Source organism: Oncorhynchus nerka, linkage group LG27 (genome assembly GCF_034236695.1).
Source record: "Oncorhynchus nerka isolate Pitt River linkage group LG27, Oner_Uvic_2.0, whole genome shotgun sequence".
Lineage (NCBI taxonomy): Eukaryota > Metazoa > Chordata > Actinopteri > Salmoniformes > Salmonidae > Oncorhynchus > Oncorhynchus nerka.
Window position 1 is genome coordinate 1,260,553 of NC_088422.1, and position 144,179 is coordinate 1,404,731.

The following is a 144,179-nucleotide window of genomic DNA, read 5'->3' on the forward strand; positions in this document are numbered from 1 at the left end:
CCTGGAGCAGTACTACGGCCCTACAGATGAGGTAATGACCCCTGACCCTGACTCACTCTTACCTGGAGCAGTACTACGGCCCTACAGATGAGGTAATGACCCCTGACCCTGACTCACTCTTACCTGGAGCAGTACTACGGCCCTACAGATGAGGTAATGACCCCTGACCCTGACTCACTCTTACCTGGAGCACTACTACGTTCCTACAGAATAGGTAATGAACCCTGGCCCTGACTCACTCTTACCTGGAGCACTACTACGTTCCTACAGATGAGGTAATGAACCCTGGCCCTGACTCACTCTTACCTGGAGCACTACTACGTTCCTACAGAATAGGTAATGAACCCTGGCCCTGACTCACTCTTACCTGGAGCACTACTACGTTCCTACATAATAGGTAATGAACCCTGACCCTGACTCACTCTTACCTGGAGCAGTACTACGTTCCTACAGAATAGGTAATGAACCCTGGCCCTGACTCACTCTTACCTGGAGCACTACTACGTTCCTACAGAATAGGTAATGAACCCTGGCCCTGACTCACTCTTACCTGGAGCACTACTACGTTCCTACAGAATAGGTAATGAACCCTGGCCCTGACTCACTCTTACCTGGAGCACTACTACGTTCCTACAGAATAGGTAATGAACCCTGGCCCTGACTCACTCTTACCTGGAGCACTACTACGTTCCTACAGAATAGGTAATGAACCCTGGCCCTGACTCACTCTTACCTGGAGCACTACTACGTTCCTACAGAATAGGTAATGAACCCTGGCCCTGACTCACTCTTACCTGGAGCACTACTACGTTCCTACAGAATAGGTAATGAACCCTGACCCTGACTCACTCTTACCTGGAGCAGTACTACGTTCCTACAGAATAGGTAATGAACCCTGGCCCTGACTCACTCTTACCTGGAGCAGTACTACGTTCCTACAGAATAGGTAATGAACCCTGGCCCTGACTCACTCTTACCTGGAGCAGTATTACGTTCCTACAGAATAGGTAATGACCCCTGACCCTGACTCACTCTTACCTGGAGCAGTACTACGGTCCTACAGAATAGGTAATGAACCCTGACCCTGACTCACTCTTACCTGGAGCACTACTACGTTCCTACAGAATAGGTAATGACCCCTGACCCTGACTCACTCTTACCTGGAGCAGTACTACGTTCCTACAGAATAGGTAATGACCCCTGACCCTGACTCACTCTTACCTGGAGCACTACTACGTTCCTACAGAATAGGTAATGAACCCTGGGGTTAATGTTCTGTCACTTCGATGGATTTCCGTCATATGGATGAGTATAACTAATATATACAGTGCATTCGGAAAGTAGTTAGACCCCTTGACTTTTTCCACATTTTGTTACATTACAGCCTTATCCTTATTCTAACATTGACTAGGGGGGAACAATGTAATCAATCTACACACAATACCCCATAATGACAAAGCAAAAACAGGTTTTTAGAAATGTTTGCAAATAATAACAGAAATATGACATTTACATAAGTATTCAGACCCTTTACTCAGTACTTTGGTGAAACACCTTTGGCAGCGATTACAGCCTGGAGTCTTCTTGGGTCTGACGCTAGAAGCTTGGCACACCTGTATTTGGGGAGTTTCTCCCATTTCCTGCAGATCCTCTCAAGCTCTGTCAGGTTGGATGGGGAGCGTTGCTGCACAGCTTTTTTCAGGTCTCTCCAGAGATGGTCAATCGGGTTCAAGTCCGAGCTCTGGCTGGGCCACTAAAGGATATTCAGAGACTTGTCCCGAAGCCACTCCTGCGTTGTCTTGGCTGTGTGCTTAGGGTCGATGTCCTGTTGGAAGGTGAACCTTCGCCCCAGTCTGAGGTCCTGAATACTCTAGAGAAGGTTTTCTTCAAGGATCTCTCTGTACTTACATCTGTTCATCTTTCCCTCGATCCTGACTAGTCTCCCAGCCCCTGCCGCTGAAAAACATCCCCACAGCATGATGCTGCCACCACCATGCTTCACCGTAGGGATGGTGCCAGGTTTCCTCCAGAAGTGGCACTTGGCATTCAAGCCGACGAGTTCAATCTTGGTTTCATCAGACCAGAGAATCTTGTCGGTGCCTTTTGGCAAACTCCAAGTGGGGTGTCAGGTGCCTTTTATTGAGGAGTGGCTTCCTTCTGGCCACTTTACCATAAAGGCCTGATTGGAAGTGCTGTCGGAGATGGTTGTCCTTCTGGAAGGTTCTCCCATCTCCACAGAGGAACTGTAGAGCTCTTTCAGAGTGACTATTGGGTTCTTGGTCATCTCCCTGACCAAGACCCTTCTCCCCCGATTTCTCAGTTTGGCCGGGCGGCCAGCTCTAGGAAGAGTCTTGGTGGTTTCTAAACTTCTTCTATTTAAATATTGGTTCTTAGGGACCTTCAATGCTGCAGACATTTTTTGGTACCCTTCCCCAGATCTGTGCCTCGACACAATCCTGTCTCTGAGCTCTACGGACAATTCCTTCGACATCATGGCTTGGTTTTTGCTCTGACTTGCACGGTTAACTGGGGGACCTTATATAGACAGGTGTGTGCCTTTCCAAATCATGTCCAATCAATTGAATTTACCACAGGTGGACTCCAAGTTGTAGATACATCTCAGGGATTTTTAATGGAAACCGGATGAACCTGAGCTCAATTTTGAGTCTCATAGCAAAGGGTCTGAATACTTTTGTAAATAATGTATTTCTGTTGTTTTTTAATACATTTGCAAAAATGTCTAACAACCTGTTTTCACTTTGTCCTGGTGGGTAGATTGCTGATGTAAACCTTTTAGAATAAGGCTGTAACGTAACAAAATGTGGAAAAAGTCAAAGGGTCTGAATACTTTCTGAATGCAGGTGAAATTATTATTTTGGATTATAAAACATCTACAACTAGATAGAAAGTGTATAAATTATAATGGGCCAATGTTTATATAAATTATAATGGGACAATGTTTATATACATTATAATGGGCCAATGTTTATATACATTATAATGGGACAATGTTTATATACATTATAATGGGACAATGTTTATATACATTATAATGGGACAATGTTTATATACATTATAATGGGACAATGTTTATATACATATCACACACACACACACACAGTGGGGCAAAAAAGTATTTAGTCAGCCACCAATTGTGCAAGTTCTCCCACTTAAAAAGATGAGAGAGGCCTGTAATTTTCATCATAGGTACACTTCAACTAAGACAAACAAAAAAATCCAGAAAATCACATTGTAGGATTTTTAATGAATTTATTTGCAAATTATGGTGGAAAATAAGTATTAATAAGTACAACCGTGAAGCACGGGGGTGGTAGCATCATGTTGTGGGGGTGCTTTGCTGCAGGAAGGACTGGTGCACTTCACAAAATAGATCACATCATGGGGAAAGAAAAATTCTGTGGATGAATTGAAGCAACATCTCAAGACATCAGTCAGGAAGTTAAGGCTTAGTCGCAAATGGGTCTTCCAAATAGACAATATACCCCAAGCATACTTCCAAAGTTGTGTTAGAATGGCTTAAAACCTCTCTAGGATAGGGGGCGGTATTTTCACGTCCGGATGAAAAGCGTGCCCAAAGTAAACTGCCTGCTACTCAGGCCCAGAAGCTAGGATATATATATATATATATATATATAATATAATATAGAGTTTATAATAATATTAGTAGATTTGGATCGAAAACACTCTGACGTCTGAGTACAACAGAACTTATTTGGCGAAACCCCGAGGACAAACCATCCAGGAGAAAAAAAAATTGATGTCACTCTCTTTTCAATGGCTTTCTATGGGGATCTGGATTTCTAAGGCACTTGCTTACAGTTCTTATCGCTTCCACTGGATGTCAACAGTCCATAGAAATTGGTTGATGTTTTTCCTTTGTGTAATGAAGAAGTAGCCCTGTTCAGAACTAGGGTCGAGTGAAGTGTACTGTTTGTTAGAGGCGCGTGACCTGAAAGCACGCTCCACTTTGTTTTCATCCGGTATTGAACGCAGTTTATCCCGTCTTCAATTGTATCGATTATTTACGTAAAATAATACCTAAAGTTGTATTAGGAAAGTTGTTTGAAATGTTTGGACAGAAATTACAGGTAACTTATTAGATATTTTGAAGTCATGTTGCGCGAGTTGGAACCAATGTTTTTCTGGATCAAACGCGCCAAATAAATGGACATTTTGGATACATAACGACGGAATTAATCGAACAAAGGACCATTTGTGATGTTTATGGGACATATTGGAACAGAAGAAGCTCTTCAAAGGCATGAATTATATCTATTTCTGACGTTTGTGTCGCGCCTGGCGGGTTGAAATATGATTGTCTGTTTGCTGTCGTCAGATAATCTCAAGGTTTGCTTTCGCCGTAAAGCCTTTCTCAAATCTGATACGTTGGCTGGATTAACAAACAAGTGTAGCTTTTGCGATTTCATGAAAGCGTAATATTTATAGTAATTTCATTTGAATTTGGCGCTCTGACATTTCACCGGACAAAGTCAAGGTATTGGAGTAGCCATCACAAAGCCCTGAACTCAGTCCTTTAGAAAATGTGTGGGCAGAACTGAAAAAGCGTGTGCGAGCAAAGAGGCCTACAAACCTGACTCAGTTAAACCAGCTCTGTCAGGAGGAATGGGACAAAATTCACCCAATTTATTGTGGGAAGCTTGTGGAAGGCTACCCGAAACGTTTGACCCAAGTTCAACAATTTAAAGGCAATGCTACCAAGTACTAATTGAGTGTATGTAAACTTCTGACCCGCTGGGGATGTGATGAAAGAAATAAAAGCTGAAATAAATCATTCTCTCTACTATTATTCTGACATTTCACATTCTTAAAATAAAGTGGTGATCCTAACTGACCTAAGACATCTTTACTATGATTAAATGCCAGGAATTGTGATAAACTGAGTTTAAATGTATTTGGCGAAGGTGCCGTTAAAATAGGCAAGATGCAGTAGATGGTATAAAGTACAGTATCTACATATGAGATGAGTAATGTAGGGTATGTAAACATTATATAAAGTGGCAATTGTCAGAAATTGTGAAACTGAGTTTAAATGTATTTGGCTGAGGTGTATGTAAACTTCCTACTTCAACTGTGTATGTATATGTGTGTGTGTGTGTGTGTATATATATATATATATATACCACCCTACAGAGATAATAAACCCTGACCCTGGCTCACCTTTACCTGGCGCAGTACTACCACCCTACAGAGATAATAAACCCTGACCCTAGTTTAGACTCTAACCTCCTGTCTCTCTCTCTCTCTCTGTTAGCCTGTAACAGAGAATCTAACCTCCTATCTCTCTCTCTCTCTGTTAGCCTGTAACAGAGAATCTAACCTCCTATCTCTCTCTCTCTCTGTTAGCCTGTAACAGAGAATCTAACCTCCTATCTCTCTCTCTCTCTCTCTGTTAGCCTGTAGCCGAGGCTCCTTTCAAGTTTGACATGGAACTGGATGATCTCCCCAAAGAGACCCTGAAGGAGCTGATCTTTGAAGAGACGGCTCGCTTCAACACAGTCTGCAGGTCCTAACCTATAGAACCAGGTACAAACAGCTCTCTCTCTCTCTCTCTCGAACAGCTCTCTCTCGCTCTCGAACAGCTCTCTCTCGAACAGCTCTCTCTCTCTCTCTCGAACTGCTCTCTCTCTCGAACAGCTCTCTCTCTCGAACAGCTCTCTCTCTCGAACAGCTCTCTCTCTCTCTCGAACAGCTCTCTCTCTCGATCGAACAGCTCTCTCTCTCGGTCGAACAGCTCTCTCGAACAACTCTCTCTCGAACAGCTCTCTCTCGAACAGCTCTCTCTCGAACAGCTCTCTCTCGAACAGTTCTCTCTCGAACAGCTCTCGGTCGAACAGCTCTCGGTCGAACAGCTCTCGGTCGAACAGCTCTCGGTCGAACAGCTCTCGGTCGAACAGCTCTCTCTCGAACAGCTCTCTCTCGAACAGCTCTCTCTCGAACAGCTCTCTCTCGGTCGAACAGCTCTCTCTCTCGGTCGAACAGCTCTCTCTCTCGCTCTGACAGCTCTCTCTCTCGCTCTGACAGCTCTCTCTCGCTCTGACAGCTCTCTCTCGCTCTGACAGCTGACAGCTCTCTCGCTCTGACAGCTCTCTCTCTCTCGCTCTGACAGCTCTCGCTCTGACAGCTCTCTCGCTCTGACAGCTCTCGCTCTGACAGCTCTCGCTCTGACAGCTCTCTCTCTCGCTCTGACAGCTCTCTCTCTCGCTCTGACAGCTCTCTCTCTCGCTCTGACAGCTCTCTCTCTCTCTGACAGCTCTCTCTCGCTCTGACAGCTCTCTCTCTCGCTCTGACAGCTCTCTCTCGCTCTGACAGCTCTCTCTCGCTCTGACAGCTCTCTCTCTCGCTCTGACAGCTCTCTCTCTCGCTCTGACAGCTCTCTCTCTCGCTCTGACAGCTCTCTCGCTCGCTCTGACAGCTCTCTCGCTCGCTCTGACAGCTCTCTCGCTCTCTCTCGCTCGCTCTGACAGCTCTCTCGCTCTCGCTCGCTCTGACAGCTCTCTCGCTCTCTCTCGCTCGCTCTGACAGCTCTCTCGCTCTCTCTCGCTCGCTCTGACAGCTCGCTCGCTCTCTCTCGCTCGCTCTGACAGCTCGCTCGCTCTCTCTCTAGCAGCTCGCTCACTCTCTCTCTAGCAGCTCGCTCACTCTCTCTCTAGCAGCTCTCCCGCTCTCTCTCTCTAGCAGCTCGCTCGCTCTCTCTCTCTAGCAGCTCGCTCGCTCTCTCTCTCTAGCAGCTCGCTCTCTCTCGAACAGCTCTCTCTCTCTCGAACAGCTCTCTCTCTCGATCGAACAGCTCTCTCTCTCGATCGAACAGCTCTCTCTCTCGGTCGAACAGCTCTCTCGAACAGCTCTCTCTCGAACAGCTCTCTCTCGAACAGCTCTCTCTCGAACAGCTCTCTCTCGAACAGCTCTCTCTCGAACAGCTCTCGGTCGAACAGCTCTCGGTCGAACAGCTCTCGGTCGAACAGCTCTCGGTCGAACAGCTCTCTCGAACAGCTCTCTCTCGAACAGCTCTCTCTCGAACAGCTCTCTCTCGAACAGCTCTCGGTCAAACAGCTCTCGGTCAAACAGCTCTCTCTCGAACAGCTCTCTCTCGAACAGCTCTCTCTCGGTCGAACAGCTCTCTCTCTCGGTCGAACAGCTCTCTCTCTCGGTCGAACAGCTCTCTCTCTCGGTCGAACAGCTCTCTCTCTCGCTCTGACAGCTCTCTCTCTCTCGCTCTGACAGCTCTCTCTCGCTCTGACAGCTCTCTCTCGCTCTGACAGCTGACAGCTCTCTCGCTCTGACAGCTCTCTCTCTCTCGCTCTGACAGCTCTCGCTCTGACAGCTCTCTCTCGCTCTGACAGCTCTCGCTCTGACAGCTCTCGCTCTGACAGCTCTCTCTCTCGCTCTGACAGCTCTCTCTCTCTCTGACAGCTCTCTCTCGCTCTGACAGCTCTCTCTCTCGCTCTGACAGCTCTCTCTCGCTCTGACAGCTCTCTCTCTCGCTCTGACAGCTCTCTCTCTCGCTCTGACAGCTCTCTCGCTCGCTCTGACAGCTCTCTCGCTCGCTCTGACAGCTCTCTCGCTCTCTCTCGCTCGCTCTGACAGCTCTCTCTCTCGCTCGCTCTGACAGCTCGCTCGCTCTCTCTCGCTCGCTCTGACAGCTCGCTCGCTCTCTCTCTAGCAGCTCGCTCACTCTCTCTCTAGCAGCTCTCCCGCTCTCTCTCTCTAGCAGCTCGCTCGCTCTCTCTCTCTAGCAGCTCGCTCGCTCTCTCTCTCTAGCAGCTTGCTCTCTCTCTAGCAGCTCTCTCCTCTCTCTAGCAGCTCTCTCCTCTCTCTAGCAGCTCTCCCCTCTCTCTCTCTAGCAGCTCGCTCCTCTCTCTCTCTAGCAGCTCGCTCGCTCTCTCTCTCTAGCAGCTCTCCCCTTTCTCTCTCTAGCAGCTCGCTCACTCTCTCTCTAGCAGCTCGCTCACTCTCTCTCTCTAGCAGCTCGCTCGCTCTCTCTAACAGCTCTCTCTCTCGCAGGCTCGGGGGAGCTGTCAGAGACAGGGGGAGTTGTCAGAGAGAGGGGGAGCTGTCAGAGAAAGCGAGCGAGGGCGAGATGTCAAAGCTCTCTAGCAGCTCGCGCTCTCTGTGACTGCTCTCTCTCTCTCTCTCTTTAACAGCTCTCTCTCTCTCTCTCTCTCTCTCTCTCTCTTTAACAGCTCTCTCTCTAACAGCTCTCTCTCTCTTTAACAGCTCTCTCTCTAACAGCTCTCTCTCTCTCTCTCTCTCTCTCTCTCTCTCTCTTTAACAGCTCTCTCCCTCTCTCTCTCTCTCTCTCTCTCTCTCTCTCTCTCTCTCTCTTTAACAGCTCTCTCTCTCTCTCTCTCTCTCTCTCTCTCTAACAGCTCTCTCCCTCTCTCTTTCTCTCTCTCTCTCTCTCTTTAACAGCTCTCTCTCTCTCTCTCTCTCTCTCTCTTTAACATCTCTCTCTCTCTTTAACATCTCTCTCTCTCTCTTTAACAGCTCTCTCTCTCTCTTTAACAGCTCCCTCTCTCTCTCTCTAACAGCTCTCTCTCTCTCTCTCTCTTTAACAGCTCTCTCTCTCTCTCTCTCTCTCTCTCTCTCTCTCTCTCTCTCTCTCTCTTTAACAGCTCTCTCCTCTCTCTAGCAGCTCTCTCCTCTCTCTAGCAGCTCTCCCCTCTCTCTCTCTAGCAGCTCGCTCCTCTCTCTCTCTAGCAGCTCGCTCGCTCTCTCTCTCTAGCAGCTCTCCCCTCTCTCTCTCTAGCAGCTCGCTCACTCTCTCTCTCTAGCAGCTCGCTCGCTCTCTCTAACAGCTCTCTCTCTCGCAGGCTCGGGGGAGCTGTCAGAGACAGGGGGAGTTGTCAGAGAGAGGGGGAGCTGTCAGAGAAAGCGAGCGAGGGCGAGATGTCAAAGCTCTCTAGCAGCTCGCGCTCTCTGTGACTGCTCTCTCTCTCTCTCTCTCTCTCTCTCTCTCTCTCTCTCTCTCTCTCTCTCTCTTTAACAGCTCTCTCTCTCTCTCTCTCTCTTCTCTCTCTCTCTCTCTCTCTCTCTCTCTCTCTCTCTCTCTCAGCTCTCTCTCTCTCTCTCTCTCTCTCTCTCTCTTTAACAGCTCTCTCTCTCTCTCTCTCTCTCTCTTTAACAGCTCTCTCTCTCTCTCTCTCTCTCTCTCTCTTTAACAGCTCTCTCTCTCTCTCTTTCAGCTCTCTCTCTCTCTCTCTCTCTCTCTCTCTTTAACAGCTCTCTCTCTCTCTCTCTCTCTCTCTCTCTTTAACAGCTCTCTCTCTCTCTCTCTCTCTCTAACAGCTCTCTCTCTCTCTCTCTCTCTCTCTCTCTTCTCTTTTAACAGCTCCCTCTCTCTCTCTCTCTCTCTCTCTTTAACAGCTCTCTCTCTCTCTCTTTAACAGCTCCCTCTCTCTCTCTCTCTCTCTCTCTTTAACAGCTCCTCTCTCTCTCTCTCTTTAACAGCTCCCTCTCTCTCTCTCTGTCTTTAACAGCTCTCTCTCTCTCTCTCTCTCTCTCTCTCCCTCTCTCTCTCTCTCTTTAACAGCTCCCTCTCTCTCTCTGTCTTTAACAGCTCCCTCTCTCTCTCTCTCTCTCTCAGCTCTCTCTCTAACAGCTCCCTCTCTCTCTCTCTCTTTAACAGCTCCCTCTCTCTCTCTCTCTTTAACTCTCTCTTTAACAGCTCCTCTCTCTCTCTCTCTCTCTTTAACAGCTCCCTCTCTTTCTCAGGTCTCTCTCTCTCTCTCTCTCTCTAACAGCTCTCTCTCTCTCTTTAACAGCTCCCTCTCTCTCTCTCTCTTTAACAGCTCCCTCTCTCTCTCTCTGTCTTTAACAGGTCTCTCTCTCTCTAACAGCTCTCTCTCTCTCTCTCCACAGATCAGACTCTGGTCTCTCCTCGTTGTGTGCTCTGGTTCCTCCTGTCTTCAGCCTGTATACTCCCCCCCCCCCCCCCGCCTTCCTCAGTCAGACCACCATGCTCAGGAACGGGTTTCAGGAATCGATCTGTCCTTTCTCCCTCTATCCCTCCCCTCTCTCCCTACGGGGTGAGGAGGGTCACATGTTGGCTTATTGTCTATCCCCCCACCCACTCCTCACTGCCTGCGGGGGACTATTGGAAAGCACTATGTAGGGAATAGGGCTCTGGGCTATAGTAGTGCACTATATAGGGAATAGGGCCCTGGTCTATAGTAGTGCACTATATAGGGAATAGGGCTCTGGTCTATAGTAGTACACTATATAGGGAATAGTGCCCTGGTCTATAGTAGTGCACTATATAGGGAATAGGGCTCTGGGCTATAGTAGTGCACTATATAGGGAATAGGGCTCTGGGCTATAGTAGTGCACTATATAGGGAATAGCGATCTGGTCTAAAGTAGTGTACTATATAGGGAATAGGGCCCTGGTCTATAGTAGTACACTATATAGGGAATAGGGCTCTGGTCTATAGTAGTGCACTATATAGGGAATAGGGCCCTGGTCTATAGTAGTACACTATATAGGGAATAGGGCCCTGGTCTGTAGTAGTACACTATATAGGGAATAGGGCCCTGGTCTATAGTAGTACACTATATAGGGAATAGGGCCCTGGTCTATAGTAGTGCACTATATAGGGAATAGGGCCCTGGTCTATAGTAGTACACTATATAGGGAATAGGGCCCTGGTCTGTAGTAGTACACTATATAGGGAATAGGGCTCTGGTCTATAGTAGTGTACTATATAGGGAATAGGGCCCTGGTCTATAGTAGTACACTATATAGGGAATAGGGCCCTGGTCTATAGTAGTACACTATATAGGGAATAGGGCCCTGGTCTAAAGTAGTGCACTATATAGGGAATAGGGCCCTGGTCTGTAGTAGTACACTATATAGGGAATAGGGCTCTGGTCTATAGTAGTGTACTATATAGGGAATAGGGCCCTGGTCTATAGTAGTACACTATATAGGGAATAGGGCTCTGGTCTAAAGTAGTACACTATATAGGGAATAGGGCTCTGGTCTAAAGTAGTACACTATATAGGGAATAGGGCTCTGGTCTAAAGTAGTGCACTATATAGGGAATAGTGTGCCATATGGGACACCTCCGGCGACTCCTGTTCCTAGACGGACAGACACAGGACAGGTTGTTGACATAACGCTCTCTGTACCTGGACAGACAGACAGAGACACAGGACAGGTTGTTGACATAACGCTCTCTGTACCTGGACAGACAGACAGAGACACAGGACAGGTTGTTGACATAACACTCTCTGTACCTGGACAGACACAGGACAGGTTGTTGACATAACGCTCTCTGTACCTGGACAGACACAGGACAGGTTGTTGACATAACACTCTCTGTACCTGGACAGACACAGGACAGGTAGTTGACATAACACTCTCTGTACCTGGACAGACAGACACAGGACAGGTTGTTGACATAACGCTCTCTGTACCTGGACAGACAGACAGACACAGGACAGGTTGTTGACATAACACTCTCTGTACCTGGACAGACAGACACAGGACAGGTTGTTGACATAACACTCTTTGTACCTGGACAGACAGACACAGGACAGGTTGTTGACATAACGCTCTCTGTACCTGGACAGACAGACATACACAGGACAGGTTGTTGACATAACACTCTCTGTACCTGGACAGACAGACAGACACAGGACACGTTGTTGACATAACACTCTCTGTACCTGGACAGACAGACACAGGACAAGTTGTTGACATAACACTCTCTGTACCTGGACAGACAGACAGACACAGGACAGGTTGTTGACATAACACTCTCTGTACCTGGACAGACAGACAGACACAGGACACGTTGTTGACATAACGCTCTCTGTACCTGGACAGACAGACAGGTCAGGTTGTTGACATAACGCTCTCTGTACCTGGACAGACAGACAGGTCAGGTTGTTGACATAACGCTCTCTGTACCTGGACAGACAGACAGACAGACAGACAGACAGACAGACAGACAGACAGACAGACAGACAGACAGACAGACACAGGACAGGTTGTTGACATAACACTCTCTGTACCTGGACAGACACAGGACAGGTTGTTGACATAACGCTCTCTGTACCTGGACAGACACAGGACAGGTTGTTGACATAACACTCTCTGTACCTGGACAGACAGACAGACACAGGTCAGGTTGTTGACATAACGCTCTCTGTACCTGGACAGACAGACAGGTCAGGTTGTTGACATAACGCTCTCTGTACCTGGACAGACAGACAGACAGACAGACAGACAGACACAGGACAGGTTGTTGACATAACACTCTCTGTACCTGGACAGACACAGGACAGGTTGTTGACATAACACTCTCTGTACCTGGACAGACACAGGACAGGTTGTTGACATAACGCTCTCTGTACCTGGACAGACAGACAGACACAGGACAGGTTGTTGACATAACACTCTCTGTACCTGGACAGACAGACAGGTCAGGTTGTTGACATAACGCTCTCTGTACCTGGACAGACAGACAGGACAGGTTGTTGACATAACACTCTCTGTACCTGGACAGACACAGGACAGGTTGTTGACATAACGCTCTCTGTACCTGGACAGACAGACAGACACAGGACAGGTTGTTGACATAACGCTCTCTGTACCTGGACAGACAGACAGACACAGGACAGGTTGTTGACATAACACTCTCTGTACCTGGACAGACAGACAGACACAGGACAGGTTGTTGACATAACACTCTCTGTACCTGGACAGACACAGGACAGGTAGTTGGTAGAGAGATGATTCTGAAAGTAACATGTGTTGTCGAGGTAACTGTAATAATAGAACCCGGTTTGAAAAAGTAATGTGTTGCTTTACTCTGTTACTCATAAAAGTAATCTGATTACGTAACATGTTGCTTTACTCTGTTACTCATAAAAGTAATCTGATTACGTAACGTGTTACTTTACTCTGTTACTCATAAAAGTAATCTGATTACGTTACGTGTTACTTTTGTAACACTGGTTAGGCATCTCCCTCCCTCCCAGATAGAATACGTAGGTCCTCCACTTCCTCCTCTTGAGGAAGAGCAAACGGACCAGACCAACGGACAGTATCAACCTGGCCTGTGGAGCAGGGTCTTCACTGTTAAATGATGACCAGTGGTTAGGGAGAAATGCCTCCTCTCCTCCCTCTGGTGAATCTCTTTCTGGGTCTTTGGCCTTGTGACAGGAATACTGTATCCTTTTGACTGTTAAACACTCTGTCTACATATTGATCATGTCTGGTTGGCTGGGCCCTGTTTCAGCTCCTCCCCCTAACCCCCTGGGCCCTGTTTCAGCTCCTCCCCCTAACCCCCTGGGCCCTGTTTCAGCTCCTCCCCCTAACCCCCTGGGCCCTGTTTCAGCTCCTCCCCCTAACCCCCTGGGCCCTGTTTCAGCTCCTCCCCCTGGGCCCTGTTTCAGCTCCTCCCCCTAACCCCCTGGGCCCTGTTTCAGCTCCTCCCCTAACCCCCTGGGCCCTGTTTCAGCTCCTCCCCCTAACCCCCGGGCCCTGTTTCAGCTCCTCCCCCTAACCCCCGGGCCCTGTTTCAGCTCCTCCCCCTAACCCCCGGGCCCTGTTTCAGTTACGATATGTTGTTGAACGTTGCAGATAGACTACAGCTGATGTTATTCTGTGTACTAGATGCGTTCTACATCATACTGCTCCTTTATGTGCATGACCTCTGCCCCCGGGTACACTGAAATTCGTTTTCCTTTAACTATCTCTTTGGTATTTGTTTCATTAGTTCATTGTTGTTCATAGCTGACAAGCAAAACATTTTGGGACTACAATGAACTGAAACAAATACCAAAATATATTTTGGGGGTGGAGTTTAACTCATCGGATCAAGGCACTTAACATGGTGCTTGTGCAGTAATATGCTAATTATATGCAGATCAGTGGATCCCAATCAGGTGGCAGCACACCTTCACAAATTTAAATATCTCGGAGAGCACACCCCCTTTTTATTTTTACCAAGTTAATAAACTTGTAATTTCTTGATCTTAAATAAGATTCATTTAAAGCAACAACAAACAAAAAAACATAGGCTATGTATATTAAAAAATACTGTTTATAATTATATATATATATTACGTACCTTCATGTGTAAAACAAACCTACAGAGGCATGAGTCAGATGACATAATATGTACATTATCGTACCATATTTCTAAATTCAGTCCACTGGAGCCGTTTCAATAGTTTGGATGTTTATAGTGTGGTGGTTTATGTATGCAAGTTCCCCTTTAACACGATACCACCCGTTGGGGATCTGTGAGAGACTATATAAACGAGTCCCGTCTGTTGCTCCCTCCTTCCCCGAACTAGAAGAACGAATAACAAGGATTAATAACGGAGGCATTATATCAGTGACACGAGATGTCTGCGTCTCTCTAGATCTATACGCTAGCTTCTCTTTGACACCGTCGCAGCGGTCATTAGTCCACTTCTCGTCAACAGTTCATGTCTTAGTGTCTTCGTACCTATTTGCTTCAGCTTTCCCTGTTTCACATAACGTTTATCACCCTTATTTTAAGTTCCATACACAACCAATTCAATGGAAGCTGGCTAGTTGTTAGTAGCTTGAGCTCTCCTTCATCAGTATTTGAGATGCTCAGAGAGAACATTCTCCATGTCTGCTGCCATTTCACTGGCCGTAGTATCTAAGTGGCCAAACATCTATACAGGTCTCTGCTCCAGTAACTGGCTGTGGTTTCATACCTCTGCTCCAGTAACGCTGTGGTTTCACATCTCTGCTCCAGTAACTGGCTGTGGTTTCATACCTCTGCTCCAGTAACTGGCTGTGGTTTCATACCTCTGCTCCAGTAACGCTGTGGTTTCACACCTCTGCTCCAGTAACTGGCTGTGGTTTCATACCTCTGCTCCAGTAACTGGCTGTGGTTTCATACCTCTGCTCCAGTAACTGGCTGTGGTTTCATACCTCTGCTCCAGTAACGCTGTGGTTTCATACCTCTGCTCCAGTAACTGGCTGTGGTTTCATACCTCTGCTCCAGTAACGCTGTGGTTTCACATCTCTGCTCCAGTAACTGGCTGTGGTTTCACATCTCTGCTCCAGTAACGCTGTGGTTTCACACCTCTGCTCCAGTAACTGGCTGTGGTTTCATACCTCTGCTCCAGTAACTGGCTGTGGTTTCACATCTCTGCTCCAGTAACTGGCTGTGGTTTCACACCTCTGCTCCAGTAACTGGCTGTGGTTTCATACCTCTGCTCCAGTAACTGGCTGTGGTTTCATATCTCTGCTCCAGTAACTGGCTGTGGTTTCACACCTCTGCTCCAGTAACTGGCTGTGGTTTCACACCTCTGCTCCAGTAACTGGCTGTGGTTTCATATCTCTGCTCCAGTAACTGGCTGTGGTTTCATACCTCTGCTCCAGTAACTGGCTGTGGTTTCACATCTCTGCTCCAGTAACTGGCTGTGGTTTCATACCTCTGCTCCAGTAACTGGCTGTGGTTTCACATCTCTGCTCCAGTAACTGGCTGTGGTTTCATACCTCTGCTCCAGTAACTGGCTGTGGTTTCATATCTCTGCTCCAGTAACTGGCTGTGGTTTCACACCTCTGCTCCAGTAACTGGCTGTGGTTTCATACCTCTGCTCCAGTAACTGGCTGTGGTTTCATACCTCTGCTCCAGTAACTGGCTGTGGTTGCACATCTCTGCTCCAGTAACTGGCTGTGGTTTCATACCTCTGCTCCAGTAACTGGCTGTGGTTTCACATCTCTGCTCCAGTAACTGGCTGTGGTTTCATACCTCTGCTCCAGTAACTAGCTGTGGTTTCATACCTCTGCTCCAGTAACTGGCTGTGGTTTCACATCTCTGCTCCAGTAACTGGCTGTGGTTTCACATCTCTGCTCCAGTAACTGGCTGTGGTTTCACATCTCTGCTCCAGTAACTGGCTGTGGTTTCACATCTCTGCTCCAGTAACGCTGTGGTTTCATACCTCTGCTCCAGTAACTGGCTGTGGTTTCATACCTCTGCTCCAGTAACGCTGTGGTTTCATACCTCTGCTCCAGTAACGCTGTGGTTTCATACCTCTGCTCCAGTAACTGGCTGTGGTTTCATACCTCTGCTCCAGTAACTGGCTGTGGTTTCATACCTCTGCTCCAGTAACTGGCTGTGGTTTCACACCTCTGCTCCAGTAACTGGCTGTGGTTTCATACCTCTGCTCCAGTAACTGGCTGTGGTTTCATACCTCTGCTCCAGTAACTGGCTGTGGTTTCACACCTCTGCTCCAGTAACTGGCTGTGGTTTCATACCTCTGCTCCAGTAACGGGCTGTGGTTTCATACCTCTGCTCCAGTAACTGGCTGTGGTTTCACACCTCTGCTCCAGTAACTGGCTGTGGTTTCATACCTCTGCTCCAGTAACTGGCTGTGGTTTCATACCTCTGCTCCAGTAACTGGCTGTGGTTTCATACCTCTGCTCCAGTAACTGGCTGTGGTTTCATACCTCTGCTCCAGTAACTGGCTGTGGTTTCATACCTCTGCTCCAGTAACGGGCTGTGGTTTCATACCTCTGCTCCAGTAACGCTGTGGTTTCATACCTCTGCTCCAGTAACTGGCTGTGGTTTCATGCGACACCTATCAGACTTCATACCAAGTCTAATGCCAAGTCTAGAGCGCCCAGCTCATTGGTTGAGATGCTCAAAGAGAACATTCTCCATGTAGTGCAGGGCCACCCCTTTGATTGCACTTGCTTTTTCTATATAACGTTACAATGCCTTCTATATAATGTTACAATGCTTTCTATATAACGTTAAAATGCCATCAACGACGTTAAAATGCCTTCTATATAACGTTACAATGCCATAATGGGACACAGTGTCTACTGGCTCAATATCTCCACACAGAGAGCCAGCTAGGTGGATGACATTAAGGACTGAAAAACATTACAATGCCATAATGGGACACAGTGTCTACTGGCTCAATATCTCCACACAGAGAGCCAGCTAGGTGGATGACATTAAGGTCTGAAAAACATTACAATGCCATGGGACCTGCTGCACAGCATTACAGAGCCTTAACCCCACCTACAGAAGGCAGCAGCTGTTAGAGCCACTGGCCACAACCCCTCGCTGATCGATCTGTCCATCAATCTATCTATCCAAAAGTATGTGGACACCCTTTCAAATTAGTGGGTTCTATTTCAACCACACCCATTGCTGACAGGTGTAAAATCAAATTGAGCACACGGCCATGCAATCTCCATAGACAAACATTGACAGTAGAATGGAGAGCTCGGTGACCTTAAACCTGACACCGTCATAGGAAGCCACCTTTCCAACAAGTCAGTTTGTCAAATTTCTGCCCTGCTAGAGCTTCCCCCGGTCAACTGTAAGTGCTGTTGTTGTGAAATGGAAACATCTAGGAGCAGCAACGGCTTAGCCGCGAAGTGGTAGGCAACACCACCTCACAGAACGGGACCGCCGAGTGCTGAAGCGCAAAGCGCAAAAACATTGTCTGTCCTGGTTGCGACACTCACTACCGAGTTCAAAACTGCCTCTGGAAGCAACGTCAGCACAAGAACTGTTCATCGGGAGCTTCATGAAATGGGTTTCCGTGGCCGAGCAGCCGCACACAAGCCAAAGATCACCATGTGTAATAACGGCTGGAGGGATGTAAAGCTCGCCGCCATTGGAATCTGGAAATGCATTTTCTTGGGTATTTCGCTTCACCATCCGGCAGTCCGACGGATTAATCTGGGGATCCGACGGACGAAAACCTGACTGGCCGACACAGAGCCCTGACCTCAACCCCATCGAACACCTTTGGGATGAATTGGAAGGCCGACTGTTAGCCAGGACTAATCACCCAACATCAGTGCCCGACCTCACTAATACTGTTGTGGCTGAATGGAAGCAAGTCCCGCAGCAATGTTCCAACATCTAGTGGAAAGTCTTCCCAGAAGAGTGGAGGCTGTTATAGCAGCAATGTTCCAACATCTAGTAGAAAGCCTTCCCAGAAGAGTGGATGCTGTTATAGCAGCAATGTTCCAACATCTAGTAGAAAGCCTTCCCAGAAGAGTGGAGTGTTATAGATGCTCTAGTGGAAATCCTTCCCAGAAGAGTGGATGCTGTTATAGCAGCAATGTTCCAACATCTAGTGGAAAGCCTTCCCAGAAGAGTAGAGGCTGTTATAGCAGCAATGTTCCCACATCTAGTGGAAAGCCTTCCCAGAAGAGTAGAGGCTGTTATAGCAGCAATGTTCCAACATCTAGTGGAAAGCCTTCCCAGAAGAGTGGAGGCTGTTATAGCAGCAAAGCGGGGACCAACTCAATATTAATGCCTACGATTTTGGAATGAGATGTTTGACATTTACATTTAAATCATTTAGCAGACGCTCTTATCCAGAGCGACTTACAAATTGGTGCGTTCACCTTAAGACATCCAGTGGAACAGCCACTTTACAATAGTGCATCTAAATCTTTTAAGGGGGGGTGAGAAGGATTACTTTATCCTATCCTAGGTATTCCTGAAAGAGGTGGGGTTTCAGGTGTCTCCGGAAGGTGGTGATTGACTCCGCTGTCCTGGCATCGTGAGGGAGACAAGCAGGTGTCCACATGCTTTTGGCCAAGTAATGTATCTATCTCTATTGATCTACCCTATGCTTACCTACCTATCCTCTACCTACCTAGTAAGATGTACGCTTGTATCGATCTGCTTCAGAGTCTGAGTCGGTCCGTGTTGCAAACCTGTCTGGTTCTTTGTGCCTTTCTTCTTAACGGGCTTGAACTCCAAAAATGTTTTGTGCAGCTTTGTTTAGCTGGGGGTCCGTTGTGATTGCAGTATATTCTTTATGTTAAGGGAAGAGTTTTCAGAAGTCTCACTGATTATGTTGTACTTTTTAAGATTAGTTATGGTTCTGTTGCCGAAGCTTTGTGATTGTGATTCTGTACTGAAAAAGATGAAGGCTGAATTCTATTGTTTGCTTTACTTTAACCTCCACCCCGTTCTTTACCTTGGTCTGGGTGGGGTGTCTCCACCTTGGTCTGGGTGGGGTGTCTCCACCTTGGTCTGGGTGGGGTGTCTCCACCTTGGTCTGGGTGGGGTGTCTCCACCTTGGTCTGGGTGGGGTGTCTCCACCTTGGTCTGGGTGGGGTGTCTCTACCTTGGTCTGGGTGGGGTGTCTCCACCTTGGTCTGGGTGGGGTGTCTCCACCTTGGTCTGGGTGGGGTGTCTCCACCTTGGTCTGGGTGGGGTGTCTCCACCTTGGTCTGGGTGGGGTGTCTCCACCTTGGTCTGGGTGGGGTGTCTCCACCTTGGTCTGGGTGGGGTGTCTCCACCTTGGTCTGGGTGGGGTGTCTCCACCCCGTTCTTTACCTTGGTCTGGGTGGGGTGTCTCCGCCTTGGTCTGGGTGGGGTGTCTCCGCCTTGGTCTGGGTGGGGTGTCTCCACCTTGGTCTGGGTGGGGTGTCTCCACCTTGGTCTGGGTGGGGTGTCTCCACCTTGGTCTGGGTGGGGTGTCTCCACCTTGGTCTGGGTGGGGTGTCTCCACCTTGGTCTGGGTGGGGTGTCTCCACCTTGGTCTGGGTGGGGTGTCTCCACCTTGGTCTGGGTGGGGTGTCTCCACCTTGGTCTGGGTGGGGTGTCTCCACCTTGGTCTGGGTGGGGTGTCTCCACCTTGGTCTGGGTGGGGTGTCTCCACCTTGTTCTTTTTGCCTTTTATTTATTTTTATTTTTTTTAATGTTTTGTGCAAAAAATATGTTTTATTGTCAAATTAATGTTATGTTTCTATCTAATATTAATCTTGAATAAGACTTGTTGCCATGAATTGAAATACTCTTATGTTTTGAGCAGTAGAAAATCTTTCATTCACGCTAAAAAGAAAAAATATTACGTTTCATGTATTTTCGGTTGGCTGTGTTTTTGAGGTTAGCATCAGTAACTCAACCAGGCAGAAGTTTAAACCAACCCTTCAGGTCTGTTTTTGAGGGTAGTATTGGTAACTAAACCAGGCAGGAGTTTAAACCCTTCAGGTCTGTTTTTGAGGGTAGTATTGGTAACTAAACCAGGTTATAGTAGGGAGAGGTTTAAACCAACCCTTCAGGTCTGTTTTTGAGGTCTGTCATGCCGGAGAACAAACCATTTCTGCTAATGTTGAAGATGACTGCCATTTATTAAAAAACAATATCAATCTTGTTATTTTGCATCTTTGCCATGTAACCTATGAAATAAATACACTGTATCCTATGTGTCTTGGGGGTCTTCTTTGGAAACAAACACAATTCAGTCCCCGGCTTCTGGTCCCTGGTCAAAATGGCTGCCGTTTAGGAAGCAACCCCAGAATGAGAGGATTTGTCATTCTCTCCCGATGTGACATGATCTGAGCCTTTTCATTTGAATCAGAGGATAGTACGGCTACATGGGATGTTCCCAATGCAGTATGTTATTGAGTTGTATCCCCTTTCTCCCTCAGAACAGCCTCAATTCGTCGGGGTATGGGACTCTACAAGGTCTCTAAAGCGTTCCACAGGGATGCTGGCCCCATGTTGACTCCAATGCTTCCCACAGTTGTCAAGTTGGCTGGATGTCCTTTGGGTGGTGGACCATTCTTTATACACACAGGAAACTGTTAAGAATGAAAAACCTCTCAATGACACTTAAATATATTTTTGCCCATTCACCCTCTGAATGCCACACATACACAATCCATGTTAAGTCTTAAAAATCCTTCTTTAACCTGTGTCCTCCCCTTCATCACATTTATTTCATTCTAATGTATTCATATAGCCCTTCTTACATCAGCTGATATCTCAAAGTGCTGTACAGAAACCCAGCCTAAAACCCCAAACAGCAAGCAATGCAGGTGTAGAAGCACGGTGGCTAGGAAAAACTCCCTAGAAAGGAAGGAACCTAGGAAGAAACCTAGAGAGGAACCAGGCTATGTGGGGTGGCCAGTCCTCTTCTGGCTGTGCCGGGTGGTGATTATAACAGGACATGGTCAAGATGTTCAAATGTTAATAGATGACCAGCATGGTCAAATAATAATAATCACAGTAGTTGTTGAGGGTGCAACAAGTCAACACCTCAGGAGTAAATGTCAGTTGGCTTTTCATAGTCAATCATTCAGAGTATCTCTACCGCTCCCGCTGTCTCTAGAGAGTTGAAAACAGCAGGTCTGGGAACAGGTCAGGGTAACATAGCCGCAGGCAGAACAGTTGAAACTGGAGCAGCAGCACGACCAGGTGGACTGGGGACAGCAAGGAGCCATCAGGCCAGGTAGTCCTGAGGCATGGTCCTCCGAGAGAAAGAGGGAGAGAATTAGAGAGAGCATACTTAAATTCACACAGGACACCGGATAAGACCGGAGAAACTCATAGATATAACAAACTGACCCTAGCCCCCCGACACAAACTACTGCAGCATAAATACTGGAGGCTGAGACAGGAGGGGTCTGGAGGCACTGTGGCCCCGTCCGACGATACCCCCGGACAGGGCCAAACAGGCAGGATATAACCCCACCTACTTTGCCAAAGCACAGCCCCCCACACCACCAGAGGAATATCTAATTAATCTACACTGATTGAACTGACATCGATAAGGGATCGTAACTTTCACCTGGAATCACCTGGTCAGTGGAAGGAGTGTTCCTAATGTTTTGTTTACTACTACTACTGTACCACAATGTAATGACAATTACATTCACCAAACTGATCCCGTTATTGACATGTCTGCCTCTCAGCAGATTGGACATATGTAGGGCAGACGACCTGGCTGAAAGTCTCTGAGTTGTGAAATCTCATCCTTGAAGCTGTTCTATGATGCCCCCCCCCTGCTGTAGGCTGTTCTATGATGCCCCCTGCTGTAGGCTGTTCTATGATGCCCCCCCCTGCTGTAGGCTGTTCCATGATGTTGCTGTAGATGATCACTGTTTACACCTGGGCCTGTAGCTCTTTTCAAGGCTCTTGGTTGGCAAGGTAACAGGCAATGTGTACTCTACCAGCTTTCAGAAGAGTGAATGGGGGAAAAACAAGACAGGAAAGGGAGAGAAGGGAGGATAGTCACTCTGACCTGAGTGAATGGGAAGAATAAGACAGGAAAGGGAGAGAAGGGAGGATAGTCACTCTGACCTGAGTGAATGGGAAGAATAAGACAGGAAAGGGAGAGAAGGGAGAGAAGGGAGGATAGTCACTCTGACCTGAGTGAATGGGAAGAATACGACAGGAAAGGAAGAGGGGGGAGAGAAGGGAGGATAGTCACTCTGACCTGAGTGAATGGGAAGAATACGACAGGAAAGGAAGAGGGAGAGAAGGGAGGATAGTCACTCTGACCTGAGTGAATGGGAAGAATAAGACAGGACAGGAAGAGAAGGGAGGATAGTCACTCTGACCTGAGTGAATGGGAAGAATAAGACAGGAAAGGAAGAGAGGGGAGGATAGTCACTCTGACCTGAGTGAATGGGAAGAATACGACAGGAAAGGAAGAGGAGGGAGAAGGGAGGATAGTCACTCTGACCTGAGTGAATGGGAAGAATACGACAGGAAAGGAAGAGGAGGGAGTATAGTCACTCTGACCTGAGTGAATGGGAAGAATAAGACAGGACATGAAGAGAAGGGAGGATAGTCACTGACCTGAGTGAATGGGAAGAATAAGACAGGAAAGGAAGAGAAGGGAGGATAGTCACTCTGACCTGAGTGAATGGGAAGAATAAGACAGGAAAGGAAGAGGGAGAGAAGGGAGGATAGTCACTCTGACCTGAGTGAATGGGAAGAATAAGACAGGAAAGGGAGAGGAGGGAGAGAAGGGAGGATAGTCACACTGACCTGAGTGAATGGGAAGAATAAGACAGGACAGGAAGAGAAGGGAGGATAGTCACTCTGACCTGAGTGAATGGGAAGAATAAGACAGGAAAGGAAGAGAAGGGAGGATAGTCACTCTGACCTGAGTAAATGGGAAGAATAAGACAGGAAAGGGAGAGAAGGGAGGATAGTCACTCTGACCTGAGTGAATGGGAAGAATAAGACAGGACATGAAGAGAAGGGAGGATAGTCACTCTGACCTGAGTGAATGGGAAGAATAAGACAGGACAGGAAGAGAAGGGAGGATAGTCACTCTGACCTGAGTGAATGGGAAGAATAAGACAGGACAGGAAGAGAAGGGAGGATAGTCACTCTGACCTGAGTGAATGGGAAGAATAAGACAGGAAAGGAAGAGAAGGGAGGATAGTCACTCTGACCTGAGTGAATGGGAAGAATAAAACAGGACAGGAAGAGAAGGGAGGATAGTCACTCTGACCTGAGTGAATGGGAAGAATACGACAGGACAGGAAGAGAAGGGAGGATAGTCACTCTGACCTGAGTGAATGGGAAGAATAAGACAGGAAAGGAAGAGAGGGGAGGATAGTCACTCTGACCTGAGTGAATGGGAAGAATAAGACAGGAAAGGGAGAGGAGGGAGGATAGTCACTGACCTGAGTGAATGGGAAGAATAAGACAGGAAAGGAAGAGAAGGGAGGATAGTCACTCTGACCTGAGTGAATGGGAAGAATAAGACAGGAAAGGGAGAGGAGGGAGGATAGTCACTCTGACCTGAGTGAATGGGAAGAATAAGACAGGACAGGAAGAGGAGGGAGGATAGTCACTCTGACCTGAGTGAATGGGAAGAATAAGACAGGACAGGAAGAGAAGGGAGGATAGTCACTCTGACCTGAGTGAATGGGAAGAATAAGACAGGACAGGAAGAGGAGGGAGAGAAGGGAGGATAGTCACTCTGACCTGAGTGAATGGGAAGAATAAAACAGGACAGGAAGAGAAGGGAGGATAGTCACTCTGACCTGAGTGAATGGGAAGAATAAGACAGGACAGGAAGAGAAGGGAGGATAGTCACTCTGACCTGAGTGAATGGGAAGAATAAGACAGGACAGGAAGAGGAGGGAGAGAAGGGAGGATAGTCACTCTGACCTGAGTGAATGGGAAGAATAAGACAGGACAGGAAGAGAAGGGAGGATAGTCACTCTGACCTGAGTGAATGGGAAGAATAGGACAGGAAGAGAAGGGAGGATAGTCACTCTGACCTGAGTGAATGGGAAGAATAAGACAGGAAAGGAAGAGGAGGGAGGATAGTCACTCTGACCTGAGTGAATGGGAAGAATAAGACGGGAGATGGTCGGAACTGACTAAAGGAGAATAGTTTCAACTCAGTGGTCTGTTAGAGGGCTGATGGTTGCTGTGGCAGCAGGGTGATGTTCTTGACTACAAACTGACACAGAGTGCTTATCTGTCTATGTGAAGACACTAGAGAGAGATGTATTTAATTTCGTCCTGGAGACTACACTCCTCACCCAGATTTAATCCAGGAGGCTACACTCCTCACCCATATTTAATCCAGGAGACTACACTCCTCACCCATATTTAGTCCTGGAGACTACACTCCTCACCCATATTTAGTCCTGGAGGCTACACTCCTCACCCAGATTTAATCCAGGAGGCTACACTCCTCACCCATATTTAGTCCTGGAGGCTACACTCCTCACCCATATTTAGTCCTGGAGGCTACACTCCTCACCCATATTTAGTCCTGGAGGCTATACTCCTCACCCATATTTAATCCAGGAGGCTACACTCCTCACCCATATTTAATCCAGGAGGCTACACTCCTCACCCAGATTTAATCCAGGAGAATACACTCCTCACCCATATTTAATCCAGGAGGCTACACTCCTCACCCAGATTTAATCCAGGAGAATACACTCCTCACCCAGATTTAATCCAGGAGAATACACTCCTCACCCAGATTTAATCCAGGAGACTACACTCCTCACCCATATTTAATCCAGGAGGCTACACTCCTCACCCAGATTTAATCCAGGTAAATTATAACTTCAAAACAAAATGTAACTATAAAGTGTTCTAATAGAAACCCTGAGATAGTATTCAGTCATCAGATGTAGAAGGCCATGCACATTAAACACCAAATTCTCTTTACCATAAAACTGTTAAAAATGCTTTTCAAAAATACACTAGTCATGTTAGGCAATGCTTGAATTGGCCTTCCAATATTGTTATTCTCAGACCATGTTACAATTATATTTCAATACTGCAGCTTCCATGGACCCACAGCAAAGTTGATACTTCAGTGATCTTTTAATACCATGACCAGAGACAACATAGCAGCAACACAACATGGTAGCACCACAACATGACAACAACATAGCAGCAACACAACATGGTAGCACCACAACATGACAACAACATAACAGCAACACAACATGACAACAACATGGTAGCAACACAACATGGTAGCAACACAACATGACAACAACATGGTAGCAACACAACATGGTAGCAATACAAGAGATGGATGCCAATGGTATTGGTTGTAGTGAAAGGCCAGTTTTAGTCACAGGCTGCAGTGGAGACTAGGTGATGTTGTGGTCTCTGACTCCCCACGAGATGTTTTAATTGTAATATCTTTCCTGTTCAAATAAAATACAATTTTGAGCGATTAGAATATGTCTACTTGTTCATTGTATAAGGTTGTTACAGCTGTTTGTATTCTGATCATGTAATAGTGTAACTGAACTGAAAACTATCTGGGGTGGATGGGTAAAATGAATGTGAATTTGCATCGTGCCACTTCTGGTGAGTTACTGTCAAGACACCGGCAGTGTCTCCTCCTCAGTTATGGCAGAAGAAATCAGCCCGAGTCGATTCTGGACAGTCGTTCCATATTACGTGGGCCAAATCCTCATTGCTCGCTGGCATTTGGCCTAACCCACATTTAATGCAAATGTCACTTAAACATGAACAAAATAGGAATCAATATTTTTTAGGTTTTTGTTAATAGGGTTGGATCAGCTTAATATTACAGATAGATTGTTGCTTCCATCAATATAACTGTCTGCATCATTTCCAATCCCCCATATCTTTTTTGGTAACTATATATATATATATATGTACATACATAAACATTCATACATATACTGTATACATACACATACCCATATACATACACATACCTACATACCCATATATACATACACATACCCATATACACATATATACATACACATATCTATATACACATATATACACATATATACATACACATACCTATATACACATATATACATACACATACCTATATACACATATATACACATATATACATACACATACCTATATACACATATATACATACACATACCTATATACATACACATACCTATAGACACATATATACACATATATACATACACATACCTATATACACATATATACATACACATACCTATATACACATATATACATACACATACCTATAGACACATATATACATACACATACCTATATACACATATATACATACACATACCCATATACACATATATACATACACATATCTATATACACATATATACATACACATACCTATAGACACATATATACATACACATACCTATATACACATATATACATACACATACCTATATACACATATATACATACACATACCTATATACACATACCTACAGACACATATATACATACACATACCTTGTAGTGGCTTCCTTTCGTCTTTACCAAGGCCACTGCCCAAGCCTGAAGCGGGGTTGTTTGGTACGCATACAGTCCACAGTCAAGGTTTCCAAACGGCCAAACATTCAATGACATCCAGGGATATGGTGCAACAAAAATGTTTATTCTTCTTATATCTAACAAATAAATGATTCTCCAATCAACTTTAAAGCATAGAATACTTTATATGGAAAATACATATTATGACCTGTCTGTATGTCTGTATGGTCAAAAAACTATACCGCTCCCGCATCTAGCAAGGACTCCCCTCCCGAAGGCCCAACTTCCTGCCTTTATCCTAACACACTTACCACAATACAATGAATAGGCAAGAGGGGGCAAAAACTAAGTTACACTAACAACAAATGAATATATCTCAATCAGGTAAATATAAATCATAAAGGTACGTACCTAATATTTCATCATTTACATTCATATTTAATATATTTACACAAATATACATGGAGCTCCATATGTTCGGTCTTTTATACAAATATGTCCAAATCGGCTCTAACATACCTATAGACACATATATACATACACATACCTATATACACATATATACATACACATACCTATAGACACATATATACTTACACATACCTATATACCCATATACACATATATACATACACATAGCCATGTACACATATATACTTACAAATACCTATAGACACATATATACATACACATACCTATAGACACATATATACATACACATACCTATAGACACATATATACATACACATACCTATAGACACATATATACATACACATACCTATATACACATATATACATACACATACCTATATACCCATATACACATATATACATACACATACCTATATACACATATATACATACACATACCTATAGACACATATATACATACACATACCCATATACACATATATACAAACACATACCTATATACCCATATATACATACACATACCCATATACATACACATACCTATAGACACATATATACATACACATACCCATATACATACACATACCTATATACACATATATACATACACATACCCATATACACATATATACATATATACATACACATACCTATATACACATATATACAAACACATACCTATATACCCATATACACATATATACATACACATACCTATAGACACATATATACATACACATACCCATATACATACACATACCCATAGACACATATATACATACACATAGCCATATACACATATATACTTACACATACCTATATACCCATATACACATATATACATACACATACCCATATACACATATATACATACACATAGCCATGTACACATATATACTTACAAATACCTATATATACATACACATACCTATAGACACATATATACATACACATAGCCATATACACATATATACTTACAAATACCTATAGACACATATATACATACACATATATACAAACACATACCCATATACACATATATACATACACCTATATACATACACATACCTATATACCCATATATACATACACATACCTATATACCCATATATACATACACATAGCCATATACATACACATACCTATATACACATATATACTTACAAATACCTATAGACACATATATACATACACATATATACAAACACATACCTATATACACATATATACATACCCATATACATACACATACCTATATACCCATATATACATACACATACCCATATACATACACATACCTATAGACACATATATACATACACATAGCCATATACGCATATATACATACACATATATACATACACATACCCATATACATACACATACCTATATACATACACATACCTATAGACGCATATATACATACACATACCTATAGACACATATATACATACACATACCTATAGACACATATATACATACACATACCCATATACATACACATACCTATATACACATATATACATACACATACCCATATACATACACATACCTATATACACATATATACATACACATACCCATATACATACACATACCTATAGACACATATATACATACATATAGCCATATACACATATATACTTACACATACCTATATACCCATATACACATATATACATACACTTACCCATATACATACACATACCTATAGACACATATATACATACACATACCTATATACACATATATACATACACATACCTATAGACACATACATACTTACACATACCCATATACATACACATACCTATAGACACATATATACATACACATACCTATATACACATATATACATACACATACCTATAGACACATATATACTGTATACAAACACATACCTATATACACATATATACATACACATACCTATAGACACATATATACATACACATAACCATATACACATATATACATACACATAGCCATATACACATATATACTTACACATACCTATATACCCATATACACATATATACATACACATATATACATACACATACCTATATACACATACCTATATACACATAACTATATACACATATATACATACACATACCTATATACATACACATACCTATATACATACACATACCCATATACACATATATACATACACATACCCATATACATACACATACCTATAGACACATATATACATACACATACCTATAGACACATATATACATACACATAGCCATATACACATATATACATACACATACCTATATACACATATATACATACACATACCCATATACATACACATACCTATAGACACATATATACATACACATACCTATATACATACACATACCTATATACACATATATACATACACATACCTATATACATACACATACCTATAGACACATATATACATACACATACCTATATACACATGTATACATACACATACCTATAGACACATACACATATATACATAGACATACCCATATACACATATATACATACACATACCTATATAGACATATACACATATATACATACACATACCTATAGACACATATATACATACACATAGCCATATACACATATATACTTACACATACCTATATACCCATATACACATATATACATACACATATATACATACACATACCTATATACACATATATACATACACATACCTATATACACATATATACATACACATAACTATATACACATATATACATACACATACCCATATACACATATATACATACACATACCCATATACATACACACCCATATACACATATATACATACACATACCCATATACATACACATACCTATAGACACATATATACATACACATACCTATATACATACACATACCTATATACACATATATACATACACATACCTATATACATACACATACCTATATACACATATATACATACACATACCTATATACATACACATACCTATAGACACATATATACATACACATACCTATATACATACACATACCTATATACACATATATACATACACATACCTATATACATACACATACCTATAGATACATATATACATACACATACCTATAGACACATATATACATACACATACCTATAGACACATATATACATACACATACCTATATACACATGTATACATACACATACCTATAGACACATACACATACCTATAGACACATATATACATACACATACCTATATACACATATATACATACACATACCTATATACACATATATACATACACATACCTATAGACACATATATACATAGACATACCCATATACACATATATACATACACATACCTATATAGACATATACACATATATACATACACATACCTATAGACACATATATACATACACATAGCCATATACACATATATACTTACACATACCTATATACCCATATACACATATATACATACACATATATACATACACATACCTATATACACATATATACATACACATAACTATATACACATATATACATACACATACCTATATACACATATATACATACACATACCCATATACATACACATACCCATATACACATATATACATACACATACCCATATACATACACATACCCATATACATACACATACCCATATACATACACATACCTATAGATACATATATACATACACATACCTATAGACACATATATACATACACATACCTATATACATACACATACCTATATACACATATATACATACACATACCCATATACACATATATACATACACATACCCATATACACATATATACATACACATACCTATATACACATGTATACATACACATACCTATATACACATACACATATATACATAGACATACCCATATACACATATATACATACACATACCTATATAGACATATACACATATATACATACACATACCTATAGACACATATATACATACACATAGCCATATACACATATATACTTACACATACCTATATACCCATATACACATATATACATACACATACCCATATACATACACATACCTATATACACATATATACTGTATACATACACATAACTATATACACATATATAAATACACATACCTATAGACACATATATACATACACATACCTATAGACACATATATACATACACATACCCATATACACATATATACATACACATATATACATACACATACCTATATACACATATACATACACATACCTATAGACACATATATACATACACATATATACATACACATACCTATAGACACATATATACATACACATACCCATATACATACACATACCTATAGACACATATATACATACACATAGCCATATACACATATATACTTACACATACCTATATACCCATATACACATATATACATACACATATATACATACACATACCTATATACACATATATACATACACATACCTATATACACATATATACTGTATACATACACATAACTATATACACATATATACATACACATATCTATAGATACATGTATACATACACATATATACATACACATACCTATATACATACACATACCTATATACACATATATACATACACATACCCATATACACATATATACATACACATACCTATATACACATACACATATATACATACACATACCTATATACATACACATACCTATATACACATATATACATACACATACCCATATACACATATATACATACACATACCTATATACACATACACATATATACATACACATACCCATATACACATATATACATACACATACACATATATACATACACATACCCATATACATACACATAGCCATATACACATACCTATATACCCATATACACATATATACATACACATACCCATATACATACACATACCTATAGACACATATATACATACACATACCTATAGACACATATATACATACACATACCTATAGACACATATATACATACACATAGCCATATACACATATATACTTACACATACCTATATACCCATATACACATATATACATACACCTATATACATACACATACCTATATACACATATATACTGTATACATACACATAACTATATACACATATATACATACACATACCTATAGATACATGTATACATACACATATATACATACACATACCTATAGACACATATATACATACACATACCCATATACACATATATACATACACATATACACATACACATACACATATATACATACACATACCTATAGACACATATATACATACACATACCCATATACACATATATACATACACATACCTATATACACATATATACCTATATACACATATATATATACACATACCTATATACACATATATACATACACATACCTATATACACATATATACATACACATACCCATATACACATATATACATACACATATATACATACACATATATACATACACATACCTATATACACATATATACATACACATACCCATATACACATATATACATACACATACCTATATACACATATATACATACACATACCTATATACACATATATACATACACATACCCATATACACATATACTGTATACATACACATAACTATATACACATATATACATACACATACCTATATACATACACATACCTATATACACATATATACATACACATACCCATATACACATATATACATACACATACCTATATACACATACACATATATACATACACATACCTATATACATACACATACCTATATACACATATATACATACACATACCCATATACACATATATACATACACATACCCATATACACATATATACATACACATACACATATATACATACACATACCCATATACATACACATAGCCATATACACATACCTATATACCCATATACACATATATACATACACATACCCATATACATACACATACCTATATACACATATATACATACACATAGCCATATACACATACCTATATACCCATATACACATATATACATACACATACCCATATACACATATATACATACACATACCTATATACACATATATACATACACATACCTATATAGACATATATACATACACATACCCATATACACATATATACATACACATACCTATAGACACATATACACATATATACATACACATACCTATAGACATATATATACATACACATACCTATATACACATATATACATACACATACCCATATACACATATATACATACACATACCCATATACACATATATACATACACATACCTATATAGACATATATACATACACATACCCATATACACATATATACATACACATACCTATATACACATATATACATACACATACCCATATACACATATATACATACACATACCCATATACACATATATACATACACATACCTATATACACATATATCAAATCAAATCAAATCAAATTTATTTATATAGCCCTTCGTACATCAGCTGATATCTCAAAGTGCTGTACAGAAACCCAGCCTAAAACCCCAAACAGCAAACAATGCAGGTGTAAAAGCACGGTGGCTAGGAAAAACTCCCTAGAAAGGCCAAAACCTAGGAAGAAACCTAGAGAGGAACCAGGCTATGTGGGGTGGCCAGTCCTCTTCTGGCTGTGCCGGGTAGAGATTATAACAGAACATGACCAAGATGTTCAAATGTTCATAAATGACCAGCATGGTCGAATAATAATAAGGCAGAACAGTTGAAACTGGAGCAGCAGCATGGCCAGGTGGACTGGGGACAGCAAGGAGTCATCATGTCAGGTAGTCCTGGGGCACGGTCCTAGGGCTCAGGTCCTCCGAGAGAGAGAAAGAAAGAGAGAATTAGAGAGAGCATATGTGGGGTGGCCAGTCCTCTTCTGGCTGTGCCGGGTGGAGATTATAACAGAACGTGGCCAAGATGTTCAAATGTTCATAAATGACCAGCATGGTTGAATAATAGTAAGGCAGAACAGTTGAAACTGGAGCAGCAGCATGGCCAGGTGGACTGGGGACAGCAAGGAGTCATCATGTATACATATATACATACACATACCTATATACACATATATACATACACATACCTATATAGACATATATACATACACATACACATATGGGGCGGCAGGGTAGCCTAGTGGTTAGAGCGTTGGACTAGTAACCGAAAGGACTAGTAATCCCTTAAGGACAACTTTCTGGACAAAATGTTTGACTAATAGTGAAGGTGTAAACTTGGCAGTAGAAAACCTGAACAGTATATTTGATCTCTCAGACCCGTTAAATAATCTACAAATTTGAAGCAGAAAACCTAAGAAAATAAAAAATGACAAATGGTTTGATGAAGAATGCAAAAACCTAAGAAAGAAATTGAGAAACCTGTCCAACCAAAAGCATCGAGACCCAGAAAAACCGGAGCTTACGCCTAAAACAATACAGAAATAGACTACCACTAGGCAGGGTAGCCTAGTGGTTAGAGCGTTGGACTAGTAACCGAAAGGTTGCAAGTTCGAATCCCCGAGCTGACAAGGTACAAATCTGTCGTTCTGCCCCTGAACAGGCAGTTACTTGCCTAGTAAAATAAAGGTAAAATAAAGGTAAAATAAAATAAAAATAAATATACTGTATACATACACATACCTATAGACACATACACATACCTATAGACACATATATACATACACATACACATACCTATAGACACATATATACATACACATAGCCATATACACATATATACTTACACATACCTATATACCCATATACACATATATACATACACATATATACATACACATATATACTGTATACATACACATACCTATAGACACATATACACATACACATACCCATATACATACACATATACATACACATATATACATACACATACCTATAGACACATATATACATACACATAGCCATATACACATACACATATATACATACACATACCTATATACACATATATACCTATATACACATATATACCTATAGACACATATATACATACACATACCCATATACACATATATACATACACATACCCATATACACATATATACATACACATACCTATATACACATATATACACATACCTATATACACATATATACATACACATACACATATACACATATATACATACACATACCTATAGACACATATACACATATATACATACACATACCTATAGACACATATATACATACACATACCTATAGACACATATATACTGTATACATACACATACCTATATACACATATATACATACACATACCTATAGATACATATATACATACACATACCTATAGACATATATATACATACACATATATACATACACATATATACATATACATACACATACCTATATACACATATATACATACACATACCTATAGACATATATATACATACACATACCTATATACACATATATACATACACATACCTATAGACACATATATACATACACATACCTATAGATACATATATACATACACATACCCATATACACATATATACATACACATATATACATACACATACCCATATACATACACATATATACATACACATATATACATACACATATATACATACACATACCCATATACATACACATACCCATATACACATATATACATACACATACCCATATACTGTATACATACACATAACTATATACACATATATACATACACATACCTTTAGACACATAAGTACATACACATATATTCATACACATACCTATAGACATATATACATACACATACCTATAGACACATATACACATACCTATATACACATATATACATACACATATATACTGTAAACATACACATAACTATAGACACATATATACATACACATACCCATATACACATATATACATACACATACCTATATACACCTATATACACATATATATATACACATACCTATATACACATATATACATACACATACACATATATACATACACATACCCATATACACATATATACATACACATACCTATAGACACATATATACATATATACATACACATACCTATATACACATATATACATACACATACCTATATACACATATATACATACACATACCTATAGACACATATATACATACACATACCTATATACACATATATACATACACATACCTATAGATACATATATACATACACATACCTATAGACATATATATACATACACATACCTATATACACATATATACATACACATATATACATACACATATATACATACACATACCTATATACACATATATACATACACATACCTATAGACATATATATACATACACATACCTATATACACATATATACATACACATACCTATAGACACATATATACATACACATACCTATAGATACATATATACATACACATACCCATATACACATATATACATACACATATATACATACACATACCCATATACATACACATACCTATAGATACATATATACATACACATACCCATATACACATATATACATACACATATATACATACACATACCCATATACATACACATACCTATAGACACATATATACATACACATATATACATACACATATATACATACACATATATACATACACATACCCATATATACATACACATACCCATATACATACACATACCCATATACACATATATACATACACATACCCATATACACATATACTGTATACATACACATAACTATATACACATATATACATACACATACCTTTAGACACATAAGTACATACACATATATTCATACACATACCTATAGACACATATACATACACATATATACATACACATACCTATAGACACATATACACATACCTATATACACATATATACATACACATATATACTGTAAACATACACATAACTATATACACATATATACATACACATACCTATAGATACATATATACATACACATATATACATACACATACACATACCTATAGATACATATATACATACACATATATACATACACATACACATACCTATAGACACATATATACATACACATACCTATATAGACATATATACATACACATACCTATATACATATATATACATACACATACCTATATACATACACATAACTATATACACATATACATACACATAGCCATATACACATATATACATACACATACCCATATACACATATATACATACACATACCCATATACACATATATACATACACATAGCCATATACACATATACTGTATACATACACATAACTATATACACATATATACATACACATACCTATAGACACATATATACATACACATACCTATATACACATATATACCTATATACACATATATATATACACATACCTATATACACATATATACATACACATACCTATATACACATATATACATACACATACCCATATACACATATATACATACACATACCCATATACACATATATACATACACATAGCCATATACACATATATACATACACATACCCATATACACATATATACATACACATACCTATAGACACATATATACATACACATACCTATAGACACATATATACATACACATACCCATATACACATATATACATACACATACCTATATACACATATATACCTATATACACATATATACATACACATACCCATATACACATATATACATACACATACCCATATACACATATATACATACACATACCTATAGACACATATATACATACACATACCTATAGACACATATATACATACACATACCTATAGACACATATATACATACACATACCTATAGACACATATATACATACTCATACCTATAGACACATATATACATACACATACCTATAGACACATATATACATACACATACCTATAGACACATATATACATACACATACCTATAGACACATATATACATACACATACCTATATACACATATATACATACACATACCTATAGACACATATATACATACACATACCTATATACACATATATACATATATACATACACATATATACATACATTTTTGGTCCTTAAATGAAATTGGTATATGTTATTATTTATCACACTTTTCTTTAACCATTTATGTTCTTTAATGCAGGGCCGACATACAAGTTCCTTACTTGTCCCCCCTTCTACTTGCCTCTTCCATTTTTGTGGTAATGCTGCAATTGGTTGGTTGTAATTTTGGGCAGAGCAGACATTTCCCCATGTCTGTGTGTGACAACACTCCATCAGTCCTATTTATGATATCATTCACTCAAATTAGATATATTTTTTAAATTTCTTCGAAAAATAAGTTTAAATGAGTATATATATAATTAGTATATATTAGTATATTTGAGTTTAACCACAATATTTGTTATATGTTTGTTCTGACATTGCAACTTGCAGCCGTGGAGAGACTCTAGTTGTATCTAGATCCTCTATGAGGCCGTGGAGACTCTAGTTGTATCTAGATCCTCTATGAGGCCGTGGAGACTCTAGTTGTATCTAGATCCTCTATGAGGCCGTGGAGAGACTCTAGTTGTATCTAGATCCTCTATGAGGCCGTGGAGACTCTAGTTGTATCTAGATCCTCTATGAGGCCGTGGAGAGACTCTAGTTGTATCTAGATCCTCTATGAGGCCGTGGAGAGACTCTAGTTGTATCTAGATCCTCTATGAGGCCGTGGAGAGACTCTAGTTGTATCTAGATCCTCTATGAGGCCGTGGAGAGACTCTAGTTGTATCTAGATCCTCTATGAGGAGTGTGGAGAGACTCTAGTTGTGGTTTTAAAAGAAAACATGAATCATCAGCGTACAATGACACCTTAGTTTTTAAGCCACAGATTTCTAATCCCTTGATATTATTGTTTGATCTAATTTTAGCAGCTAACATTTCGATGGCAATAATAAATAGATACGCCGATAGTGGACAACCTTGTTTTACTCCTCTAGACAGTTTAAAACTTCCTGAGATGTAGCCATTATTTACTATTACACACCTAGTGTTACTATACATAACCTTAACCCATTTTATAAGAGATTCCCCAAAATGGAAATATTCTAGGCATTTATATATAAACTCCAGTCGTACTGTATCAAAAGCCTTTTCAAAGTCCGCTATGAAAACCCGTCCTGGTGTCCCCGATATTTCATAGTATTCTATTGTTTCCAAGGACATGTCTTATATTATCTCCAATGTATTGTCCATGTAACAAACCTGTCTGATTAGAATTAATAATATCTGACAATACTTTTTTAAATTCTATGCTCCAAGCATTTTGCTAGGATTTTTGCATCACAACACTGAAGTGTAAGAGGTCTCCAATTCTTTAAATGGACTGGATCTTTATATACAGTGGGGCAAAAAAGTATTTAGTCAGCCACCAATTGTGCAAGTTCTCCCGCTTAAAAATATGAGAGAGGCCTGTAATTTTCATCATAGGTACACTTCAACTATGACAGACAAGATGAGAAGAAAAAAAATCAGATTTTTTTTAATGAATTTATTTGCAAATTATGGTGGAAAATAAGTTTTGTTCATCTACAAACAAGCAAGATTTCTGGCTCTCACAGACTTGTAACTTCTTCTTTAAGAGGCTCCTCTGTCCTCCACTCATTACCTGTATTAATAGCACCTATTTGAATTTGTTATCAGTATAAAAGACACCTGTCCACAACCTCAAACAGTCACACTCCAAACTCCACTATGGCCAAGACCAAAGAGCTGTCAAAGGACACCAGAAAATAAATTGTAGACCTGCACCAGGCTGGGAAGACTGAATCTGTAATAGGTAAGCAGCTTGGTTTGAAGAAATCAACTGTGGGAGCAATTATTAGGAAATGGAAGACATACAAGACCACTGATAATCTCGATCGATCTGGGGCTCCACGCAAGATCTCACCCCGTGGGGTCAAAATGATCACAGGAACGGTGAGCAAAAATCCCAGAACCACACGGGGGGACCTAGTGAATGACCTGCAGAGAGCTGGGACCAAAGTAACAAAGCCTACCATCAGTAACACACTACACCGCCAGGGACTCAAATCCTGCAGTGCCAGACGTGTCCCCCTGCTTAAGCCAGTACATGTCCAGGCCCATCTGAAGTTTGCTAGAGAGATTGGGAGAATTGGGAGAATGTCATATGGTCAGATGAAACCAAAATATAACTTTTTGGTAAAAACTCAACTCGTCGTGTTTGGAGGACAAAGAATGCTGAGTTGCATCCAAAGAACACCATACCTACTGTGAAGCATGGGAGTGGAAACATCATGCTTTGGGGCTGTTTTTCTGCAAAGGGACTAGGACGACTGATCCATGTAAAGGAAAGAATGAATGGGGCCATATATCGTGAGATTTTGAGTGAAAATCTCCTTCCATCAGCAAGGGCATTGAAGATGAAACGTGGCTGGGTCTTTCAGCATGACAATGATCCCAAACACACCGCCCGGGCAACGAAGGAGTGGCTTCGTAAGATGCATTTCAAGGTCCTGGAGTGGCCTAGCCAGTCTCCAGATCTCAACCCCATAGAAAATCTTTGGAGGGAGTTGAAAGTCTGTGTTGCCCAGCAACAGCCCCAAAACATCACTGCTCTGGAGGAGATCTGCATGGAGGAATGGGCCAAAATACCAGCGACAGTGTGTGAAAATTCTGTAAGAGTAATATATATGTAAATTATGTGATGATCTGACCGCATTCTGTCCCCTATCAACACTTTTTAAAACTTTTGGTGCCAGAGAGAATGGCATAAGAAAGTAATCAAGATGACTAGCTTGATTAAGCCTCCGCCATGTATGTCTCACTAGATCAGGGTATTTAAGTCTCCATATATCCTCTAATTCCAATATATCCATGACATTCATGATTTCCTTAGGTGCCTGAGGGTGATAGTTTGTAGTGTGATTTCCTTTCCGGTCCATAGAGGTACTTAAGACCGTATTAAAATCTCCCACTATAATAATAGAGTCTAGTGTTGCTTGTAGAGTTGATAGATTCTTATATATATTTTAGAAGCTTGGATCATCATTATTTGGACCGAACAGGTTAATAAGCCATATCTGTTTATTGTCCAATAGCATATTTAAAATAATCCGTCTGCCTTAATGATCTGTTTGGGACAATTTGCACATTTCGATCAAAATTACTTTTAATTAATACCATCACATCAATGTTAATGCTTAGACAATCAATGTCATATATATCATCAATAAATACAGACAACAACACCTTTCTTCTGTTACGTAGAGCACTTTTATTTTGCCGAAATTCCATGACCCGGAAGTAAATTTTTTGTGTTGCTGACGAGACGCTGGTGGAGATGCGGAAGTAGACGGTTGTAACAATTAGCCACCTTGCTAGCTAATTATTTACTTAACTGAAGATTTACTTGATAAAGACAACGATAAATAGGTCCTGAATTGAATGATATATCCTTTGATACGTATTTGTTGGTGAAACCTACATATTTCCTCGCTCAACCAGGAGGGAATTTGAAAACAATCGAACGTAAGTTAGTTTTGCTAAGCTACTAGCTAGTGTTATAACTGCTGGCACATCAATCTTGACCCTGCAATTTATGTTTGTCATTATGGATGATGGTGAAACATGTCAATCTACTATACATCAAATGTCCGGGTAACTTCACATCGGTCGTGGCTAGCTAGCTAGTTGCCCATACAGGTTAACTTCACATCGGTCATGGCTAGCTAGCTAGCTAGTTGCCCATACAGGTTAACTTCACATCGGTCGTGGCTAGCTAGCTAGTTGCCCATACAGGTTAACTTCACATCGGTCGTGGCTAGCTAGCTAGTTGCCCATACAGGTTAACTTCACATCGGTCATGGCTAGCTAGCTAGCTAGTTGCCCATACAGGTTAACTTCACATCGGTCATGGCTAGCTAGCTAGCCTCCCAAACATATTATATGGATTGAGAAGTTGGCCAGCTACAGATTCATCATGCTCCGACGTTTTCTGTTGGCTAGATAGTCCAACATTCTGGGGTAAAAACACAAATGTTTATGCACAAAATACTTAATATACATAAGAACTTAATTGTGGAAACTTTATAACAATGTGTGTTATCAGGGAGAGGCTTTATGGCCACGCCTGTTGTCCGTGGGTCGCACAGGTAGAGTTTAGTCTCTACTTTAATCAAATGTAAGAAACAACATTTCGCTGCTTAAGACCGATTTGAGCCGGTCGGTCACATATTTTAATGATTGTCCATTATAAGGCTGCATAGAAATGTCTTGAGTGGCCGCCTAAGTGTTTTTTTTCGGGCCACCTACGTCCAAACATTATTTATATATATATATATATATATATATATATATATATATATATTATTACTTTTATGGATGGACCTAAAGTATGTAGACAAGATAGTGGACCTATGTACACTACCGTTCAAAAGTTTGGGGTCACTTAGAAATGTCCTTGTTTAAAAAAAAAAAAAATGATGTCCTTTAAAATAACATCAAATTGATCAGAAATACAGTGTAGACATTGTTTTCAATAAGATCATCTTTGATAACTAACAAACACCTAAATCAAAGCTAGACAGTCAGGTGAGAATATACAATAAAACAAATGATATATTCAGGAGTATTTTTGTCATGGCGTGGGACCCCTATTGATTTTGTTATGATGTTTGAGTCACTTGTATGGTATTAGCAGGCAAAATGTGTAGAATTGAGTTATAATACAGCTGATTGTCTCTTCTCTCTCATTATAATAGCTGATTGTTCTTCTCTCAGAGCTAATATAATATAGCGATTGTTCTCTCCTCAGAGCTAATATAATGCTGATTGTCCTCTTGCTGGCCGATAACGATAGCGATTGTCTCTCTCTCAGAGCTATTATAATACAGCGATTGTCCTTTCAGAGCCAATATAATACAAAGATTGTCTCTTCTTCCTTTTCAGATTGCATTATATAATAAAGGATTTTCCAGAGCTAATATAATACAGCTGATTGTTCTCTTCCTCAGAGCTAATATAATACAGCGATTGTCTCTCTTCTCTTCCTCGCCAATATAATACAGCTGATTGTCTCCTTCTCGCATTTGTTAATATAATAAAGGACAATTCTCTCCTCTAATATAACATTACCAGACAGAGCTAATATAATACTCAGACAGAGCTAATATAATACAAATTGCATACATAATACAAAGGATTGTCTCTCTTCTTCCCCAGAGCAGTTGAGTCTCTCTTTCTAATATGATTGTCTCTTCAGACAGAGCTAAGATAATACAAAGGATTGTCTTTCTCTCAGAGCTAATATAACATAAAGGATTGTCCTTCTTCTCAGAGCAATATAACACAGTTGATTGTCTTCTTCTCGTATAATACAGCTGATTGTCCTCTCTCCTCGAGCTACATGATTGTCTTCAGAGCTGGGTCTGTCCTCTCTCGACAGAGCTAATATAATACAGCTGATTGTCCTCTTCCTCAGTATAATATTGCTGATTGTCCTCTTCTCAGAGCTACATAATATAGCTGATTGCCCTCTCAGAGCCAATACAAAGCTGATTTGCTCCTTCTCAGAGCCATAATGCCAGCGATTGTCTCTCTCTCAGAATATAATACAGCTGATTGTTCTTCCTTTCGCAGCTGGATAATGATAAAGCTGATTGTTCTTCTTCTCTCAGACAGAGCTAATATAATACAGCTGATTGTCTCTTCTCTCAGAGCTGGTTGCAATATGTTGTGCTGATTACTTTCTCAGAGCCGTTCTTCTTCTCAGAGCTACTATAATATAGCTGATGTTCTTCTTCTCAGAGCTAATATAATACAGCGATTGTTCCTTTCTCAGAGCTAATATAATATAAAGATTGTCTCTCTTTCAATAGAGCACAGACATGCTGATTGTTTTCCCTCAGAGCGTCAGAGCTAATATAATACAAGCTGATTGTCTTCTCAGACAGGTTAATAACACAGCTGATTACTTCCTCGAGCTAATATAATACAGCTGATTGCTCCTCTTCTCAGACAGCTGGTTGCAATATAGCGATTGTCTCCCGTCCGTATCAGAAGCCACATAAATACAGCTGATTGCCCTTCCGTGAGCTAATATAATACAGCGATGTTCTTCTCAGAGTTGGTTGGGTAATGCCAGCTGATATCTCTCTTCAGAGCTGGAATATAAAGCCTTCTCAGGACAGAGCTAATATAAGGTTGTGCTGATTTTCTCTTCAGAGTTAATATAATACAAAGGATTGTCCTCTCGACAGAGCTGGGTAATACAGCGGATTGTATCCTTCTTCTCAGAGCTAATAGTAATACAAAGCGATTGTTCTTCTTCAGAGCTAATATAATACAGCTGATTGCCCTTCTCTCAGAGCTAATATAATCACAAAGCGATTGTTCTCTTCAGACAGAGCACATAATACAAAGGATTGTCTTCTCAGAGCTAATATAATATAAATACTTTGTTGGCCAGGTAATACAGTTGACATCCTTCTCAGAGCTGACAGGCACACAGCTTTCTCAGACAAGAGCTATTATAATATAGCCGATTGCCCTTCAGAGCACATACACAGCTGTTCTCCGCTGGATCACAGCTGATTGTCCCTCTCCGTAATATAATACAGTTTCGTATTAATAGTAACACACAAGGATTTCCTCAGAGCGAAGGAGCGCAATACACATTGCCTTCCTTCAGACAGAGCAATATTCTCTCCTGCATAATAATAGCTGATTGCTCTTCTCTCAGAGCCAATTATAATACAGCCTCCTCAGAGACATAAATGATTGTCTTTCTGGTGAGCTACATAATACAAAGGATTGCTCTTCTCTCAGAGTTATAATATGTTGACACTCTCAGAGCTACATAATGCTGCTGATTGTTCTTCAGGACAGAGCACATGAAGCACAGAAGTTAAGATAATACAGTTGATTGTTCTTTCACATATAATACAGCTGATTGTCTTCTCAGAGCTATTATAATACAGCTGATTGTCTCTCTCTTCAGAGCTAATATAATACAGCTGATTGTTCTTCTTCAGAGATAATACAGTTGATTGTTCTCTTCATCAGAAAATATTGCTGATTATTTTCAGCTGATTGCCCTTCAGAGCTCATAATATGATTTTCAGACAGCTAATATAATGATGCTGATTAGTCTTCAGAGCTATTATAATGTGACAGAGTTAAGAGGTCATACTGCTGATTGTCTCTGTCTCAGACAGACATGGTTACAGCTGATTCTCAGAGCTGGGTTGAGGTCATGCTGATTGCCCTTCTCAGCCACAGTGGGTTGCTGCTGATTGTTCTTTTCCCAGTTAAGAATAGCAGTTGACAGTGTCTCAGACAGAGGCCATAATACAGCTGATTGTCTCCTTTCTCAGAGCTACAGACGAGCTAATATAAATACAAAGCGATTGTCTTTCTCTTCTCAGAGCTAATATAATACAGTTGATTCTCTTCTCGTAGCTAATATAATACAGCTGATTGTCTCTCTCAGAGCTAATATAACACAGTTGACAGGTCTCTCTCTCCTCAGACAGAGCCACACAGCTGATTGTTCCTTCCTTCTGTAATACAGTTGATTGGGTATTGAATACAGCTGATTGCCCTTTCTCTCAGAGCTGGAGACAGCTGATTGCCCTTCACAGAGCTAATATAATACAAGGATTGCCCTCTTCCACAGAGCCATAATACAAAGGATGTCTCAGAGCTAATATAATACAGTTGACACCTCTTTCATATTATAATAATAAAGCCGATTCGTCCATTACAAAGGACATTGTTTAGTACCAGTTTATTAGAAATTCAGTAGCCGGTGAAAGTACTCGGTGAGTAATTAGCATTAAATTCGTTTCTTCCGTGAGGAGTCATAATGAGCGTATTGTTTCTCCCCAGCAGAAACTGACCGTGTGCATCTTTCATTTCCTCTGTGCGTTAATGAGAAACGCCACAAGAATGCTTCCTTCGCATATCAGAGAGAGATCAACATTTACATAGTCTTCAGGACATACTGTTCAGGCTTACCTAAATGCCAGAACGGACAGAATCCCGACACTCAGCACACAGGGGAGCTGAACATTGGCTCAAGTATATTCTCAATTTCATATACCATACAACCACATGGCTTTGCAGACGCCAGGCCAGGCATAAATATAGGTCATTCTGTAGACATCTATAGCTTCATTCTTCTGGCAGTACTGTAGACTACTTGTCGGCCGACTCAACCCAGAAAGTTCAGAAACACAGTCAGCCCACCGACACACTTCCACACAACAGAAAAACAGTCTACTGGGCCAGTCAAGAGGCATCGCGCCAGCGAATAATAACACAAGAAATGCCATAGACGGAGCGAAAGTATCGTGGAAAGTCTACCAAAACTAGTAACAAATTGGGGCCCCGGCTGGGATAAAATGTCGACTACGCAATAGTAATCCGGTAGAGTGTCCCGAACAGTATATTGACTAGACCCAACACCCACAATTGAAGCAGAAAACCTAAGAAAATAAAATGACAATGGCTTGACGAGGCACGAAACCTGTTCAACCAGTTATCGGCATTCAGAAAACAGTTCAAATGCTTAGAACAGACCGTTTCCTGTGGCCGTTAACCCACCGTTCGCACTCACTGTTCTCAGATCACTCATCCACTGTGCCTCTCAGGCCAGCCACTGCCTTGCCAGCCACCGTTCCTTGACCAAAGCCAGTCCCGATCACCCACAGTTAACCCACTGCTCCCTGTGACCAACCCACCAGCCAACTCACTGTAACCGTTAATCCACTGCCCTGTGACCGTTAACTCCACACCCACTGCCCTGCATCAGTTGATCCACGTTCCTGCACCAGCCATCCACTGTTCTCGACCAGTCAATCCACCGCCTTGCATCAGTTGATCCACTGTTTCTTGCACCGTTGACCCACTGCCTTGCGGCCGTAACTCACGTCTCCAGACCAGTTGCCTGTGTCAGTTAACCCACTTTGCACCAAACAACTCATCGCCTTTATTGCCCAATGTTCCTGGCCGTTAACCTGTCGTCTCTGCAATCAGCACCACTGCTCCTAGCCGCCACCCATCGCTTGCATCAGCTGTTCCACCGTTCTGCACGCCAACCACTGTTCCTGTACGTTAACCCACCCGCCAGCCAACTCACCGCGCGTCTCCTAGACCGGTTGTCCCACTGCCCATCACCGTCCCAGACCAGTTACCCACCGTTCTCTGTGTCAGTTGGCCCACGTTCCTGCCGCCAACACCACTGCCCCAGATCAGTTAAACCATCAGCCTCCTGTGTCAGTTAACTTAATCGTTGGCTCATTCGCCTTCAGACCAGCGCCATCCACTGTTTCCAGATCAGTGTCATAATCATCAGCCTCCAGACTGGTTAACCCACTGCCCAGACCAACCCACTGCCCCAGACCGTTACACTGTTTCTGACCAGCCAATGTTCTCTAGGCCAAACTCACTTCCTAGGCCACCACTGCTCCTTAAACAGCAGTCCCCACTGTTCCTCAGCCGTTAATTCACTGTCTTGTGTCAGCACCATCGTTTCTCTAGCCAGTGCCAATCACTGTCCCAGACCACCACTGTTCCTAGACCGCCAAACTCACCGTGCCCCTAGGCCACAAACTCACTGTCCCAGCCAGCACCCACCGTTCCCAGGCCAGCACCCACTGCCCTGACCAGTTAAACACACCTCCAGCTGTTAATCACCGTTCTGCACTCACCACGTTCTGTGACTGCTGGCTCCAGATCAGTACAGTTAACTTCACTGCCCAGACTGTTGGCTCATCAGCCTTGACCGTTAACCACGTTCCTGTGCATCAGACATCCACTGCTCCCAGACCAAATCCACTGCCCAGAAGCCAAACTCCACTGTTCCTAGGCCAGTCTCACTGTGCCTCCTGTGCTCAGCACCACTGCCCTTAAAATAGCCAACACTGCTCCTGTGCCAGCCACCCACTGCTCTCAGACCACTGTTCCTGCACCAGTTAACCCACTGTTCCAGACCGTTAAACCTCACTGCCTCCTAAATACACCCACTGTTCCTGCAAGCCGTTAACCCACCAGCCCAGGCCAGTTACCCACCAGTCCTAGCTCATCAGCCTTCTGTGCTTCACCACTCCTGTAAGCCACCACTGTCCCAGGTCAGTTAACCACTGCTCTCTGCACCGCCAACCCACCGTTCCCAGACCCACAAAATTCATCAGTCTGTCAGCCACTCATTCACCCCAGACCAGCCAACTCATCACCTTAGACCAGCTAAACCCACTGCAGCCCTGTGTCATTAAGGTCAGCCTCCACCGTTTCAGGCCGTTGTAACCCACAGCCTCCTGTGTCGTTACACAGCCCCCTAGCCAGTTAACCCACCGTGCCCGTCACTGTTCCTGTGACCGTTGCTCACTGTTCTAATCACATTCCCAGACCAGAGACCGCCACCACTGAATGTTAATCCACTGCCCCTAAAGTTGGTCTCACTGCCTTGTGACCAGTTAATTGTTCTAGACCAGAGCACTGTTAACCCACCGTTCCTAGATCAGTGCCAACCTCACCGCTCCTGTACCGTTCACCCACTGCTCTCCCAGACCGTAACTAATGCTCTCAGACTCAGCCACCACAGCTCCTGTGGCCGTTAACCCACCGCCCTGGTACTGACCCACTTCAGCCCAGACTGCGCCAACTCACCTGCTTTGCATCAGTTAAACCCACTGTTAACTCACCGGGTCCTGCGTCAGCACTTCTCTGTGTCAGGGCCCACTGTTCCTTATTCACAATTCACCAGCCTCCAGGCCCGTTAACTCACCGTTCCTAGACCAGCCAACCCATCATCCCAGACTCAGTTGCTCCATCACCTCTTGGGCCACCACTGCTCCTGTAAGCCGCCACCACTGGCCCTCAGGCCAGCCAAAACCCACGTTCTGTGCAACCCACTGTTCCTAAAATAGCCGTTCCTGGGCCACACCACTGCTTCCTGTGCCAGCCAACCCACGTCTCAGACTGCCACCCACTGTTCTTGCAAGTTAATCCATCGGGTTCCTATCTCTGTTAAACCCACCGTTCCTAGCCAGTTAACCCACTGTTCTGCAACACCACTGCCTGTGCCAGCCACCACGTGCCCCTAAAATACACTCACTTCTGTGTCAGTTAAACACTGAATTCCCAGTCAGTTGTTCACTGTTCCTGTCACACTCCACCACCACTCCAGCCACCCACTGTCTTGACTAGAATTCACTGTTCCTAGGCCAGCCAACCCACTGTTCCAGACCAGTTAAACCCACCGGCCCCTAGACCACCCACCGGTTCCTGTACCACTGTCTTTGAAGCCGTTAACCCACTGTTCTCTAAAATAGTTAAACTCATCCGTTCCTTGGGCAGGCCAGCTAACCCACAGCCCCTAGCCGTTGTTCACCACCTCAGCCCAGAAACCCACTGTCTTCTGCATCAGCCAAACCCACCAGCCCCTAGACCAGAGACCAGTTACCCACTGTTCCTAGCACAGTTAAATTACCGTTCCAGACCACACCATCACTCTAGACCAGTTACCCACCGTCCCTGACCAGTTAACTCATCGCCCCTGATCAGTTACCATCGTTCTCAACACCAGCCCTTGTGTCAGTTAACTCACCGGCCTGACCGTTAACCACCGCCCCAGACCGTTAACCCACTGCCTTTGCGACCGTTGGCCCACGCCTAGCCGTTAACCCACTGTTCTTGCATCAGTTGGCCCACTGTACCTTCCAGTCGCCATGAAAATAAGAATTTGTTTCACTGATTTCCGTCGAAGTCAAATAAAGGTTAAAATTTTTTTAAACAATAGTCAACAGATTGGGTCTCACTGGGAAAATTGGACACAACAAACACACCGGACCATTTCTAATAACTATTTATATCATCAATACTGTATATATATATATACACATAGAGACATTGGCACGCATTCTTTTCTGGAACTTCTTTGCGTATGTTACTGTTGGATTTCCAGTATTGTTCACCACTTCTCTGCTTCAGCTGTCTATTTCACTTCAGCCAAGCAATGCCAACATTCTCTGCAAATAAAGCCTTGAATTGAATTGAGAAGGGTGGACAGAGCAGCCTTCGAACACAGTTCATTATCATCTTCTTCTGCGATATATATTTGGGAGAAGCAATATTCAGTCGGGGAAGTTCCCTTGAGTTAAAGTTTCAGAGATACATATTGGAACAGACATTAAATGTTGGGCTGACTACAGAACATCGCCTGACAGTCATTAATAGGGACAGAGAGAAGTATGAACATACAGCATCACAATGGGACGCAAGAGTCCGTAATATGAGCGGCATTTAAATCCGTTTTTCACCATTTTCAACTGTCTAAACAGACACAAAGTATCCTTTCATACACTGATGGATGCTTGCGCCAAACACACAACGCAAAGGTGTCTGGAATCGCCTTCCCAAACATAATATTAACCAGCTCGCAGGAACTGCCGTTCTTACGACCCGCATCCAGATCAAATAGAGACGGTACTGAAAAGGCATGCTCGCCGGCTTATCTGTTGTCCTCATATAGTGCAGCTGTTAAAGTCATCTATTATGACGATCACAAATTGGGAGGAATGTTATGCCATCGTTCGCTCTTCTGGCATTTTTCCTTAGGTTGTGACTGTTAGTCTGCATGCCTGTCAGACCATATGTTACCCTCGAGGCTGGTGAGGACAGCTCATAATAAACGAGTCCAACACAAGACAGCTAGTAGGAAACATTATTGCCTGGCGCAGACTGACCTGAGCCAGCCAGCCAGCCAGGCCAGCACAGCCAGTGACAGCAGGCCAGCCAGCCATTGTAGCACAGTGAGACAGGTACAGCCAGCCTGTGAGACAGGTAGCCAGTCCAGAGACAGGTAGTCAGCTGTGTACACCAGAGACAGGTAGCCAGCAGAGAGAAGTCAGTCAGGTGCCAGCTCAGAGACAGGCCAGCCTGCAGACAGGTGGCCAGCGCCAGCCTGTGAGCAGGTAGCCGCCCAGAGGCAGCCCAGGAGACAGGTAGCCAGTCAGGTAGCCGCCTTGAGCGCCAGCCCAGAGTCAGGTAGCCAGCCCAGAGATAGGTAGCCAGCTCAGAGACAGGTGCAGTTAGCTCAGAGACAGGTAAGCTGAGCAAAGCAGAAACATCAAAAGACATGAAACATAAACGACGTTATACAGAGCCTTATGAGTGACAGTTATTTGGCAAACAGAGTTTTACAGAGACTGGGGTTATGGGACTGTGTTGCCCTCTCCTCTGTTTGGTGTGTTCACCGAGACAGAGTGCTCCTTTAACCCACTGTTCACCGATGGGCAGAACATCAAGTGAAAGTGTAAGATGTCTCACTCTTTAACAAATTCCTGGACATTCAGAAATCCCGGTTGGACATTTCGGAAAATCTCCAACCAATTCATGAAATTTCGGTCATTTCAATAAGAATTTTAAGAGGCCGCAACTCCTTGGGCTCAGCCAGATAAACAGCTGGCCAGGAGCAGTCAGCCAGTCAACTTTGGTCATTTCAGATTTCAGAAGCTGCCGTTTCTAAAAGCAATGGGGGATCCTAACAAATAGAGTCAGCCGCCAGCCACCAGCGCCTGCGTGCAGATCCCCAGTTCAGAGGACATATCAGCATGTTCAACATGGTGACTCTCTGTTCGGTGACGGTGATAGAAACGCAGCTTCCTTGGGAGGTGAATATATAAAGTGCTGAACACCTCACTTATATCGGGTTCAGGCAGTTGCAGCGACTACGTGACAGGGAAAGAGGTTACTCACAGTGAAGAGATCTGCTGTGAGGGTGGAAACTCTGTTTCATACACGTTGAGATTCATCCATTCCACGGCCTGTCTCGAGTGCACTGCCGAGTGGGGCCATTACAGCTCGTTATCTGAAGTATTCGGCCCTATAAACACACACAGCTCCGTTATCCGAAGTAGCCTCGCCCTAACGGATCGCCCTATAAACACAGTTCGCCAGCCAGTAGCCTCACAAATTCGTCATCCTGCCAGCTCAAAGATCCGCTCGCCCTATAAACACATCGAAGTAGATTCGTCCTTATAAACACAGTTCAGTCTATCTATAAACACACACAGTTCAAGAGTACTATGCTCAGACATACCCCGATGAAATATCAGCAGTGCTCTTATACCGATGAAGCCACACAAAGCAGTGCCTGTGACATATCTCGATGAAGACAAAGGCGTTTTATTTGTACTTCTCCCGATGAGTGCAGCGTTTCAGATTATACCTCGATACGAAGACGGCAGTGCTTGTGGTTGGCAGCCTCGATGCTATTGCGCAGCGTTTGTGATTACCCCGATTTGAAGACAAAGGCGTTTCAGACATACTCGATGAAGATCAGCTGACCGTCGAACACGACATTTACATTCGAGCTTCCTAGAGTGCGCCGAACAGCAGATTCACACATGACTCCGATAAAGGTTGGCAACATGATAGCGTTATAACACTGATTCCGGATAAAGGTTATAACACCTGACCTGACAGGTTATAACACATGACCGACAAGGTTATAACACTGACCGACAGGTCATCGATCGAGCCGCTGTTATAACACTGACCCGACAAAGGTTATAACACTGACCTGACATCTGACCTGACAAGGTTGCATCACTTCCGACCTGATAAAGGCCCACTCCGACCGTTGCGACTGATTCCGGATAAAGGTTATACCCATTCGACCTACCATCGATAAAGGTTATAACACTGACTCGGGATATTATAACACTGATTCCGACAAAGGTTATAACACGCGACTCCGATAAAGGTTAACATTACGACCTGACAGCAATATAACGACATGACCTGACAACATCTTATCTCGATACGTTATAACATCGACAGTTGTTTATTCGACAAAGGTTGGTAACACTGACCTGACAAAGGTTATAACACTTATTCCGATATGTTGCTAACACTTATGATAAAGGTTTATAACACTTATTCCGATAAAGGTTATGACGTCTTATTCCGGATAAAGGTTATAATCATTTTATTCCGGATAAAAGGTTATACACTCTGACTATTAAAGCGTTATAACACATTTATCTCCGACAGCGTTAACATGACCGACAACATGACTCGATAAAGGTTGGTAACACAGACCCGATGTTATAACACCCGACCCGGATAGTTATAACACCTGACCTGGGATAAAACACAACACATGACTCGATAAAGGTTAAACACCTGACCTGATAAAGGTTATAACATACCTGACTCGATGGGGTGCCAGCATATGACTCGCCAGCGTTATAACACACTTCCCGATAAAGCTGGTAACACACTTCCCGATAAAAGGTATTATAACATACATGCACTCCGATAAAGCGTTGTTAACACATGACCTGATAAAGCGTTGCAAACACATTTATTCCGACAAAGCGTTACATCGACGACCTGATGTTATCTCCGAGGTGCGTGCCTATAATTACCGTTGCGTAACATGAGCTGATAAAGGTTATAACGATGACCTGATAGCGTCGTAACACATGACAGTACCGTTAGTAACACAGACTCAGATAAAGGTTGTAACACATGATAAAGCGTTGCAACACATGATGTAAAAGGTGTCTATATCACTGCTATATCACATGATAAAGGCTGCAACACATGATAAAGGTGTACCATATTTCACCGTTATAATTATATGATATATTATAACATGATAAAGGTAAACATATTACCGCTATAATACATGATAAAAGGCAAACTATACTCACTGCTATAATACATGATAAAGCAGTTATAACACATACCACTGCTGGAACCTGCGACAATACATATTCGCAACATGAGCTGGTAGCCTGAACAATGCAAACATATACATATACACACATACACACACACACTATTGTTATGCTGTTAATTTACGAACTGAAATGTTAATGATCCCAGAAATGCCCACCATGCTGTCTGATTTCAAGAAATGTTTGCTGACACTTGTTACTGAATATTTCTCCATCTGATCTATAGTATGCAATAAGAAGACAAACAGCATGACATACACTTGTACAAAGTCATCGTAAATGTGCAGTTTTTGTCCTTCACAACACAATATACGATTGTTGTGAGTTTTGCCAGACACTGAACATTTATTTCTCTGGCGCTTCCTTAGAGAATTCTTGCTTTAGACAATTCAAGTTTCTCACTGCGGACGTTGAGTCACAAAGCCGATGAAACGTATGGCCATTAACCAGCAATGACAAAATCAAACAGAGCCCACCTCGGTCATCGCAGTGTCTGCTGTCTCACACGTAAAGTTGCGCACATAACGAATGCGGGGAAAATGATGAAAGCCGCCCGTTACGGCTTCGAGCCAACTGTAATACACGTTCTTCGGACTACGAATTCTGCTTCAACGCGACGGCGCAAAGGCGTGCGGGCTTAAAAGGGTTGCCGAGTCAATGTTGCACAGAAAGTTCTGTAGTACGGGCAGTATAAGCCACGACAATCTAACACGAATAATGTATTTCATATTTATCGGGTTTCCGAATGCACAGAGACACAGACAAGATCTTTATTATTGATGCCATTATCCGCCTTCCATCGCCGTTATACCATAAAGGATTCGCACACTGAAGCCGTCCTTCATGCCCGCACACCACCAGACATGCTCGGCCTCGAAGGCAGATGCCCTGCCACAGCTCTCGTTCCCAGTTTCCACCAATATCCGCAGTTTCACAGCCATTTGCGAGTGAGTGACACCCATTGTGTCAGTCGCCTTCGATCAATTTGCAGAAGAGATGTGTCACGCCGCATGACAATGCAGATCACATCAGAGGCATGACCAGTTCATCAATACCAGAGGCGCAGATCTGACCACGCCCGTTTCTTTAAGGTGTCTACATCAGATTTGGCTACTCAGCTCCAGTCATGTGAAACTATTAGATTAGGGCTAACGTATTTCAAATTGAGGGGGCCTTCAGTGGCGTGAGGAGATGCCAGGTCAGCGCCAGCCGTTATCAGATCTTGTCGCTAGCTCAGAATGCTCACACCAGGTTCAGGCACACACCCGGTTGTGAGGGTCGGGAGCAACTCTTATCACACCAGCTATTTCATGGAATATGAGCTAGCCAAGGTTTCAGGCACCCGACACATTGGTGCGGCTGGCTTGGCAGCTGTGTGCCAAGAAAGGCAGTGCTGGCTGCCAGACTCAATCCTGCCTTCTCGAGCCGCATGGGAGTTCAGCGATGAGACAAAGAAAGTAGCCACTGTCAATTGATCACATTTAGCTGGGGAGAAGAGTACCAACAACAACAAATCTCATGAATCAAAATCATGCATGTTGCATTTATATTTGTTCAGTGGGTGGGTAAACACTGGATGAAGACAATTTTTCACTGAGAGCCTGCTCAGTATTCAGTAACAGAATATCTTCTGGTTATCCACACAGAATTCAGTAATTGCACAGTTGAATGAGTTTCCTTCTCACAATTAGGTGAGAGTCTTAAAACTATTTTTCAAATCACTCACAAATGTCGTGTTAACAAACCAGTTTTGGCAAGCTCAGCCATCTGGCTTTGTGTACTAGGTGATTTTTCCAAACAATTGTTTAAAGACAGATTATTTCACCACTGTTCACACTCAGGGCTGCTTGTTACATGCCTGTTGACCGTGCTTAAATAGCTTGAAATGTACAGAAATTATGTCACGGCTTTGTGAGCTTTCTGATAGAAAGAATCTCCGTGATGTATTGCTGTGCCTATCAATAGTGCCTTCACACATGGGAAAATCGTTAGTTCAGTTACATCTTGTAACAGGAGACTGAAGCCCGGTTCATCTCATACCTTCCGTGCCCGAAGTTTTCATCATTCGAACACAAGGGTCGCCAGGTGGCACCCCATGAATACGCAGCGTCAGCAGCCGCCAGAAGGAGCATCAAGTCACCTCTCCAGGCGAACATAGCTTAACAAGTGCAACAATCTCAGAACAACAGCAGAGATGGAGGAAATAGGTACAAAGCACCACAGTAAACGAGTTCATATCGACATACCTGAAATGCCGCCAGCAAGGAAGAAGCCACGCAAAATGCTACTGCAACCGCACATGGGAGAAGACGTATTTCTTGGAGAAATGCCCTGGTCTGATGAAATAAAATAAGAACTGAAAGAAGAGCACATCAATACATAGCTTGAGTAGAAAGAAAAATGGCAATACGGCACCACATCCCACCATGAGCACGTGCCAGTTTATTTCTTGCTGCAGGAGACTGGTGCACTCACAAAATAGATGGCATCATGAGGGCGGAAATGAGCATATTGAAGCGACTGGGACACAGTCAGAGCAAAGCCAGGTCACCGGTCTTCCAAATGGGCACGACCTCAGCATACTAAAGCTGTGGCGTGGTTTAAAGAGGTCAAAGTCAAGGTATTTGTCACAGCTCGACGTCAATCCTGTAGAGTGTATTGAATCCTGTGGCAGACAGCAGTAAGAGGCTCGTTGAAATCGACCAGCCAGTCGTAGATCACCACCACCATAGAGAAGCTTGTGGAAGGCCCGAAACCTTGACTCACAAACAATTTAAAGGCAACGCTACCAAATACTGGCTCGATATGTAACTGACTGCCAATGATGAAATAAATAAAAGATTACAAAACACCTACACCATTACCAAGACATTTCACATTCCTTAAAATAAGTGATGTTCTCAACTGACCTAGATTGTGATATTTTTTATTAAGACAAATGAAAACTGAAAGCTAATGTATTTCTGGTTGAGGTGTATGTCTCTACACTGTGTAAGAATGCTTATTGACAGCCAGCATTCTGACCAATATATTTCAGCCGTCATTAGCTCACCCCGTGCCTGAAACCTCTCGTGGTGCCCCACGTTTCAGGTGAATAACACCTTCTGTCAAATACGATCCAGTCTTAGCAAGCCATTCTCCCAAACATGCATCATCGTTAGTCTGCAGACGAGCCGCAGTGGCTCGACAAATAACAATCTGTATCAGTGGCATCTGATCATTGGTATTAACTCGTCAGGTTGCAACACTGGTAATGCAGGGCTTCAGAGGCGGTACGTCTGCCACGCCTGAAACATTCCTCGCTGTCACTTCCAGAAGCGCTTATTGCACAAAGCCGCAACAGCAGACTGAAAACAGCTTCTGGTTCGTTAAACAGTCACTAGCAGTTACTCATCCGTGCCACCAGCTTCAACAGCCGACACATATTGCAATGCCTCCAGCATTTGCCGTTCAGATTCACCGCTGTGAGCTGCCAGATGGAGCAGCTTACCACCTTCAGAACGTGCAGCTTCACTGCACTCCCACTGGCGTGGGGCAGCTACATCATCCAGCCTGACGCCACTAAGCATGGTGAGTTGGTCTGCCAGCCGGCCATGGTTCATGGCTCCATTTTCATGAGCCTCACGTTTCTTGTGCTGACCAGGAATGGCATGCTTTCCAGAGGGGCAGAATGGCATCAGTACATATACTTTTTCAAGACTGTTATGTCCGCTTGTGAGTTGGTGGGCACATGCCGCTATTGTCCCTAGACATTACCACTTCACAAAACAGAGCGCACTTCGACAGGACGTCAGCAGGGCAGAATTTAACCAACTGAATTGTTGAAAGTGGCATCCTATGATGGTGCCAGTCACTCGTTTTCAGAAGGACCATCACGACAATGCTTGTTCATGGAGAGATATGCGGTAGTGCTCCATTTTCATACAGTTCGTCGGGCACCGGCGTGGTTAGCAGAATACACATTTGAGCTAATGTAACATGACAAGCAACAAAATAGCAGACTATTTTGTCGAGGCAATGTTATAACTGAACATCAGTTTTCTAGAGGCTGTAAGGAGCTATGTAACTCACATAGCTATAGTCCGGTCCTGATCAGTTTCCTCCCAGAGCCAGAGGGCTCTGTGTGACCATGTTATAACTGGTCCTGATCAGTGCCTTCCTAGAGGTTGTATGGGTTTGTACTCATGTTACAACTGGTCTCGGGATCGTCTTCCCAGAGGTTGCTGGGCTCTGGTATCATGTAACTGGTCCGGGATCGCCTCCTAGAGGCTGCAGGGCTCTGCAATTACAGCCATAACCGGTCCTGATCAAAGCCTTCAGAGGTTGCGGCTGGGCTCTGCGTACCACATGATCCAGCCCATGTCATACTGTCCCGGATCGTTTTCTGCAGGTCGTATGGCCTCTGGTAACTCATGTTATGCAACCGGTCCCCGATCAGCCTTCCTAGGCCATGGGCTCCGGTAACTCACATAACCGAAACCTGGGACGTTTCAGAGCCGTTTTGATTTCGGTGTAATCATTACGCCAGTAAACCGTCCTGATCGTCATAATTCTGGTACATGTTGGTAAACCGTTCCGGACGCCTCCCAGAAGGCTGTATGCCTCTGCGTAACTCACATGTTATAACCGGAATCGCTTCTTCAGAGGCTGCATGAGCCTGGTGTACATGGGTCCAGCTCAGTGATGAGGCTCACGTCTCGATCAGTTTCCCAGAGGCGTCAGTATGGGCTCTGGTGTAACTCACATGTTGTCGGGTCCCGGATCGCTTTCAGAGTTGTATGGGCAATCAAATCTCGGCTCCTGATCAGCTTCTTCCCAGAGGCTGTGGCGAGCTCGCGGCCCTCACATACCAGCTCAGGGTACTGGCCCGGATCAGAACAGCTCTTCGCTCTTCGCAACGAGTAGCCTGATATTCTTCCGTTTGCTTTCGCACGAGTCACATTTCGTCACTGTGAATCTGAAAACACAGAACAGATTGACATAGACACAGAGAGAGACAGAGAGAGAGAGAGAGAGAGAGAGTAGTAGAGTCAGAGACACAGAGAGAGAGAGAGAGAGTTGTGAGATTACAGAGAGAGTCAGAGACACAGAGAGAGAGAGAAAGTCAGAGACACAGAGAGAGAGAGAGAGAGAGTCAGAGTAGAGAGAGAGAGAGAGAGAGAGAGTCAGGACACAGAGAGAGAGAGTCAGAGACACAGAGAGAGAGAGAGAGGGAGAAAGTCACTGACAGAGAGAGAGAGAGAGAGAGAGAGAGAGAGAGAGGAGACACAGAGAGAGCTGAGATTGAGAGAGAGAGAGAGAGAGAGTCAGGAGACACAGAGAGAGAGAGTCAGAGACACAGAGAGTCAGAGAGAGAGAGTCAGTCACAGAGAGAGAGAGACACAGAGAGAGAGAGACACAGAGAGAGAGAGAGAGACACAGCAGAGAGAGAGACACAGAGAGGAGAGGAGACACACAGAGAGAGGAGAGAGAGTAGACACAGAGAGAGAAAGTCAGAGACACAGAGAGAGAGTCAGAGACACAGAGAGAGAGAAGAGAGAGAGTCAGAGACACAGAGAGAGAGAGAGAAAGTCAGAGACACAGAGAGAGAGAGAGAGAGAGTCAGACACAGAGAGAGAGAGAGTCAGAATATATCAGAGACATGCAGAAGAGAGACAGAGACACAGAGACAGAATAGACATGCTGGACGTCATCATGACCATAATATGTCACGTATTACATAACACACGTCAGCTTGCCATAGAATACCCATATTGCAGCATAGCTGCTGCTGCAGTCAGTCTTATTGTGCTTGCCACAGAGGCCCCATTGCCGCTGGTGTTGACCAGCGCCTGAGTGAGTTGCTGCAGAGCTTCGAGGGTACTGCCGGATGTCATCCACCACCCTGCTCCATGGTGCCTGACAGAGAGGACACACCATCAGACCTCATCAGGTTCAGGACACTTCAGACTGATTATTTAGCTATCTCTCACATGGAAATATCTAGTGTTAGAATATCCTCTTCTATCTATGGTAGAGCCACAAACATTCTCTACGTTGTGGTTACGAAACATCTCCCATTGTTTTGGTCGTTGTGACAGATCAATCTCTCTATTCTTACTAGGAAACAGATGAACATCTCTCTATTCTAGTTGTGGTTGCATTGTCATCTCTATTTGCTTGGTGGAGCCAGACGAAATATCTCGTGGGTTTGCATTTGTCATCTATTCTGATGTGGTGACAGATGAAACATCTCTCTATTCTTACGCTGTATTGCATGAAACATCTCTCTCATTCTACGTTGTACAGATGAAACATCGTATGACGAAACATCTATCATGCTGTGAGCCAGATGAAACATTCTGTTATTCTGACGCTGTGGCCAGATTTGCACTCTCTGGTTTCACGCTGTGATACGAAACATCTCTGTTCTGTCGCCAGAAAGCCGACGTTTCATTCCACGCGGAGCCAGATTGTCATCTCTTCACGCCAAATAGATGAAACATCTATTCTATAAAAGCCAGGAGCCAGATGAAACATTCAGCGCCTGATGCCAGGAGCCAGATGAAACATCTCTGCTCATTTACGTTGTTGCACTTACGGCAGGTTGCCGGAAACATCTACCCTACTGCTGTGAGCCAGACACTCTCTATTCTACGGCTTGATGAAACATCCTCTATTCTGCCGTGGCGGGTTGCATTTGTCTAATGCTGTAGACAGATGAAACATCTCTCTCTCTCTACGTTGTGAGCCAGATGAAAGTTTGAAAGTTGGGAGCAGATAAAACATCTCTTCTGGCCTCTGTTTTCAGATGAAACATCTCTTCTTCACGTTGTGAGCCAGATGAAACACTTTTCTACGTTGTGGAGCCAGATGAAACATCTCTCTATTCTATTCTATTCTACGTTGTGAGCCACTTGTCATCTATTCTATGGTGGAGCCAAAGATGAAACATCTCTATTCTGCCAGGGAAAGCCAGATGAAACATCTCTTCTATTCCCATGTTGTGAGATGAAACATCTCTATTCTACGCTGTGGCCTCTTCATTCACGTTGTACAGATGAAACATTCTATTCTCTACGTGGTGAGCCAGATTTATGGTGAGCCAGATGAAACATCTCTTCTATTCTACGTTGTGAGCCAGATGAAACATCTCTTCTATTCTACGTTGTGGAGCCAGAGATTACCCTTCTAGCGTGGTGAGCCAGCCATTCTGACAGGAGCCAGATGAAACATTCTCTATTCTACGTGCTGTGGATGAAATATCTCTTCTATTCTACGCCAGGAGCTTGCATTTGTCAATCCTTCATTTCATGCCAGAATAGATCTTTCTGAGCCAGATTTAACATCTCTCTATCTACTGCTAGCCAGATGAAACATCTCTCTATTCTGCCTAGAGCCAGATGAAACATCTCTCTATTCTTACAACATTCTCTATTTACGTTGTGGGAGCCAGATGGAAACATCTCTTCTATCTACGCCAGGAGTCCAGATGAAACATCTCTACGCCAGGAGCCAGATGAAACATCTCTTCTCTATTTACGTTGTGACAGATGAAACATCTCTTCTAGCTCACGTGGCGGGAGCCAGATGAAACACTCTCTACTTGTGGAGCCAGATGAAACATTTGGCTTATGGATGTTTATTGGCTTTTTCGTGGAGCAGATGGTATTTACGTTGTAGTTTCAGATGAAACATTCTTCTGGTCTACGTTGGGTTGGGGATGAAATACATCCAGAGAAAAGTAGATCTGAGTAGAAGAATTGATAGTTTTTTGAAGGCCCCATGAACACTGAGTGTACAAACTCGTGAACACCTCCCAGAACAGCGGTTATGAATGCAGCATATTATTGTTGTACTTTTGTCTCGCCAGAATTGTTCACTGGCCAGGTATGGGACTTCCACAGTGCTGAAAGCTCAGGAGGTTTGTTGACCCGTCCTTCCTCACAGTTAAATGAACAAACTGGATAAATTTGGGTGGTGGACGTTTCTGATACACACACGTTTCCTCATGGGGTTGAGCGCAGCTTGTAGCGTGACACACTGCCCACTTGCCTACTACCATACCTGTAGTCTGGCCATCCTTGTCTTGTTCTGTTACCCCTGAATGACACACATATTGGGTTCATTACCTGTCCAGCTGAAAATCCTTATCCTCGTCTCTCCCTCATCTACATAATACTTCACACTGACAGCGATTTAATCTCCGTTCCTCCCCTTCATCTGGCCACCGACTGGTTTCCACCTGCCTCTTCACCGCTACTGGCGGACGCACCCGCCTTCTCCCCTTCGTCTGCTGGAACAATTTCTCCCTCGTTTACCGACAGTGGACACGTCTTCCTCCCCTCACCCACAGCCGACTGGCGGGATTGAACCATTCACACCGACCAGCGGACACCGCCTCCCTCGTTCGGTTACCGATTGGTTTGGCTTCCAGCCTCCTCTCATCTACATGTTCTCTCACCCTTCACCCCAGCGTCTCCTCATTCACGATTGCGGATTGAACCCGTCCTCCTCATCTGGCTACCGACACAACATCAATAAGGGATCACAGATTTACTGGAATCGTCGTATCAGTTCGTCGCAGCCTAATGTTTGTACAGTCGCGTACTGCCGTTCTCACAGGCCGAGCCCGTCGAAGGCGGCTCACCATAAACCAGGCTTCGAAAGGTGTGATACAAAGGAGGGGGCCTCGATCCCGAGAGGCATTGGGGGAAGGCAGGTTACGAAACCCCGAAGACGATGCCTTCCTTCAGTTTCATCGCCTGACATGGTTACATTTAGCGTCAATACGATCAATACGTGCATCATTTCGACTTCATATATCCTTCTGGGTACACGTACTTTACTGTTATTTTTGATCAATTGAACAAACAAAATAGTTAATTAGCAAAAGCTTTTCATATTTCTCTCAGTTGTTCGAGTGGGAGGGGACAGATGTTCCCAGCAAGAGAAATTCTCCATTTGACTCCAAACCGCTCATCATAGTGTAAGTATAAACAGGAAAACAGCTTTTGACCGCACACAAATAAATGCTGGTATTCAGCCCACCCAGCTTCAAAATAATAGAAATAGCCTATATTAAATATATGAATTAATGATTCACTTTGTCGTTCAATACAAATTACAAAATATATTCAATACATTTTCAATGCAATTGTAAAACGACACCAGATGACGCCATTGGCAGATGTACTCGATCATCCTCTCTCGGCGCGCTGAACCGCGTTGTCGCGCCGCTTCGCTGCCGCTCGACCGCCGCCGCGCCAAGGCGCGCCTTCCTCTCGCTTTCTACAAACACAGGCGACACATATTACACACAATTAGCAAATCACCAAACGTGCAGAGGGGCTCTACTGGAGGGTATAAAGTTGAAATGGGCAGGAAGGTTCTAGAGGTAAGGTAGCCTTGCACCTTTTTGATGAGATACTGTGCATGCTCCTGCTCATATCTGAGAAGAGCTTTTCAGCACCTCTGCTTGAGGGGAAGGCCACCTCCTTCAGCCTCTGTTGGGACAGATGACAGTATGTCATCACAAGAGAACCAAGAGGCCAAGAACCTCGTTGTTTCACAACCCTGTCCTCCAGTACTTTCCCCCAACACTGGTCCTCCAGCGGGTCAGGTCGGGGCTGTCTGGGGGCCTTGGAGGACCAGGGTTGGGGGAAACTGGCCGACCAGGGCTGGGGGGGAAACTGGTCGACCAGGTTGGGGGAACTGGTCGACCAGGGTTGGGGGAACTGGTCACTCAGGGTTGGGGGAACTGGCCCACCAGGTTGGGGGAACCACCACCAGGGCTGGGGGGGGAAACTGGCCCACCAGGGTTGTGTGAACTACCCACTCAGGGTTGGGGGGAAACTGGTGACCAGGGTTGGGCTGAACTGGGGACCAGGCTGGGGCCAAGCTGGGGACCAGGTTGCCGCTGGGGACCAGGCTGCTGGGGGACCAGGCTGGCCGCTGGGGAACCAGGCTGGGCCGCTGGGGACCAGGCTGGGCCAGGGACCAGGGCCAGCTGCCAAACCAGGGTTACAAAATATGTTACTGCCGGGGACAGCGCCGGGCTTGGGACCGGCTGGGGACTGCACTGTGCCGTCGCCAGGAATCGAGACAGGTTGCCGTTGGGGACCAGGCTGGCCAGCACGTTGTGTTGTCGCTGTACTGCTGGCTGATCAGCGACTGGAGGTGAAACAGTTAGAATTCGAATGTACTTTCAACCGGCCGTTTGCAATTCTACTAGGAGCCACGAAAGAGTTCGAACAGAAAGGATCTGCAAAATTGCTTTTTGTTCGTAATGATGCAGAAAAATCAGCTGTCACTTCTAGGTTAGATTACTGCAACGCTTATATAGTCGAGGTGCCATCAATAGTCCAGTTATAATCGCTGATAGAATTGACGTCCGTTACCTTGTTAAGGCCGATTTCATGTTTTACGTTGCTACCAAGGCGGACTCCGCATCTACCCATCTCTGACGGGTCCTGTCGCATACCTCACACATACCACGGTCACAAGAAGCAGGCCTGCTTAATGTCCTAGAATGTCTAAGCAAACAGCTGAGGCAGGGCTTTCTCCTCTATAGAGCTCCATTTTTATGGAATGGTCTGTCACTCCGTGTGAGACGACTTTAAGTCTTTACTGAAGACTCATCTCTTCAGTAGGTCCTCTATGATTGAGTGTAGTCTGGCTTACTGGTGCTCTTCCATGCCGAATTCTAGGAGGGGTGTCACGGAGTGGGTTGAGTCACCGACGCCGATCTTCCTGTCCGGTTTTGCAGGAGATTCTCAGGGCCATACTCAGCCTTGTCTCAGGGAAGAAGGATGATGTGTCTGCTGGATATCCTCAGTGGCGTGGAGGAGATCTTTGTGGGCTATACTCGGCCTGTCGAGGATGGTAAGTTATGGTTGGAAGATATCCTCTAGTGGTGTGGGGCCAAGCTTTGGCAGAAGTCCGCTTATATTAGTCTGAACCAGTATCGTCGTCAGTGTCCCCGACCATCACCAGTCTCCAGCGTACCAGGCGGAGCTTGGGTCATATGCATTCGAGAGCTTTCCGTGATTTTTATGCTTGATTTGTCATCTATGACCATTTGAATATCTGTACTGTTCCTAATGGCCATTATATACTTGTTTCCACCGGCAGTACACAGCTCGGCTCTTCTGTTGAATTTTTTTCTCTAGAGTTTTTCTAGTCATCATAGCCATTACCTGCATTGGGTTGGGTAGCTGGTACAGCACTTGAGACAACGCCGATGTGCATTTATAAAACATTGATTGACAGGATTATTATTCCTGACTTATACGATGCTTATCGCCAGATGAGGTCATCGACACTCGCTGTGTGCCAGATGAGTTCATTGTCGCCCCAGACGCCCAGCCGTAAGCCAGATGAGCCACATCGCCCAGGACACTAAGCTGTGTTTTCAGATGAGCCCAGGGGACACCTGCTGCGTGTTTCATGAGGCCCATACTTGGTGCCGCAGCCAGATGAGGCCCATCAGCCTGCCGTGCAGCCAGATGGCGCCCATTTCAGGATACCTGCCGTGCTTCAGATGAGCCCATACCCAGACAGCGTGCTTCAGAGACCCATACTTGCGACGCCTCCGCCGTGCCAGATGAGGCCCATATCGACACTCGGAGCTCAGATGAGCCCACACCTCGTGACACTTCGCCGTGCGTTTCAGATGAGGCCTGTTTCAGGGATTGCTGTGTGTTTTCAGATGAGCCCACACTTCAAACATAAGGTGTATTGCCGAGGTCACATAGGACACGAAATTATACTTCAGATTGCTGTGTATTTTCAGATGAGGCCCAGGGACGCCGTGTATTAGATGAGGCCTCAGGGTTACTTGCCGTGTCGATCATCGCCGTGTGATGAGGCCCCACTTCCCAGACACCTGCCGTGTGTCTTCAGATGAGGCCCACACTTCCCATCATTTTCAGGCATTTTACTCTACAGTCATTCGTCACGAGGTTTACTAGTTGCAGATACAGCGGTAGCATTGTTCACACATTACATGGGAGAAGTCGCTTCTGGATAAGAGCGTTTGCTGTCGATTAAATAATTCAGGGGTGATGCTCGGCGTAATCGGTAACACTGACACTATCCAGCATCCCGTTTGTGACAATGACATCACTCATCGCGGCGTCACCCTGCACCTAGAATGCAACGAGTTCAGCTCCACCAACTTAAACTACGCGATGTACTGTTGTAGAAACAGGCGCAGCCGCGCGTTCTCCGGCAGGTTATTCGATCATCTCACTACCCAGTACTGGGAACGCCTCGCTCACGCCCACAGCGTTCTTCGGTCGACATCTCGGCATGAGGGTCTGCCATCAGGCCCACATTACCTGACAGAACAACCACGAATGCGTCAGAATGGCACTTACACACAATAATAACATTGAATATTGTTAGCCGTACACATACTACTTACGCCGCCATCTATTACCTACTGTTTACACACACACACACATTTAACATTACAAATAGCAACACGCTCCACCATCTCTCTCCGACAGGGACTTAACACCATCAAAGTATTAAACTTGCTTATCACATGTCACAGATGCCCAATAGCTGTGGCCAGGCAACACGGCTGGCGCGTTACGTCACTGACTGTCAGACCGCACAGTTATAACATGATTTGGTCAAATGTCACCAAATAGCCATCCAGCCGCCGTAGACGCCAGTGTCAGCAACGCCCACCGTACGAACGCCCAGCAGAGACCAGTCGACTAACTGTTTATTGGTGGCTGACAAATTCGATAGCTTCCCACTAATTGGTACTTTATCAACACAGACTACTCACAGACCACCACAATACACCACCCACCACATCAGACCCACCCACCCACACGCATCACCCACTTATTCACTCACTCACATCACAGACCACCTCATTATCAGACCACCCACCTCAGATTCACTTACCCACATCAATCTCACCCACTACATCACAGATCCACCACATTAGGATTCACACACAGACCACCAATATCAGACCCAGATCGCCAATTATCATCACAATTCACTATCGTTCACCACCACATCACATTCACTAATATCACAGACTCACTCACGTCACAGATTCACTCAATATCACAGACTAATTCATCACAGATTCACCACACGCATCCACTCATCATTAATTCACACAGATCACTCACACAACCATCAGACTAATTTCACAGATTCACTTCATCAGATATTAAGTTCGAATGGTCGTTATTTTGTCATGAAAAGTTTGTAAACATTATTCAACGGACAGTACATTTTGTTTTCGATAGTCGCGTAGTTAGTTCTTCCTGTCATGGCATGACAGATTTACCGGAAGCTACACGACACTCAAGCCCATGACGCACACGGACACGATTACTTCCGCTCAGATGATGCAAGTAGTTGGGAATGCTGGCGGGTTGAGTCTGTCTCTTCGCTAGCTAATGTATGCTGGTTGCTGGCACGGCAGCAGAACTGTGGTCAGCTCATCTGAAAAGGTGATGACGGGCTAGAGAAGTTACTGGCAAGGTCACCAGCCGTGGCAGAGTGAACAGCAGCCTAGTTATTGCACCGCATACCACATTATATAACACAGCCTACCATTTGCATGCTTGTCGCCCGGGGTCTCACAGACGACACACTGCACTTGCCTGGGATGAATACTTCACGCATTTAATATAGTACTTTCCAGCCGTTTATCTCGAGACTGACTGCTTCGTGCACCAGCATTGACTTCTGATCGTGGCCGCTTCAGGTGGTGAGGGTAGGTAACGCCGCTGATTCTCAACAATTAGTCCCAGGCAGCCGCTCTTTCCTACCAGCCATTCACGACGTGTTAGCCACACGCTTCCACCAATCATCGTCTGAGTAGACAGAAGCTGACCATTTGGCACAGGGAGGAGAGGCCGAGGGTGTCAGGAATAATCTTCACACTCACGTCACACCAAGATTACGTGGATTGTGGCAATAGGAACACCGATGGGACAGCAGGCAGTAAGTTTTGTTTTTCATGATATCATCAGACAAACACTGTTCACTATCAATAGATACATCACAGCATGGGCGCTTCTTCAATCAGAGGCCGGTGCCTCGCTTGCCGTTACTCACAGTCTTCATAGAGCTGCGTACACCGGTGAGCATCATGACGTCATCGGCTGCGTCGGTACTCGCTTCACGGTTTCTTACAGAGGGTGTGAGATAATAACGAGGTCAGCGCGGCCCTCCACACACTGATGTCACAGGAAGGCTGTACATCATCATGACATCACCATCCAGCCACACCAATTGATCACATCAATTCAGAAGGTGAGGTCAGTGCATGACCAGAGATCGATAATATTTAGAGTGAACAGCAGTCTAAGAGTTAATGATACTATTGATTAGAGTAGAATGAGCAGCCTAAGAGCTGTTATACATTATTTCTATTATTTTTAGAGTAGTAACAGCAGCCTAAGAAAGTTGCTCCCATCCTTACTGATTGTATAGAACAGCTGTTTCCAACAGTTGCTTCATTTGGCTTCGATTATAGAACAAAGCAGCTCCAAGAGTTGTTGCATCATACTTGACAGAGTAGAACAGCAGCCCAGAGCCGTTTCATCACCCTGACAGAGAGCAACGCAGCCCAGAGCCGCCCATCACATTGATTAGAGTAAGCAGCCTGCCAGCTCATCTGCCTTGGATTAGAACAGCAGTCTTTGCTGTTGCTGATTAGAAGGTCTGATTGTGAGAAAGAACAGCAGCCTGTGAGCTATCATACTGACATGGTATCATACTGACAGAGCAGAACAGCAGCCTGCCAGTTGCTCATCTGGCCCTGACAGGAGTAGAACAGCAGCCCAAGAGTTGCTCTCCATTCCACACAGAGTGAACAGCAGCCCAAGAGTTGCTGCATTCTGGCTTCTGATTAGAGTAGAACAGCAGCCCAGAGTTGCTCATCTGGCAATAGAAGCAGCCCAGAGTTGCTCATCATTGTTTCGACAGAAATAGCGGCGCTGCGAGCCAGCACCCATCGCTGTTTCGACAGAGTAGAAGCCTGTTACAGCCTATCCTGCCTGATTAGAGTAGGAGTGGCCTGCTATGCTGTTTGCCTACTGGAGATTGAAACAGCAGCTTCAGAGCAGCCTCATCATTACTTGGCCAGGAGAAGACCAGCAGCTTCAGAGTTGTTTCATCATGCTGGGATTATAGCACGAAAAAGCCGTTCCCATCATTACTTGACAGAGTAGAACAAAGGTCAAGGTTTCATCTCACTTGACAGAGTAGAACAGCAGTCTAAGCTGCCGTCATACTTGATTAGGAGTAGAACAGCAGCTCCAGCTCATCATGTTTCGGGATTGTATAGGGTCAGCAGCCTGTGCCGTTCGACGCTACTGATTGTATAGAACAGTATTTTAGATTTCATCATACTGATGTCGTTGCTCAGGAGTTGCTTCATCCTTGGCTGACAGAAGGGTAACAAGGCTCAGAGTTGTCCATCCTGGCTTCGATTAGAGAATAGAGTTGCTCACTGGCTGTTTCGATTGTGAGAAGAACAGCAGCCCAGAGCTGTTTCAATCTACTGACAGAAGAACAGTGTCTGCAGTTGCTCATCCCCACTGATCAGGAGTGGTAGTAGTGCCCAGAGCTGTTCCATCTACTGATTGCAGAACAGGCCTCCAGAGTTGTCGCCAAAGCCATGCAGCACACAGTTTTGAATGAAACAGTAGTTGTTTCCTGAAACATTATTTTGTGCCTAAATGTATTTTGTCTTCAATTAGTCATTTTACGATTGGGATCTGATATTCACCAAATATAAAAATAAACTTCTTCCACAAAACAATCTCCAAATGCGAATATCAAGACCAACCATCAGCAGTAGAGTGTGAGTTCTCTGCTGCGCGAAGCCGTGAGCCCCTGTGAAATGGAAAGATAAATTTTCCCATGTAGACCACTGTAGCCATTGTCGCCAGGCCATCTACCATAAACAGTGCGTGACAGGTTGACCACCAGATCGCCACCTTACTGGCTACCATTCATTTCGCCGGTTCTTGCGTTTGTCAGGGGACTTTTGTTTTGTTACGAAACCAGATTTGGTCATTGCGAAATAGTTCGTGCAGGTCATCCTCGGCTCGGGGCTCGTCCTCCATTTACGTCTGTTATCAACCTTAATGCCTGTTCGCATCAGGAAACGTCTTATGTCGTATACTTTGGTGTTCGACGACTATCGTTGCATCTTTCTCCCGGCGAACAAGTACACCAATATTTACAGCAGTTCTCAATGGTTCATACGCTTCGCAGCGTTGTCATAGAGCTTATTCTCATCATTTTATTGACCAACACAAGACTGATATGCAATTCTTTCTGTTGTCACCACATTTGCCAGCCAGACATTGGCCCGAAATTTTGGGTTTGTAGGAAAGTTCAGACTTGTTCTTCGAGCACGTGTTGACTATTTCTAGATATCAGGTTACAGGCAGAACGACAAACAATTGACGACTGATAGAATTGAGGCCGCACAATATTCGTAAGGAAATGTTGCGATGTATTTAATAAAACACTTCAAAGTCTGGAAATCTGTTAAGAGACTCTTCATTCAGGAGGACAGGGAGCGGTTTCAGTGGTCAATTTATCGTCTGTTCAGATTTTCAGCGAAGCAGTGGTTCACTGGCCTGAAGAGGTCAGTGTACACTGGCTGGTTGAATACAGGCGATGTTAGTTGATGCGCAGCGCTGAGGCAGAGAGGGGAGGTTCACTGTCACTGCACACATTTTGCTATGAGGTTGAGAGACACAGTTGTTTATAAATTCCATTCAATTCCTACACATTTTGCTATAGAACGGCACATTGTTCTCTCAGCCTCATAGCAAAATGTGTAGAATTGAATGGAATTTGCTATAGAACGGCACATTGTTCTCTCAGCCTCATAGCAAAATGTGTAGAATTGTTCTGCAGTGACGGAAGCCGTGGCTGGACTGCTCCCCCTCTGGAGATGTGCCCCTCTGCACCATGTTCAGTTGTGGCTGCTGCTTTTTGTTGCATCCAACTAACATCACGCCACCGTATTCCAGACCATGCCTGACCAGTGTAGTGTACACTGTGACCAGATCTTCAGGCCATTTCTCAGTGAGGCCACTGCTTCACGTGCATCACCGCTGAGGTTAGAGTCTAGATGAACTTGGTCATTGATACCACTGGTACTTCCTGTCCTCCCTGGATGAGTGGTGCAGGTTGTGGAGGGTCTCTTGAAAACATCTGGATTTCCAGACTTTTTTGGGGTGTTTTATTAAATACATCACAACATTTCCTTTACAACTTTGAAAATATATTGTGCGGCCTCAATTCAAGTCAGTCGTCCGTTAAATCAATTGTTTGTCGTTCTCTTAGCAACCTACTGCTTCAACCTGACTCTCCTTAAGTAGTCCAACACGATGCTGCTCTCAGAGGGCAATCCCTATGCAATTCTATTATAAAGACTTTTTCCTACAAGCCCAAAACGTTGATGGCAAGCAACTTAAATGTGGTGACAACCTTAAAAAAGAAAGAAAGAATTGCATATCAGTCTTGTGTTGGTCAATAAAATGATGAGGAATAAGCTCTATATTTAGTGACCTTTACCATTTCAATCAAACAACACTGCAAAACACAATACAGTGTGTGTTTGGGACTTTTACCATTGAAACCATTGAAACTGCTGTAAACTATTGGTGTACTTGTTCACCAGGAAAGGTCTAACAGTAATTCGTCCAGACCTTAAAGGGAATATACGACACATAAAGGGCCCGTTTCCTGGTCACAGATTAGGCATTAAAAGGTTGACCAACGGATTTGCTTTCATGGAGGACAGGCTTGAATTGTGAGGATGACCACACAATTTATTTTCACAATGAGCCAAATCTACTGGTTTTCTGACACAAGTTGGTAAACAAAAGTCCCCTATTTAATAAACACAAGAGACCAGCGAAATGGATAAGAGTGTAGTAGGAACAGCGGCATCTAGTGGTCAACCTGCTACTGTCACACTACTGTATGGTAGATAATACAAGCGACTTCAATGGCTAATTTGTCTACACTGGGAAGAACATCACCATTTTCACAGGGAAGCCACAGCTTCATACTACTTGTCAAACGTAGAGAACTCCTACTCTATACTGATGGTTGGGGTGCGGGTGGTCTGTGGGTGGCGTTTACAAGTTGTTTTTGGTAGGAAGAAGTTTGGTACTATATTTAGTGAATATCTGAATCCAATCAATTAAAATGGCCAATTTGAGACAAAATTACATTTAAACAAAATAATGTTTCAGGAAACTAACTACTGAAACCATTTCAAAACTATCTGAGATGGTGTGTGCCATGGCTGAAATGACATGAAACAACTCCTGGGCTGCTGTTCTTCTCTAATCAAGTAGAATGGAACAACTCCTGGGCTGCTGTTCTACTCTAATCAAGTAGGATGAAACAACTTCTAGGCTGCTGTTCTTCTCTAATCAAGTAGATTGGAAACAACTCCTAGGCTGCTGTTCTTCTCTAATCAAGTATGATGAAACAACTCCTAGGCTGCTGTTCTTCTCTAATCAAGTAGGATGGAACAACTCCTGGGCTGCTGTTCTTCTCTAATCAAGTAGGATGGAAACAACTCCTAGGCTGCTGTTCTTCTCTAATCAAGTATGATGAAACAACTCCTAGGCTGCTGTTCTACTCTAATCAAGTATGATCGAACAACTCTTAGGCTGCTGTTATACTCTAATCAAGTATGATGAAACAACTCCTAGGCTGCTGTTCTACTCTAATCAAGTATGATGAAACAACTCTTAGGCTGCTGTTCTACTCTAATCAAGTAGAATGGAAACCACTCTTAGGCTGCTGTTCTACTCTAATCAAGTATGATGGAACAGCTCCTGGGCTGCCGTTCTTCTCTAATCAAGTATGATGAAACAACTCCTAGGCTGCTGTTCTTCTCTAATCAAGTATGATGAAACAACTCCTGGGCTGCTGTTCTACTCTAATCAAGTAGGATGCAACAACTCTTAGGCTGCTGTTCTACTCTAATCAAGTAGGATGGAAACAACTCTTAGGCTGCTGTTCTACTCTAATCAAGTATGATGGAACAGCTCCTGGGCTGCCGTTCTTCTCTAATCAAGTATGATGAAACAACTCCTAGGCTGCTGTTCTTCTCTAATCAAGTATGATGAAACAACTCCTGGGCTGCTGTTCTACTCTAATCAAGTAGGATGCAACAACTCTTAGGCTGCTGTTCTACTCTAATCAAGTAGAATGGAAACAACTCTTAGGCTGCTGTTCTACTCTAATCAAGTAGAATGGAAACAACTCTTAGGCTGCTGTTCTACTCTAATCAAGTATGATGGAACAGCTCCTGGGCTGCCGTTCTTCTCTAATCAAGTATGATGAAACAACTCCTAGGCTGCTGTTCTTCTCTAATCAAGTATGATGAAACAACTCCTGGGCTGCTGTTCTACTCTAATTCAAGTATGATGCAACAACTCTTAGGCTGCTGTTCTACTCTAATCAAGTAGAATGGAAACAACTCTTAGGCTGCTGTTCTACTCTAATCAAGTATGATGGAACAGCTCCTGGGCTGCCGTTCTTCTCTAATCAAGTATGATGAAACAACTCCTAGGCTGCTGTTCTACTCTAATCAAGTATGATGCAACAACTCTTAGGCTGCTGTTCTACTCTAATCAAGTAGAATGGAAACAACTCTTAGGCTGCTGTTCTACTCTAATCAAGTAGGATAGAACAACTCTTAGGCTGCTGTTCTACTCTAAAAATAATAAAGTAGTATATAACAACTCTTAGGCTGCTGTTCTACTCTAATCAAGTAGTATAGAACAACTCTTAGGCTGCTGTTCTACTCTAAATATTATCAGTCTCTCGGTCCCAGCTTTGATGCACCTGTACTGACCTCACCTTCTGGATGATAGCGGGGTGAACAGGCAGTGGCTCGGGTGGTTGATGTCCTTGATGATCTTTTTGGCCTTCCTGTGACATCGGGTGGTGTAGGTGTCCTGGAGGGCAGGTAGTTTGCCCCCGGTGATGCGTTGTGCAGATCTCACTACCCTCTGTAGAGCCTTACGGTCGTGGGCGGAGCAGTTGCCGTACCAGGCGATGATACAGCCCGCCAGGATGCTCTCGATTGTGCATCTGTAGAAGTTTGTGAGTGCTTTTGGTGACAAGCCGAATTTCTTCAGCCTCCTGAGGTTGAAGAGGCGCTGCTGCGCCTTCTTCATGATGCTGTCTGTGTGGGTGGACCAATTCAGTTTGTCTGTGATGTGTACGCCGAGGAACTTAAAACTTACTACCCTCTCCACTACTGTCCCATCGATGTCGATAGGGGGGTGTTCCCTCTGCTGTTACCTGAAGTCCACAATCATCTCCTTAGTTTTGTTGACATTGAGTGTGAGGTTATTTTCCTGACACCACACTCCGAGGGCCCTCACCTCCTCCCTGTAGGTCGTCTCGTCGTTGTTGGTAATCAAGCCTACCACTGTTGTGTCGTCCGCAAACTTGATGATTGAGTTGGAGGCGTGCGTGGCCACGCAGTCGTGGGTGAACAGGGAGTATAGGAGAGGGCTCAGAACGCACCCTTGTGGGGCCCCAGTGTTGAGGATCAGCGGGGTAGAGATGTTGTTACCTACCCTCACCACCTGGGGGCGGCCCGTCAGGAAGTCCAGTACCCAGTTGCACAGGGCGGGGTCGAGACCCAGGGTCTCGAGCTTGATGACGAGCTTGGAGGGCACTATGGTGTTAAATGCCGAGCTGTAGTCGATGAACAGCATTCTCACATAGGTATTCCTCTTGTCCAGATGGGTTAGGGCAGTGTGCAGTGTGGTTGAGATTGCATCGTCTGTGGACCTATTTGGGCGGTAAGCAAATTGTAGTGGGTCTAGGGTGTCAGGTAGGGTGGAGGTGATATGGTCTTAGGCTGCTGTTCTACTCTAAATATAATCAAGTAGTATGGAACAACTCTTAGGCTGCTGTTCTACTCTAAATATACAGCTGGTGACCTGTACTACAAGTAACTTCTCCCTCGCCCATCGAAATAAACATCACTTTCTTTTCCAAGTTTGAAGTAACCCCGTTCTGCTGTGGCTGCCAGCTAGCCAGCATACATTAGCTAGCTTTGAAGGGCTCATCAGGACTGAACTCAATCCATTCGTCTCCACGCGACTCACAGCTGCGCGACATGCATCATCAATTTGGGCCCCGGGAGTGTCCGTGTAGCCTCTCCCGTGTCGTCATCAATTTGGGCCCCGGGAGTGTCCGTGTAGCCTCTCCCGTGTCTTCATCATGCCATGACCAGGAGAGACTAACTACACTGACTAATGAAAGCTTAAAATGTGTTACTGTAAAATCACGTTGGATGTGTTTACACAGAACTTTTTTCACTTATTCGTCTTTTGACCATTCAGATCAGCACTGAAAAATATCTGATGTGGGTGGATCTGATGTGGGTGGATCTGATGTGGGTGGATCTGATGTGGGTGGATCTGATGTGGGTGGATCTGATGTGGGTGGATCTGATGTGGGTGGATCTGATGTGGGTGGATCTGTGATGTGGGTGGATCTGTGATGTGGGTGGATCTGTGATGTGGGTGGATCTGTGATGTGGGTGGATCTGTGATGTGGGTGGATCTGTGATGTGGGTGGATCTGTGATGTGGGTGGATCTGATGTGGGTGGATCTGATGTGGGTGGATCTGATGTGGGTGGATCTGTGATGTGGGTGGGTGGATCTGATGTGGGTGGGTGGATCTGATATGTGGGTGGGTGGATCTGATATGTGGGTGGATCTGTGATGTGGGTGGGTGGATCTGATGTGGGTGGGTGGATCTGATGTGGGTGGGTGGATCTGATGTGGGTGGGTGGATCTGTGATGTGGGTGGATCTGATGTGGGTGGATCTGTGATTGATAAAAATACCAATTAGTGGGAAAAAATATCAGAATTTGTCAGCCTGTGTAAACCCATCCAAAGTGATTTAACAGTAACACATTTTAAAGTTTCATTAGTCAGTGAAGAACTAAGTCTCTCCTGTGTAAACGCGGCCTTTGGGAGCGTTCATCTGATTAGACGTTGCTGACACCTAGCAGATCTTACAACAACTGGATAGCTATTTGAAGTAACATTTGACCAAATCACATGTTATAGCAATCTGTCAGTCTGACAGTCAGTGACATGGCAACGCAGCCATTGGTTGTTGCCTCGCCCTTAGCTGTGGAACGCGCCCCTCTGTGACAAGTGCTGATGTAAACCAGAGTTTAATCAATACTTTTGATGAATTGATTAAGTCCCTGTCAGGTGTGTAGGGGAGATGGATGGAGCCCCAGCGAGCCGTGCTGATGTTCAGCTGGTATTTTTTATATGTGTGTGTGTGTGTGTGTGTGTGTCTAGGTGTGCGTGCGCGTGCGTAGGGTGGGTGTGTGTGTGTGTGTGTGTGTGTGTGTGTGTGTGTGTGTGTAGGGTGCCATTTCTGAAGCGGACTAACAAAGGTTTGATTTCCTGTCAGGTGTGTAGGAGGAAGGTCCTGATGGCAGACCACACTGATGTCAGCCTGCCCCCCGAGGACCGTGTCCGGGCCCTGACCAAGAAGGGCAGCTCTGTGGACGTGAACGAGGACGTTCCTCCCCGGAGGTACTTCAGGTCAGGCGTGGAGATGATCCGAATGGCCAACACCTACACCGAGGAGGGCAACGCCGAGCACGCCTTCGTACTCTACAATAAGTACATCACGTAAGTTTAAGTTGGTGAAACTAGGCTCCGTTTACATTTCTAGGTTTTAGGGTGACGCCGCTGATGAAGGTGTTGTCAAGACGACCGTCGTGTCACAAGACGGAGAACCCAAGCTGGATGAAGTGTCAGTGTGTTGCCGGTTACTTAGCCAGGCATCTCTCCCCCCTGGGGACATTTTACATTTAAGTCATTTAGCAGACGCTCTTATCCAGAGCGACTTACAAATTTATGGTAGTAGTGTGGACAATGTACCATATTGTCTGCAACCCCCAATAAACTATCATGTTGAGATGAGCTGTAGAGCTTAGATCCAGATAAAATGCCTGAGTCTCAAATGAATGGGAAGTGTGGGCCTCATCTGAAACACACAGCAGGTGTCCTGGGAAGTGTGGGCCTCATCTGAAATACACAGCAGGTGTCCTGGGAAGTATGGGCCTCATCTGAAACACACAGCAGGTGCCCTGGGAAGTATGGGCCTCATCTGAAATACACAGCAGGTGTCCTGGGAAGTATGGGCCTCATCTGAAATACACAGCAGGTGTCCTGGGAAGTATGGGCCTCATCTGAAACACACAGCAGGTGTCCTGGGAAGTGTGGGCCTCATTTGAAATACACAGCAGGTGTCCTGGGAAGTGTGGGCCTCATCTGAAACACACAGCAGGTGTCCTGGGAAGTATGGGCCTCATCTGAAACACACAGCAGGTGTCCTGGGAAGTGTGGGCCTCATCTGAAATACACAGCAGGTGTCCTGGGAAGTATGGGCCTCATCTGAAACACACAGCAGGTGTCCTGGGAAGTATGGGCCTCATCTGAAATACACAGCAGGTGTCCTGGGAAGTATGGGCCTCATCTGAAACACACAGCAGGTGTCCTGGGAAGTATGGGCCTCATCTGAAACACACAGCAGGTGTCCTGGGAAGTATGGGCCTCATCTGAAACACACAGCAGGTGTCCTGGGAAGTATGGGCCTCATCTGAAACACACAGCAGGTGTCCTGGGAAGTATGGGCCTCATCTGAAACACACAGCAGGTGTCCTGGGACGTGTGGGCCTCATCTGAAACACACAACAGGTGTCCTGGGACGTGTGGGCCTCATCTGAAACACACAGCAGGTGTCCTGGGACGTGTGGGCCTCATCTGACGATAAAGCATCATGCTATCACTGTTATAAGTCAGGAATATGAATCAATCAATCAAATGTTTTTATAAAGCCCTTTTTACATCAGCAGATGTCTCAAAGTGCTGTACAGAAACCCAGCCTAAAACCTCAAACAGCAAGCAATGCAGGTGTAGAAGCACGGTGGCTAGGAAAAACTCCCTAGAAAAGCAGGAACCAAGCAATAAACCTAGAGAGGAGCCAGGCTCTGTGGGGTGGCCAGTCCTCTGGCTCTGTCTTTGCCGGGTGGAAATTATAAGAGTATATAATGGCCATTAAGGCCAGATTGTTCTTCGAGATGTTCAAATGTTCATAGATGACCAGGTCAAATAAAAATAATCACAGGAGAAATACTCCAGATAGGACATACTGACCCAAGCCCCCCGGCACAGACTATTGCAGCATAGATACTGGAGACTGAGACAGGTGTGGGTCGGGGGACACTGTGGCCTTGTTCGGTGATACCCCCGGACAGGGCCAACCAAGCAGGATATAACCCCACCCACTTTGCCAAAGCACAGCCCCCACACCACTAGAAGGGATATCTTCAACCACCAACTTACCATCCTGCGACAAGGCCGAGTATAGCCCACAAAGATCTCCTCCACGCCACTAGAGGGATATCAACAGACCATCATCCTTCTTCCCTGAGACAAGGCTGAGTATAGCCCACAAAGATCTCCTGCAAAACCGGACAGGAAGATCACGTCAGTGACTCAACCCACTCACGTGACACCCCTCCTAGGGTCGGCATGGAAGAGCACCAGTAAGCCAGACTACACTCAATCATAGGACCTACTGAAGAGATGAGTCTTCAGTAAAGACTTAAAGAGTCTGCGTCTCTCACACGGGTAGGCAGACCATTCCATAAAAATGGAGCTCTATAGGAGAAAGCCCTGCCTCCAGCTGTTTGCTTAGACATTCTAGGGACATTAAGCAGGCCTGCTTCTTGTGACCGTAGTGTATGTGTAGGTATGTACGACAGGACCAAATCAGAGAGATGGGTAGATGCAAGTCCATGTAATGCTTAGCAGTAAAACCTTGAAATCAGCCTTAACAGGAAGGCAGTGTAGGGAGACTAGCACTGGAGTTATATGATCACATTTTTGGTTCTAGTCAGGATTCTATCAGCCGTGTTTAGGACTAACTGAAGTTTATTTAGTGCTTTATCCGGGAAGCTATAGAGTAAAGCGTTGCAGTAGTCTAACCTAGAAGTGACAAAAGCATGGATTCGTTTTTCTGCATCATTTTTAGACAAAAAGTTTCAGATTTTTGCAAGGTCATGAAGATGTGTTTCTGTTTATCATCATCATGCTTCTGTTCAGGCTCTTCATTGAGAAGCTTCCTAAACATAGAGATTACAAAACAGCCAGCGTTCCAGAGAAGAAGGACACCTTGAAGGTACCATTCCAGATTCTAACTGTTTCACACTCCAGTCCTTCAGTCCCCCAGCAGCCCAACCCTGGTCCCCCAGCGGCCCAACCCTGGTCCCCCAGCAGCCCAACCCTGGTCCCCCAGCAGCCCAACCCTGGTCCCCCAGCAGCCCAACCCTGGTCCTCCGGTCCCCCAGCGGCCCAACCCTGGTCCCCCAGTCCCCCAGCGGCCCAACCCTGGTCCCCCAGTCCCCCAGCAGCCCAACCCTGGTCCCCAGTCAGCAGCCCAACCTGGTCCCCCAGCAGCCCAACCTTGGTCCCCAGCAGCCCAACCCTGGTCCCCAGCAGCCCAACCCTGGTCCCCCAGCAGCCCAACCCTGGTCCCCCAGCAGCCCAACCCTGGTCCCCCAGCAGCCCAACCCTGGTCCCCAGCAGCCCAACCCTGGTCCCCCAGCAGCCCAACCCTGGTCCCCCAGCAGCCCAACCCTGGTCCCCCAGTTCCGCCCAACCCTGGTCCACCAGTTCCCCCCAACCCTGGTCCCCCAGTTCCGCCCCAACCCTGGTCCACCAGTTCCCCCCAACCCTGGCCGACCAGTTCCCCCAACCCTGGCTCGACCAGTTCCCCCAACCCTGGTCGACCAGTTCCCCCCAACCCTGGTCGACCAGTTCCCAACCCTGGTCGACCAGTTCCCCCAACCCTGGTCGACCAGTTCCCCCCAACCCTGGTCCTCCACACCCCCCCAGACAGCCCGACCTGACCCGCTGGAGGACCAGTGTTGGGGGGGGGGGGGGGGGGGGTACTGGAGGACCAGGGTTGTGAAACAACAGGGTTCTTGGCCCTCTACGGTTCTCTTGTGATGTGACATGCTGTCATCTGTCCCAACAGAGGCTGAAGGAGGTGGCCTTCCCTCAAGCAGAGGTGCTGAAGAAGGCTCTTCTCAAGATATATGAGCAGGAGCATGCACAGTATCTCATCAAAAAGGTTACAAGGCTTCTGCCCACCTCTGTAGACCTTCCTGCCCATTTTCCAACTTTATACCCTCAGTAGAGCCCTCTGCACACCGGATTTGGTTGATTTGCTAATGTGTGTGTGTGTGTGTGTGTCACTACTGTGTTTGTAGAAAGCGGAGGAGGCAGCCTTGGCGCAGCAGCAGTCGAAGCAGCAGGCGCTAGAAGCAGAGCGGGAGCGCGTGGTGGAACTGCAGCGACGCCAACGGGAACAAGAGCAGTTCAGCGCCTTCGAGGAGATGATCAGGTACATCACTGCCAACAGAAACGTCATCTGAATTTAATCGTTTTTTTTCAATTGCATTTAAGAAATGTAATTTGAATGTAATTTTTTTGTAATTTGTATTGGACAAATGAGTGAATCATTGAATTCATATATTTAACTTATAGGCTATTTCATATTTTTTTAAAACTGGATTGAATGAATATAGCATTTATTTAACCAGTGCAGTCAAAAATGTGATTTTCCTGTTTTATATATACTTACACACTATGATGTTGGAAGAGCGGTTTGAAAAGGTCAATGGAAATTTCCTCCCGTTTTGGTGGGATGGAGTTTTGGTGTGCCTGGGGACATCACCAGTTCTCCCCTCCCCACTCAGACCACTCACAGACAGACGTAGCTTGAGAAATTGCGCTTTGCTAAGTAGCTATTTTTGTTTGTTTTCAATTGGTCAAAAATAATAGTAAAGTACAGTAACTTACCCAGAAAGGATTTCATATGAAGGTCAAAATGGACCTTTTTTTAATATTGATCAATATTGACACTAAATGTGACTCCATAATCAGACGGCAGGAGCTGGAGAAGGAGAGGCATCGTATCCTTCAGGAGTTTCATGCTCCTGGGACCCCTCCCCCCAATGCACCCCTCCTCCCAGGGATCCAGGGCCCCCCTCTGCCCCTGGCCGTGTCCCCCACCCCCCCTCAGAGCCCTGGGGACAGCGCCGGCCAGGTCAGACCGCTCCCCACCTTCGACCGGACACTCAAACCTGTGAGCCCTAGTGGGAACAGCAGTGAGTAAACACACACTGACTGTACAAAACATTAGGAACACCTGCTTTTTCCATGACAGACTGATCTGGTGATTCCAGGTATAAATCTATGATCCCTTATTGAGGAGACAGGTTCAATCCACCAATCAGTGTAGATGAAGGGGAGGAGACAGGTTCAATCCACCAATCAGTGTAGATGAAGGGGAGGAGACATGTAGATGAAGGGGAGGAGACATGTAGATGAAGGGGAGGAGACAGGTTAAATCCACTCCAATCAGTGTAGATGAAGGGGAGGAGACAGGTTAAATCCACTTCAGTCAGTGTAGATGAAGGGGAGGAGACAGGTTCAATCCACCAATCAGTGTAGATGAAGGGGAGGAGACAGGTTCAATCCACCAATCAGTGTAGATGAAGGGGAGGAGACAGGTTCAATCCACCAATCAGTGTAGATGAAGGGGAGGAGACAGGTTAAATCCACTCCAATCAGTGTAGATGAAGGGGAGGAGACAGGTTAAATCCACTCCAATCAGTGTAGATGAAGGGGAGGAGACAGGTTAAATCCACTTCAGTCAGTGTAGATGAAGGGGGGGAGACATGTAGATGAAGGGGAGGAGACGGGTTAAATAAGGATTTTTCAGCCTTGAGACAATTGAGACATGGATTGTGTATGTGTGTCATTCAGAGGGTGAACGGACAAGACAAGAGATTTAAGTGCCTTTGAACTGGGTATGGTAGTAGGTGCCAGGAGCACCGGTTTGAGTGTGTCAAGAACTGCAAAGCTGCTGCATTTTTCACGCTCAACATATTTGTGTGTGTATCAAGAATGATCCACCACCCAAAGGACATCCAGACAACCTGACACAACTGTGGGAAGGATTGGAGTCAACATCGGCCAGCATCCCTGTGGAACGCTTTCAACACCTTGTAGAGTCCCATACCCTGACGAATTGAGGCTGTTCTGAGGACAAAAGGGGGTGCAACCCAATAACATACTGCATTCATAACCACTGTTCTGAAGGCAACTTTAATATTAGGAAGGTGTTCCTGAGGTTTTGTACACTCAGTGTTCATGGAACGATTCAAAGGCTTATCAAATTCTTCTACTCAGATCTACTTTTCTCTGGATGTTTCATCTGGCTCCACAACGTAGAATAGAAGAGATGTTTCATCTGGCTCCACAACGTAGAATAGAAGAGATGTTTCATCTGGCTCCACAACGTAGAATAGATGTTTCATCTGGCTCCACCACGTAGAATAGATGTTTCATCTGGCTCCACAACGTAGAATAGAAGAGATGTTTCATCTGGCTCCACCACGTAGAATAGAAGAGATGTTTCATCTGGCTCCACAACGTAGAATAGAAGAGATGTTTCATCTGGCTCCACAACGTAGAATAGAAGAGATGTTTCATCTGGCTCCACAACGTAGAATAGAAGAGATGTTTCATCTGGCTCCACAACGTAGAATAGAAGAGATGTTTCATCTGGCTCCACAACGTAGAATAGAAGAGATGTTTCATCTGGCTCCACAACGTAGAATAGAAGAGATGTTTCATCTGGCTCCACAACGTAGAATAGAAGAGATGTTTCATCTGGCTCCACAACGTAGAATAGAAGAGATGTTTCATCTGGCTCCACAACGTAGAATAGAAGAGATGTTTCATCTGGCTCCACAACGTGAATAGAAGAGATGTTTCATCTGGCTCCACAACGTAGAATAGAAGAGATGTTTCATCTGGCTCCACAACGTAGAATAGAAGAGATGTTTCATCTGGCTCCACCACGTAGAATAGAAGAGATGTTTCATCTGGCTCCACAACGTAGAATAGAAGAGATGTTTCATCTGGCTCCACAACGTAGAATAGAAGAGATGTTTCATCTGGCTCCACCACGTAGAATAGATGTTTCATCTGGCTCCACCACGTAGAATAGAAGAGATGTTTCATCTGGCTCCACAACGTAGAATAGAAGAGATGTTTCATCTGGCTCCACAACGTAGAATAGAATAGAAGAGATGTTTCATCTGGCTCCACAACATAGAATAGAAGAGATGTTTCATCTGGCTCCACAACGTAGAATAGAAGAGATGTTTCATCTGGCTCCACCACATAGAATAGATGTTTCATCTGGCTCCACAACGTAGAATAGAATAGAATAGAATAGAAGAGATGTTTCATCTGGCTCCACAACGTAGAAGAGATGTTTCATCTGGCTCCACAACGTAGAATAGAAGAGATGTTTCATCTGGCTCCACAACGTAGAATAGAAGAGATGTTTCATCTGGCTCCACAACGTAGAATAGAAGAGATGTTTCATCTGGCTCCACAACGTAGAAGAGAAGAGATGTTTCATCTGGCTCCACAACGTAGAATAGAAGAGATGTTTCATCTGGCTCCACCACGTAGAATAGAAGAGATGTTTCATCTGGCTCCACCACGTAGAATAGAAGAGATGTTTCATCTGGCTCCACAACGTAGAATAGATGTTTCATCTGGCTCCACCACGTAGAATAGAAGAGATGTTTCATCTGGCTCCACAACGTAGAATAGTAGAGATGTTTCATCTGGCTCCACAACGTAGAATAGTAGAGATGTTTCATCTGGCTCCACAACATAGAATAGATGTTTCATCTGGCTCCACAACGTAGAAGAGATGTTTCATCTGGCTCCACAACGTAGAATAGAAGAGATGTTTCATCTGGCTCCACAACGTAGAATAGAAGAGATGTTTCATCTGGCTCCACAACGTAGAATAGAAGAGATGTTTCATCTGGCTCCACAACGTAGAATAGTAGAGATGTTTCATCTGGCTCCACAACATAGAATAGATGTTTCATCTGGCTCCACAACGTAGAAGAGATGTTTCATCTGGCTCCACAACGTAGAATAGAAGAGATGTTTCATCTGGCTCCACAACGTAGAATAGAAGAGATGTTTCATCTGGCTCCACCACATAGAATAGATGTTTCATCTGGCTCCACAACGTAGAATAGAAGAGATGTTTCATCTGGCTCCACCACGTAGAATAGAAGAGATGTTTCATCTGGCTCCACAACGTAGAATAGAAGAGATGTTTCATCTGGCTCCACAACGTAGAATAGAAGAGATGTTTCATCTGGCTCCACAACGTAGAATAGTAGAGATGTTTCATCTGGCTCCACAACGTAGAAGAGATGTTTCATCTGGCTCCACCACATAGAATAGAAGGGATGAAATACAACACAAGATTCACATTTCAATGACAGAGGATAACACAAATGAAATCAGTTATTTCTGAAGTGGTCCTGAAAACCTGATGGTTCATGATGGGGTATTGTCCCTCCTCTGTCCAGACACCATGGATGGGATGGTGGATGGCATCCGGCAGCTGGCAGTGCCCTCAGAGCTCTGCAGCAGCTTCCTCAGGCTAGCTGAGTCCAACACCAGCCGAGCTGTGGAGACCTGTGGCATCCTCTGTGGCAAACTGGTAAGACCTGACTTTTATACAGCAACAGCTGTACTATAATCATAGTTATTCTATAGCAAAACTTATTGATGTGGGTGCATGTAGGGCTGGTACGGTGACCGTATTATGAGTCATGATGGCAGTCCATGTCTGATTCTGTCTCTCTGTGTCTCTGACTCTCTCTCTCTGTGTCTCTGACTCTCTCTGTGTCTCTGACTCTCTCTCTCTCTCTCTGTGTCTCTGACTCTCTCTCTCTCTGTGTCTCTGACTCTCTCTCTCTCTCTCTCTCTCTCTCTCTCTGTGTCTCTGACTCTCTCTCTCTCTCTCTCTCTCTGTGTCTCTGACTCTCTCTCTCTCTCTCTCTCTCTGTGTCTCTGACTCTCTCTCTCTCTCTCTCTCTCTGTGTCTCTGACTCTCTCTCTCTGTGTCTCTGACTCTCTCTCTCTGTGTCTCTGACTCTCTCTCTCTCTCTCTCTCTCTCTGTGTCTCTCTCTCTCTCTCTGTGTCTCTCTCTCTCTCTCTGTGTCTCTCTCTCTCTCTCTGTGTCTCTCTCTCTCTCTCTGTGTCTCTCTCTCTCTCTGTGTCTCTGACTCTCTCTCTCTCTCTCTGACTCTCTCTCTCTCTGTGTCTCTGACTCTCTCTCTCTCTGTGTCTCTGACTCTCTCTCTCTCTCTCTCTCTGTGTCTCTGACTCTCTCTGTGTCTCTGACTCTCTCTCTCTCTCTCTGTGTCTCTGACTCTCTGTGTCTCTGTGTCTCTGACTCTCCCTCTCTCTCTCTCTGTGTCTCTGACTCTCCCTCTCTCTCTCTCTGTGTCTCTGACTCTCTCTCTCTCTCTCTCTCTCTCTCTGTGTCTCTGACTCTCTCTCTCTCTCTCTCTGTGTCTCTGACTCTCTCTCTCTCTCTCTCTGTGTCTCTGACTCTCTCTCTCTCTCTGTGTCTCTGACTCTCTCTCTCTCTCTCTGTGTCTCTGACTCTCTCTCTCTCTCTCTCTCTCTCTCTCTCTGTGTCTCTCTGTGTCTATGTGTGTCTGATTCTGTGTTTTCCAGCTGAGGAATGCGTTCACAGTGACCCATGTGATCGTGCCGAAGCAGAACGGAGGGCCAGACTACTGCGACACGGAGAACGAAGAGGAGCTGTTCCTGATCCAGGACCAGTATGACCTCATCACCCTGGGCTGGATACATGTGAGTTACACCAGAGCTCATACAACCTCTAGGAGAGCTGATCCAGGACCAGTTTATAACATGTGAGTTACACCAGAGCCCATACAACCTCTAGGAGAGCTGATCCAGGACCAGTTTATAACATGTGAGTTACACCAGAGCCCATACAACCTCTAGGAGAGCTGATCCAGGACCAGTATGACCTCATCACCCTGGGCTGGATACATGTGAGTTACACCAGAGCTCATACAACCTCTAGGAGAGCTGATCCAGGACCAGTTTATAACATGTGAGTTACACCAGAGCCCATACAACCTCTAGGAGAGCTGATCCAGGACCAGTTTATAACATGTGAGTTACACCAGAGCCCATACAACCTCTAGGAGAGCTGATCCAGGACCAGTTTATAACATGTGAGTTACACCAGAGCTCATACAACCTCTAGGAGAGCTGATCCAGGACCAGTTTATAACATGTGAGTTACACCAGAGCCCATACAACCTCTAGGAGAGCTGATCCAGGACCAGTTTATAACATGTGAGTTACACCAGAGCCCATACAACCTCTAGGAGAGCTGATCCAGGACCAGTATGACCTCATCACCCTGGGCTGGATACATGTGAGTTACACCAGAGCCCATACAACCTCTAGGAGAGCTGATCCAGGACCAGTTTATAACATGTGAGTTACACCAGAGCCCATACAACCTCTAGGAGAGCTGATCCAGGACCAGTTTATAACATGTGAGTTACACCAGAGCCCATACAACCTCTAGGAGAGCTGATCCAGGACCAGTTTATAACATGTGAGTTACACCAGAGCCCATACAACCTCTAGGAGAGCTGATCCAGGACCAGTTTATAACATGTGAGTTACACCAGAGCCCATACAACCTCTAGGAGAGCTGATCCAGGACCAGTTTATAACATGTGAGTTACACCAGAGCTCATACAACCTCTAGGAGAGCTGATCCAGGACCAGTTTATAACATTTTCCTCGGCAAATGAAGTCTGCTTTATTTTTTGTTTGCTTGTCATGATACTTTTTGTGCAAAAGTTTGTGGACACCCCTCCAAATGAGTGTATTCTGCTAATTCAACCACACCCGTTGCTGACAGATGTATAAAATGGAGCACACCGCCATGCAATCTCCATAGACAAACATTGTCAGTAGAATGGTCCTTCCTGAAGAGCTTAGTGACTTTCAACTTGGCACCATCATAGGATGCCACTTTTCCAACAATTCAGTTGGTTAAATTTCTGCCCTGCTAGAGACGTCCCTGTCAAGTGTACGCTCTGTTTTTGTGAAGTGGTAATGTCTAGGAGCAACAACGGCTCAGCCACGAAGTGGTAGGCCACACCAGCTCACAGAACGGGACCGCCGAGTGCTGAAGAGTGTAAAAATGGTCTGGTCTGTTGCAACACTCAATACTGAGTGCCATTCTGCCTCTGGAAGCAGTGCCATTCTGCCTCTGGTCAGCACAAGAACTGTTCATCGGGAGCTTCATGAAATGGAGCCATGGTTTCCATGGCCGAGCAGCAGCACACAAGACTAACATCACCATGCCCAATGCCAAGCGTCGGCTGGAGTGGTGTAAAGCTCGCCGCCATTGGAGTCTGGAGCAGTGGAAACACGTTCTCTGGAAGGGTGAATCACGCTTCTCCATCTGGCAGCCCGACGGACGAATCTGGGTTTGGCAGATGCCAGGAGAACCCTACCTGCCCCAATGCATAGTGTCAACTGTAAAGTTTGGTGGAGGAGGAATAATGAGTAACCGGATGGTAGCTGCTAGTGATGGCTGTTTAACAGTCTGGTGGCCTTGAGATAGAAGCTGTTTTTCAGTCTCTTGTTCGCAGCTTTGATGCACCTGTACTGACCTCGCCTTCTGGGTGATAGCGGGGTGAACAGGCCGTGGCTTGGATGCCTGAACGTACCACCCTCTGGAGAGCCCTGCAGTTGCCGTACCAGGTGGTGATACAGCCTGACAGGATGCTCTCAATGATGCATCTAAGGGTCTCATCCTCCCTGTCTCGTTGTTGTTTGTAATCAGGCCACTTGTGTCATCTGCAGACTAACTTGATGATTGCAGTCATGGTGAACGGAGTACAGGAGGGGGCTGAGCACTCACCCTTGTTGGACCCCTGTGTTGAGGATCAGTGTCGTGGAGGTGTTGTTGCCTACCTTCACCACCTGGGGGGGCTGCTGTCAGGAAGTCCAGGAACCAGTTGCACAGGGAGGGGTTCAGACACAGGGCCCTGAGCTTAATGATGAGCTTGGAGGGCACTATGGTGTTGAATGCTGAGCTGTAGTCAATAAACAGCATTCTTACACACAGTTGAAGTAGGAAGTTTACATACACCTCAACCAAATACATTTAAACTCAGTTTTTCACAATTCCTGACATTTAATCTTAATAAAAATCCCCTGTCTAAGGTCAGTTAGGAACATCACTTTATTTTAAGAATGTGAAATGTCATAATAATAGTGTAGAGTGATTTTATTTCATCTTTTATTTATTTCATCACATTCCCAACGGGTCAGAAGTTTACATACTCAATTAGTATTTGGTAGCGTTGCCTTTTAAATTGTTTAACTTGAGTCAAAGGTTTCGGGTAGCCTTCCACAAGCTTCTCACAATAAGTTGGGTGAATTTTGGCCCATTCCTCCTGACAGAGCTGGTGTAACTGAGTCAGGTTTGTAGGCCTCCTTGCTCGCATACACTTTTTCAGTTCTGGCCACACATTTTCTACAGGATTGACGTCAGGGCTTTGTGATGGCCACTCCAATACCTTGACTTTGTTGTCTTTAAGCCATTTTGCCACAACTTTGGAAGTATGCTTGGGGTCATTGTACATTTGGAAGACCCATTTGTGACCTAGCTTTAACTTCCTGACTGATGTCTTGAGATGTTGCTTCAATATCTCCACATGATTTTCCACCCTCATGATGCCATCTATTTTGTGAAGTGCACCAGTCCCTCCTGCAGCAAAGTAACCCCACAACATGATGCTGCCACCCCGTGCTTCATGGTTGGGATGGTGTTCTTCGTATTGCAAGCTTTCCCCTGTTTCCTCCAAACATAATGATGGTCATTATGGCTAAACAGTTCTATTTTTGTTTCATCAGACCAGAGGACATTTCTCCAAAAAGTACGATCTTTGTCCCCATGTGCAGTTGCAAACCGTAGTCTAGCTTTTTTATGGCGGTTTTGGAGCAGTGGCTTCTTCCTTGCTGAGCGGCCTTTCAGGTTATGTCGATATAGGACTCGTTTTACTGTGGATATAGATACTTTTGTACCTGTTTCCTCCAGCATCTTCACAAGGTCCTTTGCTGTTGTTCTGGGATTGATTTGCACTTTTCGAACCAAAGTATGTTCATCTCTAGGAGACAGAACGCGTCTCCTTCCTGAGCGGTATGACGGCTGCGTGGTCCCATGGGGTTTATACTTGCGTACTATTGTTTCTACAGATGAGCGTGGAAACTTCAGGCATTTGGAGATTGCTCCCAAGGATGAACCAGACTTGTGGAGGTCTACCATTTTTTTTTCTCAGGTCTTGGCTGATTTCTTTTGATTTTCCCATGATGTCAAGCAAAGAGGCACTGAGTTTGAAGGTAGGCCTTGAAATACATCCACAGGTTCACCTCCAATTGACTCAAATGACGTCAATTAGCCTATCAGAAGCTTCTAAAGCCATGACATAATTTTCTGTACATTTCCAAGCTGTTTAAAGGCACAGTCAACTTAGTGTATGTAAACTTCTGACCCACTGGAATTGTGGAACAGTGAATTCTAAGTGAAATAATCTGTCTTTAAACAATTGTTGGAAAAATCACTTGCGTCATGCACAAAGTAGATGTCCTAACCGACTTGCCAAAACTATAGTTTGTTAACACGACATTTGTGGAGTGGTTGAAAAACAAGTTTTAACGACTCTCACCTAATTGTGTGGAAACTTCCGACTTCAACTGTGCAATTTACTGAGATTCTGGTATTGGGATAACCAGAGATGATACATTTACTGAGATACTGAACCCGGGCTTCTCCTCAGTGAGAAAATTGTCTTCATGCCCAGTGTTGATCTCCACACACCTTGTTCCTACTATATAATAATATATAATTATACACTGAACAAAATTATAAATGCAACATGCAACCATTTCAGATTTGACTTTACAGTTCATATGAGGATATTTGTTGTTGTTGAATTTATACCCCTTTTTCTCCCCAATTTCGTGGTATCCAATTGTTTTAGTAGCTACTTTCTTGTCTCATCGCTACAACTCCCGTACGGCTCGGGAGAGACGAAGGTTGAAAGTCATGCGTCCTCCGATACACAACCCAACCAAGCCGCACTGCTTCTTAACACAGCGCGCATCCAACCTGGAAGCCAGCCGCACCAATGTGTCGGAGGGTGCACCTGGAAACCTTGGCTAGCGCTCACTGCGCCCGGCCCGCCAGAGGAGTCGCTGGTGCGCGATGAGACAAGGACATCCCTACCGACCAAGCCCTCCCTAACCCGGACGATGCTAGGGCCAATTGTGCCCCACGGACCTCCTGGTCGCGGCCGGTTACGACAGAGCCTGGGCGCGAACCCAGGGACTCTGATGGCACAGCTGGCGCTGCAGTACAGCGCCCTTAACCACTGCGCCACTCGGGAGGCCCCCCCCCCTCAATTTAAAGAAATACATTTAGCCCTAATCTATGGATTTCACATGACTGGGAATACAGATATGCATCTGTTGGTCATAGATACCTTAAAAAAAAAAGTAGGGACGTGGATCAGAAAACCAGTCAGTATCTGGTGTGATCAGAAAACCAGTCTGTATCTGGTGTGATCAGAAAACCAGTCAGTATCTGGTGTGATCACCATTTGTCTCATGCAGCGTGACACATCTCCTTCACATAGAGTTGATCAGGCTGTTGACTGTGGCCTGTGGAATGTTGTCCCACTCCTCCTTAAATGGCTGTGGAAGTTTCTGGATATTGGTGGAAACTGGAACAGGCTGTCGTACACGTTGATCCAGAGCATCCCAAACATGCTCAACGGGTGACATGTCTGGTGAATGTGCAGGCCATGGAAGAACTGGGACATTTTCAGCTTCCAGGAATTGTGTACAGATCCTTGCTACATGGGGCCGTGTATTATCATGCTGAAACTTGAGGTGATGGAGGCGGATGAATGGCACATCAATGGGCCTCAGGATCTTGTCACAGTATCTCTGTGCATTCAAATTGTCATCGATAAAATGCAATTGTGTTCGTTGTGTTCGTTGTCCGTAGCTTATGCCTGCCCGTACTATAACCCTACCATGGGGCACTCTGTTCACAACATTGACATCAGCAAACTGCTCGCCCACACGACACCATACACGCCGTCTGCCATCTGCCCGGTACAGTTGAAACCAAGATTCATCCGTAAAGATCACACTTCTCCAGCGAGGACAGTGGCCATCGGTACAGTTGAAACCGGGAATCATCCATGAAGAGCTTCTCCAGCGAGGCCAGTGGCCATCGAAGGTGAGTATTTTCCCACTGATTCAGTTATGACGCTTAACTGCAGTCTGGTGAGGACAACGAGCACACAGATGAGCTTCCCTGAGATGGTTTCTGACCGTTTTGTGCAGTAATTCTTCGGTTGTGCAAACATACAGTTTCATCAGCTGCCCGGGTGTCTCAGACGATCCCGCAGGTGAAGAAGCCGGATTGTCTAAAACAAAATTCTCTAAAATTATGTTGGAGGCGGCTTATGGTAGAGAAATAAATGTTCAATTGTCTGGCAAAAACTCTGGTGGACATTCCTGTAGTCAGTATGTATTGTGTTGTGGGACAAAACTGCACATTTTACAGTGGCCATTTATTGTCCCCCCAGCACAAGGTGCACCTGTGTAATGATCATGCTGTTTAATCAGCTTCTTGATATGCCACGCCTGCCAGGTGGATGGATTATCTTGGAGAAATGTTCAGTAACAAGGATGTCAACAAACATTTCTTAGAAATAAGACTTTAGCATGAATGGAACATTTCTGGGATCATTTATTTCAGTTCATGGGACCAGCATGAACACCAACACCAACAATGTGTGTATGTGTGTATGTATGTGTGTATATGTATATGTTTGCATTGTTTCAGACCCACCCCACCCAGACAGCATTCCTGTCCAGTGTCGATCTCCACACACACTGTTCCTACCAGCTCATGATGCCGGAGGCTATCGCTATTGTCTGCTCACCCAGGTTCAACGAGTGAGTATAGACACCTTTATCATGTGTTATAACCTTTATCATGTATTATAACGAGTGAGTATAGACACCTTTATCATGTATTATAACGAGTGAGTATAGACACCTTTATCATGTGTTATAACCTTTATCATGTATTATAACGAGTGAGTATAGACACCTTTATCATGTGTTATAACCTTTATCATGTATTATAACGAGTGAGTATAGACACCTTTATCATGTGTTATAACCTTTATCATGTGTTATAACCTTTATCAGGTCATGTGTTATAACGAGTGAGTATAGACACCTTTATCATGTGTTATAACCTTTATCAGGTCATGTGTTATAACCTTTATCAGCTCATGTTATAACGAGTGAGTATAGACGCACTGCCTTTATCAGGTCATGTGTTATAACCTTTATCAGGTCAGGTGTTATAACCTTTATCAGGTCATGTGTTATAACCTTTATCAGGTCATGTGTTATAACCTTTATCAGGTCATGTGTTATAACCTTTATCAGGAGATGTGTTATAACCTTTATCAGGAGATGTGTTATAACCTTTATCAGGTCAGGTGTGTCAGGTGTTATAACCTTTATCAGGTCAGGTGTTATAACCTTTATCAGGTCATGTGTTATAACCTTTATCAGGTCAGGTGTTATAACCTTTATCAGGTCAGGTGTTATAACCTTTATCAGGTCATGTGTTATAACCTTTATCAGGTCAGGTGTTATAACCTTTATCAGGTCAACCTTTATCAGGTCATGTTATAACCTTTATCAGGTCATGTGTTATAACCTTTATCAGGTCAGGTGTTATAACCTTTATCAGGTCAGGTGTTATAACCTTTATCAGGTCAGGTGTTATAACCTTTATCAGGTCAGGTGTTATAACCTTTATCAGGTCAGGTGTTATAACCTTTATCAGGTCAGGTGTTATAACCTTTATCAGGTCAGGTGTTATAACCTTTATCAGGTCATGTGTTATAACCTTTATCAGGTCAGGTGTTATAACCTTTATCAGGTCAGGTGTTATAACCTTTATCAGGTCATGTGTTATAACCTTTATCAGGTCAGGTGTTATAACCTTTATCAGGTCAGGTGTTATAACCTTTATCAGGTCAGGTGTTATAACCTTTATCAGGTCAGGTTAGGTCAGGTGTTATAACCTTTATCAGGTCAACTTGAAAATAAATCAGGTCAGGTGTTATAACTTTTATCAGGTCAGGTGTTATAACCTTTATCAGGTCAGGTGTTATAACCTTTATCAGGTCAGGTGTTATAACCTTTATCAGGTCAGGTGTTATAACCTTTATCAGGTCAGGTGTTATAATCAGGTCAGGTGTTATAACCTTTATCAGGTCATGTGTTATAACCTTTATCAGGTCAGGTGTTATAACCTTTATCAGGTCAGGTGTTATAACCTTTATCATGTGTTATAACCTTTATCAGGTCATGTGTCGTCTGCTGTTTTAAACTTGAAAATAAAAGAGCCGCACTCTAGGAGCTCAGATGCTTAAATGTCATTACCAACGTTTCGACAGTCAAGCTGTCTTCATCAGGGTATAATCACAAACACTGCTGTCTTCATCAGGGTATAATCACAAACACTGCTGTCTTCATCAGGGTATAATCACAAACACTGCCGTCTTCATCAGGGTATAATCACAAACACTGCCGTCTTCATCAGGGTATAATCACAAACACTGCTGTCTTCATCAGGGTATAATCACAAACACTGCTGTCTTCATCAGGGTATAATCACAAACACTGCTGTCTTCATCAGGGTATAATCACAAACACTGCCGACGGGCTACTTCTGACTAACAGACTGTGTGTGTTTATAGGACGGGCTACTTCTGACTAACAGACTGTGTTTATAGGACGGGCTACTTCAGGATAACAGACTGTGTGTGTTTATAGGACGGGCTACTTCAGGATAACAGACTGTGTGTTTATAGGACGGGCTACTTCAGGATAACAGACTGTGTGTTTATAGGACGGGCTACTTCTGACTAACAGACTGTGTTTATAGGACGGGCTACTTCTGACTAACAGACTGTGTTTATAGGACGGGCTACTTCTGACTAACAGACTGTGTTTATAGGACGGGCTACTTCAGGATAACAGACTGTGTGTGTTTATAGGACGGGCTACTTCAGGATAACAGACTGTGTGTGTTTATAGGACGGGCTACTTCAGGATAACAGACCGTGGGATGGATGAGATCTCAACGTGTAAACAGAAAGGTTTCCACCCTCACAGCAAAGACCCTCCTCTCTTCACTGTGAGTATACCTCTTTTCCCTATCCCCTTTGTAGTGCACTACCTTTGAAGCTGCCTGAACCCGATATAGGGAGTAGGGTTCTGTTCAGAAACACTTCAACACTTCCTCCTCTGTGTTCACCTCCAGGGAGCAGGACACATCACCGTCACCGAGGACAGAGTCACCATGTTGGACCTGCGGTGATCACCTCTGGACTGGGGATCTACACACCGAACGCTGGTTGGCTGGCTGACTGACTCTATTTGTTTATTAGGATCCCCATTTAGCTTTTTAAGAAGAAGCAGCAGCTACCCTTCCTCGGAACCATAAAAATCACAAACCATGACAAGTAACTGATAAAGTTGACTGGCTGACCTTCCTGGCCAGCTGACATCTGGCTGAATTTGGGGTTGCATAATTCTGGTAATTTTCTTAAAATTCTTGTGAAATGACCAGGGTTCCATGAATCTTGGTTGGAGATTTTCCAGGAATATTCCAACCAGGATTTCTGGATAATCCAGGAATTTGGAGAAAGACTGTTAAAAGACAGAGACATCTTACTTCTAAACCCATTGTTCTACCCATCAGTACAGACAGTGGGTTCATTAAGGAACCTCCTGCTCTCACTGTCCTCCGTTGAACTAAAGCAGACCGCTTCTCGTAGGGGGAAGGACAACTCTCCTGGTCCACTCCCACTTTTCTGTCTTAGTCACCTCTGGAATAAAACTCTGTTTTGAAATAAAGACTATCACTCCATAAAGCTCTGCTAGGCTTGCTGCCAACAGTCCGTTTATGATTTCATATCCTTTTTGATGGTTTTCTGCTTTTTTTTTGCTCAGAGCTTACCTGTCTCACAGACTGGCTACCTGTCTCACAGACTGGCTACCTGTCTCACAGACTGGCTACCTGTCTCACAGGCTGGCTACCTGTCTCACAGGCTGGCTACCTGTCTCACAGGCTGGCTACCTGTCTCACAGGCTGGCTACCTGTCTCACAGGCTGGCTACCTGTCTCACAGGCTGGCTACCTGTCTCACAGGCTGGCTACCTGTCTCACAGGCTGGCTACCTGTCTCACAGGCTGGCTACCTGTCTCACAGGCTGGCTACCTGTCTCACAGACTGGCTACCTGTCTCACAGGCTGGCTACCTGTCTCACAGACTGGCTACCTGTCTCACAGGCTGGCTACCTGTCTCACAGGCTGGCTACCTGTCTCACAGGCTGGCTGGCTACCTGTCTCACTGGCTGGCTGGCTACCTGTCTCACTGGCTGGCTGGCTACCTGTCTCACTGGCTGGCTGGCTACCTGGCTGGCTACCTGGCTGGCTGGCTGGCTGGCTCAGATCAGAGAGGATCTATAGGCAATGTGAGAATTTTTCCTACAAAACTGTCTCGTGTTGCACATGGTTTCCGTTTCATTCATTTATTATGAGCTGTCCTCCCCTCACCAGCCTCCGGGGGTGTATATGGTCTGACAGGGCATGCAGACCTAACAGTCTAACCTAAGGAAAATGCCAAGGAGAACTGAGACGATGACGCCGTATGTCTCTTGATTTCCTCCCAGTTTGTGATCGTCATAATAAGATGACTTTAACAGCTGCACTCTCATGGACAACAGATAGAAATACAACGAGAGGCATGCCTTTTCAGTACCATCTATTTGATCTGGATCTTCCACAAGGACGAGGGGGATGTCGCCCCCTAGATGCTGATTTGGCAGTTTCCCCACGAATAGGTTAATGTTATGTTTGGGGAGGCTGATTCCAGACCTGTAGCACGGAGCGTTCCACAACGTTGTGTGTTTGAACGCAGCATCCATCTAGTGCTTATGAAGGGACCTGTATACTTTGTGTCTGTTTAGACAGCAGTTGAAGAAATGGGTGAAAAGGCAGTTTGAATGCGTATAACTGTTGGACTAATGCCGTCCCGTGTGATTAATAACTGTATGTTCATACTTCTCTCTGTCCTATTAATGACTTGTCAGGCTGCTGTAGATGGTTCTCAATGTGTTCAGCTGTGATTTAAATGGCTCTGTTCCAGTATGGCCATGTCACAGGCTTTAATAAAGGGGAACTTCCCCATTTGAATATTGCTTCTCTTGCTTTCCCAAATATATCCACTAGGGGGAGACAAATAATAGACAATGTTTTGAGGTTTGCTCTCTGTCCACCCCTTCTCAATTCAATTCAAAGGGCTTTATTGGTACGGGAAACATATGTTAACATTGCCAAAGCAAGTGAAATAGATTGTAAACAGAAGTGAAATGAACAATACAAATTAACAGTAACCATTACACTAAAGAGTTCCAAAAGAAGAATGCATTTTCAAATGTCATATTATGTGTATATATATATATACCAGTGTTGTGATGATGTGCAAATAGTTATTAAAGTAGTCGGTTTTTGACAGAGAATTCTTTGTGTTTGTTTAGTGTCCAATTTTCCCAGAAGTGGTTCGAGTCTATGGATTCTTAAATTACATTGAGCTGATTTCTGACGTGCTTTTTGTGTTTAAAAAAAAAAAAAAAAAATTTTAACCTTTATTTGACTCGGCAAGTCAGTTAAGAACAAATTCTTATTTTCAATGACGGCCTAGGAACAGTGGGTTAACTGGTCTAGGAACAGTGGGTTAACTGGCCTAGGAACAGTGGGTTAACTGGTCTAGGAACAGTGGGTTAACTGGTCTAGGAACAGTGGGTTAACTGGTCTAGGAACAGTGGGTTAACTGGCCTAGGAACAGTGGGTTAACTGGTCTAGGAACAGTGGGTTAACTGGTCTCTGGTCTAGGAACAGTGGGTTAACTGGTCTAGGAACAGTGGGTTAACTGGTCTAGGAACAGTGGGTTAACTGGTCTAGGAACAGTGGGTTAACTGGTCTAGGAACAGTGGGTTAACTGGTCTCTGGTCTAGGAACAGTGGGTTAACTGGTCTAGGAACAGTGGGTTAACTGGTCTAGGAACAGTGGGTTAACTGGCCTAGGAACAGTGGGTTTAACTGGCCTAGGAACAGTGGGTTTAACTGGCCTAGGAACAGTGGGTTTAACTGGCCTAGGAACAGTGGGTTTAACTGGCCTAGGAACAGTGGGTTTAACTGGCCTAGGAACAGTGGGTTTGGCCTAAACTGGTCTAGGAACAGTGGGTTTAACTGGTCTAGGAACAGTGGGTTAACTGGCCAGGGGTTAACTGGAACAGTGGGTTTAACTGGTCTAGGAACAGTGGGTTAACTGGTCTAGGAACAGTGGGTTAACTGACCTAGGAACAGTGGGTTTAACTGGCCTAGGAACAGTGGGTTTAACTGGCCTAGGAACAGTGGGTTTAACTGGCCTAGGAACAGTGGGTTTAACTGGCCTAGGAACAGTGGGTTTAACTGGCCTAGGAACAGTGGGTTAACTGGCCTAGGAACAGTGGGTTTAACTGGTCTAGGAACAGTGGGTTAACTGGTCTAGGAACAGTGGGTTAACTGGTCTAGGAACAGTGGGTTAACTGGCCTAGGAACAGTGGGTTAACTGGCCTAGGAACAGTGGGTTAACTGGCCTAGGAACAGTGGGTTTAACTGGCCTAGGAACAGTGGGTTTAACTGGCCTAGGAACAGTGGGTTTAACTGGCCTAGGAACAGTGGGTTTAACTGGCCTAGGAACAGTGGGTTTAACTGGTCTAGGAACAGTGGGTTAACTGGTCTAGGAACAGTGAGTTAACTGGCCTAGGAACAGTGGGTTAACTGGCCTAGGAACAGTGGGTTAACTGGTCTAGGAACAGTGGGTTAACTGGCCTAGGAACAGTGGGTTTAACTGGCCTAGGAACAGTGGGTTAACTGGCCTAGGAACAACTGGTCTAGGAACAGTGGGTTAACTGGTCTAGGAACAGTGGGTTAACTGGCCTAGGAACAGTGGGTTAACTGGCCTAGGAACAGTGGGTTAACTGGCCTCTAGGAAACAGTGGGTTTAACTGGTCTAGGAACAGTGGGTTAACTGGCCTAGGAACAGTGGGTTAACTGGTCTAGGAACAGTGGGTTAACTGGTCTCTGGTCTAGGAACAGTGGGTTAACTGGTCTAGGAACAGTGGGTTAACTGGTCTAGGAACAGTGGGTTAACTGGTCTAGGAACAGTGGGTTAACTGGTCTCTGGTCTAGGAACAGTGGGTTAACTGGTCTAGGAACAGTGGGTTAACTGGTCTAGGAACAGTGGGTTAACTGGCCTAGGAACAGTGGGTTTAACTGGCCTAGGAACAGTGGGTTTAACTGGCCTAGGAACAGTGGGTTTAACTGGCCTAGGAACAGTGGGTTTAACTGGCCTAGGAACAGTGGGTTTAACTGGCCTAGGAACAGTGGGTTTAACTGGTCTAGGAACAGTGGGTTTAACTGGTCTAGGAACAGTGGGTTAACTGGCCTAGGAACAGTGGGTTTAACTGGTCTAGGAACAGTGGGTTAACTGGTCTAGGAACAGTGGGTTAACTGACCTAGGAACAGTGGGTTTAACTGGCCTAGGAACAGTGGGTTTAACTGGCCTAGGAACAGTGGGTTTAACTGGCCTAGGAACAGTGGGTTTAACTGGCCTAGGAACAGTGGGTTTAACTGGTCTAGGAACAGTGGGTTAACTGGACTAGGAACAGTGGGTTAACTGGCCTAGGAACAGTGGGTTTAACTGGTCTAGGAACAGTGGGTTAACTGGTCTAGGAACAGTGGGTTAACTGGTCTAGGAACAGTGGGTTAACTGGCCTAGGAACAGTGGGTTAACTGGCCTAGGAACAGTGGGTTAACTGGCCTAGGAACAGTGGGTTTAACTGGCCTAGGAACAGTGGGTTTAACTGGCCTAGGAACAGTGGGTTTAACTGGTCTAGGAACAGTGGGTTTAACTGGTCTAGGAACAGTGGGTTAACTGGTCTCTGGTCTAGGAACAGTGGGTTAACTGGTCTAGGAACAGTGGGTTAACTGGTCTAGGAACAGTGAGTTAACTGGCCTCTGGTCTAGGAACAGTGGGTTAACTGGTCTAGGAACAGTGGGTTAACTGGTCTAGGAACAGTGAGTTAACTGGCCTAGGAACAGTGGGTTTAACTGGTCTAGGAACAGTGGGTTAACTGGTCTAGGAACAGTGGGTTAACTGGCCTAGGAACAGTGGGTTAACTGGCCTAGGAACAGTGGGTTTAACTGGCCTAGGAACAGTGGGTTTAACTGGTCTAGGAACAGTGGGTTAACTGGTCTAGGAACAGTGGGTTAACTGGCCTAGGAACAGTGGGTTAACTGGCCTAGGAACAGTGGGTTAACTGGCCTAGGAACAGTGGGTTTAACTGGCCTAGGAACAGTGGGTTTAACTGGCCTAGGAACAGTGGGTTTAACTGGCCTAGGAACAGTGGGTTTAACTGGTCTAGGAACAGTGGGTTAACTGGTCTAGGAACAGTGGGTTAACTGGTCTAGGAACAGTGGGTTAACTGGTCTAGGAACAGTGAGTTAACTGGCCTCTGGTCTAGGAACAGTGGGTTAACTGGTCTAGGAACAGTGGGTTAACTGGTCTAGGAACAGTGGGTTAACTGGCCTAGGAACAGTGGGTTAACTGGTCTAGGAACAGTGGGTTAACTGGCCTAGGAACAGTGGGTTAACTGGCCTAGGAACAGTGGGTTAACTGGTCTAGGAACAGTGGGTTAACTGGTTAGGGAACAGTGGTTAACTAGGAACAGTGGGTTAACTGGTCTAGGAACAGTGAGTTAACTGGCCTAGGAACAGTGAGTTAACTGGCCTAGGAACAGTGGGTTAACTGGTCTAGGAACAGTGGGTTAACTGGTCTAGGAACAGTGAGTTAACTGGCCTAGGAACAGTGGGTTAACTGGTCTAGGAACAGTGGGTTAACTGGCCTAGGAACAGTGGGTTTAACTGGTCTAGGAACAGTGGGTTAACTGGTCTAGGAACAGTGGGTTAACTGGCCTAGGAACAGTGGGTTTAACTGGTCTAGGAACAGTGGGTTAACTGGCCTAGGAACAGTGGGTTAACTGGTCTAGGAACAGTGGGTTAACTGGTCTAGGAACAGTGGGTTAACTGGTCTAGGAACAGTGGGTTAACTGGTCTAGGAACAGTGGGTTAACTGGTCTAGGAACAGTGGGTTAACTGGCCTAGGAACAGTGGGTTAACTGGTCTAGGAACAGTGGGTTAACTGGCCTAGGAACAGTGGGTTAACTGGCCTAGGAACAGTGGGTTTAACTGGTCTAGGAACAGTGGGTTAACTGGCCTAGGAACAGTGGGTTTAACTGGTCTAGGAACAGTGGGTTAACTGGCCTAGGAACAGTGGGTTAACTGGCCTAGGAACAGTGGGTTAACTGGTCTAGGAACAGTGGGTTTAACTGGTCTAGGAACAGTGGGTTAACTGGTCTAGGAACAGTGGGTTAACTGGCCTAGGAACAGTGGGTTAACTGCCTGTTCAGGGGCAGAACAGATTTGTTTTTCTGGGTCTCGATGCTTTTGGTTGGACAGGTTTCTCAATTTCTTTCTTAGGTTTTTTGCATTCTTCATCAAACCATTTGTCATTTTTTATTTTCTTAGGTTTTCTGCTTCAAATTTGTAGATTATTTAAGGGGTCTGAGAGATCAAATATACTGTTCAGGTTTTCTACTGCCAAGTTTACACCTTCACTATTAGTCAAACATTTTGTCCAGAAAGTTGTCCTTCAGGGATTTAATTTGTTGTTGCCTAATAGTTTTTGGTAGGTTTCCACATTACTTTCCTTCCATCTATAGCATTTCTTAATGTTATTCAGTTCCTTTGGCTTTGATGCCTCATGATTGACTATTGCTCTGTTCAAGTAGACTGATTTTTCTGTTGTCTGATAGGTGTGTCAGTGGGCTGACTGTGAACGCTCTGAGAGACTCTGGGTTGAGGTCAGTGATAAAGTAGTCTACAGTACTACTGCCAAGAGATAAGCTATAGGTGTATCTACCATAGGAGTAGCCTATAATTGACTATGCACAGTACCAGCGTGCAACAAAGCTGAAGGAGTGACCCGTTTTTGTTGGTTATGTAGTTGTGTAATTGGGCATATGGGGGTGGGAATGCTGTCACCTGCAGGCAGGTGTTTGTCCCCCTGTGTGCTGAGGGTGTCAGGTTCTTGTCCAGTTCTGGCATTTAGGTCGCCACAGACTAGTACATGTCCCTGGGCCTGTAAATGATTGATCTCTCTCTGATGTAGCGTAGCGGGGAACGATGCTAATGACGGCCTTTTCCTCATTAACCACCCACTTTACAGGGAAGCAGAGAGACACACAGTCAGAGTTTCATACTGGGGAGGGAGCAGCACATCATTGCTATTGACTCCCTCACAGGAGGAGCAGATTTAATAAGCTTTAATTACTCACCAGTGCCTCTCGAACACTGGGGTCCTAATAGGCTGAGGAGTGTTCACACTCGTAATAAATGTGTCCTTTAGTAATGGACAATTTAGAGGACAATCAGCTGTATTATATTAGCTCTGTGGAGAGAGGACAATCAGCTGTATTATATTAGCTCTGAGGAGAGAGGACAATCAGCTGTATTATATTAGCTCTGAGGAGAGAGGACAATCAGCTGTATTATATTAGCTCTGTGGAGAGAGGACAATCAGCTGTATTATATTAGCTCTGAGGAGAGAGGACAATCAGCTGTATTATATTAGCTCTGAGGAGAGAGGACAATCAGCTGTATTATATTAGCTCTGAGGAGAGAGGACAATCAGCTGTATTATATTAGCTCTGTCTGAGGAGAGAGGACAATCAGCTGTATTATATTAGCTCTGAGGAGAGAGGACAATCAGCTGTATTATATTAGCTCTGTCTGAGGAGAGAGGACAATCAGCTGTATTATATTAGCTCTGAGGAGAGAGGACAATCAGCTGTATTATATTAGCTCTGTCTGGAGGAGAGCTGTAGGCTCTGACAATCAGCTGTATTATATTAGCTCTGAGGAGAGAGGACAATCAGCTGTATTATATTAGCTCTGTATTATATTAGCTCTGAGGAGAGAGGACAATCAGCTGTATTATATTAGCTCTGGGGAGAGAGGACAATCAGCTGTATTATATTAGCTCTGTCTGAGGAGAGAGACAATCAGCTGTATTATATTAGCTCTGAGGAGAGAGGACAATCAGCTGTATTATATTAGCTCTGTCTGAGGAGAGAGGACAATCAGCTGTATTATATTAGCTCTGAGGAGAGAGGACAATCAGCTGTATTATATTAGCTCTGAGGAGAGAGGACAATCAGCTGTATTATATTAGCTCTGAGGAGAGAGGACAATCAGCTGTATTATATTAGCTCTGAGGAGAGAGGACAATCAGCTGTATTATATTAGCTCTGAGGGGAGAGAGGACAATCAGCTGTATTAGAGAGGAGACAATCAGCTGTATTATATTAGCTCTCAGCTGTATTATATTAGCTCTGAGAGAGAGGACAATCAGCTGTATTATATTAGCTCTGAGGAGAGAGGACAATCAGCTGTATTATATTAGCTCTGAGGAGAGAGGACAATCAGCTGTATTATATTAGCTCTGGAGGAGAGAGGACAATCAGCTGTATTATATTAGCTCTGAGGAGAGAGGACAATCAGCTGTATTATATTAGCTCTGAGGAGAGAGGACAATCAGCTGTATTATATTAGCTCTGAGGAGAGAGGACAATCAGCTGTATTATATTAGCTCTGAGGAGAGAGGACAATCAGCTGTATTATATTAGCTCTGTCTGAGGAGAGGAGGTATTATATTAGCTCTGGGGAGAGAGGACAATCAGTGTATTATATTAGCTCTGAGAGAGGACAATCAGCTGTATTATATTAGCTCTGAGGAGAGAGGACAATCAGCTGTATTATATTAGCTCTGAGGAGAGAGGACAATCAGCTGTATTATATTAGCTCTGAGGAGAGAGGACAATCAGCTGTATTATATTAGCTCTGTATTATATTAGCTCTGAGGAGAGAGGACAATCAGCTGTATTATATTAGCTCTGAGGAGAGAGGACAATCAGCTGTATTATATTAGCTCTGAGAGAGGACAATCAGCTGTATTATATTAGCTCTGTCTCTGAGGAGAGAGGACAATCAGCTGTATTATATTAGCTCTGAGGAGAGAGGACAATCAGCTGTATTATATTAGCTCTGAGGAGAGAGGACAATCAGCTGTATTATATTAGCTCTGAGGAGAGAGGACAATCAGCTGTATTATATTAGCTCTGTCTGAGGAGAGAGGACAATCAGCTGCTTATTATATATTATATTAGCTCTGAGGAGAGAGGACAATCAGCTGTATTATATTAGCTCTGGGGAGAGAGGACAATCAGCTGTATTATATTAGCTCTGTCTCTGAGGAGAGAGGACAATCAGCTGTATTATATTAGCTCTGAGGAGAGAGGACAATCAGCTGTATTATATTAGCTCTGAGGAGAGAGGACAATCAGCTGTATTATATTAGCTCTGTCTGAGGAGAGAGGACAATCAGCTGTATTATATTAGCTCTGAGGAGAGAGGACAATCAGCTGTATTATATTAGCTCTGAGGAGCTCTGAGAGGACAATCAGCTGTATTATATTAGCTCTGAGGAGAGAGGACAATCAGCTGTATTATATTAGCTCTGTCTGAGGAGAGAGGACAATCAGCTGTATTATATTAGCTCTGAGGAGAGAGGACAATCAGCTGTATTATATTAGCTCTGTGTATTATATTAGCTCTGAGGAGAGAGGACAATCAGCTGTATTATATTAGCTCTGTCTGAGGAGAGAGGACAATCAGCTGTATTATATTAGCTCTGTCAGCTGTAGGAGAGAGGACAATCAGCTGTATTATATTAGCTCTGAGGAGAGAGGGACAATCAGCTGTATTATATTAGGAGAGAGGACAATCAGCTGTATTATATTAGCTCTGAGGAGAGAGGACAATCAGCTGTATTATATTAGCTCTGAGGAGAGAGGACAATCAGCTGTATTATATTAGCTCTGTCTGAGGAGAGAGGACAATCAGCTGTGTTATATTAGCTCTGAGGAGAGAGGACAATCAGCTGTATTATATTAGCTCTGAGGAGGAGAGAGGACAATCAGCTGTATTATATTAGCTCTGAGGAGAGAGGACAATCAGCTGTATTATATTAGCTCTGAGGAGAGAGGACAATCAGCTGTATTATATTAGCTCTGAGGAGAGAGGACAATCAGCTGTATTATATTAGCTCTGAGGAGAGAGGACAATCAGCTGTATTATATTAGCTCTGAGGAGAGAGACAATCAGCTGTATTATATTAGCTCTGAGGAGAGAGGACAATCAGCTGTATTATATTAGCTCTGTCTGAGGAGAGAGGACAATCAGCTGTATTATATTAGCTCTGTCTGAGGAGAGGACAATCAGCTGTGTTAGCTCTGAGAGAGGACAATCAGCTGTATTATATTAGCTCTGTCTGAGGAGAGAGACAATCAGCTGTATCTATCATTGTATTATATTAGCTCTGAGGAGAGAGGACAATCAGCTGTATTATATTAGCTCTGAGGAGAGAGGACAATCAGCTGTATTATATTAGCTCTGTCTGAGGAGAGAGGACAATCAGCTGTATTATATTAGCTAGCTCTGAGGAGAGAGGACAATCAGCTGTATTATATTAGCTCTGAGGAGAGAGGACAATCAGCTGTATTATATTAGCTCTGTCTGAGAGAGGACAATCAGCTGTATTATATTAGCTCTGAGGAGAGAGGACAATCAGCTGTATTATATTAGCTCTGAGGAGAGAGGACAATCAGCTGTATTATATTAGCTCTGAGGAGAGAGGACAATCAGCTGTATTATATTAGCTCTGTCTGAGGACAATCAGCTGTAGAGGAGGAGGACAATCAGCTGTATTATATTAGCTCTGAGGAGAGAGGACAATCAGAGCTCTGGGGAGAGGGACAATCAGCTGTATTATATTCTGGGGAGCTCAGCTGTATTATATTAGCTCTGAGAGAGGACAATCAGCTGTATTATATTAGCTCTGAGGAGAGAGGACAATCAGCTGTATTATATTAGCTCTGCTCTGGGAGAGAGACAATCAGCTGTATTATATTAGCTCTGAGGAGAGAGGACAATCAGCTGTATTATATTAGCTCTGTCTGAGGAGAGAGGACAATCAGCTGTATTATATTAGCTCTGAGGAGAGAGGACAATCAGCTGTATTATAGCTCTAGCTCTGTATTATATTAGCTCTGAGAGAGGACAATCAGCTGTATTATATTAGCTCTGAGAGAGAGCTGTATTATATTAGCTCTGAGGACAATCAGCTGTATTATATTAGCTCTGAGGAGAGAGGACAATCAGCTGTATTATATTAGCTCTGAGGAGAGAGGACAATCAGCTGTATTATATTAGCTCTGGGGAGAGAGGACAATCAGCTGTATTATATTAGCTCTGAGGAGAGAGGACAATCAGCTGTATTATATTAGCTCTGGGAGAGAGGACAATCAGCTGTATTATATTAGCTCTGAGGAGAGAGGACAATCAGCTGTATTATATTAGCTCTGAGCTCTGAGGAGAGAGGACAATCAGCTGTATTATATTAGCTCTGAGGAGAGAGGACAATCAGCTGTATTATATTAGCTCTGAGGGAGAGAGAGGACAATCAGCTGTATTATATTAGCTCTGTCTGAGGAGAGAGGACAATCAGCTGTATTATATTAGCTCTGGGGAGAGAGGACAATCAGCTGTATTATATTAGCTCTGAGGAGAGAGAGACAATCAGCTGTATTATATTAGCTCTGTCTGAGAGAGGACAATCAGCTGTATTATATTAGCTCTGAGGAGAGAGGACAATCAGCTGTATTATATTAGCTCTGAGGAGAGAGGACAATCAGCTGTATTATATTAGCTCTGAGGAGAGAGGACAATCAGCTGTATTATATTAGCTCTGAGGAGAGAGGACAATCAGCTGTATTATATTAGCTCTGAGGAGAGAGGACAATCAGCTGTATTATATTAGCTCTGAGGAGAGAGGACAATCAGGATTATATTAGCTCTGGGGAGAGGACAATCAGCTGTATTATATTAGCTCTGAGGAGAGAGGACAATCAGCTGTATTATATTAGCTCTGAGGAGAGAGGACAATCAGCTGTATTATATTAGCTCTGAGGAGAGAGGACAATCAGCTGTATTATATTAGCTCTGTATTATATTAGCTCTGAGGATTATATTAGCTCTGGGGAGAGGGACAATCAGCTGTATTATATTAGCTCTGTCTGAGGAGAGAGGACAATCAGCTGTATTATATTAGCTCTGGGGAGAGAGGACAATCAGCTGTATTATATTAGCTCTGAGGAGAGAGGACAATCAGCTGTATTATATTAGCTCTGAGGAGAGAGGACAATCAGCTGTATTATATTAGCTCTGTCTGAGGAGAGAGGACAATCAGCTGTATTATATTAGCTCTGAGGAGGAGAGAGGACAATCAGCTGTATTATATTAGCTCTGGGGAGAGAGGACAATCAGCTGTATTATATTAGCTCTGAGGAGAGAGGACAATCAGCTGTATTATATTAGCTCTGGGGAGAGAGGACAATCAGCTGTATTATATTAGCTCTGGGGAGAGAGGACAATCAGCTGTATTATATTAGCTCTGTCTGAGGAGAGAGGACAATCAGCTGTATTATATTAGCTCTGAGGAGAGAGGACAATCAGCTGTATTATATTAGCTCTGAGGAGAGAGGACAATCAGCTGTATTATATTAGCTCTGTCTCTGAGGAGAGAGGACAATCAGCTGTATTATATTAGCTCTGAGGAGAGGGACAATCAGCTGTATTATATTAGCTCTGAGGAGAGAGGACAATCAGCTGTATTATATTAGCTCTGTCAGCTTATATATTAGCTCTGAGGAGAGAGGACAATCAGCTGTATTATATTAGCTCTGAGGAGAGAGGACAATCAGCTGTATTATATTAGCTCTGAGGAGAGAGGACAATCAGCTGTATTATATTAGCTCTGCTGTATTATATTAGCTCTGAGGAGAGAGGACAATCAGCTGTATTATATTAGCTCTGAGGAGAGAGGACAATCAGCTGTATTATATTAGCTCTGGGGAGAGAGGACAATCAGCTGTATTATATTAGCTCTGCTCTGAGGAGAGAGGACAATCAGCTGTATTATATTAGCTCTGGGGAGAGAGGACAATCAGCTGTATTATATTAGCTCTGAGGAGAGAGGACAATCAGCTGTATTATATTAGCTCTGAGGAGAGAGGACAATCAGCTGTATTATATTAGCTCTGAGGAGAGAGGACAATCAGCTGTATTATATTAGCTCTGAGGAGAGAGGACAATCAGCTGTATTATATTAGCTCTGAGGAGAGAGGACAATCAGCTGTATTATATTAGCTCTGAGGAGAGAGGACAATCAGCTGTAGGAGAGAGGACAATCAGCTGTATTATATTAGCTCTGAGGAGAGAGGACAATCAGCTGTATTATATTAGCTCTGGGGAGAGAGGACAATCAGCTGTATTATATTAGCTCTGGGGAGAGAGGACAATCAGCTCTGTCATTATATTAGCTCTGAGGAGAGAGGACAATCAGCTGTATTATATTAGCTCTGAGGAGAGAGGACAATCAGCTGTATTATATTAGCTCTGAGGAGAGAGGACAATCAGCTGTATTATATTAGCTCTGAGGAGGAGGACAATCAGCTGTATTATATTAGCTCTGAGGAGAGAGGACAATCAGCTGTATTATATTAGCTCTGAGGAGAGAGAGACAATCAGCTGTATTATATTAGCTCTGAGGAGAGAGGACAATCAGCTGTATTATATTAGCTCTGTCTGAGGAGAGAGGACAATCAGCTGTATTATATTAGCTCTGTCTGAGAGAGGACAATCAGCTGTATTATATTAGCTCTGAGGAGAGAGCTCTGACAATCAGCTGTATTATATTAGCTCTGAGGAGAGAGGACAATCAGCTGTATTATATTAGCTCTGTCTGAGGAGAGAGGACAATCAGCTGTATTATATTAGCTCTGAGGAGAGAGGACAATCAGCTGTATTATATTAGCTCTGAGGAGAGAGGACAATCAGCTGTATTATATTAGCTCTGAGGAGAGAGGACAATCAGCTGTATTATATTAGCTCTGAGGAGAGAGGACAATCAGCTGTATTATATTAGCTCTGAGGAGAGAGGACAATCAGCTGTATTATATTAGCTCTGAGGAGAGAGGACAATCAGCTGTATTATATTAGCTCTGAGGAGAGAGGACAATCAGCTGTATTATATTAGCTCTGGGGAGAGAGGACAATCAGCTGTATTATATTAGCTCTGGGGAGAGAGGACAATCAGCTGTATTATATTAGCTCTGAGGAGAGAGGACAATCAGCTGTATTATATTAGCTCTGAGGAGAGAGGACAATCAGCTGTATTATATTAGCTCTGAGGAGAGAGGACAATCAGCTGTATTATATTAGCTCTGAGGAGAGAGGACAATCAGCTGTATTATATTAGCTCTGAGGAGAGAGGACAATCAGCTGTATTATATTAGCTCTGGGAGAGAGGACAATCAGCTGTATTATATTAGCTGATCTGAGGGCAAACCTTGAGTAGAACTGCTGTGCTGCCTGGTAGGAGACCGTTCAATGAAGTTAACTCTGTTCTGAGGGCAAACCTAATGCAGTACATTGCTAAATGTGATCATAAAATGTGTCACTTGCTGCTTTGGTTCACATCTTAAGTTCAGGGATCGTTAGTCACGTTCTGCCTCCGCCATGCAAGACCAAACAAACAAACTGCAGAAGGACTGTTGCTAAAATTCTGGTATCTTTCCCCGACTTCCCCAGTTTTCCAGAAATCCTAGTTGAAGGTTTACAGTTTTCCTGCTGCCGTCCTGATTCCGGGGAGTCTTCCAACCGGAATTTCCGAAAACCCCTAATAATGTTGGGAAAGACTTATTTGGTTGTTTTAAAAAGTGGTGAGCAGGGAACAGAACAGCAATGTTATCTGAAATGGATGTAAAGATAGGCAGATCTTCCCTTAACTAGAGACAGGGAGAAAGAAGTGAGTGAGTGAAAGATTGAGGGAGTGATTGGGAGGGCTTGAGGTTGGGAGGGCTTGAGGTTGGGAGGGATTGAGGGATTGAGGGGGTGAGTGAGAGTGATTGAGGGGGTGAGTGAGAGTGATTGAGGGGGGGTGAGTGAGAGTGATTGAGGGGGGTGAGTGAGTGATTGAGGGGCGGGGGGTGAGTGAGAGTGATTGAGGGGCGGGGTGTGAGTGAGAGTGATTGAGGGGCGGGGTGAGTGAGAGTGATTGAGGGGTGGGGTGTGAGTGAGTGATTGAGGGGGGGGTAAGTGAGAGTGATTGAGGGGGGGTGAGTGAGAGTGATTGAGGGGGTGAGTGATTGAGGGGGTGAGTGAGAGTGATTGAGGGGGGTAAGTGAGAGTGATTGAGGGGGGGTGAGTGAGAGTGATTGAGGGGGTGAGTGATTGAGGGGGTGAGTGAGAGTGATTGAGGATGGGAGGGATTGAGGGTGGGAGGGGTTGAGGTTGGGAGTGAGTGAGTGAGTGAGTGAGAGTGATTGAGGGGGGGTGAGTGAGAGTGATTTAGGGTGGGAGTTATTGAAGGAGGGAGTGAAAGAATGATTGAAGGAAGGAGGGAGGGAGAGAAAGAAGCGCAGGCAGGATTTGAAACACCAGAACAGGGGGGTTGTGGGTAGATTGCCCAGTGATCCCTGCTCCACCAAGTGACTAATGTCAGGGTAATACTGGCAGCAGTCCGGTAACACCACTGTAATGAAAAACACCAGGAGAGACCATATCAGAGGGCTCCTCCGCATAGCAGAGTTGAGATTAGCATCAGCGCTAGCTGGGAGGAGTGAATTTTCAGGTAGAGATTAGCCTTTGCGCTAAGGAAGTGAGGACGAGATTAGCCTAGGCGCTAGGGAAGTGAGGTAGAGATTAGATTTTGCGCTACCAGTAGAGACTAGGGTAGATTAGCCTCGATGCTAGCAGTGTGGCTGACACTGGGACTGAGGGGGAGGCAAGGCTTTAGTGTAGCTGATTATTAGAAGCCTGGCGCTCTGCTCTGCACGCTCCACACTGATTGAGGCTCTGGTGAAGTGCTTTGTAGCTGTAGTATGGCACAGAGATGTCCTTTAGATGGAGTCTGCTTCAGACAGGGGGTGACGGGAGTCATCCACAGGGGAATCTGCAGGGCAATATGTATTTATTGAGATTCTAAATCATTTCTAACTCTGAAATAAGTTCATTTTTAAAAAGTAAAATACTTTTGAAGTCTCTGTTGCTTGTTGCATTTCATTAGTTTAATTCTGTTTTGGGGAGGAAAACAGTGACAGCTTTACAAGTGCAGTCTCAGTACTATGTTGGGGTGTAACACCAAACTGAAACATTATTTGTATTCAGGAAGGAAGTGAGTTGACGGGCAACAGCTTTTTAAAATGTATTTTTTATTTTGAGGAATGGGAGATTCGATATAGACCAATAGTTTTTTTATTTATTTTCCGGGTCAAGTTTTGGCCTTTTCAAAGACTTTAGTACACATCCAGAGGATATATGGTTGATTATGTTCAACATGGAACAGGAAGTAGCTTTCAGTCATTGGAATGAGTTCCATCAACATGGCCAAGCACAGGAAGTAGCTCTTTCAGTCATTGGAATGAGTTCCATCAACATGGCCAAGCACAGGAAGTAGCTCTTTCAGTCATTGGAATGAGTTCCATCAACATGGCTAAGCACAGGAAGTAGCTCTTTCAGTCATTGGAATGAGTTCCATCAACATGGCCAAGCACAGGAAGTAGCTCTTTCAGTCATTGGAATGAGTTCCATCAACATGGCCAAGCACAGGAAGTAGCTCTTTCAGTCATTGGAATGAGTTCCATCAACATGGCTAAGCACAGGAAGTAGCTCTTTCAGTCATTGGAATGAGTTCCATCAACATGGCTAAGCACAGGAAGTAGCTCTTTCAGTCATTGGAATGAGTTCCATCAACATGGCCAAGCACAGGAAGTAGCTCTTTCAGTCATTGGAATGAGTTCCATCAACATGGCCAAGCACAGGAAGTAGCTCTTTCAGTCATTGGAATGAGTTCCATCAACATGGCTAAGCACAGGAAGTAGCTCTTTCAGTCATTGGAATGAGTTCCATCAACATGGCTAAGCACAGGAAGTAGCTCTTTCAGTCATTGGAATGAGTTCCATCAACATGGCTAAGCACAGGAAGTAGCTCTTTCAGTCATTGGAATGAGTTCCATCAACATGGCCAAGCACAGGAAGTGGCTTTCAGTCATTGGAATGAGTTCCATCAACATGGCCAAGCACAGGAAGTAGCTCTTTCAGTCATTGGAATGAGTTCCATCAACATGGCCAAGCACAGGAAGTGGCTTTCAGTCATTGGAATGAGTTCCATCAACATGGCCAAGCACAGGAAGTGGCTTTCAGTCATTGGAATGAGTTCCATCAACATGGCCAAGCACAGGAAGTGGCTTTCAGTCATTGGAATGAGTTCCATCAACATGGCCAAGCACAGGAAGTGGCTTTCAGTCATTGGAATGAGTTCCATCAACATGGATTAGTTTTGGAGAAATGCACATATTCAATTAGAATATTACCTGCCATGACTACAAGGTCCGAATAGGAATTCAGGGAACTCAGTGTGGAATGTTGTATACGGCCCAGGAGGCCTGTAAACAGTAGCTATAAAAAGTTATTGAGTAGACTGCATAGATTTCATTACTAGAAGCTCCAAAGATGAAAACGCAATCATTTTATACCCCCTCTCTCATCCCTTCATCCTTCCCTCTTCATCTTTCGTCTGTCTTCATCTCTTCCCCTCTGCTCCCTCCCTTCCCCCCCTCCCTCTTCCTTCCCCTCCTCCCTCTTCCTCCCCATCCTCCCTCCCCTCCCCTCCTCCCTCTTCCTCCCCATCCTCCCTCCCCTCCCCATCCTCCCTCTTCCTCCCCATCCTCCCTCCCCTCCCCTCCCCCTCCCCATCCTCCCTCCCCTCCCCTCCCTCCCCCTCCTCCCTCTTCCTTCCCATTAAACGTTGTATCTCTCTGTGTAAACGGTAAGAGCGTGGAAGTGCAGCTGTCTAATTGATGTTGTCTTATTAATGAACAGACAGCGCTGGGACATCACTCCTAATTAGCTTGTCTTATAGCTGGAGCACACAGCACCGCGTCGTGTCACAAACAGAGATAATTAGAGCACTGTGTGTGTGTGTTTTTAATTATCCCTGTCACTCATTAAGACTAGAAGATAGTCCACCTGGAGAGTGTCTTCACCACAGGGTTCTGAGAGTCCACCTAGATAGTGTCTTCACCACAGGGTTCAGAGAGTCCACCTGGAGAGTGTCTTCACCACAGGGTCCAGATAGTGTCTTCACCACAGGGTCTAGATAATGTCTTCACCACAGGGTTCAGAGAGTCCACCTGGAGAGTGTCTTCACCACAGGGTTCAGAGAGTCCACCTGGAGAGTGTCTTCACCACAGGGTTCAGAGAGTCCACCTGGAGAGTGTCTTCACCACAGGGTTCAGAGAGTCCCCCTGGAGAGTGTCTTCACCACAGGGTCTAGATAGTGTCTTCACCACAGGGTCCAGATAGTGTCTTCACCACAGGGTTCTGAGAGTCCACCTGGAGAGTGTCTTCACCACAGGGTTCAGATAGTGTCTTCACCACAGGGTTCAGAGAGTCCACCTGGAGAGTGTCTTCACCACAGGGTCTTCACCACAGGAGATCCACCTGTGTCTTCACCACAGGGTTCAGAGATCCACCTGTGTCTTCACCACAGGGTTCAGAGAGTCCACCTGGAGAGTGTCTTCACCACAGGGTTCAGAGAGTCCACCTGGAGAGTGTCTTCACCACAGGGTTCAGAGAGTCCACCTGGAGAGTGTCTTCACCACAGGGTTCTGAGAGTCCACCTGGAGAGTGTCTTCACCACAGGGTTCAGATAGTGTCTTCACCACAGGGTTCAGAGAGTCCACCTGGAGAGTGTCTTCACCACAGGGTTCAGAGAGTCCACCTGGAGAGTGTCTTCACCACAGGGTCTAGATGGTGTCTTCACCACAGGGTCCAGATAGTGTCTTCACCACAGGGTTCAGAGAGTCCACCTTCTGAGGAGTCCACCTGTGTCTTCACCACAGGGTCTAGATAGTGTCTTCACCACAGGGTTCAGAGAGTCCACCTGGAGAGTGTCTTCACCACAGGGTCTAGATAGTGTCTTCACCACAGGGTTCTGAGAGTCCACCACTGGAGAGTGTCTTCACCACAGGGTTCAGATAGTGTCTTCACCACAGGGTTCAGAGAGTCCACCTGGAGTGTCTTCAGTGTCTGGGTTCTAGATAGTGTCTTCACCACAGGGTTCAGAGAGTCCACCTGGAGAGTGTCTTCACCACAGGGTTCAGAGAGTCCACCTGGAGAGTGTCTTCACCACAGGGTTCAGATAGTGTCTTCACCACAGGGTCCTTCACCACAGGGTCTGATAGAGTGTCTTCACCACAGGGTTCTGATAGTGTCTTCACCACAGGGTCCAGATAGTGTCTTCACCACAGGGTTCAGATCCACCTGGAGAGTGTCTTCACCACAGGGTTCAGATAGTGTCTTCACCACAGGGTTCAGAGAGTCCACCTGGAGAGTGTCTTCACCACAGGGTTCAGAGAGTCCACCTGGAGAGTGTCTTCACCACAGGGTCTAGATAGTGTCTTCACCACAGGGTCCAGATAGTTTCTTCACCACAGGGTTCTGAGAGTCCACCTGGAGAGTGTCTTCACCACAGGGTTCAGATAGTGTCTTCACCACAGGGTTCAGAGAGTCCACCTGGAGAGTGTCTTCACCACAGGGTTCAGAGAGTCCACCTGGAGAGTGTCTTCACCACAGGGTTCAGAGACTCCATCTGGAGAGTGTCTTCACCACAGGGTCTAGATAGTGTCTTCACCACAGGGTCCAGATAGTGTCTTCACCACAGGGTTCTGAGAGTCCACCTGGAGAGTGTCTTCACCACAGGGTTCAGATAGTGTCTTCACCACAGGGTTCAGAGAGTCCACCTGGAGAGTGTCTTCACCACAGGGTTCAGAGAGTCCACCTGGAGAGTGTCTTCACCACAGGGTTCAGAGAGTCCACCTGGAGAGTGTCTTCACCACAGGGTTCAGAGAGTCCACCTGGAGAGTGTCTTCACCACAGGGTTCAGAGAGTCCACCTGGAGAGTGTCTTCACCACAGGGTTCAGAGAGTCCACCTGGAGAGTGTCTTCACCACAGGGTCCAGATAGTGTCTTCACCACAGGGTCCAGATAGTGTCTTCACCACAGGGTTCAGAGAGTCCACCTGGAGAGTGTCTTCACCACAGGGTCCAGATAGTGTCTTCACCACAGGGTCCAGATCGTGTCTTCACCACAGGGTCTAGATAGTGTCTTCACCACAGGGTCCAGATAGTGTCTTCACCACAGGGTTCAGAGAGTCCACCTGGAGAGTGTCTTCACCACAGGGTCCAGATAGTGTCTTCACCACAGGGTCTAGATAGTGTCTTCACCACAGGGTTCTGAGAGTCCACCTGGAGAGTGTCTTGACCACAGGGTTCAGAGAGTGTCTTCACCACAGGGTCTAGATGGTGTCTTCACCACAGGGTCTAGATAGTGTCTTCACCACAGGGTTCTGAGAGTCCACCTGGAGTGTGTCTTCACCACAGGGTTCAGAGAGTCCACCTGGAGTGTCTTCACCACAGGGTCTAGATAGTGTCTTCACCACAGGGTTCTGAGAGTCCACCTGGAGTGTGTCTTCACCACAGGGTTCAGAGAGTCCACCTGGAGTGTCTTCACCACAGGGTCTAGATAGTGTCTTCACCACAGGGTTCTGAGAGTCCACCTGGAGAGTGTCTTCACCACAGGGTCTAGATAGTGTCTTCACCACAGGGTTCAGAGAGTCCACCTGGAGAGTGTCTTCACCACAGGGTCTAGATAGTGTCTTCACCACAGGGTCTAGATAGTGTCTTCACCACAGGGTCTAGATGTCTTCACCACAGGGTTCAGATAGTGTCTTCACCACAGGGTCTAGATAGTGTCTTCACCACAGGGTCTAGATAGTGTCTTCACCACAGGGTCTAGATAGTGTCTTCACCACATGGTCTAGATAGTGTCCTCACCACAGGGTTCAGAGAGTCCACCTGGAGAGTGTCTTCACCACAGGGTCTAGATAGTGTCCTCACCACAGGGTCTAGATAGTGTCTTCACCACAGGGTTCAGAGAGTCCACCTGGAGAGTGTCTTCACCACAGGGTCTAGATAGTGTCCTCACCACAGGGTCTAGATAGTGTCTTCACCACAGGGTGTCTTCAGGGTCTAGATAGTGTCTTCACCACAGGGTCTCAGATAGTGTCTTCACCACAGGGTCTAGATAGTGTCTTCACCACAGGGTCTAGATAGTGTCTTCACCACAGGGTCTAGATAGTGTCTTCACCACAGGGTCTAGATAGTGTCTTCACCACAGGGTCTAGATAGTGTCTTCACCACAGGGTCTAGATAGTGTCTTCGCCACAGGGTCTAGATAGTGTCTTCACCACAGGGTTCAGATAGTGTCTTCACCACAGGGTCTAGAGAGTGTCTTCACCACAGGGTCTAGATAGTGTCCTCACCACAGGGTTCAGATAGTCCACCTGAAGAGTGTCTTCACCACAGGGTCTAGATAGTGTCTTCACCACAGGGTTCAGATAGTCCACCTGAAGAGTGTCTTCACCACATGGTCTAGATAGTGTCTTCACCACAGGGTTCAGATAGTCCACATAGAGAGTGTCTTCACCACAGGGTCTAGATAGTGTCCTCACCACAGGGTCTAGATAGTGTCTTCACCACAGGGTTCAGAGAGTCCACCTGGAGAGTGTCTTCACCACAGGGTCTAGAGAGTGTCTTCACCACAGGGTTCAGAGAGTCCACCTGGAGAGTGTCTTCACCACAGGGTTCAGAGAGTCCACCTGGAGAGTGTCTTCACCACAGGGTTCTGAGAGTCCACCTGGAGAGTGTCTTCACCACAGGGTTCAGATAGTGTCTTCACCACAGGGTTCAGAGAGTCCACCTGGAGAGTGTCTTCACCACAGGGTTCAGAGAGTCCACCTGGAGAGTGTCTTCACCACAGGGTCTAGATGGTGTCTTCACCACAGGGTCCAGATAGTGTCTTCACCACAGGGTTCAGAGAGTCCACCTGGAGAGTGTCTTCACCACAGGGTCTAGATAGTGTCTTCACCACAGGGTTCTGAGAGTCCACCTGGAGAGTGTCTTCACCACAGGGTTCAGATAGTGTCTTCACCACAGGGTTCAGAGAGTCCACCTGTCTTCACCACAGGGTCTAGATAGTGTCTTCACCACAGGGTCTAGATAGTGTCTTCACCACAGGGTCCAGATAGTGTCTTCACCACAGGGTTCTGAGAGTCCACCTGGAGAGTGTCTTCACCACAGGGTTCAGATAGTGTCTTCACCACAGGGTTCAGAGAGTCCACCTGGAGAGTGTCTTCACCACAGGGTCTAGATAGTGTCTTCACCACAGGGTTCAGAGAGTCCACCTGGAGAGTGTCTTCACCACAGGGTTCAGAGAGTCCACCTGGAGAGTGTCTTCACCACAGGGTCTAGATAGTGTCTTCACCACAGGGTCCAGATAGTGTCTTCACCACAGGGTTCTGAGAGTCCACCTGGAGAGTGTCTTCACCACAGGGTTCAGAGAGTCCACCTGGAGAGTGTCTTCACCACAGGGTTCAGAGAGTCCACCTGGAGAGTGTCTTCACCACAGGGTTCAGAGAGTCCACCTGGAGAGTGTCTTCACCACAGGGTCTAGATAGTGTCTTCACCACAGGGTCCAGATAGTGTCTTCACCACAGGGTTCTGAGAGTCCACCTGGGAGAGTGTCTTCACCACAGGGTTCAGATAGTGTCTTCACCACAGGGTTCAGAGAGTCCACCTGGAGAGTGTCTTCACCACAGGGTCTAGTCCACCTGGAGTGTCTTCACCACAGGGTTCAGAGAGTCCACCTGGGTTCTGAGAGTGTCTTCACCACAGGGTTCAGAGAGTCCACCAGGGTTCAGAGAGTGTCTTCACCACAGGGTTCAGAGAGTCCACCTGGAGAGTGTCTTCACCACAGGGTTCAGAGAGTCCACCTGGAGAGTGTCTTCACCACAGGGTTCAGAGAGTCCACCTGGAGAGTGTCTTCACCACAGGGTCCAGATAGTGTCTTCACCACAGGGTCCAGATAGTGTCTTCACCACAGGGTTCAGAGAGTCCACCTGGAGAGTGTCTTCACCACAGGGTCCAGATAGTGTCTTCACCACAGGGTTCAGATAGTGTCTTCACCACAGGGTCTAGATAGTCCACTTCAGAGTGTCTTCACCACAGGGTTCAGAGAGTCCACCTGGAGAGTGTCTTCACCACAGGGTTCAGATAGTCCACCTGGGTCTAGAGTGTCTTCACCACAGGGTCTGAGATAGTGTCTTCACCACAGGGTTCAGAGTCCACCTGGTCTAGAGTGTCTTCACCACAGGGTCTAGATCCACCTGGTGTCTTCACCACAGGGTTCTGAGAGTCCACCTGGAGTGTGTCTTCACCACAGGGTTCAGATAGTGTCTTCACCACAGGGTCCAGATTGTCCACCTGGAGAGTGTCTTCACCACAGGGTCTAGATAGTGTCTTCACCACAGGGTTCTGAGAGTCCACCTGGAGAGTGTCTTCACCACAGGGTCTAGATAGTGTCTTCACCACAGGGTTCAGAGAGTCCACCTGGGGTCTAGAGTGTCTTCACCACAGGGTCTAGATAGTGTCTTCACCACAGGGTTCAGAGAGTCCACCTGGAGAGTGTCTTCACCACAGGGTCTAGATAGTGTCCTCACCACAGGGTCTAGATAGTGTCTTCACCACAGGGTCTAGATAGTGTCTTCACCACAGGGTTCTGAGAGTCCACCTGTGTCTTCACCACAGGGTCTAGATAGTGTCTTCACCACAGGGTTCAGATAGTCCACCTGGGTCTAGATAGTGTCTTCACCACAGGGTGATAGTCTTCACCCACAGGGTCTAGATAGTGTCTTCACCACAGGGTTCAGAGAGTCCACCTGGAGAGTGTCTTCACCACAGGGTTCAGAGAGTCCACCTGGAGTTCAGAGTGTCTTCACCACAGGGTCTAGATAGTGTCTTCACCACAGGGTCTAGATAGTGTCTTCACCACAGGGTTCCTGAGAGTCTTCACCTGGAGAGTGTCTTCACCACAGGGTTCAGATAGTGTCTTCACCACAGGGTTCAGAGAGTGTCTTCACCACAGGGTTCAGAGAGTCCACCTGAGAGTGTCTTCACCACAGGGTTCAGAGAGTCCACCTGAGAGTGTCTTCACCACAGGGTTCAGAGAGTGTCCACCACTGGTCTAGAGTGTCTTCACCACAGGGTTCAGAGAGTCCACCTGGAGAGTGTCTTCACCACAGGGTCTAGATAGTGTCTTCACCACAGGGTCCAGATAGTGTCTTCACCACAGGGTTCAGAGAGTCCACCTGGAGAGTGTCTTCACCACAGGGTCTAGATAGTGTCTTCACCACAGGGTTCAGAGAGTCCACCTGGAGAGTGTCTTCACCACAGGGTTCTGAGAGTCCACCTGGAGAGTGTCTTCACCACAGGGTTCAGAGAGTCCACCTGGAGAGTGTCTTCACCACAGGGTCCAGATAGTGTCTTCACCACAGGGTCCAGATTGTGTCTTCACCACAGGGTTCTGAGAGTCCACCTGGAGAGTGTCTTCACCACAGGGTTCAGATAGTGTCTTCACCACAGGGTTCAGAGAGTCCACCTGGAGAGTGTCTTCACCACCAGGGTTCAGGGTTCAGAGAGAGTCCAGTGTCTTCACCACAGGGTTCAGAGAGTCCACCTGGAGAGTGTCTTCACCACAGGGTCTAGATAGTGTCTTCACCACAGGGTCTAGATAGTGTCTTCACCACAGGGTCCAGATAGTGTCTTCACCACAGGGTTCTGAGAGTCCACCTGGAGAGTGTCTTCACCACAGGGTTCAGATAGTGTCTTCACCACAGGGTTCAGAGAGTCCACCTGGAGAGTGTCTTCACCACAGGGTCTAGATAGTGTCTTCACCACAGGGTTCAGAGAGTCCACCTGGAGAGTGTCTTCACCACAGGGTTCAGAGAGTCCACCTGGAGAGTGTCTTCACCACAGGGTCTAGATAGTGTCTTCACCACAGGGTCCAGATAGTGTCTTCACCACAGGGTTCTGAGAGTCCACCTGGAGAGTGTCTTCACCACAGGGTTCAGATAGTGTCTTCACCACAGGGTTCAGAGAGTCCACCTGGAGAGTGTCTTCACCACAGGGTTCAGAGAGTCCACCTGGAGAGTGTCTTCACCACAGGGTCTAGATAGTGTCTTCACCACAGGGTCCAGATAGTTTCTTCACCACAGGGTTCTGAGAGTCCACCTGGAGAGTGTCTTCACCACAGGGTTCAGATAGTGTCTTCACCACAGGGTTCAGAGAGTCCACCTGGAGAGTGTCTTCACCACAGGGTCTAGATAGTGTCTTCACCACAGGGTTCAGAGAGTCCACCTGGAGAGTGTCTTCACCACAGGGTTCAGAGAGTCCACCTGGAGAGTGTCTTCACCACAGGGTTCAGAGAGTCCACCTGGAGAGTGTCTTCACCACAGGGTTCAGAGAGTCCACCTGGAGTCCACCTGGAGAGTGTCTTCACCACAGGGTTCAGAGAGTCCACCTGGAGAGTGTCTTCACCACAGGGTCTAGATAGTGTCTTCACCACAGGGTCCAGATAGTGTCTTCACCACAGGGTTCTGAGAGTCCACCTGGAGAGTGTCTTCACCACAGGGTTCAGATAGTGTCTTCACCACAGGGTTCAGATAGTGTCTTCACCACAGGGTTCAGAGAGTCCACCTGGAGAGTGTCTTCACCACAGGGTTCAGAGAGTCCACCTGGAGAGTGTCTTCACCACAGGGTTCAGAGAGTCCACCTGGAGAGTGTCTTCACCACAGGGTTCAGAGAGTCCACCTGGAGAGTGTCTTCACCACAGGGTTCAGAGAGTCCACCTGGAGAGTGTCTTCACCACAGGGTTCAGAGAGTCCACCTGGAGAGTGTCTTCACCACAGGGTCCAGATAGTGTCTTCACCACAGGGTCCAGATAGTGTCTTCACCACAGGGTTCAGAGAGTCCACCTGGAGAGTGTCTTCACCACAGGGTCCAGATAGTGTCTTCACCACAGGGTTCAGAGAGTCCACCTGGAGAGTGTCTTCACCACAGGGTTCTGAGAGTCCACCTGGAGAGTGTCTTCACCACAGGGTTCAGAGAGTCCACCTGGAGAGTGTCTTCACCACAGGGTCCAGATAGTGTCTTCACCACAGGGTCCAGATAGTGTCTTCACCACAGGGTCTAGATAGTGTCTTCACCACAGGGTCCAGATAGTGTCTTCACCACAGGGTTCAGAGAGTCCACCTGGAGAGTGTCTTCACCACAGGGTCTAGATAGTGTCTTCACCACAGGGTTCAGATAGTCCACCTGAAGAGTGTCTTCACCACATGGTCTAGATAGTGTCTTCACCACAGGGTTCAGATAGTCCACATAGAGAGTGTCTTCACCACAGGGTCTAGATAGTGTCCTCACCACAGGGTCTAGATAGTGTCTTCACCACAGGGTTCAGAGAGTCCACCTGGAGAGTGTCTTCACCACAGGGTCTAGATAGTGTCTTCACCACAGGGTTCAGAGAGTCCACCTGGAGAGTGTCTTCACCACAGGGTTCAGAGAGTCCACCTGGAGAGTGTCTTCACCACAGGGTTCTGAGAGTCCACCTGGAGAGTGTCTTCACCACAGGGTTCAGATAGTGTCTTCACCACAGGGTTCAGAGAGTCCACCTGGAGAGTGTCTTCACCACAGGGTTCAGAGAGTCCACCTGGAGAGTGTCTTCACCACAGTGTCTAGATGGTGTCTTCACCACAGGGTCCAGATAGTGTCTTCACCACAGGGTTCTGAGAGTCCACCTGGAGAGTGTCTTCACCACAGGGTTCAGATAGTGTCTTCACCACAGGGTTCAGAGAGTCCACCTGGAGAGTGTCTTCACCACAGGGTCTAGATAGTGTCTTCACCACAGGGTCTAGATAGTGTCTTCACCACAGGGTCCAGATAGTGTCTTCACCACAGGGTTCTGAGAGTCCACCTGGAGAGTGTCTTCACCACAGGGTTCAGATAGTGTCTTCACCACAGGGTTCAGAGAGTCCACCTGGAGAGTGTCTTCACCACAGGGTCTAGATAGTGTCTTCACCACAGGGTTCAGAGAGTCCACCTGGAGAGTGTCTTCACCACAGGGTTCAGAGAGTCCACCTGCAGAGTGTCTTCACCACAGGGTCTAGATAGTGTCTTCACCACAGGGTCCAGATAGTGTCTTCACCACAGGGTTCTGAGAGTCCACCTGGAGAGTGTCTTCACCACAGGGTTCAGATAGTGTCTTCACCACAGGGTTCAGAGAGTCCACCTGGAGAGTGTCTTCACCACAGGGTTCAGAGAGTCCACCTGGAGAGTGTCTTCACCACAGGGTCTAGATAGTGTCTTCACCACAGGGTCCAGATAGTTTCTTCACCACAGGGTTCTGAGAGTCCACCTGGAGAGTGTCTTCACCACAGGGTTCAGATAGTGTCTTCACCACAGGGTTCAGAGAGTCCACCTGGAGAGTGTCTTCACCACAGGGTCTAGATAGTGTCTTCACCACAGGGTTCAGAGAGTCCACCTGGAGAGTGTCTTCACCACAGGGTTCAGAGAGTCCACCTGGAGAGTGTCTTCACCACAGGGTTCAGAGAGTCCACCTGGAGAGTGTCTTCACCACAGGGTTCAGAGAGTCCACCTGGAGAGTGTCTTCACCACAGGGTTCAGAGAGTCCATCTGGAGAGTGTCTTCACCACAGGGTCTAGATAGTGTCTTCACCACAGGGTCCAGATAGTGTCTTCACCACAGGGTTCTGAGAGTCCACCTGGAGAGTGTCTTCACCACAGGGTTCAGAGAGTCCACCTGGAGAGTGTCTTCACCACAGGGTTCAGAGAGTCCACCTGGAGAGTGTCTTCACCACAGGGTTCAGAGAGTCCACCTGGAGAGTGTCTTCACCACAGGGTTCAGAGAGTCCACCTGGAGAGTGTCTTCACCACAGGGTTCAGAGAGTCCACCTGGAGAGTGTCTTCACCACAGGGTTCAGAGAGTCCACCTGGAGAGTGTCTTCACCACAGGGTCTAGATAGTGTCTTCACCACAGGGTCCAGATAGTGTCTTCACCACAGGGTTCAGAGAGTCCACCTGGAGAGTGTCTTCACCACAGGGTCCAGATAGTGTCTTCACCACAGGGTTCAGAGAGTCCACCTGGAGAGTGTCTTCACCACAGGGTTCAGAGAGTCCACCTGGAGAGTGTCTTCACCACAGGGTTCAGAGAGTCCACCTGGAGAGTGTCTTCACCACAGGGTCCAGATAGTGTCTTCACCACAGGGTCCAGATAGTGTCTTCACCACAGGGTCTAGATAGTGTCTTCACCACAGGGTCCAGATAGTGTCTTCACCACAGGGTTCAGAGAGTCCACCTGGAGAGTGTCTTCACCACAGGGTCCAGATAGTGTCTTCAGAGATAGTGTCTTCACCACAGGGTTCTGAGAGTCCACCTGGAGAGTGTCTTCACCACAGGGTTCAGAGAGTGTCTTCACCACAGGGTCTAGATAGTGTCTTCACCACAGGGTTCTGAGAGTCCACCTGGAGTGTGTCTTCACCACAGGGTTCAGAGAGTCCACCTGGAGTGTCTTCACCACAGGGTCTAGATAGTGTCTTCACCACAGGGTTCTGAGAGTCCACCTGGAGAGTGTCTTCACCACAGGGTCTAGATAGTGTCTTCACCACAGGGTTCAGAGAGTCCACCTGGAGTGTCTTAGTGTCCTCACCACAGGGTCTCAGATAGTGTCTTCACCACAGGGTCCCACCTGGAGAGTGTCTTCACCACAGGGTCTAGATAGTGTCTTCACCACAGGGTCTCAGAGAGTGTCTTCACCACAGGGTCTAGATAGTGTCTTCACCACAGGGTCTAGATGGAGTGTCTTCACCACAGGGTTCTAGATAGTCCACCTGGAGAGTGTCTTCACCACAGGGTCCAGATAGTGTCTTCACCACAGGGTCTAGATAGTGTCTTCACCACAGGGTTCAGATAGTGTCTTCACCACAGGGTCCAGATAGTGTCTTCACCACAGGGTTCTTCAGGGTTCAGAGTGTCCACCACAGGGTCTAGAGAGTGTCTTCACCACAGGGTCTAGATAGTGTCCTCACCACAGGGTTCAGATAGTCCACCTGAGTGTCTTCACCACATGGTCTAGTCTTCACCACAGGGTTCAGATAGTCCACATAGAGAGTGTCTTCACCACAGGGTCTAGATAGTGTCCTCACCACAGGGTCTAGATAGTGTCTTCACCACAGGGTCTAGATAGTGTCTTCACCACAGGGTCTAGATAGTGTCCTCACCACAGGGTCTAGATAGTGTCTTCACCACAGGGTCCAGATAGTGTCTTCACCACAGGGTCTAGATAGTGTCTTCACCACAGGGTCCAGATAGTGTCTTCACCACAGGGTTCAGAGAGTCCACCTGGAGAGTGTCTTCACCACAGGGTCCAGATAGTGTCTTCACCACAGGGTCTAGATAGTGTCTTCACCACAGGGTTCTGAGAGTCCACCTGGAGAGTGTCTTGACCACAGGGTTCAGAGAGTGTCTTCACCACAGGGTCTAGATAGTGTCTTCACCACAGGGTTCTGAGAGTCCACCTGGAGTGTGTCTTCACCACAGGGTTCAGAGAGTCCACCTGGAGTGTCTTCACCACAGGGTCTAGATAGTGTCTTCACCACAGGGTTCTGAGAGTCCACCTGGAGAGTGTCTTCACCACAGGGTCTAGATAGTGTCTTCACCACAGGGTTCAGAGAGTCCACCTGGAGTGTCTTCACCACAGGGTCTAGATAGTGTCCTCACCACAGGGTCTAGATAGTGTCTTCACCACAGGGTTCAGAGAGTCCACCTGGAGAGTGTCTTCACCACAGGGTCTAGATAGTGTCCTCACCACAGGGTCTAGATAGTGTCTTCACCACAGGGTCTAGATAGTGTCTTCACCACAGGGTCTAGATAGTGTCTTCACCACAGGGTCTAGATAGTGTCTTCACCACAGGGTCTAGATAGTGTCTTCACCACAGGGTCTAGATAGTGTCTTCACCACAGGGTCTAGATAGTGTCTTCACCACAGGGTCTAGATAGTGTCTTCACCACAGGGTCTAGATAGTGTCTTCGCCACAGGGTCTAGATAGTGTCTTCACCACAGGGTTCAGATAGTGTCTTCACCACAGGGTCTAGAGAGTGTCTTCACCACAGGGTCTAGATAGTGTCCTCACCACAGGGTTCAGATAGTCCACCTGAAGAGTGTCTTCACCACATGGTCTAGATAGTGTCTTCACCACAGGGTTCAGATAGTCCACATAGAGAGTGTCTTCACCACAGGGTCTAGATAGTGTCCTCACCACAGGGTCTAGATAGTGTCTTCACCACAGGGTCTAGATAGTGTCTTCACCACAGGGTCTAGATAGTGTCCTCACCACAGGGGCTAGATAGTGTCCTCACCACAGGGTCTAGATAGTGTCCTCACCACAGGGTCTAGATAGTGTCCTCACCACAGGTTCTAGATAGTGTCCTCACCACAGGGTCTAGATAGTGTCTTCACCACAGGGTCTAGATAGTGTCCTCACCACAGGGTTCAGATAGTCCACCTAGAGAGTGTGGTGGTTGTGTGCTGCTCCAATCATGTAGGAGTTCCTTCATTGACAAGTATGTTATTGATTCCGTAGTGTCGCTGTGTGGATGGGGAGGTCAGGTGGTGTTTGCTGTCTCGTTTTGTAAGTCTGTGATCGTTTCGTTGATGTTTGGTTGGTTATTTTTGGTTGATGTTTGTTTGATCGGTTAGTTAGTGGGTGACAGTATAGCCTACTGGTTTGGTTTCAGACACTGTTTTAATTCTGAACAATGATGTGGTTAATCAGGTGTCTTACTGCTGGACAGGCAGACAGACAGACAGACAGACAGACAGACAGACAGACAGACAGACAGACAGACAGACAGACAGACAGACAGACAGACAGACAGACAGACAGACAGACAGACAGACAGACAGACAGACAGACACGATAACTCACGATGAGAGCGGAGAAGAATAGCTGCACTTTGAAAGCGCTCTGAAAGATGAAACTATTGCCGTCGCACAACCCATCGCGTGTCAAATTGCTCAAATGCCTCTCTCTCATTATCGATCAAAGGAATCTGCTCTCTCTGTCTTGTAGTATTTACCATGATAACTGGGGCGTTAGCTAGCCAGGCGGCTTTAACACTGCTTAACACCACACTGTAATCTAAGGACAGACTGGTGTCAGTAGGCCTATCACGGGAGAGATTTGTCTGGTAAAGCAACCAAACGATCTCTGGACCATATGAAGAATCTGAACCCACAGAGACCACCTCGACGGCAGTATCATTTCTATTTAATCAGCCTCCGTCCCCCAACCCCATGCATGGACAGAGACATGGATTATAGCAGAAGGAAACTCAACAAAGGAGAAAAGAGAGAGTGAGACAGAGGGAGAAATGTAGAGAAAAAAAGGGAAGAGAGAGAGATTAAGATGTACACCTGTCACCAGCTCTCCTGTGACCTATCAGTGTGTGAACAGCTATTCTCATGGGGCCCGATTCAGACTTAGGAAATGTACACCATTCCTATGCACACCTTCCCTACGCACTTCTCATTAGTTGCTATTCAGACTTACCTTATGTAGGTGCGTTCCGGGCTTTGCAGGCATGGTTGCCTTGCGTGCACTGAATACATTTTAATTCAACAGCTGAAAACCCTCCCACGAGCTGGCCAAACTATTTTTTCATGGAGTTCTCATTCAATAGGGGTTTCAGAACATTTATCATGGGGTTTTCAGCACATTTATCATGGGGTTTCAGAACATTTATCATGGGGTTTCAGAACATTTATCATGGGGTTTCAGAACATTTATCATGGGGTTTCAGAACATTTATCATGGGGTTTCAGAACATTTATCATGGGGTTTCAGAACATTTATCATGGGGTTTTCAGCACATTTATCATGGGGTTTCAGAACATTTATCATGGGGTTTCAGAACATTTATCATGGGGTTTTCAGCACATTTATCATGGGGTTTCAGGACATTTATCATGGAGTTCTCATTCAATAGGGGGTTTCAGTACATTTATCATGGGGTTTCAGTACATTTATCATGGAGTTGTCATTCAATAGGGGGTTTCAGGACATTTATCATGGAGTTCTCATTCAATAGGGGTTTTCAGCACATTTATCATGGGGTTCTCATTCAATAGGGTTTCAGAACATTTATCATGGGGTTTCAGAACATTTATCATGGGGTTTCAGAACATTTATCATGGGGTTTCAGTACATTTATCATGGGGTTTCAGAACATTTATCATGGGGTTTCAGAACATTTATCATGGGGTTTCAGAACATTTATCATGGGGTTTCAGAACATTTATCATGGGGTTTCAGAACATTTATCATGGGGTTTCAGAACATTTATCATGGGGTTTCAGAACATTTATCATGGGGTTTCAGTACATTTATCATGGGGTTTCAGCACATTTATCATGGAGTTGTCATTCAATAGGGGTTCAGTACATTTATCATGGAGTTCTCATTCAATAGGGGTTCAGTACATTTATCATGGAGTTCTCATTCAATAGGGGTTCAGTACATTTATCATGGAGTTCTCATTCAATAGGGGTTCAGTACATTTATCATGGAGTTCTCATTCAATAGGGGTTCAGTACATTTATCATGGAGTTCTCATTCAATAGGGGGTTTCAGTACATTTATCATGGAGTTCTCATTCAATAGGGGGTTTCAGTACATTTATCATGGGGTTCTCATTCAATAGGGGTTCAGTACATTTATCATGGAGTTCTCATTCAATAGGGGTTCAGTACATTTATCATGGAGTTCTCATTCAATAGGGGGTTTCAGTACATTTATCATGGAATTCTCATTCAATAGGGGGTTTCAGTACATTTATCATGGAGTTCTCATTCAATAAGGGGTTTCAGTACATTTATCATGGGGTTTCAGAACATTTATCATGGAATTCTCATTCAATAGGGGTTTCAGCACATTTCTCCCTTTTAAAGTCGGTGTACCTTTTCATTTTCTCAACAGACTAACTAGAATATATTGAGAGAAAAGTTTAGAATATTAGGGATCAATGAAAAAGTCATGCATATTCATCTCCTTTTCAGCACCACTCTTGATTGTGTATATTATTTTGGTCTGCCATGAAGCTTCTGTCTATAACACGATCTGCTCAGTATGTGTTGATAATCCTCCCAAGGCTTTAAAAAATATATATATAACGTTAACCTTGGAGAACCGCAAAGTGTTGATACTGCTCTCAACATTGCTGCCGTGAGTTTATCAGGCGCTATCGACAAAGACCAGTTGGAAAAAGTAGTGATGTACTACTTTCTGCACACGGTCAGTGTGAACTGGAGTGGCTTGACACAATGTGGCCCAGCATTTAGCATAGAATTTCTTCCACATGACCCATCAAATATTTTATTCTGGTCACTTTCTATTTTTGCATACATGCTATTTCACTCTACCGTTTACACCTTTCTGTGTATGTGACAAATAAACTTTGATTTGATGTAGTGTGTCTTGACCAGAGACGGTGAAGAACCACATGACCTGCACCAAAGTCAGATTAGGATATAGGTGAAGGACGAGATAAAGTGTACTTTTACCTGGAGTTTTTCCTTATTGTAGTCTACTACTTTCACCACTTTTAGTCTTTAAATCTTTGGTTGTTTACTACACTACTCACTCTGTTTAGCACATGGCCTCACGTGTGAATCCTTAAAGAGATGGGCGGGGCTAAGGCTTAAGAGGGTGAACGATGCAGAATGGGTGTAGACAAAGAAGATCTGTCCAGTAGGTACCAAAACATTCAAAGGCCATTTTCTGAAAAGTGGGGTTACTCGTTTATCAAAGCAGAATTACCATCCCATTGTTCCTCAACTGTAGTGTATGCTATACCATTTTCTAGCTCTGAGTCTTTATTGTTATCCAATGTAAAAATAAAAATAAACACCATTTAAAATTATTTTGCAACATAAGTCCAAATCCATTTGGTCTCATTTTTCTCCAGGGATCATAAGGTTAAACAGTAGTAATTTATATTTACAATCCCCTTATCCAAATGGATTACTCATTTACCCAGCACTAATCAATAGCGCTTATCAATTTGTAAATTGCATGGAGAAAGGTGTTCATTCTATCAGAAAAAAATAAAGTAGATGATGTTGAACTGACAGGTTGCTCAACCTGATTCGCTGTTTCATCGCTCGTAAAGGTGGAGGTTATGAAGAATTTAAGTCATGGTTGATGGTGAATTTATCCAGGACACCGGGGTTAACACCCCTCTTATGATAAGTGCAATGGGATCTTTAGTGACCACAGAGAGTCAGGACACCTGTTTAACGTCTCCCTCCAGAGGGTCCCCGGGGAATGAGGATGTTTTTTGAGTACCTCTTCAACACTAGCTCTTACTCCTTCTCTCCACATCAGTTGCTTATCCACTACTCTGTCTCTCCCCATCAGTTGCCCAGAAAGACTCACAGCTGTAATCACTCTTAGAGACTTACCCAGAAAGACTCACAGCTGTAGTCGCTCTTAGAGACTTACCCAGAAAGACTCACAGCTGTAATCACTCTTAGAGAATTACCCAGAAAGACTCACAGCTGTAATCGCTCTTAGAGAATTACCCAGAAAGACTCACAGCTGTAATCACTCTTAGAGACTTACCCAGAAAGACTCACGGCTATGTCTCTTAGAGACTTACCCAGAAAGACTCACAGCTGTAATCGCTCTTAGAGACTTACCCAGAAAGACTCACAGCTGTAATCACTCTTAGAGACTTACCCAGAAAGACTCACAGCTACCCATAAAGACTCACAGCTGTAATCACTCTGTAATCGCTCTTAGAGACTTACCCAGAAAGACTCACAGCTGTAATCACTCTTAGAGACTTACCCAGAAAGACTCACAGCTGTAATCACTCTTAGAGAATTATCCAGAAAGACTCACAGCTGTAATCAGTCTTAGAGACTTACCCAGAAAGACTGACAGCTGTAATCACTATTAGAGACTTACCCAGAATCACAGCTGTAATCACTGGCAAAGGTGATTCTAACATGTACTCAGCGGTGAGAAATACGATATTTCTCAATTTAATTTGTAATAAATTTGCAAATATTTTGGGGTATTGTGTGTAGATGGACGAGAAAAAAACATATTTAATCCATTTTGAATTCAGAGTAACACAACAAAATGTGGAATAAGTCAAGGGGAACGACGACTTTCTGAAAGCAGTGTATCTGATTCTAGTCTGCAGGTTCTCTATTGTGACAGCCTGTCTCTCTCTGTCTCTCCTTCTCAGCCTGTCTCTCTCTGTCTCTCCTTCTCAGCCTGTCTCTCTCTGTCTCTCCTTCTCTGCCTGTCTCTCTCTGTCTCTCTTTCTCTGCCTGTCTCTCCTTCTCTGCCTGTCTCTCCTTCTCTGCCTGTCTCTCTCTGTCTCTCCTTCTCTGCCTGTCTCTCTCTGTCTCTCTTTCTCAGCCTGTCTCTCTGTCTCTCCTTCTCTGCCTGTCTCTCTCTGTCTCTCTTTCTCTGCCTGTCTCTCCTTCTCTGCCTGTCTCTCCTTCTCTGCCTGTCTCTCTCTGTCTCTCTTTCTCTGCCTGTCTCTCCTTCTCTCTCTGTCTCTCCTTCTCTGCCTGTCTCTCTCTGTCTCTCTTTCTCTGCCTGTCTCTCCTTCTCTGCCTGTCTCTCTCTGTCTCTCCTTCTCTGCCTGTCTCTCTCTGTCTCTCTTTCTCTCTCTGTCTCTCTTTCTCAGCCTGTCTCTCTCTGTCTCTCTTTCTCAGCCTGTCTCTCTCTGTCTCTCTTTCTCTGCCTGTGTCTCTCTTTCTCTGCCTGTCTCTCTCTGTCTCTCTTTCTCAGCCTGTCTCTCTCTCTTTCTCTGCCTGTCTTTCTGTCTCTCTTTCTCTGCCTGTCTCTCTCTCTTTCTCTGCCTGTCTTTCTGTCTCTCTTTCTCTGCCTGTCTGTCTCTGTCTCTCTCTCTCTGCCTGTCTTTCTGTCTCTCTTTCTCTGCCTGTCTGTCTCTGTCTCTCTTTCTCTGCCTGTGTCTCTCTTTCTCTGCCTGTCTCTCTCTGTCTCTCTTTCTCTGCCTGTCTCTCTCTGTCTCTCTTTCTCTGCCTGTCTCTCTCTGTCTCTCTTTCTCTGCCTGTGTCTCTCTCTCTCTGTCTCTCTTTCTCAGCCTGTCTCTGCATGTCTTTCTGTCTCTCTTTCTCTGCCTGTCTCTCTGTCTCTCTTTCTCTGCCTGTCTCTCTCTGTCTTTCCACATCAGTTTCTCTCCCCATCAGCTGCTTATCCACTACTCCGTCTCTCCCCATCAGTTGCTTATCCACTACTCCGTCTCTCCCCATCAGTTGCTTATCCACTACTCCTTCTCTCCCCATCAGCTGCTTATCCACTACTCATTCTCTCCACATCAGTTGCTTATCCACTACTCCGTCTCTCCACATCAGCTGCTTATCCACTACTCCTTCTCTCCCCGTCAGCTGCTTATCCACTACTCCGTCTCTCCACATCAGTTGCTTATCCACTACTCCGTCTCTCCCCATCAGTTGCTTATCCACTACTCCTTCTCTCCACATCAGTTGCTTATCCACTACTTCTCTCCACATCAGTTGCTCATCGACTACTCCGTCTCTCCACATCAGTTGCTTATCCACTACTCCGTCTCTCCCCATCAGTTGCTTATCCACTACTCCGTCTCTCCCCATCAGTTGCTTATCCACTACTCCTTCTCTCCACATCAGTTGCTTATCCACTACTCCGTCTCTCCACATCAGTTGCTTATCCACTACTCCGTCTCTCCACATCAGTTGCTTATCCACTACTCCGTCTCTCCACATCAGCTGCTTATCCACTACTCCGTCTCTCCCCATCAGTTGCTTATCCACTACTCTGTCTCTCCCCATCAGTTGCTTATCCACTACTCCGTCTCTCCACATCAGTTGCTTATCCACTACTCCGTCTCTCCACATCAGTTGCTTATCCACTACTCCTTCTTCCCCCATCAGTTGCTTATCCACTACTCTGTCTCTCCACATCAGTTGCTTATCCACTACTCCGTCTCTCCACATCAGTTGCTTATCCACTACTCCTTCTCTCCCCATCAGTTGCTTATCCACTACTCCTTCTCTCCCCATCAGATGCGTATCCACTACTCCTTCTCTCCCCATCAGTTGCTTATCCACTACTCCGTCTCTCCACATCAGTTTCTTATCCACTACTCCTTCTCTCCACATCAGTTGCTTATCCACTACTCCGTCTCTCCACATCAGTTTCTTATCCACTACTCCTTCTCTCCACATCAGTTGCTTATCCACTACTCATTCTCTCCACATCAGTTGCTTATCCACTACTCCTCATGTTCCTTTGTTCTCATCCACCTGACATCATGTCTCTCATATTTGCATTCCTGGTTATAAAACTGCAGTCCCAAAGTACCTCTGCCTTGGGGCTAAAACTTGTTCCTTATAATCAAATTTTATGTAGTTCTGTTCGGGAGAGTCTCCTTCTCCCTCCCATCTCTCTGTGTGTCTCCTCTCCTTGCCAGGCGATAAATTGGAAGGCTAAGCCATTCATGAAGTTTAATAAAGCACCGCCATTGCCCAGGGGAGCTGGTATTAGCCACAACGAGAGCTGCCACCGTTTCTACCAATCACATCAACATAATAAGGCTGTTGTACGGGACTTTGACACCTTCCCCTCCATCTCCACTCAGCCTTTCACTCCCTCCTCCTCCACTCAGCCCTTCACTCCCTCCTCCTCCACTCAGCCCTTCACTCCCTCCTCCTCCTCCACTCAGCCCTTCACTCCCTCTTCCATCTCCACTCAGCCCTTCACTCCCTCTTCCATCTCCACTCAGCTCTTCACTCCCTCTTCCATCTCCACTCAGCCCTTCACTCCCTCCTCCTCCTCCACTCAGCCCTTCACTCCCTCTTCCATCTCCACTCAGCCCTTCACTCCCTCTTCCATCTCCACTCAGCCCTTCACTCCCTCTTCCATCTCCACTCAGCCCTTCACTCCCTCCTCCTCCTCCACTCAGCCCTTCACTCCCTCTTCCATCTCCACTCAGCCCTTCAATCCCTCTTCCATCTCCACTCAGCCCTTCACTCCCTCCTCCTCCTCCACTCAGCCCTTCACTCCCTCCTCCTCCCCCCTCCATCTCCACTCCACTCCCTCCTCCTCTTCCTCCCTCCATCTCCACTCAGCACTCCACTCCCTCCTCCTCCTCCCTCCATCTCCACTCAGCCCTTCACTCCCTCCTCCTCCTCCCCCTCCATCTCCACTCCCACTCCCTCCTCCTCTTCCTCCCTCCATCTCCACTCAGCACTCCACTCCCTCCTCCTCCTCCCTCCATCTCCACTCAGTCCTTCACTCCCTCCTCCTCCCTCCATCTACACTCAGCCCTTCACTCCCTCCTCCTCCTCCACTCAGCCCTTCACTCCCTCCTCCTCCCCCTCCATCTCCACTCCACTCCCCCTCCTCTTCCTCCCTCCATCTCCACTCAGCACTCCACTCCCTCCTCCTCCTCCTCCCTCCATCTCCACTCAGCCCTTCACTTCCTCCTCCTCCTCCACTCAGCCCTTCACTCACTCCTCCTCCTCCCTCCATCTCCACTCAGCCCTTCACTCCCTCCATCTCCACTCAGCCCTTCACTCCCTCCTCCTCCTCCTCCCTCCATCTCCACTCAGCCCTTCACTCCCTCCTCCTCCTCCTGATCCACTGCTCTGACTCCTTCCATCAGTTGCAGATGGAGGGAGGAGTGTAGATGGAGGGAGGAGGAGTGGAAGGTGTCCTAAGTCCCGTACAACAGCCTTATTAAGTAGATGTGATTGGTAGAAACGGTGGCCACTCAGCCCTTCACTCCCTCCTCCTCACTCCCTTCCTATTCCTCTTCTTTCATCTCTCTGTTCCTCTTTCTCTCCCATGTCTCTCATCTCACCTCCTTCCTCTCCTCTCTCTCCCTCCTCTTCTCTCTTTCTCTCTCCTTCTCTCATTTCCCACCCTCCCTCCTCTGCTTCCTCCACTCCCTCCCTTGTCACTCTCTCTCCCTCCATGTTTCCTCCTCTGTCTCTCCTCCTGAGGGAGTTGTGTTTCTGTGTTTGAACACCTGGCTGCAGCACGTCTGTCTGAACAAGAGGAGAAGGGAGAAATAGGGAAGGAGAAGGGAGAAATAGGGAAGGAGAAGGGAGAAATAGGGAAGGAGAAGGGAGAAATAGGGGAGGAGAAGGGAGAAATAGGGGAGGAGGAGAAATAGGGGAGGAAAAGGGAGAAATAGGGGAGGAAAAGGGAGAAATAGGGGAGGAAAAGGGAGGAAAAGGGAGAAATAGGGAAGGAGAGGGGAGAAATAGGGGAGGAGAAGGGAGAAATAGGGAAGGAGAGGGGAGAAATAGGGGAGGAAAAGGGAGAAATAGGGAAGGAGAGGGGAGGAAAAGGGAGAAAAAGGGAGAAATAGGGGAGGAAAAGGGAGAAATAGGGAAGGAGAGGGGGAGAAATAGGGAAGGAGAGGGGGAGAAATAGGGAGGAGAGGGGGAGAAATAGGAAAGGGGAGAAGGGAGAAATAGGGAGGAGAAGGGAGAAATAGGGAAGGAGAGGGGAGAAATAGGGGAGGAAAAGGGAGAAATAGGGGAGGAAAAGGGAGAAATAGGGGAGGAAAAGGGAGAAATAGGGAGGAGAAGGGAGAAATAGGGGAGGAGAAGGGAGAAATAGGGGAGGAAAATGGAGAAATAGGGGAGGAGAGGGGGAGAAATAGGAAAGGAGAAGGGAGAAATTGGGGAGGAGAAGGGAGAAATAGGGAAGGAGAGGGGAGAAATAGGGGAGGAAAAGGGAGAAATGGGGGAGGAGAAGGGAGAAATAGGGAAGGAGAAGGGAGAAATAGGGGAGGAAAAGGGAGAAATAGGGAAGGAGAAGGGAGAAATAAGGAAGGAGAAGGGAGAAATAGGGGAGGAAAAGGGAGAAATAGGGGAGGAAAAGGGAGAAATAGGGGAGGAAAAGGGAGAAATAGGGAGGAAAAGGGAGAAATGGGGAGGAAAAGGGAAGGAGAGGGGGAGATAGAGGGGGAGAAATAGGGGAGGAGAGGGGGAGAAATAGGGGAGGGAAAGGGGAGAGGAGGGAAGAGATTTCTCATTTAGTAAAGATCGCGGTGGTTCTAAATGCTCTGGCGGGTAGCGGGCGGTGAATGCCAACGCCGGTTGATTGGCAGCTGGGGCGGCCGAGGCAGCATTTGCATGGCATTTAGCAGGCGAGAGGAGACCGGTGACCAGTGAGAGGCGGGTGGAGTGGGGGGACGAATAAACAAGTCAGCTCTTACGTTCGCCTACCATCACTAAGCTCTTCACAGACACACACACTTCCTCAAGACCCTGCGTCTCAATCCCAACACCACCTCCCTCCTATCCCCCCAAACCCACAGACAGACACTCATTATGGGGTGGCATTTAGCAGGAGATAAGGCCACCGAGGAGAGAGAGAGCGAGACATTAGAAACAAGGGAAGCTCAGTTATATTATCCATTAGAAACAAGGGAAGCTCAGTTATATTATCCATTAGAAACAAGGGAAGCTCAGTTATATTATCTATTAGAAACAAAGGAAGCTTTCTGGGATTCCACCAAATGTTTTATTAAAATAACGCAACTACATTTGCATCTGAGTTGAATTAAATCACAATTCAAGAAGATATCAGATTTGGAAATGTTGTTAACTATGTTGGTGTTCTCAACAAATATTATCAGACCAGGTAGCTTTTACTCTGTCCAAAGTCAATCCAGAACTTAATTTATTGATTAGACAGACGGAGAGCAGAATTTGCCATCCATGTTGAGTTGGACTCAACCATTACTTCAATGGTAATCATCCCTGTTGTTTACTGGCCAACAAGCTATACAGTAATGAACAATTAGCTAATATAGTAACTATTGAATCTGAAGCAGGGGAATTACTATCAGAACACTAATTAATCAATCATAGATTCTTCCGCTTCTAAAAAGAATTGGCTCACCTCTGATTGTAAATCCACACCAAGCCAGACTAAGTCCTTTCTAAAAGAATGAAGAACTCTTCTTCTGTCACCAGAGGAAGCCATCGCTGGGAGCCCAGATCTCTCTCAACGAAGTCAAAAGGGCATTGGATAAACATGAATAAAGGCTAATCACCTGGTGGGGGTGGTATTCCTCCTGAGGTTTATTTACAATTCTGGAATCAATTAGGTTCACTGTTGCTCTAAATCACTGGTTCTCAATCCTGGCCCTGGGGACCCAAAGAGGTGCACATGTTAGTTTTTGCCTGAGAACTACGTGTGCAAGGAGGCCTACAAACTTGACTCAGTTACAGCAGCTCTGTCAGGAGGAAGGGGCCAGAATTCACCCAACTTATTGTGGGAAGCTTGTGGAAGGCTACCCGAAATGTTTGACCCAAGTTAAACAACTTAAAGGCAATGCTACCAAATACTAATTGAGTGTATGTAAACTTCTGACCCACTGGGATTTAGAATTCCTCACAATCAAATGTCGACCGCATTATCTACCAAGGGAATTCTCTTCGATTATAATCACAGCCGTATATATCCCCCCCCAAGCAGACACATCGATGGCTCTGAACAAACTTTATTTGACTCTTTGCAAACTGGAATCCATATATCCGGAGGCTGCATTCATTGTAGCTGGGGATTTTAACAAGGCTAATCTGAAAACAAGACTCCCTAAATTGTATCAGCATATCGATTGCGCAACCAGGGTTGGAAAAACCTTGGATCATTGCTATTCTAACTTCCGCGACGCATATAAGGCCCTGCCCCGCTCTCCTTTCGGAAAAGCTGACCACGACTCCATTTTGTTGATCCCTGCCTACAGACAGAAACTAAAACAAGAATCTCCCGCGCTGAGGTCTGTTCAATTCTGGTCCGACCAGTCTGATTCCACACTCCAAGACTGCTTCCATCACATGAACTGGGATATGTTTCGTATTGCGTCAGACAACAACATTGACGAATACGCTGATTCGGTGAGCGAGTTCATTAGAACGTGCGTTGAAGATGTCATTCCCATAGCAACGATTAAAACATTCCCAAACCAGAAACCGTGGATTGATAGCAGCATTTGCGTGAAACTGAAATGTATTTTTATTTTATTTTACCTTTATTTTACTAGGCAAGTCAGTTAAGAACACATTCTTATTTTCAATGACGGCCTAGGAACAGTGGGTTAACTGCCTGTTCAGGGGCAGAATGACAGATTTGTACCTTGTCAGCTCGGGGATTCGAACTTGCAACCTTTCGGTTACTAGTCCAACGCTCTAACCGTGAACCACTGCTTTTAATCAGGGCAAGGTGACCGGAAACATGACCGAATACAAACAGTGTAACTATTCCCTCCGCAAGGCAATCAAACAAGCTAAGCGTCAGTATAGAGACAAAGTAGAATCTCAATTCAACGGCTCAGACACAAGAGGCATGTGGCAGGGTCTACAGTCAATCACAGATTACAAAAAGAAAACTAGCCCCGTCACGGACCAGGATGTCTTGCTCCCAGGCAGACTAAATAACTTTTTGCCCGCTTTGAGGACAATACAGTGCCACTGACACGGCCTGCAACCAAAACATGCGGACTCTCCTTCACTGCAGCCGACGTGAGGAAAACATTTAAACGTGTCAACCCTCGCAAGGCTGCAGGCCCAGACGGCATCCCCAGCCGCGCCCTCAGAGCATGCGCAGACCAGCTGGCTGGTGTGTTTACGGACATATTCAATCAATCCCTATCCCAGTCTGTTGTTCCCACATGCTTCAAGAGGGCCACCATTGTTCCTGTTCCCAAGAAAGCTAAGGTAACTGAGCTAAACGACTACCGCCCCGTAGCACTCACTTCCGTCATCATGAAGTGCTTTGAGAGACTAGTCAAGGACCATATCACCTCCACCCTACCTGACACCCTAGACCCACTCCAATTTGCTTACCGCCCAAATAGGTCCACAGACGATGCAATCTCAACCAACCTGCACACTGCCCTAACCCATCTGGACAAGAAGAATACCTATGTGAGAATGCTGTTCATCGACTACAGCTCGGCATTTAACACCATAGTGCCCTCCAAGCTCGTCATCAAGCTCGAGACCCTGGGTCTCGACCCCGCCCTGTGCAACTGGGTACTGGACTTCCTGACGGGCCGCCCCCAGGTGGTGAGGGTAGGCAACAACATCTACACCCCGCTGATCCTCAACACTGGGGCCCCACAAGGGTGCGTTCTGAGCCCTCTCCTGTACTCCCTGTTCACCCACGACTGCGTGGCCACGCACGCCTCCAACTCAATCATCAAGTTTGCGGACGACACAACAGTGGTAGGCTTGATTACCAACAACGACGAGACGGCCTACAGGGAGGAGGTGAGGGCCCTCGGAGTGTGGTGTCAGGAAAATAACCTCACACTCAACGTCAACAACACTAAGGAGATGATTGTGGACTTCAGGTAACAGCAGAGGGAACACCCCCCTATCCACATCGATGGAACAGTAGTGGAGAGGGTAGTAAGTTTTAAGTTCCTCGGCGTACACATCACAGACAAACTGAATTGGTCCAACCACACAGACAACATCATGAAGAAGGCGCAGCAGCGCCTCTTCAACCTCAGGAGGCTGAAGAAATTCGGCTTGTCACCAAAAGCACTCATAAACTTCTACAGATGCACAATCGAGAGCATCCTGTCGAGCTGTATCACCGCCGTAAGGCTCTCCAGAGGGTAGTGAGGTCTGCACAACGCATCACCGGGGGCAAACTACCTGCCCTCCAGGACACCTACACCACCTGATGTCACAGGAAGGCCATAAAGATCATCAAGGACAACAACCACCTGAGGCACTGCCTGTTCACCCTGCTATCATCCAGAAGGCGAGGTCAGTACAGGTGCATCAAAGCTGGGACCGAGAGACTGAAAAACAGCTTCTATCTCAAGGCCATCAGACTGTTAAACAGCCACCACTAAAATTGAGTGGCTGCTGCTAACACACTGACTCAACTCCAGCCACTTTAATAATGGGAATTGATGGGAAATAATGTAAAATATATCACTAGCCACTTTAAACAATGCTACCTAATATAATGTTCCCTACATTATTCATCTCATATGTATACGTATATACTGTACTCTATATCATCTACTGCATCTTTATGTAATACATGTATCACTAGCCACTTTAACTATGCCACTTTGTTTACATACTCATCTCATATGTATATACTGCACTCAATACCATCTACTGTATCTTGCCTATGCCGCTCTGTACCATCACTCATTCATATATCTTTATGTACATATTCTTTATCCCCTTACACTTGTGTCTATAAGGTAGTCGTTTTGGAATTGTTAGCTAGATTACTTGTTGGTTATTACTGCATTGTCAGAACTAGAAGCACAAGCATTTCGCTACACTCGCACTAACATCTGCTAACCATGTGTATGTGACAAATAAAAGCTGAAATAAAATAATTCTCTCTACTATTATTCTGACATTTCACATTCTTAAAATAAAGTGACCTAACTGACCTAAAACAGGGAATTTTTACTAGGATTAAATGTCAGGTATTGTGAAAAAACTGAGTTTAAATGTATTTGGCTAAGGTGTATGTAAACTTCCAACTGTACATATTCTCATTCACCCCTTTAGATGTGTGTGTATTAGGTAGTTGTTGGGGAATTGTTAGATTACTTGTTAAATATTACTGCACTGTCGGAACTAGAAGCACAAGCATTTTGCTACACTCACGTTAACATCTGCCAACCATGTGTATGTGACCAATAAAATTTGATTTGATTTTGTTACCACATCAGTCACTACCAACTAAATATGCTCGGTCAGCTGTTGTACAAATCCCTATCATTAAAAAGCTCTGTAGTATAAAAAGTAGCATCAAGAAGAAAGGTCCTAGCTGGATGTAGCATGTAACCCTGGACTGAATCCAGTTCAAGTTATAATTGTGATAATAGTGATAACAGTTTAAACAGGAACAGGAAGTGGGCGGAAGGGGAATAATAGTATTAAGTATACACTACTAAGAGAGTGTTCTTCAGTGGTGATTGTAGAATTGGTTGGTGGGGCAAAAAATAAAAGTGAGATGCATACCAGCACAGCCACTAAACAACACAACACTAAACAACACAACACTAAACAACACTAAACAACACAACACTAAACAACACAACACTAAACAACACAACACTAAACAACACAACACTAAACAACACAACACTAAACAACACTAAACAACACAACACAACACTAAACAACACAACACTAAACAACACAACACTAAACAACACAACACAACACAACACAACACTAAACAACACAACACTAAACAACACAACACTAAACAACACAACACTAAACAACACAACACTAAACAACACAACACTAAACAACACAACACTATACAACACAACACTAAACAACACAACACAACACTAAACAACACAACACTAAACAACACAACACTAAACAACACAACACTAAACAACACAACACTAAACAACACAACACAACACTAAACAACACAACACTAAACAACACAACACTAAACAACACAACAACACAACACTAAACAACACAACACTAACAACACAACACTAAACAACACAACACAACACAACACTAACAACACAACACTAAACAACACAACACTAAACAACACAACACTAAACACACACTAACAACACAACACTAAACAACACAACACTATACAACACAACACTATACAACACAACACTAAACAACACAACACTAAACAACACTATACAACACAACACTAAACAACACAACACTAAACAACACAACACAACACTAAACAACACAACACTAAACAACACAAAACAACACAACACTAAACAACACAACACTAAACAACACAACACTAAACAACACAACACTATAAACAACACAACACTATACAACACAACACTAAACAACACAACACTAAACAACACAACACTATAAACAACACAACACAACACTAAACAACACAAACAACTATACAACACAACACTAAACAACACAACAACACAACACTAAACAACACAACACTAAACAACACAACACTAAACAACACAACACTAACAACACAACACTAACACAACACTAAACACACAACACTAAACAACACAACACAACACTAAACAACACAACACTATACAACACAACACTAAACAACACAACACAACACTAAACAACACAACACTAAACAACACAACACTAAACAACACAACACAACACTAAACAACAACACAACACTAAACAACACAACACTAAACAACACAACACTAAACAACACAACACTAAACAACACAACACAACACTAAACAACACAACACTATACAACACAACACTAAACAAACAACACAACACTAAACAACACAACACTAAACAACACAACACACTAAACAACACAACACTAAACAACACAACACAACACTAAACAACACTAAACAACACAACACTAAACAACACAACACTAAACAACACAACACTAAACAACAACACAACACTAAACAACACAACACTAAACAACACAACACTAAACAACACAACACTAAACAACACAACACTAAACAACACAACACAACACTAAACAACACAACACTAAACAACACAACACTAAACAACACAACACTAAACAACACAACACTAAACAACACAACACTAAACAACACAACACTAAACAACACAACACTATACAACACAACACAACACTAAACAACACAACACTAAACAACACAACACTAAACAACACAACACTAAACAACACAACACTAAACAACACTAAACAACACAACACTAAACAACACAACACTAAACAACACAACACAAACACTAAACAACACAACACAACACTAAACAACACAACACTAAACAACACAACACTAAACAACACAACACTAAACAACACAACACAACACAACACTAAACAACACAACACTAAACAACACAACACTAAACAACACAACACTAAACAACACAACACTAAACAACACAACACAAACAACACAACACTAAACAACACAACACTAAACAACACAACACTAAACAACACACAACACTAAACAACACACACTAAACAACACAACACAACACTAAACAACACAACAACACAACACAACACTAAACAACACAACACTACAACACAACAAAACAACACAACACTAAAACAACAACAACACAACACTAAACAACACAACACTATACAACACAACACTAAAACAACACAACACTAAACAACACAACACTAAACAACACAACACTAAACAACACAACACAACACTAAACAACACAACACTAAACAACACAACACTAAACAACACAACACAAACAACACTACACTAAACAACACAACACTAAACAACACAACACTAAACAACACAACACTAAACAACACAACACTAAACAACACAACACTAAACAACACAACACTAAACAACACAACACTAAACAACACAACACTAAACAACACAACACTAAACAAAACAACACAACACTAAACAACACAACACTAACAACACAACACTAAACAACACAACACAACACTAAACAACACAACACTAAACAACACAACACTAAACAACACAACACTAAACAACACAACACTAAACAACACAACACAACACTAAACAACACAACACTAAACAACACAACACTAAACAACACTAACAACAAACACTAAACAACACAACACTATACAACACAACACTAAACAACACAAAACACTAAACAACAACACTAAACAACACAACACTAAACAACACAACACTAAACAACACAACACTACAAACACAACACACAACACTAAACAACACAACACTATACAACACAACACTAAACAACACAACACTAAACAACACAACACTAAACAACACAACACTAAACAACACAACACTAAACAACACAACACAACTAAACAACACAACACTAAACAACACAACAAACAACACAACACTAAACAACACAACACTAAACAACACAACACAAACAACACAACACTAAACAACACAACACTATACAACACAACACTAAACAACACAACACTAAACAACACAACACAAACAACACTATACAACACAACACAACACTAAACAACACTAAACAACACTAACAACACAACACTAAACAACAACAACACAACACTAAACAACACAACACTAAACAACACAACACTAAACAACACAACACTAAACAACACAACACTAAACAACACAACACTAAACAACACTATACAACACAACACTAAACAACACAACACTAAACAACACAACACTAAACAACACAACACAAACACTAAACAACACAACACTAAACAACACAACACTAAACAACACAACACAACACTAAACAACACAACACTAAACAACACAACACTAAACAACACAACACTAAACAACACTATACAACACAACACTAAACAACACAACACAACACTAAACAACACAACACTAAACAACACAACACTAAACAACACAACACAACACTAAACAACACAACACTAAACAACACAACACTAAACAACACAACACAACACTAAACAACACAACACTAAACAACACAACACTAAACAACACAACACTAAACAACACAACACTAAACAACACAACACTAAAACACAACACAACACTAAACACAACACAACACTAAACAACACAACACTAAACAACACAACACTAAACAACACAACACTAAACAACAAACAACACAACACTAAACAACACAACACTAAACAACACAACACTAAACAACACAACACTAAACAACACAACACTAAACAACACAACACTAACAACACAAACAACACAAACACACAACACTAAACAACACAACACTAAACAACACAACACAAAACAACACAACACCAACACAACACTAAACAACACAACACTAAACAACACAACACTAACAACACAACACAACACTAAACAACACAACACTAAACAACACAACACTAAACAACACAACACTAAACAACACAACACTAAACAACAACAACACTAAACAACACAACACTAAACAACACAACACTAAACAACACAACACTAAACAACACAACACTAAACAACACAACACTAAACAACACAACACTAAACAACACAACACTAAACAACACAACACTAAACAACACAACACTAAACAACACAACACTAAACAACACAACACAACACTAAACAACACAACACTAAACACAACACTAAACACAACACAACACTAAACAACACAACACTAAACAACACTAAAACAACACAACACAACACTAAACAACACAACACTAAACAACACAACACTAAACAACACAACACTAAACAACACAACACTAAACAACACAACACTAAACAACACAACACAACACTAACAACACAACACTAAACAACAACAACACTAAACAACACAACACTAAACAACACAACACTAAACAACACAACACTAAACAACACAACACTAAACAACACAACACTAAACAACACAACACTAAACAACACAACACTAAACAACACAACACTAAACAACACAACACTAAACAACACAACACTAAAACAACACAACACTAAACAACACACAACACTAAACAACACAACACTAAACAACACAACACTAAACAACACAACACTAAACAACACAACACTAAACAACACAACACTAAACAACACAACACTAAACAACACAACACTAAACAACACAACACAAACAACACAACACTAAACACACAACACTAAACAACACAACACTAAACAACACAACACTAAACAACACAACACTAAACAACACTAAACAACACAACACTAAACAACACAACACTATACAACACAACACTAAACAACACAACACAAAAACAACAACACTAAACAACACAACACTAAACAACACAACACTAAACAACACAACACT

At 44.7% G+C, this 144,179-nt stretch overlaps 2 protein-coding genes and 1 long non-coding RNA gene across 5 annotated transcripts in view; all 3 read left to right on the top strand.

Moving 5' to 3' along the window:
- LOC135565243 (mitogen-activated protein kinase 1) overlaps positions 1 to 12,888 on the top strand; it is a 120,770-nt gene extending 107,882 nt beyond the window's left edge. Inside the window, exons 7-8 of the mRNA XM_065011311.1 lie at positions 5,436 to 5,565; positions 9,901 to 12,888. Coding sequence (XP_064867383.1) covers positions 5,436 to 5,552 — 117 coding nt within the window. The 3' untranslated portion in view covers positions 5,553 to 5,565; positions 9,901 to 12,888. The remainder of the gene's footprint in view (positions 1 to 5,435; positions 5,566 to 9,900) is intronic.
- A 5,583-nt stretch (positions 12,889 to 18,471) lies between these two features.
- LOC115126552 (uncharacterized) lies at positions 18,472 to 20,225 on the top strand. The gene is made up of 2 exons (XR_003863181.2): positions 18,472 to 19,954; positions 20,012 to 20,225. It is a non-coding gene; the product is annotated as an uncharacterized LOC115126552 (long non-coding RNA).
- Positions 20,226 to 41,374: 21,149 nt separating this feature from the next.
- Positions 41,375 to 96,544, top strand: LOC115125450 (STAM-binding protein-like A). Of its 3 annotated transcripts, none has more exons than XM_065011312.1 (11): positions 41,378 to 41,594; positions 76,285 to 76,508; positions 78,990 to 79,065; positions 79,924 to 80,019; positions 80,159 to 80,292; positions 80,835 to 81,058; positions 84,368 to 84,501; positions 85,528 to 85,665; positions 91,775 to 91,887; positions 94,057 to 94,156; positions 94,283 to 96,544. In XM_065011312.1, exons 2-11 carry the CDS (start codon positions 76,306 to 76,308, stop codon positions 94,337 to 94,339), a joined length of 1,275 nt encoding a protein of 424 aa, XP_064867384.1. In that variant the 5' UTR covers positions 41,378 to 41,594; positions 76,285 to 76,305; the 3' UTR covers positions 94,340 to 96,544. The 3 variants fall into 3 exon arrangements, with proteins under 3 accessions (XP_064867386.1, XP_064867384.1, XP_064867385.1); XM_065011313.1 differs by having other exon boundaries at positions 76,293 to 76,508; XM_065011314.1 differs by lacking the exon at positions 94,283 to 96,544 and having other exon boundaries at positions 41,375 to 41,594; positions 93,753 to 94,147.
- Positions 96,545 to 144,179: the final 47,635 nt, after the last annotated feature.

Coding starts and splice junctions, on each gene's coding strand:
- LOC115125450 (XM_065011312.1), top strand. CDS start 76,306: ATGGCAGACCACACTGATGTCAGCCTGCCCCCCGAGGACCGTGTCCGG. Junction 79,066..79,923: donor AGAAGAAGGACACCTTGAAG/GTACCATTCCAG, acceptor CTGTCCCAACAG/AGGCTGAAGGAGGTGGCCTT. Junction 94,157..94,282: donor AAGACCCTCCTCTCTTCACT/GTGAGTATACCT, acceptor GTTCACCTCCAG/GGAGCAGGACACATCACCGT.